The sequence below is a fragment of the Dendrobates tinctorius genome, unplaced genomic scaffold, assembly GCF_039654945.1.
Source record: "Dendrobates tinctorius isolate UK_male_01 unplaced genomic scaffold, ASM3965494v1 ptg000029l, whole genome shotgun sequence".
Taxonomy (NCBI): domain Eukaryota; kingdom Metazoa; phylum Chordata; class Amphibia; order Anura; family Dendrobatidae; genus Dendrobates; species Dendrobates tinctorius.
In genome coordinates, this window is record NW_027361697.1 from 2600646 (window position 1) to 2744824 (window position 144179).

Genomic DNA, 144179 nt, shown 5'->3' on the forward strand with positions numbered 1-144179 from the left:
GATGGCACAGCTGTGACAAAAGTGACTAGAGGATAAGGGAGATTTTGAATTTCTGCAGACACTTGTGGACACTGGACACTTTTGGATTGTGTGAGGCCCACTGATATCTGAGCACTATGTCACAGGCTCGATGGCACAGCTGTGACAAAAGTGACTAGAGGATAAGGGAGATTTTGAATTTCTGCAGACACTTGTGGACACTGGACACTTTTGGATTGTGTGAGGCCCACTGATATCTGAGCGCTATGTCACAGGCTCGATGGCACAGCTGTGACAAAAGTGACTAGAGGATAAGGGAGATTTTGAATTTCTGCAGACACTTGTGGACACTGGACACTTTTGGATTGTGTGAGGCCCACTGATATCTGAGCGCTATGTCACAGGCTCGATGGCACAGCTGTGACAAAAGTGACTAGAGGATAAGGGAGATTTTGAATTTCTGCAGACACTTGTGGACACTGGACACTTTTGGATTGTGTGAGGCCCACTGATATCTGAGCGCTATGTCACAGGCTCGATGGCACAGCTGTGACAAAAGTGACTAGTGGATAAGGGAGATTTTGAATTTCTGCAGACACTTGTGGACACTGGACACTTTTGGATTGTGTGAGGCCCACTGATATCTGAGCGCTATGTCACAGGCTCGATGGCACAGCTGTGACAAAAGTGACTAGAGGATAAGGGAGATTTTGAATTTCTGCAGACACTTGTGGACACTGGACACTTTTGGATTGTGTGAGGCCCACTGATATCTGAGCGCTATGTCACAGGCTCGATGGCACAGCTGTGACAAAAGTGACTAGAGGATAAGGGAGATTTTGAATTTCTGCAGACACTTGTGGACACTGGACACTTTTGGATTGTGTGAGGCCCACTGATATCTGAGCGCTATGTCACAGGCTCGATGGCACAGCTGTGACAAAAGTGACTAGAGGATAAGGGAGATTTTGAATTTCTGCAGACACTTGTGGACACTGGACACTTTTGGATTGTGTGAGGCCCACTGATATCTGAGCGCTATGTCACAGGCTCGATGGCACAGTTGTAACAAAAGTGACAAGAGAATAAGGGAGATTTTGAATTTCTGCAGACACTTGTGGACACTGGACACTTTTGGATTGTGTGAGGCCCACTGAATATCTGAGCGCTATGTCACAGGCTCGATGGCACAGCTGTGACAAAAGTGACTAGAGGATAAGGGAGATTGGATTGCTTTTAAAAAAGCAGTTTGCAGAGCAGTGGGTAAACAGCAATGCAGCGGTCAGGAAGCCTTAGAAGGCAGCCCAACAACCAACACCACTGATACACCACAATATAGCCTCCCCTTGCACTGCACGCACAGTGACTGGTGTGTTGTACAGGCACAATCGCTAGCAGCAGAAGCAGTTTTTTTTCCTTCTTCCCTGCCTAACGCTCTCCCTACAGAATCAGCAGCAGCAACCTCTCCCTATGCTAAGATCGGCAGAAGTAAGATGGCGGTCGGCGTGCACGCCCTTTTATACCCCCTGTGACGCCCACCAAAGCAAGCCAATCACTTGCATGCCCTTCTGAGAGATGGTGGTGACCCGTGCCTATGACATCACGTTGCCCACAGTGTCCGTGGATCCTGATTGGCTTAAAAAGAGCGCAAATCAAACTTTTGAAACGCGACTTTGGCGCGTAAGTCGCCGACCTCGTGGCCGACCTCATCCTAGGGTCGGGTTTCGTTTCATGAAACCCGACTTTGCCAAAAGTCGGCGACTTTTGAAATTTTTCGACCCGTTTCGCTCAACTCTAAAAAGCACCTTATGCTACTGTTCCTCCTCTCTTCATTTTTTCCTTAATTTTTCCTGTTTATCGGTTTAAAACTTTGGACCATTTTAAAGTTTCAAGTTTCTGTTTATAAATGCAATTAGAAACGTGCAAGATTTTCAAGAGACTCATTGTCTATGCAGTCTATAGAGTTGTTTCTAAAACTGGTTGTGCAGATTGGACGTAATTCGGCTAAACTGGGACCGTTGAACCTGAAGATCGTCTAATGAACACAGGGACAGGAGTAGATGTAGATGTCAAGGAAGTAAAGTATCAAACATTTTTTTTAACCTGTCCATTTTTTCTGTCCTCAAATAGATAAGCCATCATTAGAGAAAGTTGTCTCTCTGAAATAATAGCTGCGTCATGTATATGACTATCCTATGCTAAGACCTCCTATCCAAATGACATGAAATAATACTCCAAGGCTATGAGCACTTTCTCTGACTCTGCACCTATGAAAAGCTAAACCTGGAGATAGTGTGAGTAACCCACGATATACAGATACAGCAGGTTGAAAGCCTTAGTTCAAGAGTATACAGATAAATCCTTTTTTGTGTTTTACGTTGTCACACAGAAACAATTGGAACAACTTTATGTTATTTATAACATCACTTTGGACTAACATCTATTAAGTTCCTCCATAAGCACATTTTCTTTGCACCTTTTATTTTTTCTTCATGCAAGATTAATGTCAAGCAGTAAATAGCAGTAAATCACATATATTGTTTTGCCGTGTACTGCTCGTGTGCTTACAAAGCACCTAAAAGACGTGTAATTCTCTACCCTGAGTTACAATAAAACAATGGTGTTAAATAGTCACTATATAATTATGTACGATAATCTGAGTTTTTTTTTTTTGCAGTTTGATACTAAAAAGCTACACTCCTGTGCATAGCTTTTTGTGATTTTTTGATGTTACAGATTTTCGGCACCATTTCTTCACCGATTAAAGTGAACCCGTCAGCGGGATTGTGCTCAGGAACCTACAGACAGTGTCAGGTCGGCGTCATTATACTGATTACAATGATACCTGGGTGATGAAATCTGTCTTGTGGTTGTTGTTTAATCTATATTTTCAGTTTTCAGCTAATGATGTTCTCGTGCTACAGGGCGGCCTGTGGGGGGTCTTCATGTGGTGCTCTGATTAGATATTCATCAGTATGGCTTCTGACAAGTCACTGATCCATCAGAGACCCACCCCCTAGTTTACATAATGAATATTCTATATACAGCTTGAAAAAAAAACCCTTCTGCAGGCAGGAGCCAGCGGTGGCACTTGTGCTGCAGCCTGATCGCATATGAAGAGTGCGTTTAATAAAGCTTTTTGATGGTATCCTGATATTCATTAAAAAAAAATCAGTTTGAAAATGGCGCCAGCCGTGCCTGTGCAGTAACACCTATCAGCGCCATCCTGGAGGAGGAAACTATTTTTTTCTCTAGCAAAATAGCGTTTGCCGATAGCTGGCACTGCTCAGGCACAGCCGGCGCCAGCTTGTAGGTGAAATATTTTATTTTTCTCGCGTAAGATGGCACTGTTCGCGCCTGCACAATTGAAGCTATTGGCCGATAGCTGCTACTGCATAGGCGCCGGCGGTGCCATCTAGGATGAGGAAATTTTTTCTTCTCTAACAAGATGACACTGCTAGATCCACCGATAACTGTTACTGGGCAGGCACAGCTATGGCCATTTTCAAACTGATTCTTTTATGAATATCAGGATTACATAAAAAAACTTAATTGTATGCTCATTACATATGCGATCAGGCTGCAGAGCAGGCACCACCACTGGCGCGTACCTGCAGAAGGGTGTTTTTTTTTTCCAAACTATACAAAGGATATTCTTTATGTAAACTAGGGGGCCGGTCAGTGAGGCATCAGTGACCTGTCAGAATCCATACACATGAATACCTAATCAGAGCACCACATGAAGACCCCCCCACAAGCCGCCCCGAAGCACGGGCATATCATTAAGGGTACCGTCACATTTAGCGAAGCACCAGCGATCCCGACAACAATACGACCCGGTCAGGATTGCTGGTGCATCGCTAAATGGTCGCTGTGAGCTGCCAAACAGGCAGATCTCATCAGCGATGCAGCAGCAGTCGGCGGTCGTTACTTACCTGTCAGACGCGGCGATGAAGACATCCTCCCGCCCGCGTCCACGCGTCGCTCGTCGGTGCCAGCAGGAAGCCCAGCAGGAAGCGGCCGATGAGAAACAGCCCAGAACGTTCTCGCGCGATAAGCGATAGACAGCGGGGGAGCCGGTCGGAGGAAAGTATCACACATAGCGATATCGCTAGCAATATCGCTGCTGCGTCACAAAATCGGTGACGCTTAAGCGATATCGCTAGCGATCTCGCTTAGTGTGACCGGGCCTTAACTCAAAACTGATAATAAAAATGAAACAACCACAAGACGGATTCCATCACCAGGTATCATTGTAATCAGTATAACGGCACTGACCTGACGCTGTCTGTAGGTTACTGAGCACAATCCTGCTGACAGGTTCCCTTTAAGCAAAATATGTTACTTGCATTTTTTCAAAGACACGCAGCATTTTTTAAACTCACCAAAAACTCAATGTGGGAATGCAGCCTAATGGGAAACTAAGAAACTGTAAGGCCATGTTCATATGTTGCATTTTTGTTGCATTTTTTCTGTAGCCAAAACCTGCTCGCTGGCCAGTAAGAAAAAGCTGTTTACAAAAAGCAGGTTTCACTTTGTTTTGGCTGCATTTATGCTGCATTTTTTTGGGCGCAGCTTATATGCGTCAGTTGTCTACAGTACATGTTTAATAAAGGTAGTTTCATTCACCAAAAAGCAGCAAAAACGCTTTCGCATTTCTTTCTATGGTGAAAAAGAATGCTGCAAAAACGCTGAAAGAATTGACATGCTGCAGTTTTCAAAAAAGCAGCAGATTTCCAATTCAGACAGGAAAAAAAACAAGCTGTGTGCATGAGATTTCTGAAATATCATAGCTATTGCTGGTACTGTAAAAAGCAGCTTTGAATTTGCTTAAAAAAGCTCTGCAAAAACGCAATGTGTGTACATACCCTTAACCCCTTTCTGACATCAGACGTACTATTCCATCCATGTGCCCTGAGCCAATTTGACCATGAACGGAATAGTACGTCTCAGTAATCGGCCGCGCACACAGGCTCTACTTCTCTTCTTTTATTTTCTGTCATATTTACCCCCCAAAGTGACTTCAAATGTGATGTTGTCCCTAATAAAAAATGGTTTTGTAAATTTTGTTGTAAAAATGAGAAATCTCTGTTTAACTTTTAACCCTTATAACTTCCTAACAAAAAAAAAATTTTGGTTCCCAAATTGTGCTGATGTAAAGTAGACACGTAGGAAATGTTACTTATTAACTATTTTATGTCACATATCTCTGTGATTTAAGGGCATAAAAATTCAAATATGGAAAATTGTGAAATTTTCAAAATTTCCGCCAAATTTCTGTGTTTTTTCACAAATAAACGCAAGTTATATCAAAGAAATTCTACCACTAACATGAAGTACAATATGTCACGAGAAAAGCAATGTCAGAATCACCGGGATCATGGAAGCGTTGGAGAGTTATTATCTCATAAAGGGACAGTGGTCAGAATTGTAAAAATTGACCTGGTCATTAACATGCAAACCACCCTTGGGGTAAAGGGGTTAACGTACAGGTACATTGACTAAAGCACCACTCCAATGTTTTGGGTTTTTTTTAGCACTGGAGTGGAGTGGTGCCATAAGTTACATACACCTAGTATTATACTAGCAACCCTCAGCTTTTCCTGATGCTGCTCCGGTCCTGCATCACCATCTTGTGAAAGGAACTTCTGACTGACCAGAAGTCAGAAGTAACGGTAACAAGCTCTCAAAGCAAGTGTATGAGAGCTCGTTCTAGCCTCGTTCTGGCTCCCATAGACTTACATTAAGAAGTGACTTCGGGATTGCCCAGCAAACCCTGCAGTGATTCAACAGGTCACAAACTGCAGAAAACTGACCGTAGAGGTGCCGATAACAGAAGAAGATTTTCTCTGAAAAGTATGAGACCAAGTTCTGGGAACATAGATTGGTGGCACCGCACCAGCGCTGGAGTGGTGCTTTATTATGTGTGATCTGTTTACATAAAGTAAAGCTAAAGTTCTTTACATGGCTATAAATTGTACAACCAAACTTTTTTTTTTTTTATACTTTTTTTCCTAGTTTTTGAATTAGTAAATGCTGTTGGATTTCAACTACTTTACAATTCCATGTACAGCAGATGGTAATGGAAATGCAGATAAATCTGTAAAAACAGAAGAGGTCGATGAGTGGATTCTATTGAGAGAATATGATAATAGACACATTTACATAAATAGTGATGACCATTATTTGTAAGCATCATTATCTATAATAAGAGTAATAAATAAAATGAGGTTTTCTGGTGAACTGAAGAACGCAGTAATGAATTCTTCAATTTACGTGATGCTCAATATTTGAATAACTTCAACTATGACTTGACCTGGGTTAATTGTGTAGAACTCAATGCAAATTGTAGTTCTACCGATGACATAATGGTAGAAATGTCCATGGCAGATAGATATATTGCTGCTTTATTGTGCCAACAGATTAGATAAAGGAGAACACTCTAAAGATAACAACTCGGACATATCTCCCAGTACGGGTTTGTCCACTTTGCCCCCTTCTGTGGACATATCTCCTAGTACAGGTTTGTCCACTTTGCCCCTCTTCTTCTGAACTGTAATTGATGCAATGTGAGAGCCCTGCTAATATTGCACAGGACTTCAAATCTTGGGTCAGATATAAGAGGAGGGCGAAAACCCAAAAGCTGATAGTCACATACAGCATTTTTGTTGTTTTTTTTTTTCCTGCAGCCAAATTCTTCTTTTTTGGTATTAAAAATCCAAAATGCCTGTTTTGAGCCGTTTTGGTGCATTTTGACTCATTTTTTTGCAGGTTTTTTTGAGTGCAGATTACATGTGTGCTGTGTTTACAGTACATGTTTAATAAAGTTTTTTTATTCACCCCAAATTCTTCAAAAATACTGCAAAAATGCAGCAAAAATATTGGTTTCACTTTTTTCAGTGTTTTTTTCTCTTTCTCATCGCTACAAAAGAAAGCTGGAAGAATTGACATACTGTTGGTTTAAAATATGTGTGTATATAAGATTTCGGAAATATATATTTTATATTATTAATATTTATTAATAATAAGAAGAAGACATCGGATTGCAGATATCAAGGTATTATTTTATTCAACTTTCTATAACTTACATATCTATAAGAAGATTGATTTTAGTGATAGATTCCCTTTAAGTCATATTAGGTTGGTTCACGGGAAGAGCAGATGTAGAGAGAAAATTAGGTGCAGGAAGCAGGTACAGTTACTTTTCACTACATTGATAGCAGCTGTAATCACTCTCCCCTGCATCTTGACTTACAGCCAGCTCTATGCACGCACACAGTGGAACAGGCTGTCAATCAAAGTGCAGGGGGAGTGATTACGGCACATGTGTAGTGAGCGGTGACTGTAACTGCTTCATCCACCGCCCCGATGACTGGAAGTGAGTGGCTGCAGGGAAAATATACCTTCATTTTGTTCCTGTAATTGCTCTTCCAGTAAGCTCGCCAGACATTTCTTAAATGATATTTACCTGCACATCACCATTACAGGAAGGGAAACAGGATTTTGGAGGTGACAGGTTCTCTTTAATTTGAATCTCCAATATGTTCGAGTCCCCGCGCTTGTATGTCTCGTGGCTGTTCAATAGCCCCAACACATGCAGGATTTGCCTAACAAACAGACAATTTGTGCATGTGCTATGGCTGTTGAACATGCAGCCATGGGGACTCAAACAAATTTTTCGAGCACGCCGAAGACACTCGGTTAGGACCCGAGCATGCTCCAATAACACCTTATATGAGCACGTTCGCTGATCACTTCTCATAACTTCAATAACCCTTAATACCAAGCGAACAGCTACAGTGTCTCCATTTTATCACCTGCTGTGTGAAGATTGTACAATGTTGTATCATTTGTATTTAGATACACATATATAATTTCTGCTATATTAGATAAGCAGCACGTTACCCTGTGTAATTCACATGTAATTAAAGACAGCATTTTGTATATAATTTGCGCTAATATTCCTGATAACTTATAATTGAAAAAAGTACATTTAACTTATCACTTTCACAGCAGTCCTAATGGATGAAAGAATTGAGAAGATTGCAAATGCTTTTGTAAAGCTTGCCTACTGTGCTGGTAGCAAAAGAGAGAAAGTGGTGAGGAACCCCAGAAAGCTTTATTCTGTTGGAAAATAAGCAGATTACTATATATAAATATTCTGTGTGTATATATATGTATATATATATATATATATATATATATATACACAGTTGTGTGAAAAAGAGTTTGACCCCTTCCTGATTTCCTATTACACACATAATCACAAAATGCAGTTTTTTTAATGAAGGTCTTTATTAAGGGAAAAAGAAATCCCAACCCACAGGGCTCCATGCAAAAAAGTGATTGCCCCTAAACCTAATAACTGGTTGGGCCATCCTTAATGGCAACAACTGCTGTCAAGTGTTTGCGATAACTGACAATAAGTCTTTTTCAGCGCTCTGGAGGAATTTTGGCCCACTCATCTTTGCAGAATTGTTGTAATTCAGCCACATTGGAGGATTTCCAAGCATGAGCCATCTTTTTAAGGTCATGCCACAGCATCTCAATCATATTAAGGTCAGGACTTTGACTAGGCCACTCCAAAGTCTTAATTATGTTTTTCTGAAACCATTCAGAAGAGGACTTACTGGAGTGTGTTTTGGATCATTGTCCTGCTGTATAACCTACGTGTGCTTCAGCTTGAAGTCACAAACAGATGGCAGGACATTTTTCTTCAGGATTTTTTGGTAAACAGCAGAATTCACGGTTCCATTTGCCACAGCAAGTCTTCCAGGTCCTGAAGCAGCAAAATAGCCCCAGTCCATTACACTACCACCAACACCTTATTTTACTGTTGGTATGATGTTCCTGAAATGCTGTGTTACTTCTACGCCAGATGTAATGGGACATAAACCTTCCAAAAACTTTTTACAGACTTTTGTCTCGTCAGACCACATAGTATTCTCCCAAAAGGCTTTGGGATCATCAAATGTTTTCTGGCAAAACTGAGATGAGCCTTTATGTACTTTTTGCTTAGCAGTGGTTTTTGTCTTGGAACACTGCCAAGCAGGCCATTTTTGCCCAGTCTCTTTCATATGGTGAATTCATGAACACTGACCTTAACTGAGGCAAGAGAGGCCTGCAGTTCTTTGGATGTTGTTGTGGGGTCTTTTGTGACCTCTTGGATGAGTTGTTGCTGCGTTCTTGGGGTAATTTTGGTCAGCCGGCCACTCCAGGTAAGGTTCAAAACTGTTACATGTTTTCGCCATTTGTGGATAATTCCTCTCACTGTGGTTCACTGGAGTCCTAAAGCTTTTGAAATGGCTTTATAACCTTTTCCAGACCAATAGATCTCAATTACTTTGTTTCTCATTTGATCCAGAATTTCTTTGGATCACGGGCAAGGCATGATGTCTAGCATTTCAGCATCTCGTGGTCTACTTCACTTTTTCAGGCAGGTCCTATTTAAATGATTTCTTGATTGAGAATAGGTGTGGCAGTAATCAGGACTAGGTGTGACTAGGGAATTTGAACTCAACTTCCCAAAGATGTGATAAACTACAGTTAATTTTTAAGGAGGGGAGGGGCAATCACTTTTTCACACAGGGCCCTGTAGGTTTGGATTTATTTTTCCCTTAATAATAAAGACCTTTATTTAAAACTGCATTTTGTGTTTACTTGTCTTGTGTTATCTTTGTCTAATATTTAAATTTGATTGGTGATCTAAAACATTTAAGTGTGAAAAACATGCAAAAGAATAGGAAATCGGGAAGGGAGATATACTTTTTCACATAACTGTGTATATATATATATATATATATATATATATATTGTATATATATATGTGTGTGTTTATACGGTGCCTTGAAAAATTATTCATACTTGATGAACTTTTCTTCATGTTTTTCAAGTTACACCCGTAAACTTACCGTAAATTTATTTTATTGGGATTTTATGTGCTAAACCAACCCAAAGTTTCAAATATCTGTGAAGTGTAATGAGAATGATACATGGTTTTCTAAATATCTTAAAAATATAAATCTGAAAATTGTGATGTGCATTTCCCCAGTGTCAATACTTTGTAGGACCACCTTTCCTTGCAATTACTGCTGCACGTCTTTGGGCTGAAATTTTTGACCATTATCCTTTGTACACTCACTCTAGGTCAGTGAGAGAGGCTGGAGACATCTGTGAAAAGCTTTTTACTTGTATTGCCATAGATTTTCAATGGATTTAGATCTGGGCTGTGTCTGGGCCATTCACACACATGAATAAACTTTGAACGTAACCATTACATTGTAGTTCTGGCAGTATGTTTAGGGAGAGATTATCCTGGTCTAAGGGGAACCTTTGTCCCAGTCTCAAATCAATTGCGGCCTCAAACAGGTTTTCTTCCAGGATTGCCCTGTATTTAGCTCCATCCTGCTTCCCATCTAATCTGGCCAGCTTGCCTGTCCCTGCTAAAGAAAAGTCTCCCCACAGCATGATGCTGCCACCACCATGTTTGACGGTGGGATGATTTTTTTAGGGTGACATGCAGATTTCCGCCTCACATAGAGTTTTGTATTTAATCCTTAGTCCCAAAAGTTCTACTTTTGCCTCATCTGACCTTAGCACCTTCTTCCACATGCCATGTAGGGAATAAAGCTAGCATGTGGAAGAAGTTGCTTTTCCACATGTTGCAAAAAATTGCATCAGCAAGAGAAGGCTCCCATGGCCTCAGGAAGGCTTTGTCATAATGCCTTGCAGCTATCATATCACATGCTATAGCACAGCCATTTACTAGGTAATATTACCTGTACAAAATCAGAGTCAGAGAATGCAGCAGCAATTATGGTGTGAATCTGGACAGTGAAAGGATATCACATCTCACATCCTAGTCATAGGCATAGGGAGGGAAAGCTGTAAAATACTTTTTTATGGTTTTTATTTTCATTTTTATTATTTTTCATTTATCTTTTTGCATTTGTCACTGCACTTATTTTTTTATTTTATTTTTTGAATATATTAGTGAATATTAATTGTAATACTGCAGTTAATTCTAAATTCGATTTATTTATAGATATGACATTTTTCACATAAAATTGCTACAAAATTATTTATATTGCATTGTCACTTTATTAATATATATTTTTATATACTATATATTGGTGGTCTTTTCACTAAATAAATTAATTATACCGCTATTTTATCACTTTATGCACTTCAGTTTGTTTATTGCTGGTATTTAACAAGAATTTTGTTAAGTCTATATTTGGGTCACTAGATATTGATGTTTTTTTATGAACTATATATATGTCCTTATTCTATAGGGACACATCACTATTGTGGTTTTGTGTCACGTTCAGACTTGCGGTCACAAATGAGCAAAGTACTTTTCTATACAAGGATCCTTCTCATTATTCCTTTTGTGCATTCTTGGATGTGCAGCTGCAGGTGCACATGCATGATTATCCTGGCCTCTGTCTGCTTCCGGGGACGCTCTTACACTGATATGCAGACGCCAGTGTTTGCGTGTCATTGAGCGTTACCCAGAGGAAGTATGTCATCAGGAGGCGGGCTGACACGTCATGCGCCGTGGATTGCTGGTGCCGTCCTTCTTCCCGTTTCTTCTTACTCACTGGCTGTAGGCCATATAAATATTCATGTACCCCTCACCCTGGCACACCCCTGGAAGAAGCAGGTGGCGAAATGCGTTTGGGTGAGGGGACGCTGAGCGGACACATCTCTCTTCACTGGTAATTATATATCTTCATTTTCTAAGCACCATTCACTTTACCATGGTCCATAAATTGCTGTAGGGACTTTGATTGGGGATATCGCTGTTAGTACTTGTGCTCTATTCATATATATATACAGTATGGTTATCTTACCACATCACAACAATAGGTTATATGTAATGTGATGTTTTGGGCTACATTATTAACAGTGTTTTATGTTTATGAGAGACATTGTTCATTCTATTGGCATAGTATATTTCCCTATTATACCCGTTATAAGCATCTATATCGAATCCATTTGGTAATTTGTGCATTGATGTTTCTGTATTTAATACAAAAATTTTTGATTGATTTTCCGCAGCTTGGTGTCCCCTAGACAGTATTTTGCTTTTTATTATCCATTTTTTATAGTCTATTTTTATCTTGATTGTTTAATAAAATATTGACTTTTAATGTTTGGGATCTCTTCCTTTTTCTCCCATGAGACTTATGCATATGGGATTTATGTATTTATTCTTTTTAAAGTGCCCGATATGATTTTGGACATTTATTGTTGAATTAGCCATAAACTATTGTAGAATCTGTTCAGAAACTGTGTGACAGCATAGCAGTAAAAAAAATTAGGACATGAGGGAAAGAGAATAGGAATCATACACGATATTGAGTATAATTGGAGGCTGTCGAGTACTTTTAATTCACTGCATATTGATTTGGCTAAAACTAAATTTCCTCAAAAAAACTAGAGGAATCTGCTGACTTTGAATTTCAAAAAATTTGCTTATCTTTAGCCATAATTAGAGATAGGTGGATCCCTGGATGTTCGGATCAGGCATTTTTGGTCTAACAGTTAAAACAAGTTCTGGTTCGGGTACCAGAACAGTACCCGAAGCCAATCCCGGACTCCATTCACTTGAATGGGGGATCCGAACATTCAGTGTTTGCCACGCTGTCATGTGCATGACAGCACAGCAAACACTGCTTCTGATTGGTGGTAAAATAATTACCACTGGTCAGACAGCCGCGGTTCCCATGATTACCTCCTGTCACTGGCGTATGCTGATGGGGCAACTATTCCCATCAGTCCAAGCCTGCAGATGCTAATAACAGTGAGAGCAGGTGGTGGCTGATGCAGGCTTTACTACATGGCTCAGGAGGGACCGTTCTTTTACCCCCACTAACCTTACAAAAAAGAAATATTGAATATTGTGATTTCCAGCTTGCAGTCAGTTTTAGTGGTAACAATAGTTGTCCACTGCTCAGACTTCTTCTCAATCCCTGTGTTTCTCACTGTAAAATAATAACACTTATACTAACCTTCATTGCGGGCACCATTCCAGCAGTGTCAGCACTGTCTCTCACGGGGATTGCGTGACATTGTGTCACGCAATCCCTGAGACCAATCAGTGCTGTCACTCTCCCCATCTTTGGCTAAATCACATTTATCTGGAGAAAACGATAGCCGCTGCTCTCCCACTTCCTCTGGATGTATGTGATTCATCCACAGGAAAAGACAGTGAAGCTGGCTATAATTGGCACATGATCCCCTAGAGAGCCAGTGTTGAAATCGTTGGAATGGTGTCTACACCGGTTGTGAGTATAAGTGTTATTATTTTACAAGGGAAAAACATAGGGATCGAGAAGGAGTTGTCTGAGTAGTGAACAACCCCTTTAAACCACTAAAACTGACTGCAAGCTGGAAATCCGTGGGTAAAATTTCCAAATACCTGAAGGTGCCTTGTTCATCTGTACAAACAATTATATGCAAGTATAAACAAGATGGGAATGTCCAGCTATCATACCACTCAGGAAGGAAACAGGTTCTGTGTCCCAAAGATGAACGTGCTTTGGTCCGACATGTGCATATCCACCCAAGAACAAAAGCAAAAGACCTTGTGAAGATGATGGCAGAAGCTGGTAAGATTGTGTCAATATACACAGTGAAACGAGTACTGTATCAGCATGGGCTGAAAGACCACTCTGCCACGAAGAAGCCATCACTACAAAAGAAACATAAAAAATCCAGATTAATGTTTGTAAATGCACACAGAAACAAAGACCTTAATTTTTGGAGACATGTCCTGTGGTCTGATGAAACTAAAATTGAACTTTTGGGGGGCATATTGACCACTGTTACATTTGGAGATAAAAGGGAGAAGCTTGGAAGCCTAAGAACACCATCCCAACTGTGAAACATGGGAGTGACAGCATCATGTTGTGGGGTTGTTTTGCTTCAGGAGGGACTGGTGCACTTCACAAAATAGATGACATCATGAGAAAAGAAGATTATGTGGCAATACTGAAGCAACATTTCAAGACATCAGCCAGGGAATTAAAGCTTGGGTGGAAATGGGTCTTCCAAATGGACCCAAAGCATACTGCCAAAATGGTAACAAAGTGGTTTAAGGATAACAAAGTCAATGTTTTGGACTGGCCATCACAAAGCCCTGATCTCATTCCTATTGAAAATTTATGGGCAAAGCTGAAAACGCCGGTGTGTGCAAGGCAGCCTACAAACCTGGATCAGTTACACCAGTTTTGTCAGGAGGAATGGGCCCAAATTCTGGCCAACTTTTGTGGAGGGATATCACAAATGTTTGACCCAAGTCATTCAGTTTAAGGGCAATGGTACAAAATACTAATGAAAAGTATGTAAACTTTTGACTTTTCAGTAAGTAATAAAAATGCCTTAACACATTTTCTTTCTCATTATTCTGGCATTTTGGAAATATTCATAATTATGGTAATCCTAATTGACCTAAAACAGGAAAGGCTTATTATGATTTCACGTCAGATATTAAGAAAAACATGGAGATGTGTCTTTTTATATAGTGTATGGAAATTTCTGGTTTCAACTGTATAAAGAGAGATCCCAACAACAATAAGATTCTCTTTCTCCGCATGTAAGGATAAAGATATAGTGATTAGTGACATCATAAATTATATATTTTTTCTTGAAAATGTCAGTAAATTGGTGAATTCATTTTATTGTATATGTCCCGTGAGTTGGACTACTTTGGGTTGGACTACTTTAGGTTTGTCTACTCTATGCACACCAGACCAGTGGTGTGATGAGAAATGTAAGAAACGCACATTTACCCTGTTGCAGTAGTCTAATAACTGCTCAACGTGCACCTTTATTTTTCGACCTTAAAGTCGTAGAATGGGGAAAAAAAATAAATTCCAGTGGAATTCTTTTCTTTTTTCTAACTTGAATTTAGACTGAAATAGCATTGGAAATAAATAACCTCCATATAATTTATTGAGTCTATTCTTTTGCAAGTAAGCACCTGGCCCGCCATTTAATATCCCTGATTACATTTAATCCCTGACCTGTTTTTCTAATAAGGATTGCGCACCTTCTAGAAAATGTTGAAGGTTCTCTTTTATTATTATTTGTTCCCTAATCCGTTATCATATGAGCTTTTATTTTTTTTTAAACCACCTCTTCTTGGGATTCTTCTTGATAATTCCTTCACCCTTTCTTTAGACTTTCAGCTTCTTTTACAATTCGCCGAGCCTTTCTGCCACCTCGGGAACATAATATCTCGTTCTTATGTTTTCTTTCTCCCAGATCTGCTTTTGTGTGTGTGCTATGTGTGTATGTGTTTAATCCCTTCATGTATTTGAAAAGTTTCAATCACAGTTTTATGCTATAAATACAGAGGTGCCATCGAAAGTAGAACCTTGTGGGATAGGAGGGGAATTTTCGCAGCTTATGCAGAGATTAATAGGAATCCAGCAGAGAGAGTTTAGGAGGTCAGAAATACACACTAGTCAAGAAAGGCAAGAGATTTAATACAGCTATAATTTATTTATAATAAGACACCAACATATTCCCTGGCTTGGTACAGCCCGGGTATAACAAGTACAAACATAGGTTATACAAAATACAACAATGACTGTTTTTTTCTATACAACTTGGCTAGTAGAAATTGATGGCACAAGAAAAGGAATACTTAACAAAATGTCTATATGCAAACCCCCTCTATCTGTCGTAGACTGTGCAATGAATTCTAAGTTGCCTATTTTCTACCACCACAGAATCCATTTCACACAGAGTGTGGTGCTAAAAGTCAACACAAGTTCACACTCTGCATACGCCTGAAGCTTTCAGCAACACAGCAATCGGAAAATCAGACTCACTGAGAAATACGCAAACAGGACTATTTATTCCTCGAACACTCAAGACTAGATTTATAGGGTAATCGGCCGAATCAGCCGCACTCATTACGGGGGCCTAAGAGTAAATAAAGGGGGATTCTAGGCTCGCTACAAGAATAAGAAGACAGGATGTTTCATACAAGATGTGGAACATTTATCCTTGTATTTGAGCCCAAATTTCAGGTCATATTGCAACATTTTATTGTCATAACTGACTAATCCAAATATATCAAAGTTTTACTCCATTTATTCCCCCATTTTTTATTGCTTATTGTGACATGCAGAAGTAGTGCTGTTGCTTCAAAAGCATCCAGCAACTACTGGGGTTAACACAGTTACAGGAGACAGGGAGTGGTTAGTAAAGCCCCTAGGGGATTGTGGGGAACTTGTTTACTACAGTATTCTGGCAGCAGCCGATGGGATGAGTGGTGTGTGATCTGTCTCACAAAAGTTCATGCAGGAGAGCCATAGGGACACAGAGGATTCCTTTACAGAATGGAGCTGGGCTAACCCCTGTACTGCTAGTTGACAAAGTGTATCAGGAGCAGTTACTGTTTATGAAGCCTGTACCTAAGAGGTTTGAATTGTCCTGAATGTGCTGTGATATTAAACTACACTGTTCATCTGTTCAAGAGGACTATATCAATTGCATTTGTGTGAGCAAGTGGATCCATCTAGTGCCTGAGGAAGCTGCAGTGCATGGTCACCCTGAGTAACGGTTCCCCCCAGAGTTCCAAAGAATTCATGAGAACTGTCGTGCCCCTATCTGAACCTAGCGGTGTACACGTAACATTATGCTGCTCCAAAACTTAAAAATGCATTAAAAAAGGAGCGTGGTTTGTCTTAAAAGAAAAAAATATATATATTTATATTGTAGCCATTTTTATCGATGATTTTTCAAGTATGTGGATCCTTGATATGCGTTGCGAGCTTGCATATTTTTTCCAAAATATCAGGTAATACCTCATGTGTTTTATACATTGTTTTTCATCATTTTATTACACAATTATCTATTTTATGCAGGATGTTGCCTGGCCCTTTAGTGTTGGTTGGGTGAATTGGGGTGTCTGTCCTTGTGGGGGTGCACTTATATGGTGCTTGGTACCTCACCTGAAGTAAAAGTTAAAGGGTCATCAATAAATTGTAAACCAGACACTGATCATCACATGTACCTGTGTGACTTGCATCCTATGCAAGTCTCATCTTTGCATTTATAAGACTAGGCAACTGCTGGCTCCATGAATTGGTAATTTTGTGTGTAGTTGTTTCATCAACCTTTATCATGGTGGTCTTTGGCATCCTATAGCACATTGGTAATCTGACTGGGTGTTTGTAAGGCTGTTTCTTTTTCTGTGAGGTTTTTTGAATTCATGCCCTTCTTCTGTGAGTTGCCAAAACTTAAAAATGCAGAGAAAAGGGGTCATGATTAGTGTTGAGCTTTCCGATACCGCAAGTATCGGGTATCGGCCCATATTTGCCGTATCGGAATTCCGATACCGAGTACCGATACTTTTTTCGTATCGGATACCGGAATCGGAAGTCCAAAATGCAATGAGCCACTTTTGTGGCTCTGATTGGCTGCCGAAATGACGTCATCATGATGCGCTGTCTGTGCGCATCATGATGCGCCGTCAGTTCGGGCCTTCGGGGGGGCTGTGCCGACTGTCCGGGGGTCTGTGCCGGCCTGCCGGTGGTCTGTGCAGGCTCCAGGGGTCTGTGCCGGCCTGCCGGGGGGCTGTGCCGGCCTGCCGGTGGTCTGTGCAGGCTCCGGGGGTCTGTGCCGGCCTGCCGGGGGGGCTGTGCCGGCCTGCCGGTGGTCTGTGCAGGCTCCGGGGGGCTGTGCCGGCCTGCCGGGGGGCTGTGCCAGCCTGCCGGTGGTCTGTGCAGGCTCCGGTGGTCTGTGCCGGCCTGCCGGGGGGCTGTGCCAGCCTGCCGGTGGTCTGTGCAGGCTCCGGGGGGCTGTGCCGGCCTGCCGGTGGTCTGTGCAGGCTCCGGGGGTCTGTGCAGGCATCGTCCGATGGGACTACAAGTCCCATCGGGCGATGCCTGCTACCATGACAGTGATTGACACATTAGCCAATGATGGGACAGTAGTAGTCCCATCATCCGGCTAATGTGTTGAATGTAAAAAAAAAATAAAAAAAATTTACATGCTACATACATGCTACATACATGCTACATACATACAACATGCATACTACATATATAATACATGTAACATACATACTACATGCAACATGCATACTACATACATGCTACATACTACATGGATGCTACATACATGCTACATACTACATACATGCTACATACTACATATATACTACATGCTACATACATGTTACATACTACATACATGCTACATACTACATACATAATACATATATACTACATGCATGCAACATACATACAACATATATACTACATGCATACTACATATATACTATATATACTACATGAATTTCCCACGCAGCAATGGCATAAAGTGAGACTAGGGACTTTTTTTTTTTTTAAAGTGGTGGAGGAATACAGTGCGGAAAGATACCTACCTTCCGTCATTGTATTCCTGGAGCTGGTAGAGAACGGTAGCATCAGCTGATGCTGCTGTTCTCCACGCAAGATGGACGTGGGACCCTCGTGGACTTCTGCGGATCGGGGTAAGTATATTGGTGTTTTTTTATTTTGATATTTATTCCTCAAGGGGACAATGGCTTCGGGGATCAAAGTGACAAGTGACGGTGCGTATGTACTCTATGTTATATGTACTGTATGTCTATATGTATGTATTGTATGTAGTATATATGTATGTTGCATGCATGTAGTATATATGCAGTATATATGTAGTATGCATGTTGCATGCATGTGGTATGTAGCATGTATGTAGTATGTAGCATATATGTAGCATGTATGTTGCATGTATGTAGCATGTAGTGTGTATGTATGTAGCATGTATGTAGTATGTATGTTGCATGTATGTAGCATGTAGTGTGTATGTTGCATGTATGTAGCATGTAGTATATATGTAGTATGTATGTTACATGTAGTATATATAGTATATATGTAGTATGCATGTTGCATGCATGTAGTATATATGTTGTATGTATGTTGCATGCATGTAGTATATATGTATTATGTATGTAGTATGTATGTAGCATGTATGTAGTATGTATGTTGCATGTATGTAGCATGTAGTACAGTATATATGTAGTATGTATGTTACATGTAGTATATATAGTATATATGTAGTATGCATGTAGTATATATGTTGTATGTATGTTGCATGCATGTACTATATATGTATTATGTATGTAGTATGTAGCATGTATGTAGTATGTAGCATGTATGTAGCATGTAGTATATATGTAGTATGTATGTTACATGTAGTATATATAGTATATATGTAGTATGCATGTTGCATGCATGTAGTATATATGTTGTATGTATGTTGCATGCATGTAGTATATATGTATTATGTATGTAGTATGTATGTAGCATGTATGTAGTATGTAGCATGTATGTAGCATGCATGTAGTATGTAGCATGTATGTAGTATGCATGTTGCATGTAGTATGTATGTTACATGTAGTATATATGTAGTATGCATGTTGTATGTATGTAGCATGTATGTAGCATGTATGTAGCATGTAAATTTTTTTTTTTTTTTTTTTACATTCAACACATTAGCCGGATGATGGGACTACTACTGTCCCATCATTGGCTAATGTGTCAATCACTGTCATGGTAGCAGGCATCGCCCGATGGGACTTGTAGTCCCATCGGACGATGCCTGCACAGACCCCCGGAGCCTGCACAGACCACCGGCAGGCCGGCACAGCCCCCCGAAGCCTGCACAGACCACCGGCAGGCCGGCACAGCCCCCCGGCAGGCCGGCACAGACCACCGGAGCCTGCACAGACCACCGGCAAGCCGGCACAGCCCCCCGGCAGGCCAGCACAGACCCCCGGAGCCTGCACAGACCACCGGCAGGCCGGCACAGCCCCCCCGGCAGGCCGGCACAGACCACCGGAGCCTGCACAGACCCCCCGGCAGGCCAGCACAGCCCCCCGAAAGGCCCGTACAGACCCCAGAGAGGCTGTACAAGGCAAAAATAGGGTTTTTCTTATTCCGATACCGGAAGTCCCATAGACTTGAATGGGACTTCCGGTATCGGAATTGGCGATACCCGATATTTTTTTAGATCGGCCGATACCATCCGATACGATACTTTTATGTATCGGACGGTATCGCTCAACACTAGTCATGATTGGTCTTAGAAAAAACAATAATAATTCATACTGTAATCATTTTTCCCATGAATATAAAGTCACATTTTGCTCAAAATCTGACATTAACGTGTGACAATTAACACTTTGGTCTCCTGTTGTTTTCTATCATCCATAAAAAGTTGCAATTGCACAAAAAGTTTCCATTGATTTGTGACATTTCACAAATTGATCTCAAGTGCTTAAAGAAGCATTGGCATTGTGTACTTACAATTGTTCATTTTGCCTTTCTACCCAGTTAATTCTTCTCTTTTTCATTATGTCTATGACATAGTTACATAGTTTTGAAGGCTGAAGGAAGACCTTATGTCCATCTAGTTCAGCCTATTTTTAGTGCAGCTGTTCTGCATTGTTGATCCTGGGGAAGGCAAAAAACCCACAGAGTAGCAGCCAATTTTCTCCATAGGGAAAAAATGTCCTTCCCCTAAGCTGGGTCAACCATCTGCCTATAATATTATGTTATTTGTAACCTTCTATACTGTTACTCACAAGAAAAGCATCCATTCCTTTCTTAAATTCATTCAGTGAGTTGGCCATCACCACTTCCTCAGGAAGAGAATTCCAGAGCCTCACTGCTCTTACCATGAAGAACCCTCTTCTATGCTGGTGCAGAAATTGTCTTTCCTCCAAATGAAGAGAATGCCCCCTTGTTCTTGTCACAGTCCTTGGTACAAACAGTTCATTGGAGAGATCTCTGTATTGCCTTCTGATATACTTGTACATATATATTAGGTCTCCCCTAAGTCTTCTCTTTTATAGAGTAAATAGACCTAATTTTGATAACCTTTCTGGGTATTATAGTGAACCAACTCCATTTATCATTTTAGCAGCCCGCCTTTGAACCCTTTCAAGTTCAGTAATGTCTTTCTTGAGCACCGGCGTCCAAAATTGCTCACAATACTCCAAGTGTGGTCTGACGAGTGATTTGTACAGAGGGAGAATTATGTTTTCATCTTGTGTCCCCAGACCTCTTCTAATGTATCCCATGACCCTATTTGCTTTGGTGGCAGCTGCCTGACACTGGGCACTCCAATTTAGCTTCTTATTGACTAAGATGCCTAAGTCTTTCTCCATGTCTGATTTCCCCAGCAGTTTCCCATTTAGTAAGTAATTGTAGCATCTGTTTCTCCTTCCCATGTGCATAACCTTACACTTATCTGTTTTAAACCTCATTTGCCATTTTTCAGCCCAATTCTCCAATTTACTCAAATCTGTCTGTAGTTGCAAACTGTCCTCCTTTGTGTTAACTACCTTACATAGTTTTGTATCATCTGCAAATACTGATATTTTACTGTGTAAGCCATCCACTAGATCATTCATAAATATATTAAACAGTAGGGGGCCCAATACAGAACCCTGTGGTACCCCACTAGTAACCCTGGCCCAATCTGAGTATGCGCCATTAATAACCACTCTTTGTTTTCTATCACTAAGCCAGCTCCCTACCCATCTACACACATTTTCCCCTAGCCCAAGCTTTCTCATCTTACTTAACAATCTTTTATGTGGGACAGTGTCAAATGCTTTAGAGAAGTCGAGATAAATGACATCCAATGATTCTCCTTGGTCCATTTGAGAGCTTAAATCCTCATGGAAGCTGATCAGGTTAGTTTGACAGGAGCGATCCTTCATAAATCCATGGAGTTAAACATTTTTTAACATTGAGATATTCCATAATGGTATCCCTTAGAAACCCTTCAAAAATTTTACCCACAACAGATGTTAAGCTTACCGGCCTATAGTTTCCAGGTTCCCTTTTACACCCCTTTTTGAATATTGGTACCACATTTGCTTGCCGCCAATCAAAAGGAACAGACCCTATTTCTATAGAGTCTTTAAATATAAGGAATAGAGGCCTGTCTATCACATTACTTCACTACCTTAATACCAGAGGGTGAATGCCATCAGGGCCTGGTGATTTGTCAAGTTTAATCTTACTAAGGCGGTTCTGCACTTCTTCCTGGGTTAGGCAGGTAATACTTAATGGGGAGTTTACATTATCACTCTGCGTTTCCCCTGGCAAATCCTTTTCCTGTGTGAAAACTGTTGAGAAAAAAGTATTTAAAACATTTGCTTTTCCCACATCGCTCTCTATGATTTCACCCTCATTGTTCTTTAAAGGGCCGACACCATCAATTTTAATCATTTTACTGTTTAAATAATTAAAGAATAGTTTGGGGTTTGTTTTACTTTCCTTAGCAATGAGTCTCTCAGTTTCCACTTTTGCTAAATGTATTTGTTTTTTACACATTTTATTTTTTTCCCTATAACTTTTTAATGCTTCTTCATTGCCTTCTTGTTTTAGCTTCCTAAATGCCTTGTTCTTGTTATTTATTGCCCTTTTTACATCCTTATTTAGCCACATTGGTGTTCTCCTGTTCCTAGCCCTTTTATTTCTGTACGGTATGGCTAGCTCGCAGTGGGTGTGTAAAACTGATTTAAATATTTCCCATTTATTTTCTGTGCTCCTATTTTTGAGGACATTGTCCCAATCAATTCGGCGAAGGTCCTCTCTAAGCTGATCAAACTTTGCTTTCCTGAAATTCAGCGTTTTCGTAACCCCCTTCCAGGGCACCTTACTGAAGGACAAGTGGAATTGTATTACATTGTGGTCACTGTTCCCTAGGTGCCCATCGACTCGTACTTCTGTTATTCTATCTGGCCTGTTGCTTAAAATTAAGTCCAGAAGGGCTGTCCCTCTAGTTGGATCCTGCACAAGTTGTGACAGATAATTATCCTTGGTCACTGACAGAAATTGGTTTCCTTTCTGAGATACGCAGGTTTCAGTTTCCCAGTCTATGTCGGGGTAGTTGAACTCCCCCATAATAATCACCTCATTGGGATTTGCTGCTTTGTCTTTTTGTTTCAATAATACATTTTCAGTGGTTTCTGTTATATTTGGTGGCTTATAACAAACCGCTATGAGGATTTTATTACTTTTCCCTCCTTGTATCTCCACCCAAAGAGACTCCACCTCTTCATTTCCCTCTTGTATATCTTCTCTTAGTGTGGGCTTTAAAGTGGACTTTATATAGAGACAGACTCCACCCCCTTTCCTTTTTTTACGATCCCTCCTAAACAAATCATATCCTTGCAAGTTAGCCGGCCAGTCATAGCTGTCGTCTAACCATGTCTCAGTTATTCCTACTATGTCGTATTTTTCTTCATACATTACCAACTACAGATCTTCACTCTTATTGGTCAGGCTTCTTGCGTTGGTCAGCATGCAGGAAAGAAGTTTTGCTTCCTTTTTCTTAGCTTCCTTCTGAGTACCCTGTCTTGGGTCCTCTGTAGCACATCTAGTATCCTTGATTAGTCTGTCCTTCTGCTGCATGTTCTTGTCTGCTGTTTTTCCTCCCATCCCCTCTTCTTCTAGTTTAAAGCCCTCCTGATGAGTGTGGCAAATCTTCTGGCGAATGTGTGTTTCCCAGGTTTTGTGAGGTCTATCCCATCTCTTGCGAGAAGTCCATCATAGAGGTAATTCATGCCATGGTCCAAGAATCCAAATCCTGAGCTGTGCCATTTTCATTCTCCAGCATGAGGGCTTCATATTGGTTGCTAAGCTGTGTGGGTGGTGATGACCACTTGATCCGTTTGCTTCTTTTCGTCACATGGCTCCAGTTTTCAGCCTCTGCATGTGCTCTGAAGCTTTTCTCACTTTCCGTTTCCTGAATGGTTGCTTCTGCTTCATCCAAGAAGTTCTCATGTTCTTTAATTACCTTCAATGTTGCTATTCTTTTTTCCAGTCCCTGCACCTTTTCCTCTAAGAGGGCAACAAGTTTGCACTTCATCACGTGATTAATTCTTCTAAGCTCTATTTAGAAACAGGAAGTCTCTTTGCCCTGCATGAGTTATCATTAGAACTACAATTCTACATCACTGCAAAATCCCTGACTCCTGTGCTATCTACTGTATACAAAAGTGTCAACTTTCATTGTAGCCCTATCTGTAATGATAATGAGGCCGCTGAAAAGTTTTCTGTATAGAGCAGAAAATTTGTGCTTAGTATAAATGCTAATGTGGCACCCCAGAGTCCGGTTGCCATGGTGACATTGCTTCCAACTAAGGGGTGATGTCATGCCTGGAGGCAGGGGGTCCCCATGCCAAGTGACACAGTGTACATGTCAATTCCTGCTCCAGGCCAGAAAGGGGAGCTTCCTTATAAATTCTGGCCAGCAGGTGGGGTTAGTGAGTCAGAAATAAGTCAGCTGAGAGAGTAAACAGGAGAGTTGTCATGGAAATGGGAGCGAGCTGTAGCTGGTGACAGGACAGGTGGAGAGGAGAGTTGGCAGTTGGTCTGTGCAGGGGGAAGGGACAGGAGCAGAGACAAGAGCTCAGATGAATAAAAACTGCGCATAGCTGACCCCAAACCAGAGCGCTGACAAAAATGGATTCCAGAGTCCTTGGCTGGGTGGTTGGTATATGCCTTGACAGCCGAATCTGGAGGGCAGGGGTCTGCAAGCTCCCTGGCCACACCAAACATCTGAAGGCATGGCAGCAGACCAAGAGCCCAGGGCTTACAGTGAAAAGGACAGAGCCTGTGATATAGGCTCATGTTGTCTGCCATACAGGTTAGAAACCATCACGCAGGAGAGGGCCGCAGCTTAGTCACAAGCAGCAGGGACCTGAAAAGAGAGCGCAGAAGGAAGGTTCCCAACAACACCTGGTAGGGTGGATCCCATGAATGCCTCCAGGCGAGCCGGACTCAATCCATCATCTGTAAATGGTACCCCAGACTGCATCTACTTTCAAGTAAAAGGTAAAGAAAACTGCATCTCTCTGTGTCCTTCTCTTATTCTCTGCACCCCAACATTCACCACCATCTGAACAATAAAATATATTTGCCCTGGGGCCCTGCTCTACCCGGGGGAGCTGAACCATCTTTGCTGAGTCACCATCAGTCCCAGTGGACCAAAACTGCAGCGTCGGCTACCCTTTGCCAAACACCACAGGTGACATCACGATTAAACACCACATAACTATCCTCTATTTTATGATACGGCCAGGGCCACGGAAATGGATCATGGCCCCGTGACCTCCCCCCATAGAACTTTCCGGTCCGATTCAGGTTGCCCCACGGCCCTGGTGGGCGTGTCACTATCAGCAGAGACATTGAGATGGTTTACAGGAAGTGGGAACAGGTACAGTATTTGTCTTCTAGTCTCTGGTCAATCATACAGCATTTAGGCATAACAGAAAAGCTTTTGACTTTGGCCAAACAATTCAATGGGTAATTGTAGGTGCAATGCTTGCTGTAAGGGAAGGAAAAGGAATTTCTGCTCTTATAGTGTTGATCGAATGCCAATTAAGTACAACCATCCATTTAAAAAATATTAGATGGCAAAATACAAAGCATGAGAATCGGGAAAGTTCCTGGACATATTTTACTGGTATGTGCACCAAATACATTGATTTCTTGTTGTGATAGATGAGGGAAGCAATACCATGCTTTTGAATTTGAATGTGTTTGTGTGAAAAGACAGCTAATGTATGGTTGCTGGTATGCATTAAATAAAAAGTGAATTGTGCACATTATTAAGATTTAAAATCGACAAGTGATACCAGAGTAATCTCGACTGTTAGCCAAGGTCTGTTCGAGAGAGTAGAGAACTTATTTCTGCAACTACTATATTTTCATGGGGCATTCACACTTGTCAGCTGAATTCTCCAGGGCACTAGCAGACTGTTTAGGAAATATTCAATGTGTGCTTATATTAATATTAGAGAAATTCAAAAACTTACCTTTTTTATTGGAGGATATAAAAAAAAAATTCAGGTATTCTTCAAAAGGAATTTGTCAACCCGATCCACAGCCCAAATTGTTTGTATGGTCGTGTTGCTTTCAGAAAGCTAATGCCGTCAGAGATGTAACTAGGTGGGGGTGGACAGCCGAGGACTGTGCCCAGGGTGCAGCCGCCAGTGGGGCCCAGTCTGGTCGCCTAATGCGGCTGTCTGAAGTGTCTCCCCCAGCGGCTGCATTCTGCCACCCCCAGGACTGGGAGTCGGCAGTTCTCTGAGCCGGCTGTCAAGCTGACAGCCGGCACAAAGAAAGTGCAGCATGCCAGCACCCAGTGTTCAATAGTACTCGCGTCTGCAATTGAAACTCTGACTGCCGGGTCAGAGCGACGCCAGCAGTGTGATCATATCATGTGATCACAATGCTGATGTCATTTGCCGGCGCTGCAAAGTTATTGATGGGTGGTAAGTGCTCCACGTTAATGAAACTGAAGACACCGAAGAATGTAGTACACACCTTTATTGATGAAATATGTTCCTCCCTGATTGAAAAATTAATGTAATTTATATGCAAATGAGCCTTAATTGCTTGAGGTGTGTCAAAGTCTCTGCCTCTCTGACTTTATTATCGACACAGCCCCAACCTTCATCTGCTTGACCGACAGCTCAATAGCTTGACTCTACAGTCAGTGAGCATCAGTAAAGCTGTGGATAACATTATCGTTCAGAAAGCAATATAACCATATAAACAGTTTGGGAGATGAATCAAGCTTACGGATTCCCTTTAAGGAATTTTGATATTTGAAAAAATGAGTGTCGTGTACATGGTCGATGAGAAGACGCGGATTGTGCTGCGCTGCTGGTGGAAGTATGGGATCCAGAATCTGCGGTATAAAGTAGTACACGGTTTAATCTCAATGTGTTTCGAGATTGAACTGATCTCTTCCTCAGGAGAACCACAAGGTTCATCAAGCCCATCATATGGCCAATATTCTCCTTGGATGCAGCCCAAAGCTTGTGTAAAGGCGGAGAAGATGTCTGAACACCTTCTCTGAAGATCTTTGATGACAAAGTTAACGCGACCTGTGGTTTTATGTATTTTATCCTTTTGTAGGCTGCAGTTTTCCTGTGTACAGTGGTGGACAGGGTTAACTGTAGGGCAAGTCCATAGTTTGGAGAGGAGTAAATGGGGGCTAGGAGTTAGCTCCTTTTTTTATGGTTAGCGTAAATAGAACTACAGAGAAGAACTGAAATCCTCAGTCGGTTCTAGCCATAACTGAGTGTATGTGAAAAGCAGACCTGCAAGGTAACATGTTTTAACACCCAAGTAAGAGTGGTGGTAGTTCTCCTTATCACAGGCTATTTGGGGCACCTACTAAAAAAAATCTTAAGCTAGTCTCAGTGTTAGCTAGACCTGAAGGTCATTGCTAAGAAATACGGGAGCAGCCAGACGGGGGCACGTTGGTATCATTTGGCAGCTGGGAGAGCTCTCTAATACAGTTCACAGAGTGTAGTCTGGACACAGTGGTCACACCTCAAGACTTCAATGTTGTGGCCCTGTTTTGGGAACATGGAGGCCCTCAATGTAGCTGTTGTTCGTTTGCAATGTTCTACACAAGTAATGTGCCGCCGTACAAAACAGTCAATTGTGAACCTCTGCCATGCTGTGCGGATGAAAATTTTAAACATTATTCCTGCTACTCATTGTAAATATCTTCCTGATCCAGTAAATGAGAGTTTACTTTTGTAAACCTGTCTGTCTTCTCCATTGGGGACTTAAAGGGCCTCAGTGTCGCCCAAAATGTGGTAGAACATAATCTGAAGATGCCATCAACTGACTCAGTAATACGCGCACACACCCTATATAGGCTGTTTTGGGACGCAGAAGTGAAAGTCAGCCAGTGCTGTCCGTTACACTTGCTCCATCATGAAAGTCAAAGTGACTTTTAAAGTAATAATTAAAAATGGAGAAAATGGACAATAAAGTTATGATGGATTCAAAGACCATTACATGAGATCCTACCCTCACTGAAGGTTTTTTTTATCTGTCAGACTTCTACCTTCTATTGCCTTGACATTGCTAGTACATCTGGCTGTCTAAATAACTATCTCATGAAATAGCTGAAGACATATGATATCACAAATTTTGTATACTAGCTGATAAAAATACTTGCTCTGTGGTAAGTCATTTTAGACTCAAAAATGCTTACGGCTCGGAGTTTGAATTGATTTAAAGATTGTAAGTTTGCTGTGAACTAGAATCATCCTCTCCAGGATGTAAACTTTACCTAGGATCCAAGCCACAAGCATATGCTCGCAGGTTGGGTAAAATAATCTGTCATACAACACTCCATGAAAGTTGTTAACTTGGTGGCAGACACAAAAATATCAGACTTTTAGAAAGTCACAAGTAGCCCATTGAACTCAGTAATAAGTTTCTGTAGCAGATTTTTTTTTCTATTTATTTTTTATTCCACAAGATTGGTTATATTTTCTGTGGCCAAACAAAATATCTTAGCAAAGACACATCACCCAAAGAATAAAAAACAGTACTTGAAAATATCATTACCAGAAAATATTTCTAAATTATTGACGTTACTAATTCACAATTTAAACTGGTTTTATTACTTCTTAGATAACATATTAGAGTTGTGACTGATCAGTTATTGTCCTTCCAAGAGTCTGGAGAGGCCTTGGTGAAAGATATGCTGCCTTCAACATCATCCAGCAAGGCTGGATTGGTGGTGTGCCAGTGATGGTCTGGGTTGGTATATCATTGAAGGCAGAAACTTCCACATGAGGGCCAACGGTATCCTGGTTGCTTTATTGCAACCTTAGGCTGGTTTCACACTTGCGTTTTTTGCGCAAAAAAACGCATGCGTTTTTTTTCCTATTCTTTACATGGGTGCGCATACACATGCGTTTGTACGCGTATGTATGCGCATGCGTTTAATTGTAGTGTGTGCTCGGGCGCACAAAATGCACTCTGTTGCATTTTTTGTGCGTCCGACTTGACCCAAAAAAAACGCATGCGCACGCAATGCGTTTTCTTTCACCCAACCACCCATTACAGTCTATGGGTGCGCGTCTAAAAAACGCACAAAAACGCATGATGCGTTTTTTATGTGCGTTTGCACTGTGCACGGTGTGCTGCGCAAAAAAACGCAAGTGTGAAAGTAGCCTAAAGGGCATGTCACACTAAGAGATATCGCTAGCAATATCGCTATAACTTGTGACGTTATAGTGATATTACTAGCGATATCGCTGTGTCTGATACTTACCTATGACCCGCTCCCCCGCTGGTTATTGCTGATCGCACGAGAACGCCCTGGACTGTTTCTCGTCGTCAGCTTCCTGCGGCTCTTCCTGCTGTGACGACGAGCAACGCGTGGAGCCGGGCGGGAGGACGCAGGATCGCCTGGTGTGACAGGTAAGTAGCGACCCCCGACCCCTGCGATGTCGCTGGTGAGATCTGCCTGTGTGGCAGCTCACTAGCGACCACTTAGCGATGTAGCAGCAATCCTGACCGCGTCATATCGCTGGTCGGGATCGCTGGTACATCGCTAAGTGTGACAGTACCTTTAGAGCCAATATCCGACTTTATGCCAGTGCAGTGAGCTTTAGATCTATCCTAGTGTAGGACATTGCTTAGCTTCATGTTGCCAAAGTGTGTAAGAAGTTGCTACTGAATGGTCTTCATAATCCCCAAATAAGAATGTAACTGAGAGCCTTTGGGACATTATTTATCAGTGAAATTGATGTAAATAAGCAGGAACATAGAATTTCTACAAGTTCATAGATGCCCTGATCCAGGACGCCACCGTCCATCTCATCAGGAGCATGCCAAGATATTGGCGAGAGGATATATAGGCATGTGGGTGCAATACACATTAGTGTGTCACATTGAGTTACCGTGATGAAATTAATGTAAACTGGATCCACCTGTGATTTCAGTTTTTTACTTTGATTTTCTGGGTGATTTGGAATACAGCCCTCAAATGGTTGAAAACTTTGGTTTACATTGACCATTGATACAACATTTTTTTTGTTCTCATTGAATGACATTCTTATGATCAGTAAAGATTTCATTTATCCAATGTGTGATTTATGTGTCCCCTTAATTTTTTTAATCAGTGTGTTTTGACACTTTATATTTCAGAACTTGTGCAGAAATATAATTCTACTACAGTGGGGAAAATAAACATTTGAGACACTGTCAATTTTGCAAGTTTTCCCACTTAGAAATAATTGAGAGTAGGGATGAGCGAACCTGCTTGCTGATGCTTGGAGATCACTTGAGTATCTGGGTGTCTGCATGTGATCGTAACTCGGCGAGCATTGGGTGGTGCTCAGTTTAAAACTCAAAGTCCCACATGTTTGGTACCTGTTGCACATCCACAAAGCATGTGGAGATTGCCTGCGCATCACTGTAATACCATAACTGTAAAGCCTCTGTCGTCGGGTGTCCCGATGTAACAGGCCAGAATATACCCCATGCCAGACTATGCCCAGGGCTGAAGTGACCTAAGCCAGAGTATACTCCGGCCAAAGTATACCCTGGGTTATACTCTGACCTAGGCCACATTATACCCCCTCCAGAATATACCCCTCGGGGGGTGTAAAATAGCCTGGGCCAGACTATGCCCGGGGTTAAAGTGGCGTAGTATACTCCTGGTATATTCTGGCCTAGGCCAAAGTATACCCTGGGTATATACTAGCTTAGGCTAAACTATGCCCCTCCAAGCCCAAATATTGCTGTTTTTCCTGCCGTAGTTGTTCTACAGAATGACTACAAAGACAGAAAGTAAGGCTACACTTGCAGTATATGTTGGAGGAGTTGCATTGCACTGACAATAGATGGCTCTGTTCCATCAGTGCATAGTTAATGTTATGTTGAATTGTAACTTACCATGTATGTTTCTCTCTGCTCTCTATGATATGCACTCTTTTCTCCAGTGTGAGTTCCTCTTCTATCCTGATAAGATACGAGTTTGCAACACCCCCAACACCAAAATAAGTTTTCCAATTTTGACAACCATGGAAGACCAACTGTATAACCAGCTATTGAGATTCTACACTGCAACAGAACAAAAGTACCCCCAGTGGATCTGCGATCTTCCTCCAGAGAAACGTGTAAGTGCCAAGTCCCAGTTTAGATAAACATCTAAGCCATATCGAGCAGACGGAGGGATTCTTTACCATGGGGAATAGGAGGTTCTCACTAAAAGTCGACTGCCAAATATCCTAAAGGCCTGTCATGACAATCTAATTTCTGGTGGCCATTTTGGCAGAGATAAAACATTACACAAAATCTCTGACTGTTATTACTGGAAGGAAATGAAGAACAACATTCTTAAACACGTCAAAGCCTGTCAAAAATGTTTTGTCATAAATCCCAAAACCAGCAAGGAGGCTCCACCACTCAACAGTATGCCAGTGACCGGAAAAGTAAGGAGCTTAGTCGGTATTGGTATGATCGGTCCTCTTCAGGAAACATCAAATGGCAACAAATATATAGTCGCTGCCAATGATCATTTCTCCAAGTGAACAGAAGCAACAGCTGTTCCAGACAAGAGTAACAAGTCAGTAGAAAATTTTTTGTACACCGCTCCTTGCTGCCTTGGCTGTATGGATTCTCTGATTAGCGACCTAGGAACAGAGTTTGTGAGCTCGTTCATTGACAACCTGATGGAACATTTTCAAACAGACCACCTTATTTCATCTGCCTACCACCCACAAACAAATGGCCAGCGGGAACGTGACAGTCGAACACTCAAAGAATCTCTTTGTAAGCTTGTCAAAGACCAAGGAAATAACTGGGACCAGATCATCCCTGGTGTTTTGCTTGCCTATCACACATCAGTGCTTGCCTTATCCAAATGCACTCCATTTGAGGTCAACCTCGATTCCTCAGAAAATGACACCATGAACCTCATGTCCCTTCCAGATGATGCTAATCATGATGTGCTAAATACACTGACAATCATTCGTAAAAAGCTCCACTCAACCATCAGTACCAACATCCAGTCTTCTCAGGAACACCAGAAATGTGCATTTGATCACCGACACAATAGCAACAATGAAATGACTGCTGGCACCATCATTTATATGAAGAATCAACGTCATATTCATTGCCTGGGTTCAAAGATGGAACCACACTGGGTTGGACCCTACTTAGTTGTGGAATCCTTGACCAAGGGATGAGTAAAACTTAAGAACAATAAGACTGGCAAGAGATACTGAGCAACACCTATCATGCCATCATCCTTAAGATTTACCAAGATGATGAAACTTCTGTATCACCCCAGTCCCCTAATGATTGTTCAATTGTCCAAGTGACTCTGTCACACAGAAACGCAAGCAAATCAAGACTTTGAACCCACTACCAAGTTCAGGAAGGAAGTATCTTTCCACCACACTCTGCCTTAAGCTTGGTAGTGTTGTGTACTATGGAGCCAAAAGAGACATTGGACAACCATGGTGTACATATAAAACCAAAGGTGATGGGAACTGCTACTTCCCGGCTATCAGCTACACCTTGACAGGAACAGAGGACAATCACTCTCTTCTCAGAGATAATGTCATATGCCACATGAAAACTGCCTGGACAAAAAAACTACAGGACTATTTGAATAAAAAATAGTGTGAGCCCACCTGCCAATACAAGGCGACCTCATACAGATGGTGCCTAAAACTGAAGAGACATTCCTCTTTCTTTGAGACTTAGGATAGGTAGGTTCCAGCTTTGTAAGATATTTGCAGGGATTTCTGGTAAGGTGACATATGTACATTTACTATTTACAGGCATTAATGTTAGTGATATACTATAGGGAATAAATTGCAATGCTCAGTAGTTCCAAGTCTGTATAATTTCAGTAGGCTGCCTGTTGAGTTCTTTCATACAGTAAAATATTCAGGATTGAGAGTCCTCAGTAGTTGATACCTTTTAATGGCTAACTGAAAAGATGGTAATACATTGCAAGCTTTCGAGACTACTCAGGTCTCTTCATCAGGCTAGACTAATACAAAATCTGAAGTCACATATTTATGCACAATACAGCCTAGAAAAAATGCAATAGATAAGACAAGTGACGTGAAGCAGAACTATCAATATGGGAGAGGGAGAAACATAAATATAAACATTGGACCAGTTCATAGATAAGGAGTCTGGATGTTTTATGGTCCTCTGATTGGGGTCTAGTTCTGTGTTGCCCCGCAAGGTTTTAAAAGGAAATTCCTTAATTGATGTAAAAAGACATAAATCCATGCGACACATTCATTCCAGCACTGAGAGTGTCAAAGTTCGTCATAAATTTGTACTCCCAAACTCGTCTCTCTCTCTGAGATGTGAAGTTACCTTTCAATACCAGTAATTTCATATCCATGCTGCTGTGATCAGGGATACAGAAATGTTTTGCCACAGGTAGATCCATTCTTTTTTCTCTTATTGTGTGACGATGAGAATTCATCCTTGTTCTAAGCTTTTGCCCTGTCTCCCCCACATACAGACCCCCAGTTGGACATTTAGTACAAATAATTAAATAATGTACCGTTCATACAGTAAGGCACTTTAACGTGATCTCTCTTATCCTTATTATCTTCCCTAGGGAATGCGATACTCTGTATAATGCACAAGCTGTAACACTGATCTTAATACTGAATTAATCCTTTTATTGAAGAGGAAAGATTATAAGTGATTATTCGAGAAGAAATGTTCTGCACATTGTATTGCTAATGCTAATTACTATAATAACATGTGCTATGTTTATATCTGCATTTATATGCATGGCAGGTCGGCTTGCTGGCTCATTTAATATACAGTACATATTGCTGCAGTGGTTAAGTGACTTACCATATGTCCCAAATGTGACATGCTATAGAATGGAAGTAAAATAATTTTTCTGTGTGATGCCTTATTCTGTCCTATGTTCTTGTTTGTAACTCTTCATCAAATTTATAATTTCCTGTTACAGTGACCACCAAGAGTCATGTCAAAAATATGCTAAATTAATAATGGGCTAGCTTTTTTGAAGAAATTTGACTTTAAAGGGAATGCAAAACCAAAGAAATGAGCCGGAGCATATGTTGGTATTAAGTGCAATGTGCAAGATCTCGTTCACACTGTGGCCATTTCACAGACAAATTCCAAGATAAAAACAAAATGAGCATATACCCTGTAGTAAGTAAATAAATGAATAGTAATAACACATGTAAATAACAAAGGTGTGGCACTGAATCATTTCTCACTTACAAGCCATGAGTCGGGCTAGTCGAGGCGTCCAATGTCAATAGTCAGGTGGGTGCAGCATAAACAGAGGGAAGAAACAGTATTGAGTAAGGTAATGGTCCAAGATCAAAATACCAGGAGGATAGCAGATCATAGTAAAGGGGTTAAACAGACAGATGGTCAGAACAAGGTCCAATATTCAGGCAATGAAAGATCATCAACCAAATTACTAGGCACAGAGAAAACCAATCACAATTAGCTGAAGCTATGTCTGGCAAAGGTCTTGGACTAACAGCCCAGCTAAGAAACTGGGCAATCACCTGGGACAATGAACACCTGGAGACAGCCAGCACCTCCCAGTCTCAGATTGGACTGCTGAGCTGTCAATCAAGACACTGACAGCTCAGCATGCCCCTGCGCCAGACTGGACACTGAACTGTAAAACAAAGTACTAACAACTTCAGTACGCCCCTTTATCAGATTGGATGGCTGACCCATCAGTAACTGCATTCCAGACACAGTGGAATTGTGACAATAGGGTACTAACTTAATACTATTTTAATCAAAAAGCATAAAAGCCAGACGACTGCGTCAAGGTATACCCAGTCTGGATGGTCCTATCCTGTCTTTAGTATTAAAACCTTACCTTATGTCAGCCGCACTCAATGTGAATACGGGGAGACCAGGACAGGGGACCAACTTTTTAAAAGGAATGTCCAGGCAAAAAATAAAGTTCTCCAGGAGCTTGGATCTGTAAAAAAAATAAACTATTTGATACTCCCCTACCAGCATACATCTGGATCCAGCACCTACCACTACACGGTCCGCTCTGTCGCAGGAAGAAGACACAACACCCTTCCACCAGCCACAGGATTGCCATGGCCTATGATTGGCTGCAGCAGTCATCACTTTTTGTTATTACAGTAGGTACTGTTTAATGTCCCCAGAGCACTACAGCCATAATCCTGCCCTATTTATAGTCAAAGACAACAGCAGTTCTGCAGCTGGTGGGACATTGACGTCTCCCCTTCCTGTGTAAGAAAAACCGCAAAGTGGTCTGTACTGCATCTAGGTGGGTACCAGTAGATGAGTATCATTTAATTCGTAATTGTTTACAGCACCAAGCATCAGGAGAACTTTCCTTTTTGCTGGGACAAAATCTAACAAACCAGTAGCAACTTCACAATTTTGGATACTGTTTGAGTTTAATCTATTACTCAGGGGCTCAATAAGTTCACACAATATAGCATAGTTATTTTGTAACCCACACAGTCCAATCTACCCAGAACTAAAAATGCATACCATCCCTAAACTATGCCTGCTCCTCCAGAAAAATTTATACCAATGAGCCCATTCTAACCTTTTCCTTTTACATATTCTTATAAAAGTGAGGTGACTAGCTTTTGAAAAAAACACAGTTTTTTATATTGTGTCAGGAGATGTTTATGGTAAATGTATTCATCTTTGACACACAGTGGTTCTTATGTGTGGTTGCATCATGTTGAGGGTTTTAATTACATGTCACAAGAAGTACTGAAATTGTATCAGGAGAATGCATCATTAATGTAAATTAAATAAAGGTAAGAGTGGACGCAATTGATGAGCGAACATACCGTATATACTCGAGTATAAGAAGACCCGAGTATAAGCCGAGGCACCTAATTTTTCCTCGAAAAACTGGGAAAACTTATTGACTAGAGTATAAGCCAGGTATGCATTGTCCCCTCATCTCCATCCTGGTATGCACAGCCTTCTCATCCCCATCTTGGTATGCACAGCCTTCTCATCCCCATCTTGGTATGCATGGTTCCTCATCCCCATCATGGTGTGCATAGTTCCTCATCCCCATCTTGGTGTGCATGGTTCCTCATCCCTATCCTGGTATGCATGGTCTCCTCATCCCTATACTGGTATGCATGGCTCCTCATCCCTATCCTTGTATGCATGTCCCTTTATCCCTATCCTTGTATGCATGGTCCCTTCATCCCTATCCTTGTATGCATAGCCCCCTCATCCCTATCCTGGTATGCATGGTCCTCTCATCCCTATCCTTGCATGCATGGTCCCCTCATCCCCATTCTGGTATGCATGGTTCCTCATCCCTATCCTGGTATGCATGGCTCCCATCAAAAAAGAATAATAACATTATAAACCATCCTACTTACCTTTCCTGCTCTGCCTCACAGCATCTGCGTCTTTTTACGGTGCCAGCAGTTGCTTTTTGCTTGTAATTAGCACATAGCAGGGACATCATGCGCTGCTTACAAGCATAGCACAACAGCCGGAATACTCACTTCTCTCCACGCAGGGACTACAGTATGTTCGTGGAGGGCAGTGAGTATTCATTGCTATTAAGTAGCGCGCACAGTGTCACCTGCAGCCACTGTGCGGTCTTTTGTCCCTGCTACTTACGGGAATGAATATTCACCTCTCTCCACACCTATGAGAGTGGAAAGAGGTGAATATTCATTTCTCTTAAGTAGCGGGCACCCATGACGGCCCGGCCACTGCTGGAAGTCGGCCACTGCGGCTGACACTGTGCATGCTATTACAGAGAAATTAATATTTACTGCCAGCACAGTGAATATTGATTTCTCTTTAGCAGCGGGCACAGGGATTAGCCGCACAGCCGTCTCCTGCCTCTGTGACCCGCTGCTCCACTGCTGTCACTTCCCCTCCATCCTCTGGGACAATGACTTGAATGTGAGCCCAGGGGGGCATTTTCAGCTCAAAAAAAGTGCTGAATAACTCGGCTTATACTCGAGTATATACGGTACCTAAATTGAGAGTTTGTAACTTATATTTCAGGTCATCTCTTTAGGTTTTTATTTCAGGTTTTGGGTGTCCATTAGTCAGGGTTTGGGTCCTGCTCGGCCCTTATTCACATTTACGTCTTTGGACATATTGTAAGGATTTAATACTACAGTAGAGATTAGGACTGTCCTGAATAGGGTCACCAGGACACGGTGGGGTGGCTTTTACGTTTTTTTTTAATCAAAATTATGTTAACTAAGTATCTTGGCTTTTTTTCATGCACTGTTGCTATTTATTTAGTTACTGCAGGGTATTTGCTCACTTTGTTCTTTCCTTAAGTTTTTTGGCCCGTTTTGCTAAACTCATACGAAGCAAATCTCGAAAGATTGCTTTATCGTAAGAAAAATGTAAGCCACACTTAACAGAGACCATAATCTGGTGATATATTGGTAATGATTCTGATTATAGATATGATAGGAATTCACTTTAAATGAATTTTGAATAATACAAACTGTGGTTCATCTCGTTTAAGCTTGAAAAACAGTAAGCATAAAAATGAAATCTAACCAGAATAATTAGTACAAAGAAATCCTTATTGTGTTATAGAGGCTAAATGTTTTGTTCATTTCTTCATTTTTTGCCATCCCCCATTGAAACTGACAGCTCAGGTTTCCAAGGCAATACATTTCTGTGTAATTTCCGCATAATGCAGACGCGGTAAACAAATTGATTGATTGACTGTTAATTAGATAAATCCTACAGCACTACGAGGCCACCGACCCTTAATGACCATTCACCGTTGTTGGTTTCTAGGTTGCCATGGTCATACAAAATAATAGCTTCCGTTAGAGAATTTCCAATATGACTTCTCGCTACTGTCTACATTTCGCTTCCAAGTCCCCAGTGTGAAATATTTGATTTTTTTTTTGTTTGATTTTTTGTGCATGTTCGTGTCTTTTTTGATTGCTGCTTTGTATTTTCCTGGCAAGCCTCAGCGCTGTGCTTAATTTCTTACAATAATTTAACAACCATACTTTAATTTCTATTTCAGTTAATCTTTTTCTCTGCAGTCTCACTTTTTGTATCTTGTCTGAACTTTACATTTTTCCCTTTGGCTTTCTTTTTATTAATCTGTTCATTTCCGCTGCTCTGAGTCTAATCTTTTAGGGGTTTTTGTGAAAAGGAGGAAAAAAGAGTGTATTTTTTACTGTACTTTTGCAATGTATAATTTTCTTTTAGAATGTTTAGATATTTAGATTTCAGCTAGACAAGTTACATGGTACGCTGCTTAAAGGCTACGGTATGTGCACCTTACACATTTTTTTTATTGTTCATTTACTTATCCCCTTCCCGACATTATACGGTGCCGTGGGAGCTGCATTACCACAAATCACTGTATATATACGGCACTATGATATAAAATTTGTGGCCAAAAGAACATTTTCGTGGGAAAAAAATGTGATTTTTTTTTATTTTCATTTCTCAACGTTATAAACTTTTGTGAAGCACCCAGGGTTCAAGGTGCTCACCGCACATCTAGATAAATTTGGTGAGTATTCAAGTTTCCAAAACGGGGTCACTTGTGGGGTTTTCCACTCTTTAGGCACATCAGGGGCTCTTCAAAAGTGACATAACACCCACAGAACATTCCAACAAAATCTGCATTTCAAAAGGTCACTCCATCCTTTCTGAGCTCTGTTGTGCCCCCAAACAGTAGTTTCCCCCAACATATGGGGTATATGCGCACTCATAAGAAATTACCCAACAAATTTTGGGGTCCATTTTCTCCTGTCACTCGTGAAAATTAAAAGTTTGTGGCTAAAAAAAACATTTTATTGGAAAATGGGATTTTTTTTATTTTCACCACTCAACATTATAAACTTCAATGAAGCACTTGGGGGTTCAAGGTACTTATGACACATCTGGATAAGTTCCTTGAGGGATCTAGTTTCTAAAATGGGGTCCCTTGTGCACGGTTTTTGCTTTTTAGGCACATCATGGGCTTTCCAAATGCGACATGGTGTCTGCTAATGATTTCAGCAAATTTTGCATTTAAAATGTCAAATGGTGCTTCATTCATTTTGAGCCCTGCCATGCTCCCAAACAGTAGTTTTCCTTCATATATTGGGTATTGTCGTACTCAGGAGAAATTGCACAAAAAATTGTATGGTGCATTTTCTCCTGTTAACCTTGTTAAAACAAAAAATTGGGGCTAAAAGAACATTTTTGGGTGAAAAATGTGATTTTTTTTATTTTTACAGCTCAACATAAGGTGCTCACCACACATCTAGATAAGTTCCCTGAGGGGTCTAGTTCCAAAAATAGAGTCAATTGTGGGCAGGTTCCACTCTTTAGTCACATCAGGAGCTCTCCAAATGCGACATGGCGTCCGCTAATGATTCCAGCAAATTTTGCATTCAAAAAGTCAAATGGAGGTCCTTCCCTTCTCAGCCCTGCCATGTGCAAAAACAGTATTTTTCCCCCACATACAAGGTATCTGCGTACTCAGGAGAAATTGCACAACAAATTGTATAGTGCAATTTCACCTGTTATCCTTGTGAAAATATAAAATGTGGGGCTAAAAAACATTTTTGTGTGAAAAATCTGTTAAACTTCCGTGAAGCACCTGGAGGTTCATGGTACTCACCACACATCTAGGTAAGTTCCCTGAGGGGTCTAGTTTCCAAACTGGTGTCACTTCTGAGTGGTTTCCACTGTTTAAGCACATCAGGTGCTCTCCAAACGGGACATGGCTTCCGCTAATTAAAACAGCAAATTTGACATTTTAAAAGTAATTTGGCAATCCTTCCCTTCCGAGCCTTGCTGTATGCCAAAACAGTAGTTTTCCCCCACATATTGGGTATCAGCATGCTCACGAAAAATTGCACAACAAATTTTGGGGTCCATTTTCTCCTGTTACCCTCATAAAAGTGAAAAATTTCTGTCTAAAGTAATTTTTTGTGAAAAAAAGATAAATGTTCATTTTTTTCTTCCACATTCCATTAATTCTTGTTAAGCACCTTAAGGGTCAATTCAAATGTAAGGTGATCCCTAAAAAAAAAGCTTTTCAAATTTTGTTGGAAAAAAACAGAAATCGCTGGTCAACTTTTTAACCCTTATAACTTCTAATTTAAGGTCATAAAAAATTAAAACTTTGAAAATGGCAAAATTTTCCAAATTTCCAATATTTTCACAAATAAAAGCAAGTCATAGACATTAGCCCCCAAACTGTATAATTCCCCTCACATTAGCCCCTAAATTGTATAATGCCCCCTGCATTATCTTCCATGCTATATAATGACCTCAGCATTAGCTCCCAAACTGTATAATTGCCCCACATTAGCTCCTACACTGTATATTGGGCTCCACATTAGCTCCTATACTGTATAATGGGCCCCACACTTTATAAGGACCCCCAGTAGTCCCTATAATGTTTGAGGGCCCAGTGTTTACGGGTCCTCCATAGTTTATGATGCCCCTCACAGGTTTGAATTATAATAAAAAAAATCACATACTCACTTAATCCAGGATCCTGACGACTCCAAAGGGAAGGCTCGGGCAAATCAATGCACTGTCATATCGCCGACACACGCTGTGTATTGTGCAATGTCAGTGTCTGACTGTGCTGGAACATGGTCTGATCATACCACAGCTCCTGGGCAGGGGGGAAGCAAAAGAAAGAATACAGACATTACAACACTGGATCACAGCTGATTCTTTTTGTGATATAAAGCATTTCCTTGCCTGTTTTTAAAACCTGTTTTACTTCAACGAAATAATTATTTGTGATCCTGTGCCGTAAATTCTGTATACTTTCTTTTCTGTCCTCCCCTGCCCAGGAGCTGTGGTATGATAAGACCATGTCCCTGTATGGTCGGACACGACCATTACACAGTACACAGCAGCAACACATTTCTAAGATTATCTCAGCACAGGAACATTTAATTTAAACACATCCAATTGTTGAAATTATTATTATTCCAAGATCTATTGATTAAAATGAACTTTGTTCAATGGGACAAACCTTTAAGTGCCACATCATCATTTGCCCAGGATTTGTGTGTTTTTCAGTCCTTTCCCGAGAGGAGAATTAAGTGAGCTAGTTCTACTAAATACAATAGAGTTGGGATTATGTGTTAAATTTTTCTCTTAAAAAAAAATACGGTGCTATAAATGTGACTTTTTTCAGATTTAGTGAAATTTTTTTGCTGGCTTTGCAATGAGAAATTATGTAATAAAAAAAATCACTCCTAATGTGTTTATATATAGAAGTATTGGGCGCATGAAAAAGTTGGGTGTTATAGGTATGTTAATGTACTTAAATTGCTTTAGCAATATTATGTATCAATAGCAATATACATAATAAAAGAAATCGCTGAATATAGAAGGCAGACTTGTTCCCATGGCAATATAATCTTGAAGCTGGTTCTCTTAGCATGCTCTATAATATTGGCATACAATAAAGCTTGGGGTTAGACATTTTTTTAATCAGAAGCTTAAGCATTACATTCCTGGCATTATAGCTATTGTAGAAAAAAAAGGTCCCAACAAAATAGTTGGAAAATATGTTGAATATTTACAGTATATAATTAATTGTGATTGACTGACAATTTGGCTTAGTCATGCAATAAGCATCATGAAACAGGAACCAAGAGTCAGTATATTTAAGGATTACTAATTACTACTCTGGAGTAAAACTGGAATTATGATTGCAATGTGCCAATAAATGGTGGGTCTCTCCCTCCATGCTTGCATAGAGGGAGACCTATCAGTCATTGTAGCAGGTGGGAAGAAGCAGGCAGGGACCCTTTCTCTCGACTAGTTAACCATGCGGCTGGATCCTAGGTAGTTTTTAAAGAGTCAAACATAGGCCGGTTTCACATTTGTGCATGGAGGAGCAGCGGAAGGCTGCGGACTTCCTCCATTAAGCTCCGCCCACGGCCACACCGCCTCCGGTCAGCTCTGCCTCCGGCGGCATGCGGCCTGTGTACCCTATCTTTAGCATTAGGTATGCAGGCCATGCCGATGTATGTGGATACCTCCGCATGTGTCGTTTTGATGGTGCGGCGACCGCAACAAAATGCAACACGCTGTGTTCGGCGCAGGTCACCGCACCGTCAAAACGACACATGCGGAGGCATCCGCATACATCTGCATGGCCTGCATACCTAATGCTAAAGATAGGGTACACAGGCCGCATGCCAATGGAGGCGGAGCTGACTGGAGGAGGGGCAGACATGGGCGGAGCTTCATGGAGGAAGTCCGCAGCCCTCTGCAGCTCCTCTATATGCAAATGTGAAACCGGCCATACATGGCTTAAATCATACAGCCAGTGTATGATACATGCTGATAAATCCAGTTAGCTGTCAAGTTTTCTTTAAGGTGTATCTCAAAGGGATTTTCTAGTTTCAGGATACCCCTATCCCCAGGAACGGGTTTAAAAAAAAAAAATAAAAAAAAAACTGCCTTACTCACAAAAAACCATGCTTAGATCTAGCAGAGAGTCTTCACTATTTCTCCCTGTTTGTTATTGTCTGTAGGACTGATATCAGGTCGACAGTAATGCAGCCAACCTGTGAGCTCAGTAGGTCGGAATGTCTTGTGCCTTCAAATTTGCAGATTTTACCTGGAAATTCGATTTGCAGCAAATATATTCACTGAGAGTTCTGTATTATGCTCTGTGGTCTGGAGAGACCCTAGAGAATAATAAATGTTAGGCTGGTTTCACACTTGCATTGGGCAGAGCTGCGGAGAGCTGCGTACTTCCTCCGTTAAGCCCTGCCCACTGCCGCACCTCTTCCATTCAGCTCTGCCTACGTCTGCCTGTGTCCTGCGTACCTATCTTTAATATTGGGTACACAGGCCATGCTAATGTATGTGGATGCCTCCACTTGCGTCGCTTTGACGCTGCGCCGAACTGCGTCGAACGCAACATGTTGCATTTTGTTGTGGTTGGCGCGTCAAAATGACGCAAGCGGAGGCATCCACTTACATCCACATGGCCTGCGTACCCAGTGTTAAAGATAGGTACGCAGGACGCAGGCAGACGTAGGCGAACTGAATGGAAGAGGTGCAGCAGTGGGTGGGGCATAACGGAGGAAGTACGCAGCCCTCTGCAGCTCCGCCCAACGCAAGTGTGTAATCAGCCTAAGATGTGGAAACAAAAAATCAGCTAATACCCAACTGTTCACCTCTCTGGCCACCTCTGGTGCTCGCTATCCCCCCTACGGTCCTTGTCTCCTATTTTTACCATCACTGCATACTAAAACCCAGGGCCTTTTCCCTTTTCCCTAGGCTGGGACTTCTAGTGATGTTGTGACCGTACAACCTGCATGCACAGAGACGTTCTGGTCCTTGTCACAGTCGAAATGCTCGCCCAAATGTGCGCATTGTAAAGTCATGGCTCACGATGTTACAGTCTTATAGTACCTCAGTGCATTTATTGAACGCACAAGATTTAAATGAATAAAAATAAAAAAAAAGTAAAGCTATCTAAGGCTCTGTTCAAAATATGTGTGTATTACACACTTGCCGAACTCAAGTTTCGCCTACTTGGCTTCATCTGAGACATACCTTGCTGGAATTACAAGGCTTAACTACTGTATTGCAGTCTCGATTGGCTTTTCCTTCATCCTTAGAATAGTGGAAGGTGAGACACAACTATTACCAAAGATCTGATGTTTGTGTCTACAAGCATCGTCTTAAGAGAGATATTGGTGTCACTGTACAATCTGTGGACATCTTCACATAAGTTTCTTCATCTGGGAAAAGTGTATGAAGAAACAAAATGAAAAATTTAAAAATTGCCTGGTCATGAAGCAATTAAAAACCCATTGAAAAAAGAATGCTTATTATTCCAAAATATTATTGGTCAAATTATTTTTTAAAAATCCTGGAGGTGTCTGTATCCTTTAAGTAAAAAAAAAAAAAAAAGGCCTAATTTTAACCATAAAACTGCTGAAAATCTGTATTTCTTTAAACAAGTCTCCAGTTTGTCTTATGCTTGCTTGATTGGTAAGCTAAATTATTAAGAAATTGTTATACTGTGCCCTGCTTTTACAAGTATTCCTCCAGCGAAGATAGCACTGTATCCCATTCTACAGTATCTATATATGTCTAATTGCATAATCAATATGCGTTACATTCCACCAATTAGCAGTTCGATGAATATTTTGCTGCTCTTTCCTTCTAAAAACAATTGATGTGCAATTTTATGTGATTAAATTTGACATGGATTTGTAAATGGATAGACTGATGAATCTGCTTTTCGGAATTATTGGAGTTATTTGCATATGTGTTAATTAATAAAAAAGTATCAGACATAATTGCATATAGTGAAACGGATTGTAATATTCTAAGTCATTAAGATATTCACTATGATGTATTTTGTTGAGGGGGTATCACTGGAGGTTGTACAAAGAGAATGACTATAAACTTTGCATAAAATGTGCAAGTACATTGCATAGTCACTAGATTTTAAACTTTTATCAAGTTAAATTGATTTTTTGCATAGTTAATATAGATGAGTGAATGTGCTTGGTGATACTCGGATAGCACTTAAGTATCTGGGTGCGCTCGGATGTGCTTGGCACTGCTCAAGCATTAGCCAGTGCTTGAATTTCAAACTCGAATCCCCGCCCTGCATATTTGGCGCCTGTTACACAGCCAATAAGCATGAGGGGAATGCCTGTGAGTCATTGGATTCAATGACTCACCCATAGAGTATTACGTTCTTTGCGGTACATTTCGATGTTAAAAAACAATCCAAAAAAGCATTAAAGAAATTTTCTGGATTCAATTACTCACCAATATAGTATTACGTGCTTTGCGGTACATTTTGGTGTTATATAACATTCCAACAAAGCATTGAAAAAAATTTCTGGTTTCAATTGCTCACCCTTACAGTATTACATGCTTTCTGTTAGTGTTCAGTGGTATATAACCCTCCAAAAAAGAGTTGAAATGTATTTCTGGATTCAGTTATTCATCTATAGAGTATTAGGAGTTCTCTGTTACATTTTGGTGGTATACACCACTCCAAAAAAGTGTTGAAAACTATTTCTGGATTAAATTAGTCATCCATAGAGTTTTACAAGCTTCCTTTAACTTTTGATGGTATATACAGTAACACTCCAAGAAAACATTGAAAAGTAAAATATTTCTGGTTTCAATTATTCACCCATAGAGTATTATGTGCTTTCTGGTACATTTCGGTGATTTATAACACTCCAAAAAAGAGTTTAAAATTCTTTCTGTATTCAATTAATCATCCATAGAGTATTAAGTGCTTTCTGATAAATTTTGGTAGTATATAACACTACAAAAAAGCGCTGAAAAATATTTCTGTGTGCAATTAGTCATCCATAGAGTATTATGTACTTTGTGTTTGAATTTCAGTGGTATATAACACTACAAAAAAGCGTTGAAAAATATTTCTGGATTCAATTACATTAGTCATCCATAGAGTATTATGCGCTTTGTGTTAAATTTCGGTGGTATATAACACTACAAAAAAGCATTCAGATTTTTTTCTGGTTCAATTAGTCATCCATAAAGTATTACATGCTTTCTGTTAAATTTCAGGGGTATATAACAGTCCAAAGAAGCATTCAAAAATATTTATAAATTCAATTAGTCATCCATAGATTATTTCATACTTTCTGTTAAATTTTGGTGGTATATAACACTACAAAAAAGCTATCAATTTTTTTTCTGGATTGAATTTGTCATCCATACAGTATTATATGCTTTGTGTTATATTACAATATTATCTAAAACTTCGAAAAAAAAATTTCCTGGATTAATTAGTCATCTATAAAGTTTAACACAGTTGTTTTAACATCATGGTAGTATATAAAACAAAAAAAAAAGTTCCAACATTTTTCCTCAATTTAATTAGTCTTCCATGCAGGATAATGCTGTTTTTGTAACATTACGGTGGTTTCACAAATCATTAAGGGATTTGTGGCAACTCTGCATTTGTTGGAATTTAAATGTAGTTTTTTTCTTTGGTGCAGCAAGGATTAATGTCAGTCTCTTGCTGGCAGCTTCTTTAGTCAGCTAATATTGTTTGGTGACCACTCCTACCTTCCTTTAACTAAAGTTGTCACATGACTAATCAGCTGTTCGTCAGTCATTCAGTTATTTCTATGCAGACCAGCTTGGTGTGTGGAGTTCTCTTTTGGCTGTGGTATTGCCGCTGTTGAAGACCTGTTCACCTGGTACCAATTACTTTGCTGCTGTGGAGCTTAGCAGCAGATTCTGAGCTTAGTGGCAATCTTTCTGTCAGTCCCTTGTTTGTCTCTTTCCCTGTGTAATATCATCTGCAGTGGCAAGGCTAGTGACATTACCGGCCAGTACACTAGCTAAGGTTAAAAGAGATGACAGCCATGGACTAGGCACATGACAGTGACAGGGGGAAGGACCAGTATAGGGCATTAGGGGAGCTTAAGGATGGGCACAAGTTGGTGTCAGGAGGTGTCGCATCCCCTTCTCCATACCGATAGGGCCTTTCTCTCCCTTTATCATCCAGTGTACACATACATATGTTGGGTGGTCCATGGGACATACCAGTGTCCATTCATGACAGGTGGTGTATAAAACCATGGTGGCTCAGTGGTTAGCACTGCAGCCTTGCAGTACTGGAGTTCTGGGTTCAAATCCCACCAAAGACATCTGCAAGGAGTTTGTATGTTCTCCCCGTGTTTGTGTGGGGTTCCTCCCACATTCCAAAGACATACTGATAGGGAATTTAGATTGTGATCACCATTGGGGACAGCAATGATAATGTGTGCCAACTGTAAAGCACTGCGGAATATGTTAGCGCTATAAAAATAAACATTATTATAATTATTCTGGATTCAATTAGTCATCTATACAGTTTACCATGGTTATTGTTACATTACAGTGGTATATAAAGCTAAAATAAAGATATAATGTTTTTCTGGATTCAGTTAGTCATCCATACAATTTAACGCAGTTACTGTAACGTAACAGTGGCACATAAAAAAAGTTGTATACCTGTAGCAGGCCAATTTTTGTTTTTAATTCAAACAAATGACATTTCACACAAACCAAGTTTTACTGTATGTATGACAATAGTTAATTTTTGGAACAAAAATATTCTTGTACCAGGTCAAGCAGTTTTTAAAAATTTTAAATCACCATAATTTTACACAAAGCAATTTTACACAAAGCATCCCCTCCTTGCACCAGCACGTGCCCAGAAACATCATCCGTGCCTTTACTGACGTGGTTATTAGGATTATCCACTTAATGACCGACACATGGACAAGTGCTTGTGGCACATGTGCTACTGACTTCATGGATTGCTGGCCCTACTTCTATCAGGGTTTCCTCTACTTCCTACACTAGTTCCTGCTCCCCTCCTGCTCCTTCTCCGAATCCTCCATCTCTGCTATATCAGAGCACGTCGTCCACATCAGTCGAAAGCTGGAAGCTCTGCAGCATTGCCTCAGCAAAGCGGCAACAGGCTCTGCTGAAGCTAATTTGTCTAGGAGACAAATCGCACAGCAGAGTTATTGAAAGGAATAACAGACAGGACAGATCTGTGGCTCTCCCTACTGAACCTCCATCCAGGCATGGTCGTGTATGATAATGGCTGTAACCTGGTGGTAGCTGTCAGCTTGGCAAGCTCACACATGTACCTCCTTTATCTCTAATACAGGGTATATCTAAGTTCCTCTTCAATCGTATTTTTGGCATTTATTGTTTCCTTCATAAATTAAACTGAAATTTCCAATGTTTTCATAAAAATTTAAATTTTGGTTTACTTAAATATTTTTTTAAATCCTTTTTAAATTTTGCCTTATATACAAGTCTTCATACAGGAAGGAATGTTACTTAACATTTTTTCCTGTAAACCATAATTTCTTCTCGATTTTCAATGGTTTATTGTCAGTCCTTAAGTGGTGTAAAAGTGTGACACCGTTGTTCTCGGCAGCGATCTGGGAGTCAGAGATGTTTTCCAGGAGTCTTACCCAGGTTGTGCTCCTTCCTTCCAGCACTTTTTCCATCCATTTCATCATTTTCATTGCCCCCCAGACCTCCCTGTAGGGTCTGCTTGAAAACTTCACGAGTTACCCATTGACTACCGTTATGTTCATTACTCAAAATGAGCATCCGAGCATTAGGAATTGCTCGGTTCGAGTAACGAGCATTTGAGCATTTTAGTGCTTGCTCATCTCTAAAAGTTTAGAAACATACCAAATAACGTTCAGTAAAAAAAATCTACCATTTTGCTGTTGCAGAGCAACTTTAAGTCCTTTATCTAGCCGAGATATTTTTGTAAAAGGCACAAATCTTTCAGAGTTCCAGATCCTGGTTCAGTCTGCTCTCTCCCTCACTTCTTTTAGTGTTAGAGATATCAGCAGAAAGGGAAAGAAGGGTGTACAAAGATCTGCAGTGGCTTGAAGGAAATGTTGTTAAAGTTTTATGGGGAGCAGAGAATATAAATTCTAGACAACGTGGAACTCACATGAAGAGGAGATAGTTGCACTATTAAACCAAGTGAAGACAGCAGTATCCTGGCTATACACAGCACTCACTACCAGCCTATATTACAGAGAGGGACACTGGCACAAAAAAAATTTGCAGCTTGAATCGGGATGCAAATTGAATATCAAGGAACTGGAAAACAAATCAAGGAATTAAGATTATAGACTGAAATGTAGTGCAATTATATTAATTGATGTTATCCACTAACATATGTGAAGGTAATTATTTTTTCATGTCAAGTGTTTCCATAGCCTTTATATGCATAAAATATAAGTTATCCTGAATCTCTTTCCACAAACTTGTATATCGATCTGTTCTGTCCTTCTGCTCTATGACACTTTGCTGAAAGAACAGACTGAATGTACAGTGCATTGCTTGCAAGGGGTTTCCTTTACAGGGGCTATCCAGAACTATTTTTTAACAGTGTCCCTAAAAGCTAATATGCAGCAGCTTACTACCTGCCTACTATCGATTTCTGCCTGCACAGATCGGTCACACAACTCTCCTGCCAGCAATTCAGTGGCTTCTCTTTCGCTTTCCTCTGTTGATGGGGAATGACTGAAGACGTCATGATGATTACCAGATGGTTCCCCACTGCCTAGCTGCGGGAAGCCAATGGTCAATCAGCATGAAGTAGGAAGTCATGCCCTGTAAACAGAACAGCCAAGAAGAGGAAGAGCTGCTCGGCTGACGTGGAGCAGCTGAATTGCCAGCAGGAGTAGTTGGTGACCCATCTGTGCCAGCGGGTTGAACAGGTAGGAGCTGCTTCTCTTAGCAACTATGTGCCCTTTCTTATTTTTTTTTTTACTATGGGACTAAAAACTAAGTCCTGGATAAACCTCTAAAGGGTTATTTCCAAACCCATAAATTCACCCCAATCAATAGACTTGCTGATCACTAGGGATCCCACGGCTGGGAAGTCCACTGATCTTGAGATCAAGGCTCTGGAACTTGGTAAAAGCTGTTGTACTCTGCAGGCCCATAAACAACGAATGAAGCTAAGGCTGAGCATGCGCACCTCTGCTTCATTCATTGCTGGTCTCCTGACCTCGGGTTTGCTGGGGGTACCAATGATTGAACCTTTTGCAGATAGGAAATAACTTAAACCTTGGGGAATAAACTGTTAAGGAGTCACACATCAGAGAATTATATTGGTGGGATCTTGGTCACTGTACTGCTGCTCTTAACACTATAGTTCTGGAGGCCCTTACCCCTTATGATACTTAGCACAGAAATAAATTAGCTTTATATACTATTCTACTACTGTTTGATCGTCCAGAATAATTGATAATCCACATGTCAGGTCCGATAGGGATAAAGAGAGGTTATTTCTGTATGACAACTGTGTGCAAAAACATAGGAATTCATAACAACCTTTTCCCTTCTGTGCATCAGCTTAGGCCACGGTATCATACCCACGTGGACCTTCTAGCATGTTACTATGAGTGCAGCATCATATAAATCTGTAAATGCTGTTTAACGGCTGTGAAATTTATGGAAATCTAGAAGCGCATATTATAGTGGAAAGATAGATGGAAAACATGTTTCTAGTTTGACCCTTCCACGGGTAGAGGGGTTTATTAAATTTCTAGACACACATCGTTTATTCATCAATGCAATATAAAATGGACTAACACTATGTAAATGTTAGAAATAAATCACATATTTATTACAGAAAATAGCAGTTTTAGAAAGGAGATGAAGGGGGATGGGGTGCAAAAAAACACAATCAGCGCATCGTCTATTCATCCTTCAACTAGAACACATTCAATTATTTCCATCTGCATGTATAGAAATAGATTATAATGCACAGGAATACATTATAATAATCTGTGCATTTAGTAATTATATAAATGTTTCAAGCCAGTGGTTATATACTGCATACGGTTCTATCCGGACAAACTGTCTATTAACTCTTGTGAAGGGACAAGGTGGTGATGACGAGTGCTGTGTTTAAAAGGTAGCAGGGTCGTTTCCATGAAGATGCAAAATAATGAGTATTAGCGTGGTATTTTTAGTGCTTTTGTGATCATGTATACAAGTGAGATTTACTGTAGATGAATGATTGAAATGTAAATTCACATCAAGACCCTACATTTTTATGGATATGGACATAGGCATGTGATTGTGTTCAAAGATGGTCAGCATGAAGTGCGTTAAATATGTTAGCATATATTCATATAAATGTATACTTCTATATATAACTCCAAATTAAATACATATTTAAGTATTTGCATATCCATATTCTGCATACAATGCACAGTGTATGGTCTTGACACAAATTTATATTTAAATCACTCATCTAAAAATATATTAGAGATGAGCAAATATATTTGCGGGACTGCAGTCCATCATCCAGGTCAGTGATACCTGGCAGTTAGACAGGAGCACAGCACAGCTCAGTTACAGCAGGATAATGTTACCTCTGACAGCAACACTGTCAGTTTGGGTCATTATTTTGTACAGAACCATCTGATTGATCATAAATGACTAATAAGGATAATTTTTTGACATTTTGTTTATTTATAAAACATGAAAAGTCTGTCAGTGTGCTTTGTTATAAAATAGTGTGTTGGTATATTCTGGGTTACTATCTGTTTCTATGGTGAGGTCACTTTGACATTACTAGTGCTCTGTTTGTGATTGAAGAGATTGAAAAGGGTTTTCCCTGTCTGGAAAATTATTTGAATTTCAAAAGATTTGATGTTATGTCTTAGGCCGGGGTCACACTTGCGAGAAACTCGCACCAGTCTTGCGTCTCAATACCCGGCACTGCCACAGGTTCTCGGGACCGGAGTGTGGGTCTGCATGTATTTCAATGCAGCTGAGCGCCCCTTTCCAAGTGCCGGTGGCAGTGTCAGGTATTGAGATGCGAGACTTGTGTGAGTTTCTTGCAAGTATTACCCCTGCCTTAGTTGTAGGTAGGTAAGCACACATGCATAAAAAAATGTGGCAGCAGGCCTCAGTGTTGATGCTCCCTAGGAGCTATTTATCAATGCAATACTGCATGTTTCTTGGCTACTGTGAGCAGCCTGCATGGCCTAAACATGCTACCAGGCCAGCAGCATATCTCCCATTGCACATTTTTGAGATGTTGATTGTCAGCAATTGCAAAGGTAGCTGTCAGCAGCTGATCTTGATTTGAATACTCAGGTGCATGCAGTATGGTAGAATATTGCACATTCAACCATTAATCACATCATTGATAGCAGCCAAGGCTGTAAGTGCACAATTTCTGCACGTTGTGCTCATATTTGATAGTGAATAAATTAAGATGTTTTGAAAATGGGGTTTCCATTTTTTTTATCATTTGCATATCATTAACATACCTATCCATCCTATGATTATATATACTGTATATTATTCCTGAATATGAGTGGCTCCTCTTTATGTAGAGAAAAGACTGATCAGTTTAGTTTTGAGAGTAAGGTGACCTTACAGCAAGTGACATAGCTACAGATTTTGTTGATTTTATTAGTTGGAAATCAATGTGTATAAATGCAATTTTCCATAGAAAGTGTATCCTCAGGGTACATATTCCGTTGCCTTGCAAGTGTAGACTGACAACTGATTTGTATCATACCCAAGATGTAAAAATTCAACTGATTTTACGTGGAGAAAAAAATGCTTATTGTAGACTCCCGTTTATTCCTGAAACAACAGAGCCCGAGAGTACATAACAATCTTGTGGTGTGATTGGATATTTTTTTTTTTATAGAAGAGATTATTTTTATAGTGGGTTGTTTTCACATCAAACTTGGGAATACATTACTTTTTTTCATCTCTGCAACATATATTCAAACACAGTGGTGTAACTACAGAGTCTGATGGGCACCCATGCAAAATTCTGACCTTGCCCCCTCCCTTGCATGTTGTTGATTAGATGTATGGGCCATTGTAACATTCTCAATCCTATAAGGACAAACGTGTTGCCTTTCCTCCTCCATTATGTAGTAATGTTCCCCATTATGGTCCCTTTCCTGGTATATATGTCCCCCATCTTGTTATACTGTAAATGTTCTCCATCATGGTCTCCTTCCTGGTATATATGTCCCCCATCCTCGTATATATGTTCTCCATCCTGGGCCTCTTCCTGGTATTTGCCGTATGTGCAGGTAACGTAGAGGCGAATGGGTTAAATCTGCGCTGCCATGTTGAAAGGATGAAGGATGCCAATCCGAGTGTAGGTGGTATACGTGGTTGTCCTGAAGAAGTATGTGTACTTCGAAACGCGTTGACAAACCACCTACACTAGGATTGGCATCCCTCATCCTTTCAACATGGCAGCGCAGATTTAATCCAGTCACTTCTCCATTACCTACACTTTCATCCTGTCATGGATCTGCAGCAGCCTAAGCATTACCAGTGGTTGTGTGCACGCAACCTGACCAGATGAGCATCATTATCAATTCCTTTGTCATTTTACCCATAAAACACCCTATTTGCTCTCTGTGTCTTTCCAGTCTGCTTTTATTTGGATCCTAGTATTTATGACACCCATCCTGGCATATATGTCTCCCACCTTAGTATATATGTCACCCATCCTTCTATATATGTCTTCCATCCTGGAATATATATACCCCATCCTGGGCCCATCCAGGTATATATGGCCCTCATCTTGGTATAAATCTCCTCCATAATGGGCTCATCCTGATAAAAATGTCTTCTATCCCTGAATATTCCCCATCCTGGTATATATGTCCCCCATTCTGGTATATATGTCTCCAATCCCGGACCCATTCAGATATATATCCATCATTCTTCCACTGTTTTTTAACACACATAAAAAACAATTTTACTCACCTTACCCCACTCCGACGCAGCGTGGTGTCCTCTTTTCTACCCGGCAGCTGAATTCAGTGTGCAAGCAATGAACAGTCCATTACTTTCAATGCCTTGTGCCCCCAAGCATGGGCACGCCGATGTCAGCTTCAGGTCTATGATTGGCCAGCGGCTTGCATGGCAGTGCAGGAACCTGGTGGATTTTGCGCCGAATGCATTTTAACTGAATCTGCATCCTCAGACACACCTCCAGTTGAAATATGCACAGGCGGGTCCCCCTCCCGCACGGGTCCTTTCATGGTCGCACCCTCTGTGACCGTGATCATTATGTCTTTGTTTAAACATATCTTACATGTCTTGTTTTGAAAAAAGACCAATCCCCTAAAGTTTCTTGTTTGGCTCCTTATCTTAATGTGAGGCAGTGACCCCTGTTACAGCTAGGGGGCACTGTATGTGCTCCTCAGTATACACACGGAGGTGTATTGAGACCATAGGACTACATAGCAGTCTCAGGCGTATCCGTGGTCATGATGGTGAAACAGTGGCTGGCAAGATTGTAAATGGCCGGTATGTGTCACAGAGGGCCTCTGTGCTGTAAGCCCGAAATAATATTGTTATGCTGGGACTTGTAGTTCCAGAAGTTTTTGCTTAGTTATAATAGGGAGGCTTATACTGGTAGATCCAAAGTTGTGATAGTCCGGTTATATCTTTTTTTTTTGTATATGTACCTACCTACTGTCAATGTAATGCCTTTATGCACTTGTATCTGTACTTGTTCCTGCCTTGCTGCTGTAATGCTCTGAATTTCCCCATGGTGGGACGATTAAAGGATTATCTTATCTTATCGGGTTAATTAGAGAGCTGGGCGGGAATGAATAACCACACATACACCGCCACCTGTGGGGGTGGTTACAGGTACATTATGTGACCAGGGTTTGGGTCACATGGTGGAGAGTGTATGGACCTGAATGGTCAGAGTGTAAGGTCCTGGATGGCCTGTGTTGGAAGATCCTGGGAGTAGGATTGGATTCCTGGAGAACAAGGTGAGGCCATGGACCTGAAGGCCTGTGTTGGAAGGTCCAAGGAGTGGGCTTCCTGAATAGCACATGGAGAGGCCATATGTGTAGAGTCTGTAACGAAATTGCATTGTGGAAGCTATCGTTACTTCTGCGAGTATGGACTGTCAGGAGTGCCCTGGTCACAAGGACGGTGATTCCGGTAAGGCAGCTTCCCCCAGGAGAGGGGACTGACAGGAGTCAGCGTGTGGAGCAGGAACTCCAGTAAGGTAACTCCACAGACTGTTGGTGCTTCTGATTTTTTGTGGATGTTATTGAACTGTTCGGCGAGCAGTCACCCAAGTTAACTGAATGAAGTGAGAAGTCCGGCGTGTTTAGAGTCTGCAATATAATGTCGTGTATTATGAAGTGCTATGGACTATGAGTAAGGTGTGTGATGTGCAACATGGCCTAGGGTGCGGTTTATGATGTTTAAATAAACCAAATAGACTGTTTAATGGAGAAAATCGTTCCTGTGTGACTGAGTCCCGCGGCCACGCAAGTGTCCCCCAACAGACTCAGTAAGCGCTGTCTTACACAAAGTATTGTGAAAATGCCTTTTAAAGGATGGATATTGACTGTTCAGTTTGCTCCTTTAATAAGTGGTATTAAATAGAGTTGAGCGAAACGGGTCGAAAAATTTCAAAAGTCGCCGACTTTTGGCAAAGTCGGGTTTCATGAAACGAAACCCGACCCTAGGATGAGGTCAGCCACGAGGTCGGCGACTTACGTGCCAAAGTCGCTTTTCAAAAGTTTGTTTTGTGCTCTTTTTCAGCCAATCAGGATCCACGGACCCTGTGGGCAACATGATGACATAGGCACGGGTCACCACCATCTTTCAGAAGGGCATGCAAGTGATTGGCTTGCTTTGGTGGGCGTCACAGGGGGTATAAAAGGGCGTGCACGCCGACCGCCATCTTACTTCTGCCGATCTCAGTATAGGGAGAGGTTGCTGCTGATTCTGTAGGGAGAGCGTTAGGCAGGGAAGAAGACAAAAAAACTGCTTCTGCTGCTAGCGATTTGGCCTGCACAACACACCAGTCACTGTGTGTGCAGTGCAAGGGGAGGCTATATAGTGGTGTATCAGTGGTGTTGGTTGTTGGGCTGCCTTCTAAGGCTACTTTCACACATCAGGTTTTCGGCGTCAGGCGCGATCCGGCGTCGTGCCGGAATGCCAGATCCGGCAAATGTTTTGTAAAACCTGATGTGCCGGATCCGGTTTTCTGCCGGATCCGTCTTGTTCTTGACAGACAAAACCGGATCCGTCTCATCCGGTTCATCCATTTTTCTATCCGTTTTTCGACGGATTACGCCGGATCTGGTTTTTAAAATTGACCCTTGTGGCCTTCCGAACGGGATTGGCTACTGGAAAACTATATATAGCATGTTCCTACAGCCCTTCTTTGACAGGTTGTAGAGGAGAAAGTGCAGGTTGGAGAGAAGAGCAAGTTACTGGCGAAGATGGATGTTGTCATTGGAAATATTACCACTAGAAGTTCTGTGACGGTTTCAGTAATGAGGGACAATTTTGCACTATACTTTATGTCACCTCAAGGCAGAGTACACTGGCAGGATGACAGAGTGTGAAAGATTTGTGCCCTAACCAAACTTGTGTACCTTCTGGACCAACAGTATATACCTTTGCCAACCAAAGTTGGCTATCTTGTCATGGTCTTACTATTTTTAGCTTTAGGCCACAGGTGTGTACCTGGTTGTGTTTTATGCAAAGTATTTCACCTTTTAACAAAAGTTGTGTACATTGTTAGGAAATCACCAACAATAAACACAACTTTTCAGGTGAAATACTTTGCTTCAAACACAACCAGGAACACAACTGTGGCAAAAAGCTAAAATTTACCCACAGTTATATACCTGGTTTTGAATACCTTTTTACCTTTTAAATACCCTGTATTTAACCTTTTTTTTAAACATATTTCGCCGCAGAAAGAAATGACAGACAACCAGTGTAAACAATAATTTAACTTTTATTTAAAATATTTTTTTTTGTGTAAACTGTTTTTAAAGTTAAAAAAACTTTTTTAATAAAGGTTTGAAACCAACCAAATGGGCATTTTTATTACAAAAAAAACATTATAACCCGGTGTAGTGTGGGGTGGAAATACTGCTGGAGGGGCTGCGGGACACTTCGACAATGGGAGTGTGGAGAGAGGACTGGGATCGTGGTGGGGAAGGAACAGTTAGAGGTGATGGTGTGGAAAAAGCTACAGAATGGGTGGACATGTGGGAGGCAGAAGAGGTGGTGGGCGGTGGAGTGGAGGGTTGGGCAGGGACTGTAGGAGCAGATGATGTTGATGGAAAGTTGTATGGGGAAGGAGTTTGGTACGGGGAAGGAGTTTGGTACGGGGCAGGTTGCTGGAAGTGGGGAGATGTCTGGTACTGGGGAGGTTGCTGGTACTGGGAAGGTTGCTGGTACTGGTGAGGTTGCTGGTATGTAATAGGAGGGGGAGGATGGAAAGTGGCTGGAGGGGGTGCAGATGTAATAGGAGGGGAGGATGGAAAGTGGCTGGAGGGGGTGCAGATGTAATAGGAGGAGGAGGAAGGAAAGTGGCTGGAGGGGGTGCAGGTGGAGGAACTACAGTGGTGGGAGGTGGAGGTTGGGAGGTAACCTGCTGTAGAGCACCGTGGCACGAATGCATTACATGCATCTGCTGGGTAGGAGATAGTGTTGCCATGCGCTCCACAACAGACCTGAAAAAGGTGTGGTTTGGCGAAGATCTTGCTTCTGAATGCATGGTTTGCAGAAGTGTCTTCACCTCCAGAATGCTGGAGTTGATCTGCTGAAAGCCTGCGGAGATTTGCTCTGACAAGACTTTTAGACAGTTCTGGAAAGATGCATTCAGATGCAAGAACTCTGGCGCATAACTCTTTTCCTGACCCCTCTGCCGCCCAGTACCCGCAGGTGTACTAGAGGTGGCAGGGGCAGAAGGGTGGGGTAAAGGGAAAGCGATCTCCTCACCAGCAGCTTCATGTAATGTAGGCGGCCACGATGCTCCTGTGCTGGTGGATGGGACAGATGGGTCGAATGTGTGGGAAGGCTGGGAAGGTGCAGATGTACTGGGGCGGTCGAAGTGTCCCTCGGTGCCGGTCTCCTCAGGGATCGCCTCAGAAGGGTCCAATCGTGCAGGCTCCCGAGTGCTGCTCACCGTGCTGTGGAATAAAGAGAAAAAAAAACAATTAAAATACTGACATGGTATGGCCCTGGCTGAAAAAAAAAAGTTACATCTAACATTTTTTTTCACATGTGGTGTGTAATTTTTACCTTCTAGTGACCATTGTTTCCCGGAGGAACGACAGGGCTTGTGCGTACTTGTACTTGCTCCTGCGTCCTCCAGATCCACTCGGGGCCCGCATCTCTTTATTGAACTCCTTCTTGAAACGATCCCTCACAGACCGCCACCGATTCACAATTCTGTTCCCTGAAACGAGAAAGGAGTGGTTAGTATACAACATCAGTGTTTCACAAACTCCAGTCCTCATGGTCCCCAGGGGTCATGTTTTCAGGATTTCCATAGTAAATAGAAATCCTGAACACATGATCCGTGGGGACCACGAGGACTGGAGTTCGGGAAACACTGGTTTACATCAAGCAACCGGTACTGTATATACTTACGCTCTTTAATCTGGGCCCGAACATCGAGGTCCTCCAAGCGGCCCACAAGGAGCGAACAGATTTCCTCCCAGAGTCGTCGGGTAACGATAAGGTCAGCGTGGCGGCGGTCAGCCATATTCCAGAGCGGCTCCCTTTCTCTGACGAGATCGATGAGGTGGTCCACATCGAGTCCTCCATCCTCACCGTCAGAGTCGGGAGCACGCTGTGAAGGCTGTTAAAGAAAAAGACAAAAATAACATAATTAGCCTCCACAAAAGAAATGAAATAAAAAGTGCAAAAAAACAAAGCAAAAATATTTATACTTACACGCTGGTGACCGCCGCGTTGCTGTCGCCGACGACCCTGGGAGGCACTGCGAGGACCTCTTGGCCGAGCACCAGATTGGGAAGACTAGAGAAGAAAACAAAAAATGTTATGTCTTTGGATGTAGGCATTTGTTTGCTGTGTGTGGTCTGCAGAACATTGTTTTCTATGTGTTGTGTGTAGTGTGATGTTGTGTTTCTGCGTTTGATGCAAAAAACTTACCAATTGTGAGCCCACTCCAAGTGTCTGTCCACCCCTTCCTTCTTCTTCTGGGAGCTCCTCTTCATCTTGTGAATCCTGTTTTGAAATAAAAGGCAATGAATAGACATATATTACAGAGATGATGGATTTTGGAAATAAAAACTTACCGTCAAACGCTGACGATGCGAGGGAGGGCTCCCAGAAGATGATGTGCTGTCTTCCTGGTGGCCACACTCCATGCCTGTGGGTGGTGTTCCAGCTGCTGCCATTGCTGCTGCTGCTGCTGCATCTATTGGGCGGCTGTTGAATAAAGAGAAACAAAGGGCCAATGAATATCTTGATATTCAATAGCCCTAGTTTGGAGGAATGGGGGATTTGATAATTACCGTCTCTCATCTGCTGCTGGCCTCCCCTCCTCAGCATGTTCCATTTGCTGCTCCATTTGGGGTGGTGGTGGTGCTGATGGTGCTGCAGTGGTCTCCTGCCTTCTCCTGCTGCGCTTGGTTGCTTTCTTGGGTGGCATGTTGGGTGTGGCTGTGGGTCCCACTGTCTTGCTTTTATATATGTCTTGTGGGCAGAGCTACTGAGCATGCTCAGACCAAAAAAACCGGATCCGGCCACCGGATCCGGCTTTCGCCGGATCAGGCGCATTGCGGCGCTCATAGGCTTTCATTGTGTGAAAAAGCCGGACGCTCCGGATGCGGCGTGTCCGGCTTTTTCGCCGGAGACAAAAAACGTTACAGTAGCCGTTTTTTCCAGACGCCGGATCGCGACACATTGCCGGATCCGGCGAAAACTGGATGAAACGCATGGCCATCCGGCGCGATCCGGCGCAAATGCAAGTCAATGGGGGGAAACCGGATCCGGCATTGCATTTCGCCGGATCCGGTTTCTGTCAAAAGCGCCGGATCGCGCCTGAAGGCGAAAACCTGATGTGTGAAAGAGGCCTAAAGCTTCCTGACATTCCTGCATTGCTGTTTACCCACTGCTCTGCAAACTGCTTTTTTAAAAGCAATCCCAATTTTTTTTTTTTCTCCTGCTGAGAAGAAAAAAAAACTGCTTCTGCTGCTAGCAATTTGGCCTGCACAACACACCAGTCACTGTGTGTGCAGTGCAAGGGGAGGCTATATTGTGGTGTATTAGTGGTGTTGGTTGTTGGGCTGCCTTTTAAGGCTTCCTGACAGGCTGGCATTGCTGTTTACCCACTGCTCTGCAAACTGCTTTTTTAAAAGCAATCCAATCTCCCTTATCCTCTAGTCACTTTTGTCACAGCTGTGCCATCGAGCCTGTGACATAGCGCTCAGATATCAGTGGGCCTCACACAATCCAAAAGTGTCCAGCGTCCACAAGTGTCTGCAGAAATTCAAAATCTCCCTTATCCTCTAGTCACTTTGGTCACAGCTGTGCCATCGAGCCTGTCACATAGCGCTCAGATATTCATTGGGCCTCACACAATCCAAAAGTGTCCAGTGTCCAAAAGTGTGTGCAGAGATTCAAAATCTCCCTTATCCTCTAGTCACTTTGGTCACAGCTGTGCCATCGAGCCTGTCACATAGCGCTCAGATATTCATTGGGCCTCACACAATCCAAAAGTGTCCAGTGTCCAAAAGTGTGTGCAGAGATTCAAAATCTCCCTTATCCTCTAGTCACTTTGGTCACAGCTGTGCCATCGAGCCTGTCACATAGCGCTCAGATATTCATTGGGCCTCACACAATCCAAAAGTGTCCAGTGTCCAAAAGTGTGTGCAGAGATTCAAAATCTCCCTTATCCTCTAGTCACTTTGGTCACAGCTCTGCCATCGAGCCTGTCACATAGCGCTCAGATATTCATTGGGCCTCACACAATCCAAAAGTGTCCAGTGTCCAAAAGTGTGTGCAGAGATTCAAAATCTCCCTTATCCTCTAGTCACTTTGGTCACAGCTGTGCCATCGAGCCTGTCACATTGCGCTCAGATATTCATTGGGCCTCACACAATCCAAAAGTGTCCAGTGTCCAAAAGTGTGTGCAGAGATTCAAAATCTCCCTTATCCTCTAGTCACTTTGGTCACAGCTCTGCCATCGAGCCTGTCACATAGCGCTCAGATATTCATTGGGCCTCACACAATCCAAAAGTGTCCAGTGTCCAAAAGTGTGTGCAGAGATTCAAAATCTCCCTTATCCTCTAGTCACTTTGGTCACAGCTGTGCCATCGAGCTTGTCACATAGCGCTCAGATATTCATTGGGCCTCACACAATCCAAAAGTGTCCAGTGTCCAAAACTGTGTGCAGAGATTCAAAATCTCCCTTATCCTCTAGTCACTTTGGTCACAGCTGTGCCATCGAGCCTGTCACATTGCGCTCAGATATTCATTGGGCCTCACACAATCCAAAAGTGTCCAGTGTCCAAAAGTGTGTGCAGAGATTCAAAATCTCCCTTATCCTCTAGTCACTTTGGTCACAGCTCTGCCATCGAGCCTGTCACATAGCGCTCAGATATTCATTGGGCCTCACACAATCCAAAAGTGTCCAGTGTCCAAAAGTGTGTGCAGAGATTCAAAATCTCCCTTATCCTCTAGTCACTTTGGTCACAGCTGTGCCATCGAGCCTGTCACATAGCGCTCAGATATTCATTGGGCCTCACACAATCCAAAAGTGTCCAGTGTCCAAAAGTGTGTGCAGAGATTCAAAATCTCCCTTATCCTCTAGTCACTTTGGTCACAGCTGTGCCATCGAGCCTGTGACATAGCGCTCAGATATCAGTGGGCCTCACACAATCCAAAAGTGTCCAGTGTCCACAAGTGTCTGCAGAAATTCAAAATCTCCCCTGTCCTATAGACACCTTGTACCTTGTTTTACATTACTATATAGTTTGTTGGATTTTGTCTACATTTCTACCAAAAATGAGGAAGGCTGGTGGAAGAGGCCGTGGAATTGGGCGGGGGTTGGCAGCTGGTAATGATGGTGTTGGTGGTGGATCTGATGGTAGTGGCAAGAGCAAAATAGGACCGAATGCAGGAGGTGCTGACCCTGCGTCATCGTCTGGCTACATAAGGCCTCGAACGCTTAGTTTTCTAGGAGTTGGCAAACCGCTTTTAAAGCCAGAGCATCAGGAAAAAGTTTTGTCTTACATTGCTGACTCAGCCTCCAGCTCTATCGCCTCCTCTTCTTCAGTTGTAAAAAGTAAAAGCACTGAGTCGTCATTGGAGGCTCATGTTCATGAACCACACCTTTCCTTGTGTCCTTCACCCCAACCAAGATTGAAGGATGACGCAGGCCATACTACTGATTACTCCATGGAGCTGTTTTCACATACCATGCCTGGATTATCAAGTGAAATGGTGAATTACCCAGGCCAAGATGAATCTGACATGGAGTGCACTGATGCACAGCCGCTGATGGATGATTCTGCTGGTACATTCACTCAGAGCACTACATTGTCCTCGCAGTGTACAGAGCCAGATTCTGACCCTGATGAGACTCAGGTGCCCCTTCCCGCACACTATACCACCATACACGGTGACACAGAGGAAGGTGCACATGACATAGAAGAGGAGGTGATGGATGACCCAGTTGTTGACCCAGATTGGCATCCATTGGGGGAAGAGGGTGCTGCTTCCAATAGCTCAGATGAGGAGCATCCACAGCAGACATCGACATCGCAACAGCTGTTATCTGGCAGGCCCGGAGCACTCCAAAGACAGGTTCCAAACATCAAAAGAGTTGCTGGACAGCTTGTCCAGAGGGTCAAAAGATCACAGCGTGCTAGGCCGCAAAATGTCTGCCAAAGTAGGAAGAGTGCAGTGTGGCACTTTTTTGAACAAAATCCTCATGATCAGGCCAAGGTTATCTGTAAGAAGTGCGCAAAGACCTTTAGCCGAGGGAAAAATCTGAAAAATTTGAATACCAGTTGCATGCTTAGACATTTAACCAGCATGCACTTGCAAGCGTGGACACAACACCAAACCTCAAGTGCCACATGTGCAACTGATCACAACGAAGGTAGTCAGCAACGCTACATTGTTTCCCCCACTGTAAGCCCACCGGTTAGCACAGCAGCAAATGTTGAGGTGTCGTTGCAAGGTCACAGCAGTCAGGGAATCCCACTGTTATATCAACGAAAGACTGATTCTAGGCCATCAGAAAGAACACCAACTCCATCACCATCATCAACCCTCTCTCAGTCCGCCCTGTCCACCGCTACTTCCACCATATGCAGCTCTCAAGTCCAGCTCACCCTCCCAGACACTATGAGTAGGTCAAGAAAGTACTCAGTCTCTCATCCGCGTACACTGGGTTTGAACGCCCACATTGCCAAACTAATCTCGTTTGAGATGATTCCCTTTCGGTTGGTGGAAAGCACAGCTTTCCGCGAACTCATGGCCTATGCAGTACCACGCTATGACCTACCCAGTCGCCACTTCTTCTCTCGCAAAGCCATCCCAGCCCTCCACCATCATGTGAAAGACTGCATTGTCCATGCACTCAAGCAGTCAGTGAGCGGAAAGGTGCACCTCACAACTGATGCATGGTCCAGTCGGCATGGCCAGGGCCGTTACGTGTCCATCACTGCGCACTGGGTTAATGTGGTGGATGCAGGGTCCACAGGGGACAGCGGTGGTGGGACAGTGCTGCCTAGCCCACGGTATAGGAAACAGTTGGCTGTAGGCGTTCGACCCTCCTCCTCCTCCTCCAGAAGCGAAAGCTCGTCCACAGAGCGCAGTCGTACGAGCACTCCATCTGCAGCTGCCACTGTTGCACACGATGTGTCCCCCTATCGAGCAGCTAGTGGAAAGCGTCAGCAGGCTGTGTTGCAGATTATGTGTTTGGGCAACAGACACACCGCCGAGGTGCTGGCCGAGTACTTGAAGCGACAAACTGAGTCATGGCTGGGCAGTGTACATCTTGAGGCAGGCAAGGTAGTTAGTGATAACGGCCGTAATTTTGTGGCAGCCATAGCCCTTTCAAAACTCAGCCATATACCTTGCTTGGCTCACACCTTGAACCTGGTGGTGCAGTGCTTCCTCAAAAATTATCCGGAGTTAACAGCCCTGCTCCAGAAGGTGCGAAGACTGTGCGCGCACATCCGCCGGTCGCCTGTACACTCCGTTCGTATGCAGAAGCTGTAGCGATTGCTCCACCTTCCCAACCACCGCCTCATTATCGATATTGCAACAAGGTGGAACTCCACCCTGCACATGGTGGAGCGGCTGTGCGAGCAGAGGCAGGCCATAATGCATTTGTGGGAGGATACACGGCCAGGCACTTTGAGAGCAGACATGGAGTTGACAGGTGTGCAGTGGTCGAAGCTGAAAGACCTCTGTAAAGTCCTTCAGTGTTTTGAGGAATGCAAACGGCTGGTAAGCGCAGACGACGCCATCATAAGCATGAGCATCCCACTTATGCATCTGTTCATGCAAACTTTGACGCACCTTAAGGAGCAGGCGTCTGCAGCCAATGTTGATGAGGAGGAAGAGGAGGAGGGAATCCTTGATGACATTCAGCCATTGTCTGCTCAAGGACCTCTCCTGGACGAGGTGGAGGAAGAAGAGGAGGAGGAGGAGGATGATGGGGATGATTACTTAGGGGAGGAGGATGCATTTTGTGGGGCAAGTGAAAATGTTGGCGTGGCAAGGTCTGGTACAGGGTTTGTGCGTGACTGGAGGGATGTGGATTTGCCAGAAAGTGCTCCTCCAACCAGCACTCGCAGTGCATCATTGACACCGGGAACATTGGCCCACATGTCAGATTATGCCTTGCAGATCCTAAAAAGGGACCCACGCATTGCCAAAATGATGAACGATGACGACTACTGGTTGGCCAGCATACTGGATCCACGCTATAAAGGCAAATTACAAAACATCATGCCACAGGAGAACCTTGACCTAATATTGGCTAATAAACAAGCAACTCTGGTAAATCGGTTGCTTGAGGCATTCCCAGCACACAGCAGCGGTGATGGTTCTCACACGAGCCGTACAGGCTGGGGGCAGCTTGGCAGAGGTGTTCGTGGTGCACACAGCAGAAGTGGCGTTGGAGACAGGGGTTTCATGACAATGTTGTGGACTGATTTTTCAAGTACCGCTCACACAACTGGTAATACTGCATCGATGGAAAGTGATAGGAGACAGCAGTTGTCAACTATGGTTACAAACTACTTTTCCTCCCATATCGATGTTCTCCCACACAGGTCATTCCCCTTTGACTATTGGGCCGCTAAACTGGACACCTGGCCTGAATTGGCACAATATGCCTTACAGGAGCTCGCTTGCCCAGCTGCAAGTGTGCTATCGGAAAGAGTCTTCAGTGCAGCTGGATCAATCCTGACAGAAAAAAGGACCCGTCTGTCAACCCAAAATGTGGATGATCTAACCTTCATTAAAATGAACCACGCATGGGTTTCCAAGGATTTTGTCCCACCTTCCTCTGATGACACATAGGGTGACAGAAAAATGGCTTGCTTTGGTCCACCTCTTCCTGGGACTTGACCTATTTCACCTTTTGCATCAGCTGAATGTCCAACATCAACATATGCCACTTTCTAAAACTCCCTAACTGTGCTGCCTCCCCCCCCCATGGCCGGGGTCACCACCTAGCGCACGACACCGTGCGAGTGCCGTTGCCCTGGACAGGTGGGTAGGCCGACTCTTGGGCGCGGGCACTGGTACAGGGTCCTTCATAGTGCAATCAAGTGTCTCTGACGGTGGTGGTGCACACCCGCCGTCAGACACACCGCCGTACTATGAGGGGCCCAGTGCCAGTACCGACGCCCACGAGTGGGCCCCCCTTGCTTGGGCAGGGCCCAAGCTTTTGCAATATTTACCTCTCCCTGCTCCTCCGCTGTGTAGTCTGGGCCGTCAAATCCATACTGTGCCTGACACCATCTGAGCCTGCCTCCTGATGTATAGACATATATTTTGAATGTGTACGCTATCCATACATGTTATCCGGGGAAACGGTACCCTTTCTAACCCTTGTGCAATCACGTGCAATCCATACTGGGCCTAACACCGTCTGAGCCTGCCTCCTGAGACATATATTTTGAATGTGTACGCTATCCATACATGTTATCCGGGGATACGGTACCCTTTCTAACCTTTGTGCAATCACGTGCAATCCATACTGGGCCTAACACCGTCTGAGCCTGCCTCCTGAGACATATATTTTGAATGTGTACGCTATCCATACATGTTATCTGGGGATACGGTACCCTTTCTAACCTTTGTGCAATCACGTGCAATCCATACTGGGCCTAACACCGTCTGAGCCTGCCTCCTGAGACATATATTTTGAATGTGTACACTATCCATACATGTTATCCGGGGATACGGTACCCTTTCTAACCTTTGTGCAATCACGTGCAATCCATACTGGGCCTAACACCGTCTGAGCCTGCCTCCTGAGACATATATTTTGAATGTGTACGCTATCCATACATGTTATCTGGGGATACGGTACCCTTTCTAACCTTTGTGCAATCACGTGCAATCCATACTGGGCCTAACACCATCTGAGCCTGCCTCTTGAGACATATATTTTGAATGTGTACGCTATCCATACATGTTATCCGGGGATACGGTACCCTTTCTAACCTTTGTGCAATCACGTGCAATCCATACTGGGCCTAACACCGTCTGAGCCTGCCTCCTGAGACATATATTTTGAATGTGTAGGTTATCCATACATGTTATCCGGGGATACGGTACCCTTTCTAACCTTTGTGCAATCACGTGCAATCCATACTGGGCCTAACACCGTCTGAGCCTGCCTCCTGAGACATATATTTTGAATGTGTAGGTTATCCATACATGTTATCCGGGGATACGGTACCCTTTCTAACCTTTGTGCAATCACGTGCAATCCATACTGGGCCTAACACCGTCTGAGCCTGCCTCCTGAGACATATATTTTAAATGTGTACGCTATCCATACATGTTATCCGGGGAAACGGTACCCTTTCTAACCTTTGTGCAATCACGTACAATCCATACTGGGCCTAACACCGTCTGAGCCTGCCTCCTGAGACATATATTTTGAATGTGTACGCTATCCATACATGTTATCCGGGGATACGGTACCCTTTCTAACCTTTGTGCAATCACGTGCAATCCATACTGGGCCTAACACCGTCTGAGCCTGCCTCCTGAGACATATATTTTGAATGTGTACGCTATCCATACTTCTTATCCGGGGATACGGTACCCTTTCTAACCTTTGTGCAATCACGTGCAATCCATACTGGGCCTAACACCGTCTGAGCCTGCCTCCTGAGACATATATTTTGAATGTGTACGGTATCCATACATGTTATCCAGGGATACGGTACCCTTTCTAACCTTTGTGCAATCACGTGCAATCCATACTGGGCCTAACACCGTCTGAGCCTGCCTCCTGAGACATATATTTTGAATGTGTACGCTATCCATACATGTTATCCGGGGAAACGGTACCCTTTCTAACCTTTGTGCAATCACGTGCAATCCATACTGGGCCTAACACCGTCTGAGCCTGCCTCCTGAGACATATATTTTGAATGTGTACGCTATCCATACATGTTATCCGGGGATACGGTACCCTTTCTAACCTTTGTGCAATCACGTGCAATCCATACTGGGCCTAACACCGTCTGAGCCTGCCTCTTGAGACATATATTTTGAATGTGTACGCTATCCATACATGTTATCCGGGGAAACGGTACCCTTTCTAACCTTTGTGCAATCACGTGCAATCCATACTGGGCCTAACACCGTCTGAGCCTGCCTCCTGAGACATATATTTTGAATGTGTACGCTATCCATACATGTTATCCGGGGAAACGGTACCCTTTCTAACCTTTGTGCAATCACGTGCAATCCATACTGGGCCTAACACCGTCTGAGCCTGCCTCCTGAGACATATATTTTGAATGTGTACGCTATCCATACATGTTATCCGGGGATACGGTACCCTTTCTAACCTTTGTGCAATCACGTGCAATCCATACTGGGCCTAACACCGTCTGAGCCTGCCTCCTGAGACATATATTTTGAATGTGTACGCTATCCATACTTGTTATCCGGGGATACGGTACCCTTTCTAACCTTTGTGCAATCACGTGCAATCCATACTGGGCCTAACACCGTCTGAGCCTGCCTCCTGAGACATATATTTTGAATGTGTACGCTATCCATACATGTTATCCGGGGATACGGTACCCTTTCTAACCTTTGTGCAATCACGTGCAATCCATACTGGGCCTAACACCGTCTGAGCCTGCCTCTTGAGACATATATTTTGAATGTGTACGCTATCCATACATGTTATCCGGGGAAACGGTACCCTTTCTAACCTTTGTGCAATCACGTGCAATCCATACTTGGCCTAACACCGTCTGAGCCTGCCTCCTGAGACATATATTTTGAATGTGTACGCTATCCATACATGTTATCCGGGGAAACAGTACCCTTTCTAACCTTTGTGCAATCACGTGCAATCCATACTGGGCCTAACACCGTCTGAGCCTGCCTCCTGAGACATATATTTTGAATGTGTACGCTATCCATACATGTTATCCGGGGATACGGTACCCTTTCTAACCTTTGTGCAATCACGTGCAATCCATACTGGGCCTAACACCGTCTGAGCCTGCCTCCTGAGACATACATTTTGAATGTGTACGCTATCCATACTTGTTATCCGGGGATACGGTACCCTTTCTAACCTTTGTGCAATCACGTGCAATCCATACTGGGCCTAACACCGTCTGAGCCTGCCTCCTGAGACATATATTTTGAATGTGTACGCTATCCATACATGTTATCCGGGGAAACGGTACCCTTTCTAACCTTTGTGCAATCACGTGCAATCCATACTGGGCCTAACACCGTCTGAGCCTGCCTCCTGAGACATATATTTTGAATGTGTACGCTATCCATACATGTTATCCGGGGATACGGTACCCTTTCTAACCTTTGTGCAATCACGTGCAATCCATACTGGGCCTAACACCGTCTGAGCCTGCCTCCTGAGACATATATTTTGAATGTGTACGCTATCCATACTTGTTATCCGGGGATACGGTACCCTTTCTAACCTTTGTGCAATCACGTGCAATCCATACTGGGCCTAACACCGTCTGAGCCTGCCTCCTGAGACATATATTTTGAATGTGTACGCTATCCATACATGTTATCCGGGGAAACGGTACCCTTTCTAACCTTTGTGCAATCACGTGCAATCCATACTGGGCCTAACACCGTCTGAGCCTGCCTCCTGAGACATATATTTTGAATGTGAACGCTATCCATACATGTTATCCGGGGATACGGTACCCTTTCTATCCTTTGTGCAATCACGTGCAATCCATACTGGGCCTAACACCGTCTGAGCCTGCCTCCTGAGACATATATTTTAAATGTGTACGGTATCCATACATGTTATCCGGGGATACGGTACCCTTTCTAACCTTTGTGCAATCACGTGCAATCCATACTGGGCCTAACACCGTCTGAGCCTGCCTCCTGAGACATATATTTTGAATGTGTACGCTATCCATACATGTTATCCGGGGAAACGGTACCCTTTCTAACCTTTGTGCAATCACGTGCAATCCATACTGGGCCTAACACCGTCTGAGCCTGCCTCCTGAGACATATATTTTGAATGTGTACGCTATCCATACATGTTATCCGGGGAAACGGTACCCTTTCTAACCTTTGTGCAATCACGTGCAATCCATACTGGGCCTAACACCGTCTGAGCCTGCCTCCTGAGACATATATTTTGAATGTGTACGCTATCCATACATGTTATCCGGGGATACGGTACCCTTTCTAACCTTTGTGCAATCACGTGCAATCCATACTGGGCCTAACACCGTCTGAGCCTGCCTCCTGAGACATATATTTTGAATGTGTACGCTATCCATACATGTTATCCGGGGAAACGGTACCCTTTCTAACCTTTGTGCAATCACGTGCAATCCATACTGGGCCTAACACCGTCTGAGCCTGCCTCCTGAGACATATATTTTGAATGTGTACGCTATCCATACATGTTATCCGGGGATACGGTACCCTTTCTAACCTTTGTGCAATCACGTGCAATCCATACTGGGCCTAAAACCGTCTGAGCCTGCCTCCTGAGACATATATTTTGAATGTGTACGCTATCCATACTTGTTATCCGGGGATACGGTACCCTTTCTAACCTTTGTGCAATCACGTGCAATCCATACTGGGCCTAACACCGTCTGAGCCTGCCTCCTGAGACATATATTTTGAATGTGTACGCTATCCATACATGTTATCCGGGGAAACGGTACCCTTTCTAACCTTTGTGCAATCACGTGCAATCCATACTGGGCCTAACACCGTCTGAGCCTGCCTCCTGAGACATATATTTTGAATGTGTACGCTATCCATACATGTTATCCGGGGATACGGTACCCTTTCTATCCTTTGTGCAATCACGTGCAATCCATACTGGGCCTAACACCGTCTGAGCCTGCCTCCTGAGACATATATTTTGAATGTGTACGGTATCCATACATGTTATCCGGGGATACGGTACCCTTTCTAACCTTTGTGCAATCACGTGCAATCCATACTGGGCCTAACACCGTCTGAGCCTGCCTCCTGAGACATATATTTTGAATGTGTACGCTATCCATACATGTTATCCGGGGAAACGGTACCCTTTCTAACCTTTGTGCAATCACGTGCAATCCATACTGGGCCTAACACCGTCTGAGCCTGCCTCCTGAGACATATATTTTGAATGTGTACGCTATCCATACATGTTATCCGGGGATACGGTACCCTTTCTAACCTTTGTGCAATCACGTGCAATCCATACTGGGCCTAAAACCGTCTGAGCCTGCCTCCTGAGACATATATTTTGAATGTGTACGCTATCCATACTTGTTATCCGGGGATACGGTACCCTTTCTAACCTTTGTGCAATCACGTGCAATCCATACTGGGCCTAACACCGTCTGAGCCTGCCTCCTGAGACATATATTTTGAATGTGTACGCTATCCATACATGTTATCCGGGGAAACGGTACCCTTTCTAACCTTTGTGCAATCACGTGCAATCCATACTGGGCCTAACACCGTCTGAGCCTGCCTCCTGAGACATATATTTTGAATGTGTACGCTATCCATACATGTTATCCGGGGATACGGTACCCTTTCTATCCTTTGTGCAATCACGTGCAATCCATACTGGGCCTAACACCGTCTGAGCCTGCCTCCTGAGACATATATTTTGAATGTGTACGGTATCCATACATGTTATCCGGGGATACGGTACCCTTTCTAACCTTTGTGCAATCACGTGCAATCCATACTGGGCCTAACACCGTCTGAGCCTGCCTCCTGAGACATATATTTTGAATGTGTACGCTATCCATACATGTTATCCGGGGAAACGGTACCCTTTCTAACCTTTGTGCAATCACGTGCAATCCATACTGGGCCTAACACCGTCTGAGCCTGCCTCCTGAGACATATATTTTGAATGTGTACGCTATCCATACATGTTATCCGGGGATACGGTACCCTTTCTAACCTTTGTGCAATCACGTGCAATCCATACTGGGCCTAACACCGTCTGAGCCTGCCTCTTGAGACATATATTTTGAATGTGTACGCTATCCATACATGTTATCCGGGGAAACGGTACCCTTTCTAACCTTTGTGCAATCACGTGCAATCCATACTGGGCCTAACACCGTCTGAGCCTGCCTCCTGAGACATTTATTTTGAATGTGTACGCTATCCATACATGTTATCCGGGGATACGGTACCCTTTCTAACCTTTGTGCAATCACGTGCAATCCATACTGGGCCTAACACCGTCTGAGCCTGCCTCCTGAGACATATATTTTGAATGTGTACGCTATCCATACATGTTATCCGGGGAAACGGTACCCTTTCTAACCTTTGTGCAATCACGTGCAATCCATACTGGGCCTAACACCGTCTGAGCCTGCCTCCTGAGACATATATTTTGAATGTGTACGCTATCCATACATGTTATCCCGGGATACGGTACCCTTTCTAACCTTTGTGCAATCACGTGCAATCCATACTGGGCCTAACACCGTCTGAGCCTGCCTCCTGAGACATATATTTTGAATGTGTACGCTATCCATACATGTTATCCGGGGAAACGGTACCCTTTCTAACCTTTGTGCAATCACGTGCAATCCATACTGGGCCTAACACCGTCTGAGCCTGCCTCCTGAAACATATATTTTGAATGTGTACGCTATCCATACATGTTATCCGGGGAAACGGTACCCTTTCTAACCTTTGTGCAATCACGTGCAATCCATACTGGGCCTAACACCGTCTGAGCCTGCCTCCTGAGACATATATTTTGAATGTGTACGCTATCCATACATGTTATCCGGGGATACGGTACCCTTTCTAACCTTTGTGCAATCACGTGCAATCCATACTGGGCCTAACACCGTCTGAGCCTGCCTCCTGAGACATATATTTTGAATGTGTACGCTATCCATACATGTTATCCGGGGAAACGGTACCCTTTCTCACCTTTGTGCAATCACGTGTAATCCATACTGGGCGTGAGAACGGCTGGCGAGCTGTTAAGCAAGATACAGCACCTGTGGTTTGCACACGTAAGTTTTTCATTTTTTCAGGAATGACGGTTAGGCCTAATTCCGGAACTGCGGTTGACCTGCACTTACTGGGAAATCATTGTTCGCGGGTAATAATTGTAATCAGTGATCCCCATCACTAACGTTGTTCAGCGGGTTATCTGCACCTGTAAGCGACAAACGCTGGCCTTTTCAGTGTAGCGCACATGCAGCCACGGACATGTAAGGGCATGACACACCAGTTATTGGCCAATCTCATGTGCCAGAGCCTCAAGTGTCCCTTTAGTAAGCCGGACTCGGACCGCGGGGCATGACGGAGTCTCGTTCGTTAACGGAATTAAGCTTGCAATGTGTGCATCTGTTCTGTAGCTGGCATGGTTGAGGTTTCCCAGGTGGAGTCGAATTTAACCGTAGGCTCCACTCCTGGTGGTGCCCTTCTGGACATTCCTTTAAGGTTCAGCTTTGCAACCATACTGCCCACGTAAAACAAACACTTTGCCTTCATGAACGCTGTTTGGAGGGTCATGACTCGTGGGAATAACGCCGCCCAATCAGTTAACCTGCTAGAGAGATCCTTCGTTGCTCCCAAGCATGACATCACACTCCCTAGGAAGAAGGTAATGCCACTGTGGCGACCGTACTCCTGGGGGCGACACAAGTGCACTGATGCCCAGCCACTGCTCGATGAATCTGCTGGTACATTGACCCAGACCACTACATTCCCCTCGCACGCTACACGACCTGAATCTGACCCTGATGAAACTCAGGTTACCCTTCCCATATACAGTTCCATCTTACACGGTGACAAAGAGGAAGCTGCAGATGAAAGTGCAGGTTCGGCCCACCCGCCATCAGACACACCACCGTACTATCAGGGGCCCTGTGCCAGTGCCGTCGCCAACGAGTGGTCCCCCCCTGCTTGCCCAGGATCACAGCACTTGCAAAGTTGAAATACTGTGCAGTGAGATGGAAGATGGGGACGACGAGGATTCCAGACAAGTACAGGGATTCCCTAGCGAGGAGACTTATTTGATTGTTTTCAATGTTGGGACAGCAATTTTTGGGGAGCACTATACTCTGGAGAATGATAGATGGGGCCCACCATACACTGGAACATTCCAAAGGTGGACATCAGACACTGGAGCAGCATTTACAGGGCCCATTATACACTAGAGCATTAGAAATGGGGCCCATTATGTTTGGAGCATTATTTGGGCCCATAAGACAGTGGAGCTTCATCCATGGGGACCAACATATACTGTAGCATTATGTGGAGCTCATCATATACTGTTTCAAACATTATATGGGACCAATGATTCTGTATGGAGAAATAGATGGGCCTCGTCATGAGATGTAAAAAGTGATGTATTTTTCATTGTACTATACCGCTATTTCTCTGCCGTATCGGAGCATGATGAGTTGTGGTATGTGTTAAAGGGGCGCTCTTTCGCCCAGGGCACATGAAAACCTGAAGCCAGCCCCCCCCCACAACTTTAGCCAAATAACCCCAATTTTTCAGTGCGTAACTTGTATTATGAAGTTAATTAAGGTTGACAAGCTTAAGTAAGAAGAATTGATGCTTTTGGCATTCAAATGGGCACTGTAGGTGTGTTTCCTGTCCTCCTCTCACTGCCGACTTTTATTCCCCATTGACTTACATTGGGTTTCGTGTTTCGGGACGACCCCGACTTTTCCCTATAATCGGACGATCTTGCTCGACCCGACTTTTGGAAAAGTCAGGTTTCACGAAACGAAACGCGACCCTAAAAAACCAAAAGTCGCTCAACTCTAGTATTAAAGTTCTTGTCCTTTTCTTCTTTAAGGAGGCTATTTGTATAACACAAAATATGGAGATATTGGGCAGAGGCTTTGTGGTTAGCACTTTTATCATGGGGTATTGGGTTTAAATCTCACAAGGACAACATCTGCTTGAAACTTCTGTGCTTGTCCCATATTTGCGTAGGATTGCTCCAACTAAATATTACACTCAAATGTCATATTAATAGGGAAATTAGATTGTGAACCCCAATGGGGATAATGTTGAAAATGTATATAAAGAGGAATATGCGGGAGATTCATAAGCATGCATAATAAATATTATGTGACTTTGTCCTTTTGTCTGCCCTTATTCACACACTGAGGTCAATTCTGACACATGGTAAGGTTTTTAATATTAGACAGGGTATGACTGTCCCTATCAGGGCACCTTAGCGATGGTGGGATGGCTTATATGCTATTTTTGATGAAAAACAGTATTACGAAGAACCCGGAGTTATTTAGATGCACTTGCTTTTTACTTATTTAGTTACAGCAGGGTTTTTTGTTTATTTTATTTCTTGTAGGTTTTATAGGCTTTATGGCCAATGTGAACATGCGTTTCTGTGCTGCATGTATACCAACTTAATTCAAGCTCATTTTTTTTGGTTTTTCGTTATAAATATGATGTGGTAGCATTTAAGACAAATGTATTTTTTTTACTAAACTTAAGAGATGTTATTACATTCCACATCATTTACTGTATGTCAGTCAATGTTGCAAATAGACCGCACAGGCTAATTTAACTATGTTAGTCTCATAGTTGAAATTCATTGTGTAACTCACCTGTCCCAGGTAGGTATGGCTTGGTTTCCTTCTCCAAAGACCACCCCACTTTGCTGTACTCCACATGAGGTTTTACAAGTTTACCATTGTACATCTGTGATATTAGCTCCCTAAGCTCAATTAAAGACACACTCATGTCTTAGTATTGAGACTCTGTAGAACCAGTGTCCCTGCGCACTACCCTCCTCACCCCGGGACAGGGATAGCGCACGCCGTCCCAAAGTGTCCCCAGCCAATGGCTGGAGATACTTATTGTTTAAGGCACCTGTTCAAGGTAGTTGAGCAACGTGTTCACTTTGTTAGTTGCATGCTTGGTATTTCTCAGGTCCCCTGTTCTCGTTTGTCTTCCAGGACCTACCTGTACCTGCCTGTGATTGCCAGTATACCAGCCATACCTGCCTGCACTTGCCACGTCCATCTGTATACAAGCCACACCTGCATTCTCTTGTCAAGCCCATCTGTATACCAGCCATATTTGACATACCTGCTTGCACCTGCAAGTGCCTGCCTGTATGTCAGCTGCACCTGCCGTGCTGACCTGTATACCAGTCTACCTGCCTGCACCTGCCAGTGACCACCTGTATACCAGCTGTTCCTGTCTGCATGTGCCAGTGCCTGCCTGTATTCCGGAATGCAACTACTTGATAGGCAATAGAAAACTGTTGGTTATTAAATTGGCTTTGGGGGAGTTCCACTTTCTACTCAAAGGAGCGGTTCATCCTGTAATTTTCTATACGAACCACAAGAACATGATCTATCTAACAGCGTCTAAATCAGTGTCAAGCCAGGTAGTCTTTGCTCTTCACTTGCATTGATTTTGTTCTCTATTTCTGGAAAAGAATGTCAATGTGGATGCGCTTACCAGGTCCTTTCTGTCTTCTGACCAGGAGGAGGAGCCTCAGCACATCATTGAGCCCTGCAGGATGCTTACTGTCAATCTGCTGAACTTGTCACGGGTCTCATCTAGAAAGAACTTCATCACTGAACTGGACAGGAAGCGAGTTCTTCACTGGGGTCACTCGCCTAAATTTTCTGGTAACGTCGGACAGCGGAAAAAGGCTCTTCTCATTTCATGGCATTATTGGTGGCCTTCCCTATGCAAAGAAATTGCAAATTTCTTCTTGGTCTGACCCTTCTGTGCCCAGAATAAGACTTAGGTTACTTTCCTTGCCTGTACCATCTGCTCTCTGGCAGCACATTGCAATGGTCTTCATTACCAATCTTCCAGTATGGGCTGGATGTACCATCATCTGGGTAGTTATGGATTGCTTCTCTAAAATAGCTCATTTTACTCTGCTGTCAGGTCTCCTATCTGCTCCTGTGTTTGCTGAGAAGTTCATCCAAAATATTTCCCTCCTCTATAGATTTCCTCTTTATATAGACTCAGATAGAGGAGTTTAGCTTACTTCTCGCTTCTGAAGGGCTTCCTGCAAACTACTAAATGTTACTTGGACTTCTCTTCAGCCTGCTTTCCACAATCCAATGGCCAGGTACAGCAGGTCAATCAGATCCTGATCAACTTTCTGCGGCATTTTGTTAATGCTAAACACAATGATTGGGTCGAACTACTGCCTTGGGTCGAATTCTCATATAACAACCATGTGAGTGAATTCTCAGCTAAATCTGTTTTTTGCTGTGCATGGTTTAACACCCAAATATTCCATTCCCTGTGACTACTGTGGCTCCCCTGAGGCTCAGTCGCCACAGAGGTACTGCACCTCCTCCTGAGGTGTGGTGCCCCACCATCCAGGTAAGTTGGAGGCTCCTGACCACGCTCCAACTCTCGCACCCCACACAACAGAGTAATTCAGCAAAGCCACATTGCGGCTCCTTGCTTAGAGAGTAGCAGAGCACCTTTGGTGGTTCCCTGCTTGGAACACTAAACGTGCTGGAAGGCGGGTGGAGTTGAGAATACATAAAAGAGCAGGAATGTTTAGGATTACAGGTCAGTCTGAGAGAGGAAGCCACTCAGAGAGGAGTGAGGAAAGAAGATCCCTGAGAGAGGGATGGAGGAAGGAGATGCTGCAGCAGACCTCAGTGACCTGGGTCTGCTGGCACGGGAAAAGAAAAAAGGAGAAAGACATTGAACTGAAACCTGATCTTCCATAAGAGAGAGAGAGATTAGTACGGAACGAAGGAGAAAAAGGGAACAGAGGACGTGGGTTAGGAGAGAACCCGGCGTAGAAGTTCTAAGCGCAAGGCCGGGGCCCGGTCCTCGAGGTTGTATGGATGCTAATGGTCCTGCAGCAGACACCGGTGGAGTAGTGGGCTGTAAATGCACTACTCCCATCTAAGACTTGGGGCACAACAGCAACTTGGATAGTGAGCCGGGACTCAGGAGAGAGGAGTCCCCAAAGCAGGCTACAGCTGTCTGCCGTACAAGTAGAGTTCTTGGGAACATCTGTCAGGAGGAAATCCAGTGTAACTCAATACTAGGAGATCTTCACCCTTAAAGGCGCTATAAGAGGAGACGTTCAGAAAAGTACATGTTAGCGGAGCGTTGGAAGGGAGCATTCCATCTTGCCTGGAGGTTGATTGAGTCCCTGACCCGGAGGACACAGCACGGAGGCAGGCACCTGTGTGTACTACAGACTGTGAGTAAAGCATTGGAACTACAAGCCCTGGTGTCCTCCATTCATGCTTGCGCCAACGCACTCAGCACCGCTACATCTGGGTACCAGCTTCTACACCGCTTGTGCCTCTCCTCTTCCCATACATCTACACTGCCCTGGGGCTACAGCTCCACCTGTGGGGAGCTTCACCATCTTGGCTGCAACACACCACCAGCCCCAGAGGATCTGCATGCAGCGTCGGCCTAACATCTCACTTGCCGAACACCACAGGTGGCATCACGAACTATTCCATTCACTACATTCTACCATTCAATTTCCCCCATTAATTGGGTGCCCAGGGCCATGGACCGGGTCACCGCTGCTGTGACACATCCCGCCGACACCGGCCCGGTACCGAGTACCCCACAGCCCTGGGAGGGTGACCCAACTTGGCGTCACGAACAGGATGACGAGACCCGATGCCATCGAACAGGATGACGAGACCCGATGCCATCGGGTTCTGTGTGCCTAAGATTTGTTGGACTTAAAACTTTTGAGAATGTGTAGAAGACCCAATTTAATAGACTGGAAAATGAACATTAAAAATGGCCGCTGGCGCGGAGAAGAAGGGCGTGATGATATGGGAGGTCCTAGGAAAAGACCACGAACAATCTTGGGCCTCCCCTGCCTGAATTACTATGTGACCGCAACATGGCCATCCCCCCGAGGAGTTCGTATACTGGCTTGGTATGGAGGCGCTGGAAGAAGACGCCACCCCAAGGAGGGGCAGAAGCCAGTGGCGGGAAAAGAGCCGAGACAGGAAGAAGAACGCCAGAACACCATCTTGGAGAGAGATGGGAGGAGGCCTGCGGAGCGCAAGGAGGTTATGCTGAATGTCCCTGGCGCCATGGCTGAAGGCTCCAACCCAGTATCTGAGATGAACCGCCAGCAGCTGGAGGACGAAATTGCCCAGCTGACGCGCCACCTGCAACTGAGGCAGGAAGAGCTATGGACATTGAATCTGCAGCACGCCCAGGAGGGGCCTACACCTGCGGTACCCGCGACACCGGTACCCGCCGATGCTGCACCGGAGCTTCGCCAGGCAGATTCCATGGAGCCTGCTGCTGCCATTACACCACCAGCAGCATCCGGAGCCCCTTCGCTTCCGCAGGTGTAGGCCCCTCCTGGGCGCGATGCAGGAGGAATTGTATGAGGCCCCGGGAGCCGAAGCAGAGGAAGAGGAGATCCAGCCCGGACCTGACGCGGCTGCGCAGGTCCTGTCAGAGACCCCTGCGGACTCAGAGACGCCGGTAGTTCCACCGCCATCCCCGGTGTCCTACCGGGCAGCGCCCACCACCACCATGTCTGCACCGGAGCAGAGACTGCACCGCCGGGAGGCACCAGGTATATACCCCGGCCCTCCTAATGGGTTGCCCCCCGAATTCACGTTGTCAGAGGCTGGCTTGCGGGAACTTGAAATGGGGCAGTTGGAAGAGTCAGCTAGGGGCACTAGAATGTCGAAAATGGGGAGGTGAAAGAGGTCCTTACTGAGAAGGGTACGGCTGGAACAGGCGCGCACGATCCGGCACCTTCGGGGATTGGAGGAATCTAGGTCACTTTGGGATAGTGACCTCGGGATCCCGTGGCTGCCGAGTCCCCATGTAGTCGCCTATCAGCGCCAACAAGCTGCGGCATCCCTTGGTGCTAGGCCACACACCAGAGCAACAGAACCACCTACCCATGAGGAACAGTTGATGGGTATCTATGTGCATCATGGGTTCCCTTTAACACAGCTTCAAGGCCCTAGGCGGCAATTGCACCAGTTGCCACCATCATGCCCTTTGGCAAGCAGCCAGCAGCAAGATGAAGACTCATAGAGCATTTCATCTGGTAGCGGTTCCAGTCCAGAAACCCCAGGAGGAAACAACAGCCATTAGTAAATCTTGTTACCCAGGAGGGTTTATTTGCACAGCTGTGCTTTGTTTTTCTATTATGTTTTAGTTTTGATTTTTCCAGAGTTGCCCAGTTTTGTTGGCAGCCTTTATACTTGAACTATAGAGATCATGAACGCTGAATGGTCCAGAACTGCAATTGTAAATAGTAGCACCTTTTTAGGTGCCCTCTCTTGGTTTTACATAGACACTTTTCGAAGATAAGGTCTACCTCATCTGGAGTATGACTCCAATCAAAAGATACTGCAAGAGATCACGGCTGGGAGCGGTGTCCAGCGTTTACAAGAATTGTTGAAAGTTTTAATGTGAAGTATTTGATAATGATGTGTCTTATGAGAGTATTGGTAACTAGGAAATGGCTTTTATATAGAATTAGAAATGTTTTGATACAGAGATGAGAGATTTGAATAAAGAATTGAAAATGTAGGTGATGAACCAGGCACCACGGTTGTCACTCTGAGTTAAAAGAAAGTAGAAAATGTGCACTAAAGATGGAAAGAAATGTGTTGATGAAGAATACTGAAGTGATAGTGAGTAACAGACAATTGCACTTTGAATTACGTATTGTATTGAAAATTGCACTTTTGACTCAAGATTTTAGATAGTTAATTAAGAATTGTTTGCAACGTTCAAGAGTGAGTGCCTCCCACATTGGGAAGTTTAGTATAAGAAATGTTTATTCAGCATTACAAAAATTTGTATGTTCCTGTGTTGTCAACTTTGTTTGCCTTGCAGCCCGTGGACGTGCTGTGTTTAACAGGGGGGTATGTGGCACCCCTGAGGCTCAGTCGCCACAGAGGTACTGCACCTCCTCCTGAGGTGTGGTGCCCCACCATCCAGGTAAGTTGGAGGCTCCTGACCTTGCTCCAACACTCGCACCCCACACAACAGAGTAGTTCAGCAAAGCCACATTGCGGCTCCTTGCTTAGAGAGTAGCAGAGCACCTTTGGTGGTTCCCTGCTTGGAACACTAAATGTGCTGGGAGGCGGGTGGAGTTGAGAATACATAAAAGAGCGGGAATGTTTAGGATTACAGGTCAGTCTGAGAGAGGAAGCCACTCAGAGAGGAGTGAGGAAAGAAGATCACTGAGAGAGGGATGGAGGAAAGAGGTGCTGCAGCAGACCTCAGTGACCTGGGTCTACTGGCACGGGAAAGGAAAGAAGGAGAAAGACATTGAACTGAAACCTGATCTTCCATAAGAGAGAGATTAGTACGGAACGAAGGAGAAAAAGGGAACAGAGGACGTGGGTTAGGAGAGAACCCGGTGTAGAAGTTCTAAGCGCAAGGCCGGGGCCCGGTCCTCGAGGTTGTATGGATGCTAATGGTCCTGCAGCAGACACCGGTGGAGTAGTGAGCTGTAAATGCACTACTCCCATCTAAGACTTGGGACACAACAGCAACTTGGATAGTGAGCCGGGACTCAGGAGAGAGGAGTCCCCGAAGCAGGCTACAGCTGTCTGCCGTACAAGTAGAGTTCTTGGGAACATCTGTCAGGAGGAACTCCAGTGTAACTCAGTACTAGGAGATCTTCACACTTAAAGGTGCTATAAGAGGAGATGTTCAGAAAGGTACATGCTGGCGAGCGTTGGAAGGGAGCATTCCATCTTGCCTGGAGGTTGACTGAGTCCCTGACCCAGAGGACACGGCACGGAGGCAGGCACCTGTGTGTACTACAGACTGTGAGTAAAGCTTTGGAACTACAAGCCCTGGTGTCCTCCATTCATGCTTGCGCCAATGCACCCAGCACCGCTACATCTGAGTACCATCTTCGACACCACTTGTTCCTCTCCTCTTCCCCTACATCTACACTGCCCTGGAGCTACAGCTCCACCTGTGGGGAGCTTCACCATCTTGGCTGCAACACACCACCAGCTCCAAAGGATCTGCATGCAGCGTCGGCCTAACATCTCACTTGCCGAACACCACAGGTGTACCATTCAATTTCCCCCATTAATTGGGCGCCCAGGGCCATGGACCGGGTCACCGCTGCTGTGACACATTCCGCCGACACCGGCCCGGTACCGAGTACCCCACCGCCCTGGGAGTGCGACCCACTACTACCACCGATATTCCTGCAGGTGAAGCTCTCAAGGGCATGTCTAGAATCTGGGAGGACACCAAGACCACATTAATGAAATCTTCTGAACGGATGAAGAGACACGTGTACAAGAGACGTCTAGACCTTCCTTTTTTTGCCCAGGGTATATGGTTTGGCTTTCTTCTAAGTATATCTGTTTCAAGCTATCCTCATATAACTTGGGTCCTCGATTCATCGGTCCATTTGAAGTTCTCAAACAGATTAATGCAGTAGCTTTACAAGCTTAAACTCCCATCCTCTTTATACAGTTAGGTCCTTATATATTTGGACAGTGACAACAATTTTCTAATTTTGGTTCTAGACATTACCACAATGAATTTTAAACAAAACAATTCAGATGCAGTTGAAGTTCAGACATTCAGCTTTCATTTGAGGGTATCCACATTAAAATTGGATGAAGGGTTTAGGAGTTTCAGCTCCTTAACATGTGCCACCCTGTTTTTAAAGGGACTAAAAGTAATTGGACAGATTAAATAATTGTTAATAAAATGTTCATTTCTAGTACTTGGTTGAAAACCCTTTGCTGGCAATGACTGCCTGAAGTCTTGAACTCATGGACATCACTAGGCGCTGTGTTTCCTCCTTTTTGATGCTCTGCCAGGCCTTCACTGCGGTGGTTTTCTGTTGCTGTTTGTTTGTGGGCCTTTCTGTCTGAAGTTTAGTCTTTAGCAAGTGAAATGCATGCTCATTTGGGTTGAGATCAGGTGACTGACTTGGCCATTCAAGAATATTCTACTTCTTTGCTTTAATAAACTCCTGGGTTGCTTTGGCTTTATGTTTTGGGTCATTGTCCATCTGTAGTATGAAACGACGACCAATCAGTTTGGCTGCATTTGGCGGGATCTGAGCACACAGTATGGCTCTGAATACCTGAGAATTCATTCGGCTGCTTCTGTCCTGTGTCACATCATCAATAAACACTACTGACCCCGTGCCACTGGCAGCCATGCATGCCCAAGCCATCACATTGCCTCCGCCATGCTTTACAGATGATGTGGTATGCTTTGGATCATAAGCTGTACCACGCCTTCGCCATACTTTTCTCTTTCCATCATTCTGTTAGAGGTTGATCTTGGTTTCATCTGTCCAAAGAATGTTCTTCCAGAACTGTGCTGGCTTTTTTAGATATTTTTTAGCAAAGTCCAGTCTAGCCTTTTGATTCTTGATTCTTATGAGTAGCTTGCACCATGCAGTGAACCCTCTATACTTACTTTCATGCAGTCTTCTCTTTATGGTAGATTTGGATATTGATACGCCTACCTCATGGAGAGTGTTGTTCACTTGGTTGGCTGTTGTGAAGGGGTTTCTCTTCACCATGGAGATTATTCTGCGATCATCCACCACTGTTGTCTTCCGTGTGCGCCCAGGTCTTTTTGCATTGATGAGTTCACCAGTGCTTTCTTTCTTTCTCAGGATGTACCAAACTGTAGATTTTTTCCACTCCTAATGTTATAGCAATTTCTTGGATGGGTTTTTTCTGTTTTTGCAGCTTAAGGATGGCTTGTTTCACCTGCATGAAGAGCTCCTTTGACCGCATGTTTAATTCACAGCAAAACCTTCCAAATGCAAGCACCACACCTCAAATCAACTCCAGGCCTTTTTTCTGCTTAATTGAGAATGACATAACGAAGGGATTGCCCACACCTGTCCATGAAATAGCCTTGAAATGAAAGCTGAAAGTCTGAACTTCAACTGCATCTGAATCGTTTTGTTTAAAATTCATTGTGGTAATGTCTAGAACCAAAATTAGAAAAATGTTGTCTCTGTCCAAATATATATGGACCTAACTGTAGATCCTCAACTCATTTCATGTGTCCCTCCTCAAACCTGTCATCTTCAGCCCTTTCAAGGACCTAGGTACCACTCCTCCTCCAGTCAGTTCTGAAGATGTTTTTGAAGGTAGGGAATATTCTACCTACAAAAAGTGTAAGAGGAGAAGCCTTTTTTCTCTTGTAGACTGGAAGGGGTTCAGTCCTGAGGAGAAGTCATGGAAGCCCAGAGAGAACATCTATGCCACTCTCCTCCTGGAGAAATTTCTTGTAGGCTTGAAAAAGATGAGGTGAAAAGGGGGTACTATAATGCTTCCCTCCTCCCTCCTGGCAGGGATTCCTATTCACTTACCGCCATGGCCCTAGTCCTGCACTTCCTCCTCCTCCTGCTTCTACCTGGGGTCTGTGCACGGTTTACAGATCACAGGGCATTGTGCTTATGGCGTGTACGTGCTACCTCCTTCTTATAGGGATATTGTGCACCATCCTAAAGTGTCCCCAGCCAATAGCTGGGAAACACTTAATATTTAAGGCATCTCCACTTGATGGGAGGTGCCTGAGCAACGTTTTCACTTTGTTAGTTGCATGCTTGCTAGTTCTCAAGTCCCCTGTTCTAGTTTGTCTTCCTGTACCTGCCTGTGTCTGCCAGTATACCAGCTGTACTTGCCAAACCTGCCTGTACTTGCTGTGCCCACCTGTATACCCGCCGTACCTGCATGCACTTGCCGTGCCCGCCTGTATACCAGCCAAACTTGCCGTACCTGCCTGCCTCTGCCAGTGCCTGCCTGTATATCAGCGGTACCTGCCTGCACCTACATGCACCTGTGTTTAATTCCAGGGTCTTTTTATCCTTAGCCAGTAATTCCAGCCATCCTGAGTCTTGGTACAGTTCTACACATGCATGTGCAAGGTCATGATGCAATTCATAACATCATAACATTGTGATCTGTAGCACACAATCAAAATATGCATCAAGGATCAAATGGAAATGATCTCTTCACAGAGGAATAGGACTAGAACTCTAGTGCCACCTATAGGAAATAGCAACACTAAAAGTCAATATCGACTCTCTAACAAGCCTTTTCAAATGATTTAGGATAAAAGCCAAAACCAAAATCTCAATTTTCAGACACTGTGTTTCAAGGTACCAAATGGGTGACGGTGAATGGTGAGGTGGGAATAAGTATTCTTTTATTTTTACATCTTTTGCTTATTGTATTCTGTGGTATTTGGAGGGACATAAAATTCCCAAAGAATAACTTCTAATACAGCGCACTTCTCCAGCCCCGCTACTCTTGACTGTCATTTGTCTGGTCCTCATTGCATCTTCTGATCACCACTGTGAGCATTGAATCCACGAACCTCTTTCATTCTAGGCTGGGACTTTTGGCTATGATTAGGCTTGGGATGATTCTGCATGTTGCATGTCATGACATTGTGACCTTACACACACGGAGGTGATCAGAAGACAAAATAGGTGACGGTGAGAAGCAAAGGGGCTGAAGAGGTGAACAATGAGGTAAGTACTTTTTTTTATCTTTCATTTGTCTTGTTTATTATGCCCTGTGGTCTGGAGACAGACCTCCTAGCATAAAATGGGACATTCAAATCGAATAGAATAACTTGATAATAATTTGAATGTTGCTTGATCCGTTCGTCTCTACCGGTTGTCTGATAGCATTGACCAGTTTTCATGTTTGTTTGATAGGAGAACCTAGGAAACATTCTCCTAAGCAAAAAATAAATAAATAAATGAATGAAACTCTGAATATCAGTCCGTTTGTTTGCATACAAGAAAATTCACTGTCGTCTGAGTGAGCAGAAAGCCTGAAAGAAGATTAAGGAGGGGGATACACCATGGACCATGGCAAGAGGTAAGAAGCTATCTGTAGAGATGCTACATGTTCTGATGTATAGGAAAGAATCACTTTGAAAACTACAATGACCATCTTGAAATTAGAAAATCGGAGGGACTTAAAGGGTACCTGTCACCCTCCCAGACGTTTTTAAGTAAAAGAGCCTCCTTGTGCAGCAATAATGCTGCATTCTGTCAAGGTGGCTCTTTTATTTAGCGTCCCTTCCACCGCAGAAATAATCGTTTTTAAAATTGGTCAGACACATCTGATATTTGACATGGGGGCAGGTCTTTCCCCCTGGACACATATGCCTCACATACGTCAGTCATGTCCAGCTTTTGAATTTGGCGCTGCCTCCTCAGCGTTCATTTATTTTTCTCGCGCCTGCGCTGTAATATTCTGACGTCTCCACAGGTCTCGCTGCACCGCTGCCCTGCTCAGCTCCGCCCCTATGGGTCACATGGTGCTGATGTCATCACAGGTCCTGCTGCACCACTGCTCTGCTGAGCTCCGCCCCTACTGGTCACATGGTGCTGACGTCATCACAGGTCCTGCTGCACCACTGAAAGAATATTACAGCGCAGCCACGAGAAAAAGAAATGAACACTGAGGAGGCGGCGCCAAATTCAAAAGCTGGACATGACTGATGTATGTGAGGCGTCTGTGTCCAGGGGGGAAAGACCTGCCCCCATGTCAAATATCAGATATGTCTGACCAATTTTATAAACAATTATTTCTGCGGTGGAAGGGAAGCTAAATAAAAGAGCCACCTTGACAGAATGCAGCATTAGTGCTGCACAAGGTGGCTCTTTTACTTAAAAACGCCTGTGGAGGGGGGGAGACAGGTTCCCTTTAAAAAAAAAAAGACTTAATCATCTAAAAGCTAAATTATGACGTGATTATCCTTGAAAAGCTGCACATTGTAATAAACATAAAGGCATGCTGATTCTAGTAGTTCCACATCATCCAAATACCCTCATAAAGTCTATGTCTGATTTATATTCTTCCAAGAATACGGAGACTTTGCTTGTTGAATAATTATAAGGATCAAAGCGATACTTTCCATTGAGCTGGCCGTGTAACGCTGGCTGCATCTGCCAGGTGTTTCTACGCTAAACAGAAGTAATAAACTTTACATGACAAGTAGTAGCATGTTAACTATATTTTCATGGGTTCCGTTCGAGCTAAGTTGCAATATTCATTATTTACTCACATGCTTTATATAGGTTAAGCTAAGAATAGCACCGATCTTTGTTTCTAAGCTGTAGCTATGGGGCTCTGGTGACATTTTGTTTTGCTCCGGTACTTAGGTAATATCCATCTTGTAACTGTTGGAACATAAACGGTGATAAGAGGCGAGCGAGCGCGCATTTCGCTTTGAATCCCGTAACGTGACCGAAAAACAAGAGGTTGAAAAATCGAGCTGCTAGAATTGTTGCATCGCATTAGTGGTTTATTAGAACAAGGCTTGCGGACGACCGCTAATTAGAGGTCCTCTTCCTATGTGTCTGCTGTGTCCTTTCGCTCGTTAGTATGTCCTTGTGGCAATGTGCGGGCAAAGTCAACCTTATATTGGAAATTATTTATGTCCACAGTGAAATATAGCATTTATGATGCAAACATATTTAAACCTAAGAAATAGAACGAGATTGTTTATTTGCCCTTTTCTGCTTTCACACACCACATTTGCTTTCATTTTCACAGTTTTCATTTACTTAAAGAGATTCTAAACCAAGAAATAAATGTTTAAATTAAACAAGAAATGTACTTGTCTTGGTTGTTTTTTAGCCTCCGTTAATGTCTGGATGATTCTGAAACTGTCATTTTTGTAGAAAACCTGTAGCAAATGCAAAAGTTATTCCTACTGATCAGCTCCAAATTCAGCATGTAGCCACCTGAAGCTCCGCCTCCGGGAGGAGCAAATAATTTTTTTTGCTCCACTGTAGACCAGACAGGGGAGGGGTTTCTGCATTAGACAGTTGTCTTAGAGCCAAACATGAGAGACTGAGAAGGAGAGGCACATAGCTGAGTGTCTAAAACACCCAGACCAGATGAGTTTTTGTAGTTTTAATTGTAATATTACACAAAACAGATTCGAAGAAAATGAGGGGCTGGAGGGAAAAATTGCTGGAATATTTTTTTATTTTTTTTATTTTTTGTGTTTAGTGTCCTATCAAAGTGGTTATCCATCACTATATTACATTTTTACTAACAGGCAGGTAGTTGCCTGTTCTGTCCAGCGTAGATCTCTGCTGGCAAACATCTGTCACTGACCGCTCCTGCCGGCAATTCTGCAGCTTCCACTGACAACAAGTCGAGAGAGCAGCAGCTTTTCTGCTGCTCTGCTCTGCCGACAGACCATGACTGTCAACAGCATTCTGATTGAGAGCAGGCTTCCCCCTGAAGGAAGATGGCTGTCAATCAGCATGACCTTGGCAATTACGCCCCATCGACAGAGCAGATCGGAAAAAGAAAATCTGCTCTGCTGATGTGAAGAAGCTGTATCGCTGGCAGGAGTGGTCACTGGCCATAGTCAGATAGAACAGCTAGTTATTAAGTGACTAGCAACTACCTGACTGTTAGTTGCTTTTTTTTGTCTCATAGTGAAAAATGAATTTAGTTCTGGACAACCCCTTTAAAGATAGTTTGCTCTGAGGTAGTAGCAATCCACCACCTTCGCTTAGAAGCTCTAGTGGCCCATTTTGAGGCTATACGATTATTTTCTTGGGACCTAGTACTTATTTTAATTGCATCCAGTGCATGAGTCTCTCCACTCAATACCTTAAATTTTTCTAAAAAGGAAATTACTTAGGCCGGAGTCACACTGGCGAGGAATACAGGTGCGTGAGAGGCGCAAAAAGCACGCATTAGACACGGACCAATGATTCTCTATGGGGTCCCTCGCACCAGGCGTATATTTCTCCTCAGTATCCTACGCTCCGTGCCACTCGCAGCATGCTGCGATTGTCAGCGTACTACACTCGTAATACGACAATGCAAGTCTATGGGTGCGCAAAAAATACGGATTACACACGGAGCACACATGTGACCTGCGAGAAATACGCACCAGGTGTCTTTTAGCAAAGCCGGCAATTCAGTGCACGATACAGTAAACTCACACTGACTGTTTTAATAAAGAAATGAAAGAATAGATATAGACACAGAATACATATATATATACACTCACTGGCCACTTTATTAGGTACACCTGTCCAACTGTGTGTTAAGACTTAATTTCTAATCAGCCAATCACATGGCGGCAACTCAGTGCATTTAGGCATGTAGACATGGTCAAGACAATCTCCTGCAGTTCAAACCGAGCATCAGTATGGGGAAGAAAGGTGATTTGAGTGCCTTTGAACGTGGCATGATTGTTGGTGCCAGAAGGGCTGGTCTGAGAATTTCAGAAACTGCTGATCTACTGGGATTTTCACGCACAACCATCTCTAGGGTTTACAGAGAATGGTCCGAAAAAGAAAAAAAAACCAGTGAGCGGCAGTTCTGTGGCCGGAAATGCCTTGTTGATGCCAGAGGTCAGAGGAGAATGGGCAGACTGGTTCGAGCTGATAGAAAGGCAACAGTGACTCAAATTGCCACCCGTTACAACCAAGGTAGGCAGAAGAGCATCTCTGAACACACAGTGCGTCGAACTTTGAGGCAGATGGGCTACAGCAGCAGAAGACCACACCGGGTACCACTCCTCTCAGCTAAGAACAGGAAACTGAGGCTACAATTTGCACAAGCTCATCGAAATTGGACAGTAGAAGATTGGAAAAACGTTGCCTGGTCTGATGAGTCTCGATTTCTGCTGCGACATTCGGATGGTAGGGTCAGAATTTGGCGTAAACAACATGAAAGCATGGATCCATCCTGCCTTGTATCAACGGTTCAGGCTGGTGGTGGTGGTGTCATGGTGTGGGGAATTTTTTCTTGGCACTCTTTGGGCCCCTTGGTACCAATTGAGCATCGTTGCAACGCCACAGCCTACCTGAGTATTGTTGCTGACCATGTCCATCCCTTTATGACCACAATGTACCCAACATCTGATGGCTACTTTCAGCAGGATAATGCGCCATGTCATAAAGCTCGAATCATCTCAGATTGGTTTCTTGAACATGACAATGAGTTCACTGTACTCAAATGGCCTCCTCAGTCACCAGATCTCAATCCAATAGAGCATCTTTGGGATGTGGTGGAACGGGAGATTCGCATCAGGGATGTGCAGCCGACAAATCTGCGCCAACTGTGTGATGCCATCATGTCAATATGGTCCAAAATCTCTGAGGAATGCTTCCAGCACCTTGTTGAATCTCTGCCACGAAGAATTGAGGCAGTTCTGAAGGCAAAAGGGGGTCCAACCCGTTACTAGCATGGTGTACCTAATAAAGTGGCCAGTGAGTGTATATATATATATGCATTCTATGTGTCTATATCTATTCTTTCATTTCTTTATTAAAACTGTCATAGGGCTCCATTATATGTCCATTTTGCAAGCCTGCGAGAAAATCTCACCATACGGATGCCATACGGATTACATACGGATGCTGACATGCGCAAAATATGCGACCACACCTTGATTACGGATGAGATACGGAGCACTGTTTAGGGGTCTGTCATCCGTATTACGCCTGTAAAATACTGACCGTATTTTGCGCAGGTTAGTGTGACTCCAGCCTAACGGAGAATATCTTTAACCTGCAGCAAGACCAGCACTGACTTTATCATATATACTCGTGTACAGCAACAAAAAGTGTTTTATGTCTATAAGAATTCAAGCTAGGAACTGATCTTATGATGATTGTAAGTTGTCTGTAAAATAAGGAACCCATATTCCATTATTGTATAGAAGCTCACTGCAGCCTGAGTCCACTGCTGACCTGCTTACCAATTACTAACATTTTCCCAGCCCAAGAGGTAATAGATCATGTATGTGTAGGTGTGCGTGTATGGAGCAGGCTCAGGAGTTGAGCCTGCTCCATACAGTGCAGGTGCCGTCTGTGTTATATACTGCCTTTAAGGGTATGTGCAGATGATCCAGAAGTGGCAGCACTTTGGACGAAGCGCATGTTCGCTGAGTGCAAAGCGCTGCTGTCTATTGATGTCTATGCAGTGTTCACTGAACCATGTAGATTAACTGCATCCAATACATTCTGTGGGTGAAATTTCTCTTGCGGACACTAGACACAAGAAATTTACATGCTGTTGTCTGGAGAGACATGCCGCATGGCCATCTCCATGGATGAGCAGTGGGTGTCTGTGCACGTATAGTGGACATGGGATTTCTTGAAATCCAATCCACTATGCTGTAACTTCTGGCCGCTGTGGATTGGATGCTGTACAAGTACGCAGCGTCCAACCCGCAGCATTTACTGCTCGTCTGCACATACTCTAATAGCAGCATTTCAATGGCGCCGGAAATAGTTGGCATTGGCATTTAAGAGACACGCTCCCAGTATGGCACATGGTGGTTCTCATGTGAAGCCCAGGGGCAGGTTTGTCTTCATAGGAGATTGATAGTATTTAGATTATGTGCTTCAATACCAGAGTATTGCAGCATTCAGAACAATTACACTTTTTGTTTTACTAAAATAATAATTAAAAATACCTACATATTGGTATTGCTGTAAATGTACTGACCTAAGGAATCAAGTTCCAGGTCAATTTCATTGCATGACAAGTGACATTAAAACAAAACACAAAAAATGTGAAATTGTGATAAAGAATTGCAGCTCTTGGGAGAAGGAAAGCAAAAACTGAAAAATTAAAATTAGTTTTGTCGTTAAGGAGCTGTAAATGAAGGGATACCAATTTTTGATATGGTGCCCTTCTTATTTCTATACTTATACCTACTTTTGGTCTTCTGCTTTTTGGTTTGGATTTTTTTGTACTAAACAAAGATGAGCAAATAAGGCAAAATCCCAATTCATCTGTATGCGTCATTTTTCTGATTGAATTTCGAAAATAGCTTCTCCGCAAATTTGGTCTGGGGTTTCTCTCCAGACCCCAATGCATAATAAACGTTAGATGTTGAAAAAAAAAATTATACTCGCCCTACTTCTCCCTTCTCTAACCTCTCCACTTCTCATTGCATCCCCTCCAGTACTAGCTGCATTTTCAGATCATTGCCACTCATACTGAAATCCCCAAAACTCTCAAGCTGGCCTGGGACTTCCAGCGTGGATGTAGCATGCTCTGCGCATGGTCAAGGTGCACTCCGTGACTTCATGACACTGCAACCTTTCCCTTGGTTGTGCAGAATGCTCCAGGGCCCTCTTCAAAGCCAGAAATCCCGGCCCAGAGTTAGAGGCCTGTGGATTTTAGCGTGAGTAAATGCCGATCTTAAGATGTGGCGAGAATCAGACCAGTGATGATGAGAAGCCAGAGAGGTAAGTATAAGGATTATTTTTACCACTTTGATGACTTTTACGCTTCAGAAAAGTGGTAAACGAGTGGCCACCATTTTGCAGAATCCATGCAGAAGCGAAGTGCAAAAAATCAGCATTTTGGTGTATTTATTCACTCATCTGTAGCACTAAAGCAAATGTTATTCACTCATCTGTAGCACTAAAGCAAATGTTATATATGTAGTGTGGTATATTAGCTCCACGGCCTTTCAGGCAAAACAGGAAAACAAAACAAAATGGTATACAGTCTCTGCATCTGCTGGGATCCACCCGCTCAGGTTATAGCAACCAGGTTTAGTACAGTTTAACACAAAAAAAACAACACTTCTCTGGAGCTGTAGCCTCCAGACCCACTGAACACTGAATGTCTCTGGAGGACGAGTATTTAAACCCCAGACCACACCCTGGGGTGGAGATAAGGTGGACAACCTCCCACCCGCTCTATGGTTGTCCACAAAAACCCAGCCCTTAAAAAGGCAGATTAACCCCTCTCAACACATTGTGTGCTGGAGGAAACTTCTGGGTTTGAAATCACCCGAAACTAATTTACTATCTTCCCTCCAGCACTTTGCTAGTGACTTTGTTAGAGTAGGCAAAACTGGCTAACTTTGTAGAGTAGATGTACATGTCTGGCTTAACTCAAATTGCCCAATTATAATTTATATTTTAAAAACCTAAAAATTAAACAGTCGTAGATGTTTCCGCTGATGGAGAAATGTATACTCTTATTCTATCTGCATCTTTAAACCTTATTATCTATCTGTTAATACATACAAAGTCACAGCAGAGATACAATAGAGGGGAGGGGGCTACTAATAAAGTCTCCAAAAAATAACTTATTCAATGTTAGCGTTGGGCTGTTCTGCTCATATTCTCCTTCTGAACGTTTCTCTTTCTGTGATGTGTTTCCATTAACAAATCATGTACAGATAGTGTCTGTGAACATTCAAATGAAGCATTTGTGCGAGTGGCTTATCTGCTAAATTGCAATCACATCACACTCTCTTCTCTTTGAAAATGTACATGTCGAAATCTCTATATCTTTTCCCACAAAGCTTTTAATTACTGAGGGTTTTTTTTTCTCTTTTTGCAATAGTTGATGATTTTCACCAGAGTAATTATAATTAATGAAGTGTCATTTTACCTCTAATACCGCGGCTTTCTTCGCAGTATTTATGATCGCGCTTCTCTTCTTGTATAACAATTGATTTATAGAGGCGAACTGAAGGAGTAGCTTTACGCCGAGACGTTGGCTTAGGAAGCTTGTATTCCACTGTCACTTCTTATGTTGACCTTGGATTAGAATACAGTACCTCATGTCTTCCTATATACAACCTACCAATAAATGTTGTCCATGTGTTTCACCACGGTAGGATTTATATGCGATCATGACTTTTTTTAATAGCTGTTACATTTCTGTATGTTATGTAGGATATTGATCAAGAGAAAGGTAAACCATGACTAATGCATACGACCGAAACGCGTGAGTCTGCTAAATTCTTTTCTGAACGTGAGATCCATTTAGGAATTATATTGTATTTATTCTCTAAAATAGAATTTTTTTTTTTAATCTTATGGACTCCCCAGCTGGATCTTAGATCTTTTTTCCTTTGTGTTGATCATTGGATGTTGCTGTGACGCCTCTGTGTCTGCGATATATATCCAACATAGAACATTATTCGTCTGTAAGTTGACACTATCATCCTTAGGCGGGATATTAAATTACTTGCTACATGAGAGGATCAATATAAATGGTCACTGATCCTTTTGATAAACTCATATTAAGGCCAACGCAATTAAAGGGAATCTGTCCCCCCCATTTTTGGTCTATAAGCTGCGGCCACCGCCATCAGGGGCTTATCTACAGCATTTTGTATTGCTGTAGAAAAGCCCCCGATGTAACCTGAAAGATAAGAAAAATTAGTTATATTATACTCACCCGTGGGTCCGGTCTGGTCTGATGGGTTTCGCGGTACAGTCCGGCACCTCCCATCTTCTAGCGATGTCGTCCTCCTTACATCTGCTGCGGCTTCTGCACAGGCGTACTCCCTCTACTCTGTTGAGTAAAGTACTGCAGTGCGCAGGCGCCCGACCTCTCTGACCTTTCCCGGCGCCTGCGCACTGCAGTACTTTACTCTGTCCTCAACAGGGCAGAGAAAGTACGCCTGCACTGGAGCCTCGGCAGAAGTAAGAAGGGGGATGTCATCGCATGAAGATGGGAGGACCCAGACCGGACCGCGACACCCACCGCACCCGACCACGCCCCCCGAGTGAGTATAATCTAACTCGTTTTTCTTCTCTTTCAGGTTACATCAGGGGCTTATCTACAGCATTACAGAATGCTGTAGATAAAGCCCATGATGGCGGTGGCCACATCTTATAGGCCGAAAATGGAGTGACAGATTCCCTTTAATGCAACAACTCACAAAGTTACAAAGTAATTTATTCAATCTAAATGAGAATTTTTCAGTTATTCAACCAAAATGAGATTTTAGCAACCCCCCAATAACTCCAAAGCGCAGACTAGTACTGTAGTTGCATCACTTCTTTCTAAATTGCTGTCCACTGCCTGTTGTCAAGTGTAATCCATCTCAAGAAGCAGAGATTCCAAGGCAAAGTAGGGCTGGTCTTCGTTTTTTCTACCACTCTATTGCCTGTCAAACTGTTTAAGGGCATAATAGAGATGGAATTTTAATTCTTGCCAGGAAAAGCACTGGACAATGATATTGAGCAGGGGGTTGGACACAATGACCCTTGAGATCCATCTCTAACATTCTATGATTCTATGATAGGAGCAATTCATGCTGGAAAGTGAAGAATGGACATTCAAGCTTGTAAAGTGCTGGCAAAATGCAGATGAAGAGGAACCACTCATTGAAAAATAGTAAGGGAAAAGTTACAAAGGATGACAATCTGGAAAGTTCCTAGATATATTACAGTGGTATGCGCAACAAAAATAGTTTGGGCTTGTTTTGGGCAATGAAGGATACAAAGCTATGCTTTTGATAGTGCTTTGGGTTAAAAGAAAAAGTTAGCTTGTAAGGATGAGTGAATCTACCAAAATTCAATTTCAACATATTCACTGGCATTCATCTGGGAGTTTGGATTCCCATAAAATTTATTTGATACAAATTGGATGTGCATTATACTGCTCCAATGTCTTTCCAGAGCTAAAAGTATAAAAAATGTAGGTAAAAAAATATTTAATAAAATGATACTCGTTCGGCCATCACCTGTCCCGCTGTGCAGATCTGATGCAGAACAGTTGTCTTCTTCAATCGGGTCTTCAATGGTAAATGTGGGGCAAGTGACTAGGCCCCTTGACATCTGCTGCTCCACAGGATCATTATGCCGCAGGTCCTAGTCAGCAGCAGAGGTGCCGAAGATGCCACTGAAGACTGCATTGGACATAAGTGAAGCTGCACAGCGGGACGGTGAGGCCTGGGTGACTACAGTTGTGGCCAAAAGTATTGACACCCCTGCAATTCTGTCAGATAATACTCAGTTTCTTCCTGAAAATGATTTCAAACACAAATTCTTTGGTATTATTATCTTCATTTAATTTGTCTTAAATGAAAAAACACAAAAAGAATTGTCCTAAAGCCAAATTGGATATAATTCCACACCAAACATAAAAAAGAGGGTGGACAAAAGTATTGGCACTGTTTGAAAAATCATGTGATGCTTCTCTAATTTGTGTAATTAACAGCACCTGTAACTTACCTGTGGCACCTAACAGGTGTTGGCAATAACTAAATCACACTTGCAGCCAGTTGACATGGATTAAAGTTGACTCAACCTCTGTCCTGTGTCCTTGTGTGTACCACATTGAGCATGGAGAAAAGAAAGAAGAACAAAGAACTGTCTGAGGACTTGAGAGACCAAATTGTGAGGAAGCATGAGCAATCTCAAGGCTACAAGTCCATCTCCAAAGACCTGAATGTTCCTGTGTCTACCGTGCGCAGTGTCATCAAGAAGTTTAAAGCCCATGGCACTGTGGCTAACCTCCCTAGATGTCGACGGAAAAGAAAAATTGACAAGAGATTTCAACGCAAGATTGTGCGGATATTGGATAAAGAACCTCGACTAACATCCAAACAGGTTCAAGCTGCCCTGCAGTCCCAGGGTACAACAGTGTCAACCCGTACTATCCGTTGGCGTCTGAATGAAAAGGGACTGTATGGTAGGAGACCCAGGAAGACCTCACTTCTTACCCCGAGACATAAAAAAGCCAGGCTGGAGTTTGCCAAAACTTACCTGAAAAAGCCTAAAACGTTTTGGATGAATGTTCTCTGGTCAAATGAGACAAAAGGAGAGCTTTTTGGGCAAAGGCATCAACATAGAGTTTACAGGAGAAAAAAGAGGCATTCAAAGAAAAGAACACGGTCCCTACAGTCAAACATGGCGGAGGTTCCCTGATGTTTTGGGGTTGCTTTGCTGCCTCTGGCACTGGACTGCTTGACCGTGTGCATGGCATTATGAAGTCTGAAGACTACCAATAAATTTTGCAGCATAATGTAGGGCCCAGTGTGAGAAAGCTGGGTCTCCCACAGAGGTCATGGGTCTTCCAGCAGGACAATAACCAAAACACACTTCAAAAAGCACTAGAAAATGGTTTGAGAGAAAGCACTGGAGACTTCTAAGGTGGCCAGCAATGAATCCAGACCTGAACCCCATAGAACACCTGTGGAGAGATCTAAAAATGGCAGTTTGGAGAAGGCACCCTTCAAATATCAGGGACCTGGAGCAGTTTGCCAAAGAAGAATGGTCTAAAATTCCAGCAGAGCATTGTAAGAAACTCATTGATGGTTACCGGAAGCGGTTGGTCGCAGTTATTTTGGCTAAAGGTTGTGCAACCAAGTATTAGGCTGAGGGTGCCAATACTTTTGTCTGGCCCATTTTTGGAGTTTTGTGTGAAATTATCAATGTTTTGCTTTTTGCTTCATTCTCTTTTGTGTTTTTTCATTTAAGACAAATTAAATGAAGATAATAATACCAAAGAATTTGTGTTTGCAATCATTTTCAGGAAGAAACTGAGAATTATCTGACAGAATTGCAGGTGTGTCAATACTTTTGGCCACAACTGTACATCCGGAGAAGGTGAGATAAAAGCAGCTCTTGCTTCCTCCGGATGTATGTAATTTGGGGGGAGATTGATTGACCACAGGGATTGCGTGACATAATAATGTCAAGCAATCGCTGGGAGAGCCATTGCTAACACTGTTGGAATGGCAAAGGCACTGGAGGTGAGTATAAGTGTTATTATTTAACTGGGGGCAATCATATAGCTTGAGATGGGGTTGTCTGAGTAGTGGACAACCCCTTCAAGTGAAGTGCTTGAGGATTATGCAAGACGATCTGCATTTACAGATGATGTTCCACCTAATGCCATGTCTGTCTTCCCTATAGCATGGCTCCATGCGACGTATCATGGTGTCCCTACAGCTCAGTAGTACAGACCCCCAGGGACTCCATGTGTCTCTGCCATGAACATGAAGCAGTAATACAGCCAATTAAAGAGACTTTTTTTTGCGAACAAACAATATCCCAATATAAAATTAATTACTGATAAACTGCACAAACGACGTTTAATGATGTTTTACTCTCTTTTATGTCATTATTTTTGCCATTGCATGTTCTACAAATTCATAGTCAAGCTTCCACGATGCCAATTACTGCTGCTAATTAACACATCTCACGATACGTTTAAGTAGACTGTACATATAAGCATTTTCTTCAGAGAATGTTGATATTTGTGTCTAACATTGCTTTAAGCCTCATTGTTTCGCAATAATAGCATCACTTTTATACAACAGTTAAACCACTTTAGCTTTTGTGCATTTATAACACAGTTTCTGAAATAGATGAATTTATCCAGGTAATTTAGACCTGAAATTGCTGTTTTTAATTCTTCAAACTATTTCAGTACATAGAAAATGAAACTATGGGATAGGGGATATATCACCGGATATAGGGCACCAAGGGTTGCCAAATTCAGACTTGGTTCTCCCACTTATTCCAGAAAATGTCCAATTTTAGCCTTTACGCATACGCCAGTTTGAGATGGCCATTAGGCATCCACATTTAACATTTGTATTAAAGGGAAGCTGTCACAGTTTTTTGCTATGTAATCTGAAAGCAGCCTTATGTAGGAACAGAGACCCTGATTCCAGCAATGTATCACTTACTGGGCTGTGTTTTGATGTTTCAATAAAATCAATGTTTTATCAGCAGGAGATTATCACTGCAGGACTATGTGTCTTGTGCCTCCTAGTTCAACCACACCTACACCACTGATTAGCAGATTTCTGCCTATGCACAGGGTACAGAGAAAGCAGCCAATCAGTGATGTTGGTGGGGTTATACAGGGCTCAACATTCAGAACTCTGCTAAATCTACAGCAGAGAAAATTGTGATTCTATCACAACTGTTGCACCCAGTAAACTGACACATCGCTGGAATCAGGGTCTCTGCCCCTACATCATGCTGCTGTCAGATTCCATAGCAAAATCTTGCTGACACATTCCCCTTAAGGGTCACTTAAACCTGCATGACTGTTGTGATTAAGTGTACCTAAGACCATTAGTTTCCCCATAACTGAGATGTATAAACAGGCTCACAATCACCCAACAAATGAACAAACGCTCATTCGTCTAGTTAAATGATCTTTTGTGCTGTTCAAAACATCATTGCTCTCGGCAGCGCATCTCTATTTACAACACACACAAACCGTACATCCATCTTTCGATCCCAGCCCTACCGGTCAGTTCCCTAAGTAATTAAAATGAAGAGTAGGTTTCCTGTAGACATAGCATCACTTTTCTCGTAAGCATGTTAGACGATAACATCTGAATAATGGGGATCCAAGCAATTTTCCAAAATATTGTCTTGACAATTTCTAATGGCTATAACTACCATGAGTCACTACAGACTCTAGAGACCTTGATACACAATAGATTCCTGGCCGATCCCACCAAAATAAGCAGGTTTGACAAAGACTAAAGAGGTGTTCAATGCATACTAGGTAGATTTGCTAAATACAGCTTCTGCCCCTGTGCTGTCTCTGCACTGCTGCTCCCGATCTTTGTTGATCGGCTGCAGAGGTGATGGCAAGACTAAAGCCCACACGTCTGCTTCAGCCAATGAGACTGTGTATTTTAATTAATTTTTTTTTTCTGGCTACCATTATCGTCCATCTGAGATCCATTTGCACCTCTAATCTGAAGTACAGTATCACTTTGCGACCTCATCACAGAACATTTATTTTATCTTTCCTCCTTGACTTAAGGTCCCGTTACAGTTAGCGATGCACCAGCGACCCCGACAACGATACGACCTGGTCAGGATCGCTGGTGCATCACTAAATGGTCGCAAGTGTGCTGCCAAACAGGCAGATCTCACCAGCGACGCAGCGATGCTCGGCGGTCGTTACTTACCTGTCACACGCAGCGATGATGACGACTTCCGCCCTCATCCATGCGTCACTCGTCGGCACCAGCAGGAAGCCGACGTTGAGAAAATGGACCAGGGCGCTCTCGCGTGATCAGCGATATCCAGCGGGGGGCCGGGTCGCAGGTACGTGTCACATGTAGCGAGATCGCTAGCGATATCGCTGTTGCGTCACAAAATCGGTGACTCAGGGTACAGGGACTTGGACATTGGCTGAATTTTGGAGTTGTCATCATTTGGTAACGTACAAACATAAAGTAGAGTATGAGGCTGCAGAAACTAGGAATTAAAAAATTAGGAATTATTGTGATGTCATGATGATGTCATATGCAACATATCTAATGTGTTAACCTAATTAACATAATTAGAACAGAACATTAGAACCTTATTAACATAAAAGAATACTAAGGTTTGAGATGAGCAGATCTGGCAATGTTTGAATTCACCAAGTTGGACGGATTTTACAAGTACGTTCGATTTGCTTCAAAATTATTGTCAGTGAACTGAAGACTCCTTATTAATCATAAAATGTAAGAAAAAAAGTCTAATACCCCACGGCTCACTTTTTGGCCACCCTGTTGCTCACCTTCTAATCCTCCACGGATCTTCTTTCTACCGTCATGAGATGCATCTTCTATCTCTTTGCTCTAGGAAGGGACTTCTGGGTGCAACTAGACCTCAGACATCCCTGCACGGCATGGCGACATGGCGCACACCGTGATGTCACAACATGGCAATATACATTCCAACATCATGATGTGACATGACCTCTGAGGCTTGGTAACACATATATATCCCATCCTGGAGTGGATAGCCAGGAAATGTGGCTCGCAATGGTGGAAAGAACTGTGGAGGACAGCGGGCAGAGGGAATAGCTGGAATAATGTGCAGGAGCTGAATATTATGAATTCTTTTTTTACGTTTTTGCCAGCCTTCAACCGTCCATCAAAATGGCAACCAAAACCAAATGACAAAATATCCGTATTCTAGATCATGCACGTTTTTGTAAAATTCAAGGGGGTCTTATCTGAAAAACAATCAGAATTAAGAATAGCAGATTATGCTCAAGTGATCCACAGAATTAATCCAGCAGGAGAAGTGCAGTCCCGGCACCAACGCCTAACGATGGTCCAGAGGACAAGGAAACTTGGGTACTCACCATTGAAGGAAGGAAACGTAATGTCTGGTGAAAGAGAAGGCAGTACTCACCGTTCAAGGTGCAGGTCAATACCGTGAATACATGTCGGCGGGCGAGATTTATGTGGACAGGATCGGACTACGGCCATTTTGCGCTGAGTGCACTTCCACAGGTCCAAAGGTGATCCATGGACTTGTGTGTTTTACAATGTTATTTAGCTGCTGCGGATCCACAGGTGGCCAAACCACGTGCAATAGAAACCAGAAAGGATTTTTGGACTTGTTCTTGCTGCTGATTATTGAAGACACTAATTTCAGAAAATTTATTAGACATATGGTTTTATTTGACGCGTTTTGAAGCATAATCCACTTTGATGGCTTTTCCTAAGGAAGAGTGCATTATACTTTGAAACGCGTCGAATAAATCCATATGCCTAATTACCATAATTTTCTGAAATTGGCATCTTCAATAATCAGCAACTCGAAGAAGTCTACAAATCCTTCCCGATTTATCATTATAACTTGTCATTTTATAACAAATGCACTGTTACATATTTGTCACCATAGACTTCTATAGCCGAACATCGAGATGCCCCTGCACGGAGTGGGCACTTCAAGGAGTCTTACAAGATGCAAAAAGCCAGCGGCAGTGTACAGTATTCAGATACTCCGTGGTGCTGACATAAGGTCAGTAATGGATTTGGCATCCAGAGAAATATTTTGGTGGATTTTAGAGATAATAATAATTGGAGGACTGGAGTGATCAGCCACTTAATTAAGCCTTGACTAAAGCAGCCACCTTGTCCTCAGACAGACAGACCCAGCAATATAGATGCTGCTGCTGAGGCTGCAAGTTTGTTTGCAAAAGGCTTCATTGTTGGCCTGGGAAGCTTAAACCTCTAAAGACATGATATGAGCAGAATTATTAGAATGGATCAGATAAGATAATCCTGGGGCCGCTATGGAAATAATGGAGTTTTCATAAACTAGTTTGGCCATTGCACAGAATTCACACAAGGAGAAGTGCCACGCTGAGAGCCCTCATGCAGAACATCATCAAGCCTGAGCTCTCCGAAGAGGGTGAACTTCACAATAGTGCAATATTAACCTTTTCAGGTACATTATAAAGCACAATTTACCTTTTGATACATATCCTTATTTTTATTTGAATTTTATTCTGAATTACCGTAATTACTTTCAATGACCTTCCGAATATATATGTCCCCTAATATTTCTTAACTATTCCTTTCCTCGGGAAAGTCCTGCAAAGTTTCTTGAAATGCAGTAGCAAAAGGGGATGGCATAAACCATGGCAAGGTCCTTTGTCTTTAATCCTGTATATACTTACGAACAGTTACGACACAAAATCTGGGGCATGTAAACACTACCCACTGAAATTAACCCAAACCGCACAAGAAAAATACAAAACTAAGTAAGTACTGTCCCTTTTGTGACCCGATTCATAAAGCTGTCCAGACAAAATCTGGACTGTTGGCTAGCATGCTGGTGTAGAAAAAGATGGCGTGCACACTCCTGGATCATATAGTAGATAAATTGTTTCACCGCGCACTTGAGAGTTTCCATGCAAATAATCTTTAATAATTGTTCAACACAAGTGCAAGAGGCGGACAAAGTGAAGGCATATATAATGAAGCGACTGTAACGTTTCGAACTGAGCGGGTTGCAATTAGTGGCTTGAAAACTCTCGAGTGTGCCTTGAAACAATTTATCTACTAGTATGCTGGAGCAGTAACGAATGTCTCTATATTTACCCTTGCTCATTTGATATCTGTTATTCTAAAAAATCAAAAGTAATATTCTCACTTTCTTCAAGGATCGTTCTATTTACATATGTCAACTGCATTGAGATACAGAGAAAAATTCCATTTTTTTTTTACTCCGACATGAAATGTTCCGGTTGGTGTTTCACTTGTTACAAAATCACTCACAATCCGGGACATTCTGAACGTATGTAAATGAAGGCAATATATTTCAGACAGGGCTACAAAAAAAAATTGAAACAACAAAGTGAAAAAAACATTAGTTCTTGTATTCTGTTTAACCAGGCTGCTTAGGCAGAACAATGATTTGATGTCACTCACGATTATTAAAGAAACCCTCCTCCTTCCATCAACGTTTTTGCTCTCTTAATATATTGCAGTCATCATAATATATACCACTGTATAATTACAATTGCTCATTTCACCTTTCTTCCCAGCTAATTCTTCTCTTTTTCATTAGATCACATCACTACATGATTAAAAACTGACTAGCTGATTCCTTCTAAGCTCTATGCAGAAACAGGAGGTCAATTTTCCCTGTATGACTCATGAGTCATTTCAAAAGTTAATGTCAGGGAGAGGAGGGGGCAGCTGCATCAGTTGAAGAGAGGTTGATTTTGGCAAAGACAAGATGCTTCCTGTTTCTACATAGAGCAGAGAAAAGAGACAAATTAACTGGGTAGAAAGGCAAAATGAGCAATAGCAATTGTAAGTACACAGTAATATATAATATGATGATTGCAATATATTAAAAGCATAAAAACTTTGATGGAAGTGCTGCATTAAGGAGATTATCATACAATAACATTTTTTTGTCTTCTAAACACAATGACAAAAAAAACTAAAAGAAGAAATAATCACCTTACTGATTGATCACCCATCATTCTTATTTCAACACTTCCCAGGTCTCTTCTGGGCTCTTCTCTCTGGTTCCTTTCAAAACAAAATGACCATTTGGCAGGGGCGTATCTACCGGGATCCAGCGGTCCAGAGTGCTTAGGGCCCACTCGGGAGTTTGCACTTCGGAGCTGCAGCAGCTCATTAGCTGTGCAGCTCCATGCTGCAATTGGCCTGACGCTCGTTCATTAGGGCAGTGAAGGAGCATATTCAGGAGCGCGCTTAGTCCCTGAGGCAGGCTAGAAGGTGGAAGGCGTGCATTCACGAGCGGGCGATAGCTGTTCTGACTGTGTGCACAGGACCTGTGATTAGGTCATAGGAGGGGAGAAGTCAGGGGTCACATGATCAGGGGCCTTAGTGTAAGCAGGACTCTGCTGTGCTGGTTGCCATGGTGCTGAATGAGGGTAAGTTTATGTGTTGGGCAGAAGAGGTTTACATTGTGGATGTAGCAGAGCCGTGTGTGTATGAAGTGTATGGAGCGCAACCGCGTGTGTTCGAGGTTAACGGAGCGGAGCTGTCTGTGTACGTGGTGTATGGAACGCAGCTGTGTGTGAACGAGGTGAGCGGAGCGGAGCAGTTTGTGTACAAGGTGTACGGAGCGGAGCCACATGTGTATGAGGTGGACGGAGAGGATCCACCTGTGTACAAGGTGTACTGAGCGGAGCCACATGTGTACGTGGTGTGCGGAGCGGAGCTGCGTGTGTACAAGGTGTACGGAGCGGAGATGTGCGTGTATTTTGGCATGGGGGTGTCACGTGTACCTGTCCTATGTGACATGACCCGCAGGTCGGTAACTGAAACAACAAGACTGTCACGTGTACCTGTCCCGTGTGACACGACCCGCAGGTCGGTAACTAAAACAACAAGACAAAAGGGGAACACCGGGGACACAGTTACAACGGTGGGCCCTGCAATAGGGAACGGGGACATGGAGACCTTCTGCACTCCCCTGAGGCAGTGTCCCTGAACACTCCTAAAGTTTCCTATACAGGCTCTTCACCTGTCGCCGACCAGGATACCCGAGTCCCTCACTAACCCTGCACCTATCCTTCACTAGGGAACTGGGTAGTGCGGACACTGGTCCCACCGCTGCACTCACTAATACACACCAAGGAAAATACACCAAATGGGGGAAAACACCAAAACACTTATCTTTTCTCTGCTGCAGTCGCCAGGCAGCAGAGTTCATCACCGGATTAACTTTCAGCAGTGGCTTGACACCTCCGAGTCAGCTGCTACCTTCACCATCTTACTCTGCTGCAGTCACCGGGCAGCAGAGTTCAGCACCAAATCAGCTTCCAACAGTGGCTCGACACCTCAGAGCCAGCTGCTCCCTTCACCAGGTTTCAGCAGTGGCTCAACACCTCAGAGCCAAGTTGCTCACTTCACCGTGGTTGGAATCCACAAAGGACCTGCTATCACCAACACCTGCTTATACACCATGTGACCTTATATAGGAAAAGGGAATGGATACATCAGCAGGGAAATAACATGTAATAGCCCCTGTGGTCACCGGGGGCAAAAACCCATATTAAGCCCCAGAGGCCTGAAAGGGGAAAAAAAAGGTTTACATGAGGGAATCCCGAACTTGACTAATGCAGATCCAAGAATTGGACTGTGACAGTACCCCTCCCTCAATGAGGGGCCTCCGGAACCTCAACGCCGTATTTCACTGGACCACCTACAGTGACGACGCCTTGTTCCACCATAGTTCACTTCAGCAATCATCTGACACTCTGGTTCATGGCAAGAGAGGGCAGACGGAAGTGACGACGTATACTCCGGAGGTACAACAAATCTCCAGAGCGCTGACCTGGGGAATGAGCTAGGCCTGGGTATAACAAAGGGTAACTCCAGTTGATAACTCACTGGCGCGAGAATGGCAGACACTCATACAAACATGTACACACCCAGGTCCGGACCTGAACGTTTAATGCCATTCACTCTCTTGCCACTAGATGGTGAACTCCTCACAGAACCAATAACAAAGGTGTCCCCGTGTCGTAACACTCACACCCCCACAAGGCTCAGAGGTAACCACTCCTCTCTGCCCCCCTCCTAAGAGAACTCCGACTCTGAGGGGCAGCTTGTGGTGAGAGTTGCGACTTGCCCCTACTCCCTGGCAGGACCCTGCTGCCACTACTGGAGGAGAAGGGGACAGGAATATGGAGGAAATATACACTCCCTGGTCGTCTTCCTCCACACTACCAGGAGGGGGCAACTTCTTCGATAGTATAGAAGTTTTGGCTAAGCCCCGTGGACTAAATCATCAGTCTGCTCACTACAGGGACGTGCCCCCTCACCTCGAGGAACATCAAGCAGCACCACGGGGACACCAACTCCTCCCACCTGCCTGGGTGCATCCGCGTGTATGAGCAAGTTCTGCTCCCTAGCAGGGACTACAGGGGGCATATTTGCCAGAGCCGCAATTGGGAAGGGAAGGAAGAAGGAAATATACTCTCCCTGGTCGTCTTCCTCCACACGACCAGGAGGGGGCAGCTTCTTCGATAGTGTAGAAGTTTCGGGGTGAGCCTCGTGGACCAAATTATCAGTCTGCTCACTACAGGGACATGCCCCCACACCACGGAGAACATCAGGCAGCACCACGGGGACACCAACTCCTCCCACCTGCCTGGGTGTGTCCGCGTATATGAGCAAGTCCTACTCACCAGCTGGGACTACAGTGGGCAAATTCGCCAAAGTCACAAGTTGGGGTTCTGGTTGAGCAAGAGGGGAGGCCCCAGACCCCACCAACTGCTGCTGCTCCAACACACTGGGCAGCACCTCACTCTCCTCATTGAGGACCAGAAGCAATTGGTATAGGTCTGTACTTGGCCCATGGCTCACCAGAGAAAATGTATGGTTGGTGATAAACTGTCACGTGTACCTGTCCTATGTGACACGACCCACAGGTCGGTAACTTAAACAACAAGATTGTCGCATGTACCTGTCCTGTGTGACACGACCCACATGTCGGAAACTAAAACAACGAGACAAAAGGGGAACACCGGGGACACAGTTGCAACGGTGGGCCCTGCATTAGGGAACGGGGACGTGGAGACCTCCTGCACTCCCCTGAGGCAGTGTCCCTGAACACTCCTAACATTCCCTATACAGGCTCTTCACCTGTCGCCGACCAGGATACCTGAATCCCTCACTAACCCTGCACCTATCCTTCACTGGGGAGCTGGGTAGTGAGGACACAGGTCCCACCGCTGCACTAATACACACCAAGGAAAATACACCAAACAGGGGAAAACACCAAAACACTTATCTTTTCTATGCTGCAGTCACCAGGCAGCAGAGTTCATCACCGGATTAACTTTCAGCAGTGGCTCAACACCTCAGAGCCAGCTGCTACCTTCACCATCTTTCTCTGCTGCAGTCACCGGGCAGCAGAGTTCAGCACCAAATCAGCTTTCAGCAGTGGCTCGACACCTCAGAGCCAGCTGCTCACTTCACCAGGTTTCAGCAGTGGCTCAACACCTCAGAGGCAGTTGCTCACTTCACCGTGGTTGGAATCCACAAAGACCTGCTATCACAAACACCTGCTTATACACCATGTGACCTTATATAGGAAAAGGGAATGGTCACATCTGCAGGGAAACAACATGTAATAACCCCTGTGGCCACCGGGGGCAAAAACCCATATTAAGTCCCAGAGGCCAGAAAGGGAAAGAAAAAGATTTACATGAGGGAATCCCAAACCTGACTGACACAGATCCAAGAACTGGACTGTGACAGGGGGGCCCCATTTGAAAGTTCGCACCGGGGCCCATAACTTTGTAGTTACGCCACTGCCACTTAGCCAATCATTGGACATAGCAGTGGACTCCCTAAATGACAGAATTGCAATTTCCTTTGTGTCTAGAGGGCCTATAAAGAAGAAACTAATAGAGATTGGTAAAGTGAGTATAAGTTCTTTTGTTTTGTTGCTATTATTTTTTCACAGTATACTATTATAATGATTTAAATAATTAATTTGCTGGCTAGACAACTTTTATTATTCGTAAGTTTGGACAGGAAGAGTTCTTCACACTTTTTTTCAAATTAGGAAGCCTAACTTGACCTGGACTAGTTATCTGTCAGTTGGGCTTGTGCAGCTAACAGTAGTCAACGGCTAGCCAAATTTATGTAGCTCAAGTTAATTATGACATCTGACTAAGAATGGTCTTATGAGCAGCAGATCCTCCTATAAAACATAACAATAAGGCCTCATTCAGACATTTTTGTTGCAGATACATCTTAAATCTATGTTTTTCACTCATTCAGCACATAACCATTATAGTTTATGAGGCTGTTGACATTTCCATATTTTTACATGGTCCATGTGTCTGTGCAAGTCTCATGGAGACATATTCATTTTTTTCCGATATCACAGATGAAAAAGTGCCAGTACAAGTCTATGGGTCTTATCTACACCCCACCATCTTACCGAAAAGAGGGATCATGGCTGGGTGTTGGGTGGCACTTACCTTAATATTGCTTGGCATCCTGGCTTGTAGGCTGTAGACTGGCATGGTAAACTGCACTTAATTATGTGACTAACACACTATAGAAGCTTTTGCGCAAGTATAATACTAAACAACCAGTTCAGAAATAAATGTTAGGGTGTATTCTCACTTAAGGTGTAGATTAAACTGTATGAAGAACTCCAACCAAAAAATCTTATACAACTTTTAATGCAGTTTTTCTAGGTGAACATATTTCAGATACATTTTCGATCTATGAAAACATCTATGAAAACCAAGTTAGCAAGAGCCTCATTGCATTTTTTTGGATACAGTTTTAACTGCAACTCAACCACTTCATCTGACTATACCCTTAGTTGTGTGACTGGCTGTTCAGAAGAATTTTGTCCCTTTACACGTCCCAACAAATTGAATTGACCTTGTGTTTGAAGGTCAACCTTAAAGACCTTCAAACACCAATAAGGGTCTTTAAGCCATGAATGACCAATATAAAGGAACCAATAGCTGATTTTACTAGTCCTGCAAACTGTGGAAGATTCCAAGCTCCATAAATCTATAATGAGCATTACAGTCTTTTGGCCGCATTGCCTCAATGTGTGGCCAATTCTCTCGAAATCATCCTGCCTATGTTGCCCCAACATTATATTTGTAAATGATGTGTCATAGCATTTTTCAATATGGAAAACCCTTAAGAGACAATTTATCTCCATTTTCTGCTGTCTTCCATTTTATAGAAATTTTTACCACTGTTGTAGACATTTTCAGTCCATGAAAAATGACTTTAAACAAGTATGTACATTAAACTCGGTTTATAAGGCATCACAATTTTTCAAACATTTTATGTTAACCATTGAGTGCTAATCTGGCTGTCATAAATCTAGTCTGCTTTTCTTCCTTCCCACCATCCATCATCGTATCTGTCCTTCTTTCTTTATCCACTCTGAAAAATAACACTTAGAAAATCAGTAAAAGTTGTATGAAAGGGTCGGGCATGTAAGTGCGATTAAAAACCTTCAAAACACAACTGTGCTGAACCAAGCAAAATCCATAGTGAATTAACAAAGAGAAGATGAAATACACTTTATAATCACACACAGAATGTGTTTGATTAGAAAAAAAAACTTTTTTATTTTTTTTTATTTTTTATTTTTTCCAAAAATGGTGCCACAACAGCAGGTTTTATCTACTATTGCAGAGCAGCGCTATTTACTGTATTGGTGGTGTTATCTCGTGGGAAAATAAAACTTTTTCTAACTATTTTAACTTCTTAAAGGGAACCTGTCATCAGATTTTCCCCATGCAAAGTACTGACAAACAGACAAAAAAGTACTATAGTGAGCATTCGTGGGGAAAGAACAAAGAGCGCTAATGACCCATAGGTAAAGTTTGTGCATGCGCACTTCAGTTCTTTGCTCTGCTGGGCAGAGAGAAATGCACCTGAATAGAAGCACAATGGAGGTCTCCTTTCCTGCTTCATTTGGATGATGACACATCCTACATCATCCACATAAAGGAGGAAAGGAGGACGGTGATTGTAAGAACAAAGGAGGTACCGGATAAAGACCAGACTCCAATCTGACAGGACCACTCTGTCTGTGAGTATAATAAAAGATCTAATTTTTGCCATGCAGAGGCAATTTTGGACATACAGTATATATAACATACTAGAATGCTATATACTGCAGGGTAGGATGTGGATTATTGTCCGCGCTGCCCAAATGATGAAATTCCAGGAGTAGGTAGAAGTTAACAGTGGTTTATTTGACGCATCTCAAGGTTAATACGACCCCTTCTTCAGGATTACACCAAGTACAACTAGCTCTTGTATTCTGCTTAACCAGGCTGCTTAGGCAGAACACTTATTTGGTTTCACTCGCTCATGATTATTAAAGAAGCCCTCCTCCTCCCATCAATGTTTTTACTCTATTAATACATTGCAGTCATCATATTATATACCACTTTATAATTACAATTACTCATTTCGCCTTTCTTGCATACTGTAGCTGTAGTTCAGATGATGGAATAATCTGTCATGTGCATGTACATGAGGAATAATATAATTTCAGACCATTAGATAACATATCCGGCATTTTCCCCTCTGCAGGCTCTATCTCTATTTAAAGCTGTCTCTGAGCTTGTGGGAGGATACTCACTGCTATGCTGTCTTCCATGCACAGCACACACAGACATAACAGAATCGGCTCTCATGTTTCAAAGTGGTACATATTCAGAAGCAGCAGCTATATAAAACATTATGCGTCAGTACTGAGCAGTGTGGCTGTGAATCTAGCACTGGAGTGAAATAAATCAATTAGAAAGCAGCAACAAAATTTTTTGCATCTGAGATTTTCACTCTGATCCGCAAACTTTCTCTTTCTCCTGCTACATAGATTTCAATAAGCAGCTGTGCTCTGATCCTTCAATGAGCTAGCAGGCAATCTTCACTTGAGCAAGACTGATGTTTTTCAGAATGAATAATTATTTCACATTATTAGGTAAGATGGGTCTGATTAATTTTAAGATAAAGGGGTTGTCCGGTCTTAAACTACAAGTGTGCAGTCACCCTGACTGCAGACTTGTGAATCCTCACGCGCTGTGAGGATTCTCCAATGTCAGCGCCGGGAATGACGACCAGTATACAATATGAATATTCCCAGCCACATTCCGACAAGACTGTTTCCAGCTTCACTAAATACACTTGCATTGAGTGAGGCTGCTCCTGTCTAGTTGGAATGTGTCCGGGAGTATTCATATTGAATACCTGTGGTCACATATCTGCCGTACCCAGCGCCGACATCAAAGAATCCTTTCAGCACCTAGTGTACGCAGTGTGAGGATTAACAAGTCTGCAGTCACAAAGAATAACTGCAGACTTGTAGTTTAAGACCGGACAACCTCTTTAACCAAAGTGAACATTGAGCAAATCAGTTCCTCCATTATATTCTATGGATTGGTAGATTGGGCACATCGGTCTATCTGTTCTTTCGTCTGTGCACATATAACACAGCACACTAAGAATTATAGACAGGAAATGTATGTAACAACTGAATAAAACTTTTTCTTACTTTTTCTCTTTTCCACAAGTTTTTCTAACATCTTCTTGGCAAGCTTCACTGTTTGTAACCAAAGCTGACATGTTCGAAAAAAGGGGCTGAAGGTTTGTATTTCTAATCATCACTAAGCCAAGAAAAGGTATAATTTGCACAGAACCATCTGTTGTATTTTTTTTTCCCAACTGTTTAGATGCAGTGCAAGCCTTTTCTTTCCCAGTTTCTGGGTCATTTAAACATTTTAATGAATTCTTTAAATACCATTATAATGACGATCAATGTTTGTACCAAGAGCACAATGGTGCCGGCGAAGCCATGGGCGCCGATTCAATTCCAGCTCTATAGAGATCATTTTTGAGTGACCGTAATAGACATTTTGCCCACTGGGACAGTGATAATGAGAAGGACGACATACCTGACACTTCGACACCCGGAGAAATCAATGACAGAGTGGTTGATCTAAGGTTTTTTGCTATTTCACCGTGTGATACAATAATTCTGTTTCTACTTATCTTATTTGCAGACAGATCAAGAGATAATAATTCACCATATAGATGTCTCTGACATTCACATCCAGATGTCTAGCTGTCTTGGCACCTGACTGATCAGCATGAATCTTTTCAGCAGTGCCCGAGGGAGGGAATGTATCGCGGTGCATGCCACATTCTGGCTCGCTACCACCTGCTGTGACTGTATCTATTCATATAGTCAGTTGTCTGCGGAAACCAGGGCTGTGAGGTTGGAGTCAGAGGGAAAATGTGGAAAGGAAATAATTACAGTAGAGTTGGGATATAAATATGCAGATAAAAATGATGTGGAGAGAAGGGAAATAAGAGAGTGACAGGTAGACGGCAGTGGAGGTGCGCGGCTCGCCATGAATGTCGCACATTATGGAGTGACGGAGCGCTCACAGCCATGCAGTCAGCAAAAATGCTAATCTTGTCCCCGGTGGACCATAACGGTGGAAAGTAAACCATAGAGCGGAAGAAAGAAGTGAGAAGAGAGGGAAGATGCAGGAGGGAAATAAAAAGCTCTGTAGGGGACGGAAAGGCTACACTGCACATTCAATGAATTATGAAGGAACCAGCATAGGGAATTAATTTATTTCTCAAGGCACAGGAGATGGAAAAGGACACATTGGATACAAGGTTCAGGCTTGGAAATAGTGATAACTATGGTTATTGACAGCTATGGAAATGTTTTGGAGACATTGGGGTCAGTGATGCCCTGTGGCCAAGAATAGATTGAGTTGCAGCTCCATTTTTTTTTTTAGCCAAGTTCATATCACATTTATGGAAAATGTTAGAATAGGTCAAGAATAGTGACTCTTATTGAGAAAGTATTCATGTAATTGCTGACAACACATTTGCAAAAGCATATACATTGCAGACTATGGAACTTTTTTTGCATGCTTTTAGGCTAGTTTCACACTTGCTTTTTTTTGCAGCGCGTTTTTCCCGCAAAAAAACGCATTAAAAAAACGCATACAAATGCATACAAACGCTGCGTTTTTTTCAAGCATTTTTGTGCGCATGCAGGAAAAAAACGCAGCGTTTTTGCGCGTTTGTATGCGTTTTTTGTGCGTTTGCGTTTTTTTACAGATTTTGGAAAAACCCCACAAAAATGAAAAAACAACCATTCAACAACACACAAGACCAATGGGACTTCATTGTGGGTGTGGTATGTTAATATATAGACCCTGTCTACAGTATTCTTCACATTTGCTTGATTCTTCTCGTGACCATGGATCTGCGCTGGAAGAGTTTTCACTTCAACTTGGATTTGGACATCGCGATGGCTCAGGCGTATGCAGTTGCTTGCCATGAACAAAGGAAGAGAGAGAGGCAGCGAAGACGGCGGCGTATGTGGATACATCCGATTGTTGAACTCCGGGAGAGCCGTGGGGCATACCACACCCTCTACAGCGAGCTACAGGCAAACCCGGAGAAATTTACAGATTATATCAGGATGTCCCACGAAAGTTTCATGGATTTGCTTGCTCGTGTCCAACAATCCATCCGGAGACAGGACACACAGCTCCGTCGTGCGATTCCTCCTGAGGAACGGCTACTGGTGACATTACGGTATGTTTTAAAAACCAAGGGGTGCGGTCTGATGGTTTTTTTTTAAATTTAGTATTCAAAACCGTGGGTAATTAGTTTTCGTGAATGTACTAATATTTTATTTTATAGTTTTTTAAAATAATATACATAAATATTAATTTTACTTCTTTGTCTGTTCACAGATTCCTGGCGACTGGAGAAACCCTATCTTCACTACACTTCCAGTACCGTATTGGAATCTCTACCTTGTCTGGAATTGTTGCTGACACCTGCCGGGCTCTCTGGAATGTTCTTTGCCCAGAATTTATGCCCCTGCCCACCGCTGAAAAGTGGATGGAAATTGCTGACAAATTCTGGACAGTATGCAATTTTCCCAACTGTTTGGGAGCTGTTGATGGTAAACACATACGGATCATCAAACCCCAAAGAACGGGATCTGAGTACTATAATTACAAAAAGTACTTTTCAATAGTACTCATTGCGATTGCGGATGCCGGATGTATGTTTGTAGCAGTGGACATTGGAGCATTTGGCCGTGGTAATGACTCACAGGCTTTTAAAAACTCAGACATGGGCCGGAGGTTGTATGGCAACCAATTTAATTTCCCTATGCCACGGCATCTTCCTCACACCGAAGCTCCGCCACTGCCCTTTGTAATGGTTGGCGATGAGGCTTTTCAAATGTGCGGAAACTTACTGAAACCCTACTCCAGCCGGGACTTGGACCACACCAAAAAAATATTTAATTACAGGCTGACCAGGGCCAGAAGAACTGTCGAGTGTGCTTTTGGGATTCTTGTTTCCAGATGGCGAATTCTGGGCACGGCCATTAATCTTAAACTTGAAACAGTCGATGAGGTGGTGAAGGCCTGTGTGGTTCTACATAACTTTGTGATGGCTAAAGAGCACCCGACCTTTGAACTGGACGATGATGCTCCTAACCCATTGCCTGAATTCACTCAGCACACTCTCAGGTCATCCGTTGAAGTTGGCCAAATGAGGGACCAATTTGCGGCCTACTTTATTTCTGATGTAGGACGGGTGCACTGGCAAGATGAAATGGTGTAATGTTTTTGTTTGTTTATGGTAATAAAAAACCTTATTTGATACCATTACTGAGTGCACTATATTTTTGAAACTCCAATTTAATAAAAAACTTCCCATGTATAACTGAATTTTTTGATGTTCACACACCTGGGCAGGTAAATACACATATGAGTTAAAATGCAGCATTGCTAGTCTGCGTGAAATATATTGGAACGAGCAAAGCTGCAGGCCATGAATCAGGAAACCATTTTTTTTCAAGAGAAAATTGTGCAACTAGTTGAAAACAAAGTATGTGATTTTCTCAAAACACAACCCTCAAAACCCAACCCCAATGAAAGTCCATGGGGAATACAAGTCAGCATTGAGTGGATGAATGTAATCTGCTCCATTCCAACTTACAAGTTATTACACTAGGCCTTTGAATGACTATACTAGGCCGTGGTATTTCAAATATGAGTATAGTAGGCCTTGGGCCTACTAGTATAGTCATATGTGAAATACCACGGCCTAGTATAGTCATACCAAGGCCTACTGTAATAACTCGATTTTTAACAACTAGCATCTTGTTTCACAAAAAACAAACTGGTGAAACTAGAAAGAAACTTATAAGTTTCAACAGTTTGTTTTTCATGAAACCAGATTCTAGTTGGTAAAACTAGAGTTATTACACTAGGCCTTGGAATGACTATACTAGGCCGTGGTATTTCAAATATGAGTATAGTAGGCCTTGGGCCTACTAGTATAGTCATATGTGAAATACCACGGCCTAGTATAGTCATACCAAGGCCTACTGTAATAACTCGATTTTTAACAACTAGCATCTTGTTTCACAAAAAACAAACTGGTGAAACTAGAAAGAAACTTATAAGTTTCAACAGTTTGTTTTTCATGAAACCAGATTCTAGTTGGTAAAACTAGAGTTATTACACTAGGCCTTGGAATGACTATACTAGGCCGTGGTATTTCAAATATGAGTATAGTAGGCCTTGGGCCTACTAGTATAGTCATATGTGAAATACCACGGCCTAGTATAGTCATACCAAGGCCTACTGTAATAACTCGATTTTTAACAACTAGCATCTTGTTTCACAAAAAACAAACTGGTGAAACTAGAAAGAAACTTATAAGTTTCAACAGTTTGTTTTTCATGAAACCAGATTCTAGTTGGTAAAACTAGAGTTATTACACTAGGCCTTGGAATGACTATACTAGGCCGTGGTATTTCAAATATGAGTATAGTAGGCCTTGGGCCTACTAGTATAGTCATATGTGAAATACCACGGCCTAGTATAGTCATACCAAGGCCTACTGTAATAACTCGATTTTTAACAACTAGCATCTTGTTTCACAAAAAACAAACTGGTGAAACTAGAAAGAAACTTATAAGTTTCAACAGTTTGTTTTTCATGAAACCAGATTCTAGTTGGTAAAACTAGAGTTATTACACTAGGCCTTGGAATGACTATACTAGGCCGTGGTATTTCAAATATGAGTATAGTAGGCCTTGGGCCTACTAGTATAGTCATATGTGAAATACCACGGCCTAGTATAGTCATACCAAGGCCTACTGTAATAACTCGATTTTTAACAACTAGCATCTTGTTTCACAAAAAACAAACTGGTGAAACTAGAAAGAAACTTATTTTTAAGACAAGTTTCAACAGTTTGTTTTTCATGAAACCAGATCCAAGTTGGTAAAACTCGAGTTATTACACTAGGCCTTGGTATGACTATACTAGTCCGTGTTATTTCACATATGACTATACTAGGCCTTGGGTTGGTTTTTAACATGTATTTACCCATCAGTGTGTGTGAGCGGCGCAAACAACATTAATGAAACTTAGTAATGGTGAACCACAAATGTAAATTTATTTTTTATCACAAAAATAAACCAAAAAATTATTTTTTCCGGCGTTTGGGGGCAGATGGTTTCAATTTGGGGGTGTGCAGGGAATATGCAACACTTGCTGTTGAAGACGGTGTTTGAGGGGAAGGGGCAACAAAACTTGTGGGGGAAGGTAGTCCAGTTAAGGGAATCAAACTAGGAACACTTGGAGGAGAGGAAATCTGTTCAGGTACATTAGTTGTAATGGCATGTCGCCGTAGGCTTGTGTGCCTGGACCGACTTTGGCCCAATGCCCGCCTTGATGGATTTCGCCTTGAAGTGGGGCAAATATTGAGTGTAGGTCCCCCGTCTGCAGGTGTGGCTGCTGCTGCTGCTGAGGTGGTGGCTGCTGCTGCTGAGGTGGCGGCTGCTGCTGAGGTGGCGGCTGCTGCTGAGGTGGCTGCTGCTGAGGTGGTTGCAGCTGCTGCTGAGGTGGTTGCAGCTGCTGCTGAGGTGGCTGCTGCTGCTGAGGTGGCTTCTGCTGCTGCTGAGGTGGCTGCTGATGAGGTGGCTGGAGCTGCTGAGGTGGCTGCTGCTGCTGCTCTTCGTTGTCAGTGCTCGTCCTTGCAGGAGGACTGGTGGCGGCAGTGATGGTCCAGGTTTGCAGAGTGGTGGTGGCAGGGCTACTACACGTTGTTGTAGCGGCAGGGCTGTTCCATGTTTGCCTAGTGGTGGCTGAGCTCCACGCATGCATGGGAGTGGCGGTGGTGCTCCAGACAGGAGCAGCGCTTGCCATGGTGGTGTCGGTGAAGTGACCAGCTGCACTCAGACTTGTGGTGGTGTAACGGTGGGTGTCCTGGCTTTGAATAGAGGTGTCCGTGCAGTGGTATGCAGCACAAGTCGGTAGTGAGGTGAAGCGAGTCAATGGTGGCACAGGTGGAAAGGACACCACTGACTGCTGACCGTACCGATTATGCTGCATAGCCTGCAAGAAAGCATTGTTGCAGGCCTGCAGCACATTCAGCTGTTGATCAGGACTAAGGTGTTCCGCCATGCCCTTTTCAATCTTACTAAAAAAATGGTGTGCTGGTCTGTTGAGGTCGGCCTCCAGACGGTCAAGGCGCTGTTCTACAGAATTGAAGCGGTGTTCAAAGTGGTTAAAACCACGTTCCATGAGTGCAAAACCGCTTTCAACTCTGTCGGACAGTGACTTGAGGCTGGAATTAAATGTCTCGCTCAAATGCATAAACTCGGGCAAGACATTCCTGTCCAAGGCCCTCTGCCGCTGGCGGGTAGTGCACGCATAACCAGTGGCAGAGACCTGGGACAGGGGAACACCTGATGGCCCAGCTTCCTGGTCACCAGCTGTGTGTGTGGTTGACCTGCAAGGTGCTTCCTGGCTGTCGGATGGCTGGGACGGGTCAGAGGACGTCCGAGGAAGGACCGCTCCAGGGCCAGGTTGCAGGGTGCTGCTCCAGGTGCTGTTGAAGAAAGGAAAATCATTACTACCATGCCTTTACAAGAAGCATCAGCTGTGGATTAGAAAAACACAGATTAATAAAAATAAAAACCCAAAATTTATAATACTTACGATCTCGTGGCAAGGACCGGTCTTAGGAACTGCAACGCATTATAGTGACGGTATCTAGTTCTGGTCCTTGACGCAGATCCACTGCGAACCTGGCCCTCAGCACGAACATCACTGTTGAAGCGGTCCTTGATCGAACGCCAACGTGTTCGGACTTTGTCCACTGTTGATAAAAAAAAACAGTGCCGTCAAGGACAACAGTCACTGCGGCACAATGTAGCAATACAATACTCAAAGCAGTCACTGTAGACCCCGATGACACTGTTGGGTTTCCTGCTAGAATACACCTAGCACGAAACCCAACAGTGCCGTCAAGGACAACAGTCACTGCGGCACAATGTAGCAATACAATACTCAAAGCAGTCACTGTAGACCCCGATGACACTGTTGGGTTTCCTGCTAGAATACACCTAGCACGAAACCCAACAGTGCCGTCAAGGACAACAGTCACTGCGGCACAATGTAGCAATACAATACTCAAAGCAGTCACTGTAGACCCCGATGACACTGTTGGGTTTCCTGCTAGAATACACCTAGCACGAAACCCAACAGTGCCGTCAAGGACAACAGTCACTGCGGCACAATGTAGCAATACAATACTCAAAGCAGTCACTGTAGACCCCGATGACACTGTTGGGTTTCCTGCTAGAATACACCTAGCACGAAACCCAACAGTGCCGTCAAGGACAACAGTCACTGCGGCACAATGTAGCTATACAATACTCAAAGCAGTCACTGTAGACCCCGATGACACTGTTGGGTTTCCTGCTAGAATACACCTAGCACGAAACCCAACAGTGCCGTCAAGGACAACAGTCACTGCGGCACAATGTAGCAATACAATACTCAAAGCAGTCACTGTAGACCCCGATGACACTGTTGGGTTTCCTGCTAGAATACACCTAGCACGAAACCCAACAGTGCCGTCAAGGACAACAGTCACTGCGGCACAATGTAGCAATACAATACTCAAAGCAGTCACTGTAGACCCCGATGACACTGTTGGGTTTCCTGCTAGAATACACCTAGCACGAAACCCAACAGTGCCGTCAAGGACAACAGTCACTGCGGCACAATGTAGCAATACAATACTCAAAGCAGTCACTGTAGACCACGATGACACTGTTGGGTTTCCTGCTAGAATACACCTAGCACGAAACCCAACAGTGCCGTCAAGGACAACAGTCACTGCGGCACAATGTAGCAATACAATACTCAAAGCAGTCACTGTAGACCCCGATGACACTGTTGGGTTTCCTGCTAGAATACACCTAGCACGAAACCCAACAGTGCCGTCAAGGACAACAGTCACTGCGGCACAATACAGAGCAGGGAAATACTCACTAAACGCCTTTTTGGAGGATGCTGTGGCGCTGTCCCAGCCATCCATCAACGCTGCGGCCACCTCATTCCATAGCCGCCGGGTCACCACAATGTCCTTGTGCAGCCGGTCACGGCTGTCCCACAACGGCGAACGCTCCTGGACCAGGCTGATGAGCTGCTCATTATCCAGGTACACGTCTTCATCTCGTTGTGGAACCTAGACAAAACACATTCATTAGAATAATCCAATTTAAATTGAATAAAAAGTTACAAAAAAAGAAACATAAAAAAGAGTAAAAATAGAAGATAAAAAATAAAGAACATTACAAATCATTTGATACTTACATTCCGTATCACCACCGGGACTTGGCTTCGCTGCTCCTGCTCTTCGCCCTCACTAGTCCCGTCCACAGAAGAGGATGATGACGATGTCTTAAAAAAGTTGAAAAAAACGTAAGAGATTTGGAGAAGCAGCAGATATACTTACCAGATGCACAAAAATAATCACCTCACGGTCTGCTTGCGCCAATTCCTGCCGCGATGGGGAATACTCTGATTCTGAAGACATACTGCATGTAAAAATAATAAAAATCATTAGTACATACATAATTTAAAAGGACAGGCATATAATGTAATATACTCACATTCTTCGCTGATATAATGGGTTCTTGGTTGACTGTCTGCTCTTCAATCTGTCAGTGTAGTAGTGGCAGAGTTTTGGCAGGCACCTCCTTTATATAGACTTTTTTTTTTTGACTTTAGAAGATTATAACTAGGACAACAAGTGGAAACCACCAAAAAAACGCAGCGCTAAAAAAACGCATACCTGCGCATGCCAGTGCGCACGTATGCGCATCCATAGGCTATAATGGCCATTTTTAGCGCAAAACGTGCGCATACGTGCGCATGCGCTTTTTTCAAGGGCCAAAAAATGCAACATGCTGCGTCTGGAAAATACCAACGCACACCCCAAAAAAACGCAGCGCATGAAAATCGCATACATGCGCTTACCAGTGCGCAGGTATGCGCACCCATGTTAAATATAGGGGAAAAAACGCATGCGCAGGTATGCGTTTTTTTCCAGCGCTAAAAAACGCAAATGTGAAACCAGCCTTAGTTTTGCATAACATAATCATGAAAACATCAACTGATTTGTCACAGGTCAGCAGGAGAATTTATCAAGGCTTTTATGCAAGTTTTCTGGACACAAAATTTCGTGGCATGATGTGTAGTGTTTTTAAGACGGTTTGGAATTATACTGTACGCTGCTCTCATAAAATATGGGCATCGTTAGTTAGGGAAATAAGTATAAGCTCGGTTAGATTGGAACTTTTTAAAAAGTCGCAGAAAGGTTGCAATTCTTATTTCACTAAAAAGTTAGTGATAAAAGAGGAAGAACAGCTCTAGGATGAATTGTTATATTAAAAGACGTGCCAAAGTTTGATGCAATACTTTAATAAAGTTTGCCCAAATAAAGGCAGCGCTGCAACAAACACAGCTAACTCTCAAAATTCACTTTAACGGGGTTAATTTTTCAAGCTATTAAATTGCTTTGATTAGTTCGATGGGGTGAAAATAATCAAGTTTGCAATTCACTTGTTTTATCCATCTGCTGACATTCTCCTTCAATGAAAGCTTTTATCTTTCAAAGAGTATAACTGTTTTCCATGGAGCTCAACCACCAGTGACTGCCCAGACCCTGTCTGATAGCGTACAGTAGTTAAATTTAATTATGGGTTAACTCTTAACATACCAATCAGCTGGCTCAGGCTCATTGATTTCTACACAGCAGTTAGTTTCTCGCCTACCTCCCTCTCAGCTCCTGTCAAGCTGTTGTTATAAATCTTGCAAATCACCAGCCCCAATGCATTAAGATTAGGTCTCTTAATCACAGATACAGTGGTGCTCAAAGGTTTACATATCCCAACAAAATTTTGCTTTCTTGGCCTTTTTTCAGAGAATATGAATAATAACACCAAAACTTTTTCTCCACTCATATTTAGTGGTTGGGTGAAGCCATTTATTGCCAAAATAATGCGGTTTCAATTTTTAAATCATAATGACAACCCAAAACATCCAAATGAAACTAATTAAAAGTTTACATACCCTGGTGATTTTGGCCTGATAACATACACCGAAGTTGACACAAATGGGTTTGAATGGCTACTAAGGGCAACATCCTCACCTGTGACCTGTTTGCTTGCAATCAGTGTGTGTGTATAAAAGCTGAGTGAGTTTCTGGGATCCAGACAGACTCTTGCATCTTTCATCCAGCCACTGACATTTCTGGATTGTGAGTCATGGGGAAAGCAAAAGAATTGTCAACAGATCTACGGGAAAAGGTAGTTGAACTATATAAAACAGGAAAGAGATACGAAAAGATATCCAAGGAATTGATAATGCCAGTCAGCAGTGTTCAAACTGTGATTAACAAATGGAAAATCAGGGATTCTGTAAAAACAAATCCATGGTCAGGTAGACCAACAAAAATGTCATCCACAACTGCGAGGAAAATTGTTCGGGATGCAAAGAAAAACACTCAAATAACATCAGCTGAAATACTGGATTCTCTGAAAACTAGCGGTGTGGCTGTTTCAAGAGGCACAATAAGGAGACACTTGAAGAAAAATGGGTTGCATGGTCATGTTGCCAGAAGAAAGCCATTACTGTACAAATGCCACAAAGTATCTCACCTACAATATGCAAAACAGCACAGAGACAAGCCTCAAAACTTGTGGAACAAGAAAACTTGGAATGATGAGACTAAAATTTAACTTTTTGGCCGCAACGATAAACGTTACATTTGAAGAGAGGTCAACAAGGCCTATGATGAAAGGAGCACCATTCTTACTATAAAGCATGGAGGTGGTTTGCTGATGTTTTGGGGGATATATGAGCTACAAAGGCACAGTATACTTGGTCAAAGTTGAAGGAAAGATGAATGCAGCATGTTATCAGCAAATACTGAAGGCAAATTTGCAATCATTAGCCCGGAAGCTGCTCATGGGACATACGTGGACGTTCCAACGTGAAAAAGATCCAAAGCACAAGGCCAAGTTGACCTGTCATTGGCTACAGCAGAATAAAATGAAGGTTTGGGAGTGGCTATCTCAGTCTCCTGACCTCAATATCATTGAGCCATTCTAGGGAGATCTCAAGTGTGCAATTCATGCTAGACAGCCCAGAAATTTACAGGAACTGGAGACTTTTTGCCAAGAAGAGTGGGCAGCTTTACCATTTGAAAAAATAAAGAACTTCATCCACAACTACCACAAAAGACTTCAAGCTGTCATTGATGAACTTTTAATCAGGGTCATTTGGATGTTTTGGCTTCTCATTATGATTTGAAAAGCGAAAATACAGTAGTTTGACAATAAATGGCTTTACCCAACCACTAACCATGAATGGAGAAAAAGTTTTGGTGTTCTCATTCATACTCTCTGGAAAAAGGCCAAGAATGCAAAAATTCTGCCTGGGTAAGTAAACTTTTTAGCACAACTGTATCTGCTCTCACTGTCTGGAGTTTTGTGCTTGTTCAAATGCCCTGTTATTTCTACGTGTAAATAAGAGAGTTATCTAGACTCAGAATAAATGACTGATGGATGAATGTATTACAGCAGAGCTTGTGCTGAGCTTTATAGCACTAATTGTACAACAGCTCTACTGTTCACCAGAGCTTTTACTCAAGGAGGATTGCCCATCCCATCAGAAACCAGGAAGTCAGGAGATGATAAGGACGTTTGTTGTGAGTTCATTTTCCCCTCCGTCACTGAGGCCTGGTGAACTCCCTATTCTAGTGAAGGAAGGTAGTGAGCCTGATTATCAGGTACCTGGGACTAATGAAGACGATTGGCTGAGTGGAGTCACTGACTGGATTTAAGGCAGCCTACGCCCTTTCTGCACTGCGGGTGATTTCTCTGTGGACTCTTGGACTCCAGTCTGAGTCCTGCTCTCCTAAAGCTAAGTTTTCTGTTTTGCCTTTTTGCATCTAAGATTTGTTTTTGTTTTTCTTGCTTTTTGGATTCTGCCACTCCCTGCTGGAGTTTGCAGTGTTCCTTGAGCTCTGTCTTCTGAAAGTACCTGAGTGCTGATTTAGTTTTTGAAGCTTAGTTGCTTCAGGGCCATTTTTATATCAGCTTGTTGGCTTTTGTCTCTGATAGGGTTTTGGCAGATTGAAGACAGCAGCCTTCCTATCCGTTCCTATCTAGGTAGTTTTTGGGCCCCGTCTTTGCTCAGCCTGTCTTTCTGTCTGTGTAAGTGTTTTCATCTTGCTTCACCGTCATTATATGTGGGGGGCTGCCTATTGCTTTGGGGTCTGCTCTGGGGCAGTTAGATTTCCCCTTTCCTTCTTTAGGCCTATGTATCTCTCCGGCTGTGATCGAGGGGTCTAGGTCATCGTAGGAACCCCCCCACGGCTACTGCTAGTTGTGTTGATAGGTTCAGGGGTCTGCAATCTGATAGTTGCCAACTTCTCTGGTTTTCAGGACTTAGCTAGCATTTCTGTTTTTGCCTCCTACGGTGACTCAATCATAACAGAATCACCCGCCCAAACCGCAGATCCTGGGGTACTCAATAGCAGGAAAGAATTGTGTTTAAAAAAAAAAAAAAAAAGGTGTGTGTATATTCTTTCCTCTATATCTCTGAGGCCGTAGGGGGAATTTTTTTTTTCTCTCAATGGAGATAAAGCAAGTGTCTGATCGTGTGGAGCAGCTTGCTGCTGAAGTGCGAGGAATTTCCGCCTATCTTGCTCGTTCACATGCTGTTGAACCAAAGATCCCCACACCTGATGTATTTTTTGGGGATCGATCTAAATTTTTGAGTTTCAAAAATAATTGTAAATTATTTTTTGCTTTGAAGCCTAACTCGTCAGGGAGCCCCGCGCAGCAGGTTAAAATTGTCATCTCTTTGCTGCGCGGCGATCCCCAGGATTGGGCGTTTTCTTTGAAACCAGATGACCCTATTCTGACTAATGTGAACGCATTTTTCAAGCCTTGGGGTTGCTGTACGACGAACCTAATGCTATTGATCAGGCTGAAAAGACCCTGTTAGCATTGAACCAGGGTCGAGAATCTGCAGAGTTGTACTGTCAAAAGTTCCGAAAGTGGGCGGTCCTTACTACCTGGAATGATAGTGCCTTGGCTGCTCTCTTTCAGAAGGGTTTGTCAGAAGCCGTAAAGGATACTATGGTGGGATTTCCTGTTCCCTCTGGTCTGGACGATTCTATGTCTTTAGCCATTCAGGTTGATCGGCGTTTACGTGAACGCAGGATTACACGAGAGGTGTTGCCACTGGTTGAACAGACGTCTGAACCTTTGCAATGTGATAGAGTTTTGTCTAAGGCGCAACGTCAGGAATTCAGAAGGCGTAATAAGCTGTGTTTTTTCTGTGGAGATGCCTCACATGTTATTTCTGTTTGTCCTAAACGTGAGAAACGCTTTGCACACACGTTTTCTGTTGGTGGGGTTCAGCCTAAGTTTCTATTGGCGATTACTCTGATCTGTTCCCTGTCCACATTTTCCGCCAAGGCTTTTGTGGATTCGGGAGCAGCGCTAAACCTAATGGACTTGGATTTTGCTAAACGTTGTGGATTTCCGTTGACACCTCTGCAGATGCCTATCCCTTTGAGGGGGATTGATGCTACCCCTCTGGCTAAAAATAAACCTCAGTTTTGGACCCAGTTGGTCATGTGGGTCGCCCCAGACCACCAAGAAAATTGCAGATTTTTTGGTGTTGCATGGTCTGCATGATGCCGTTGTTCTGGGGTTTCCCTGGTTGCAGATTCATAATCCAGTTTTGGATTGGAAGTCTGTGTCTGTGGTGAGTTGGGGTTGCCGGTGTACCTTTAGTGAGGCTCCGTTTTTTTCCACCTCTCCTCAGTCGCATGAGGTTCCTGACTATTTGGCGGACTACTATGATGTATTTAGTGAAAATGAGTCTGCGTCCTTGCCTCCTCATAGGAGTTATGACTAGTGTTGAGCATTCCGATACCGCAAGTATCGGGTATCGGCCGATATTAGTGGTATCGGAATTCCGATACTGACTTCCGATACTTTTGTCATATCGGATTCCGGAATCAGAATCGGAAGTTCCCATCATGCTATGAGCCTGCTTGCTTTGATTAAGCCAATGGGAATCCTCCGATGTGTGGGCACATCCTGTTAGGCATGTAGGAATGTTAACTATTGGCATGGCTGTGATTGGCTGCCGAAATGATGTCATGATGCACTATAAAAGCCACCGCAGCCGCCATTTCTGGTTCACTCTGCTGTGAATTCAGTTAGGGACAGGCTGCTGTAGAAGACTGTGAGGGACAGTTAGAAATAGCGATTCCACCAAACTTCTAGTTCTTTACCCAGGCTACATAAACCACCACTGTAGCCTTCTTTGCCCTAGCAGCAGTGTTCACAGCTGTCTGCAAGGGCTGTGTGAGTGCAGCTCACGCTGTGGAGTGGGTCCTGCAGCCACGTCAGGCTGTAGGCCACCCAGTGTGATCACTGCTGCCTCATACATCTTTTAATTTTTGAGCTGCATTTTTTACATAATTTCAATCTAGTGTGCTTCCATCCGTATCCATATACGTTGGTTGCAAACACTAGTAGTAGACAGCGGAGCCTTTCTGCAGCCTTTCAGTGCTAGTGTCCACTTTGCTGCACTGTTCACGGCTGTCTGAGAGGTCTCTGACTGTGTGTGAGTGCAGCTCACGCTGAGTAGTGTGTCCTGCACCTTCGTCTGGTTTTAGGACGCTCAGCGTGTCACTGCCTCACACATTTTTCTTTTATTGCAGCTCATTTTTTCTTCTATTAGTGTGCATCCATCCGTCTCCATCTACGGTGGTTGCAAACACTATATAGGAGTACACAGCGGAGCCTTTCTGCAGCCTGTCAGTGCCAGTGCCCACTTAGCTGCACTGTTCACGGCTGTCTGAGAGGTCTCTGACTGTGTGTAAGTGCAGCTCACGCAGAGTAGAGTGTCCTGCAGCTACGTCTGGTTGTAGGACGCTCAACGTGCGTCACTGCCTCACACATATTTGTCTTTGAGTGCAGCTCATTTTTTCTTCTCCTATTAGTGTGCATCCATCCGTATCCATCAACATTGGTTGGTTGCAAACACTATATAGGAGAAGATAGAGGATCCTTTTTTTCTGGCCTGTGCCCTGCCGGCGCAGCCAGATTAGTATTACCCAATTTTTTTGGAGCCTCATCTTTTGCATTGTAGGTTACCTGCCTGCATTGTAGTAGCTCCAAAAAGTTGGTGATACTATCAGTTTCAATTCTTTGTTCACATACTTTGAGTTTGTTTCCAACAAAGAAACCACAAAAAAAGTTCACCAAACACTACATTTGGAACTTGTGTAGGCCACATCAGCTCCTATTAAAGTGTAGTCCACACACACACACTTCATAAAATTAGTGTTTCTTGTACCTGTAACCAGCTGTTCAGGAATAAGCACACTAAGGCCCCCCTTTGTACTTTTCTGCCTATCTTAAGCAGTCTGGCAAGATGAAGAAGGCAGGGAGTAAGGCGCGTGGGCGTGGAGTTTCAGCAGGGAGAGGACGTGGGGATTCTGCAGGGAGAGGACGTGGGGATTCTGCAGGGAGAGGACGTGGGGATTCTGGGCCTGCTGCGGGCACCAGTGGATCAGCATCCCCCAGTTTTAGCAGGCAACAGTCCTTTATGCGCAGCTTTGTAGGACCTCAACGTACACCACTGCTGCGGGAGGAACAAATTGAAGCCGTTGTCGGATGGATGGCAGCTAACGCATCGACTTCAATTACTTCCACATCCTCTCAGGGCCAGAGCACCGAAGAGCAACCATCTGTCTCTTCACCACCGGCCAAAGTGCCCAGGCCGTCAGAGAGACATGGACAGGAGCTATCACAGTCTCTACTTCTGTTCTCGGAATCTGTTGGCTTGGAAAGAGGGGGCCAGCCAAGCAGCATTCCTGAATGTGAAGAAGAGGGAGTATGCAGTGATGCGCAACTTCTTTGTCCCTCTGAATCTGAAGAGGCGAGTGGGCCAGTGCCTATGGTCAGCACACCTCAGTACGCATCAGATGATGACGAGACTCAGTTGCCACTTTCTGGTGCGTACGGTGCTGGCGAGACAACCCCGGAGAAGCAGCTGTTTGAAGAGGGGAGGGAAGATGATGAGGTCCTTGACCCATCATGGCGTGAGGAACAGGAAGGTGGTGGGAGCAGCTCGGAGGAAGAGATTCCCCTACCGGCCAAAACAGGAGGCAGAGGGAGGGGGCAGACTTGGTTGCCTGTACCCTCCACTTCGGCACCAGTTAGGAGCATTCCTCATTCCAAAGGCAAAACGGGCGCTCCCAAGAGTTGCAGTGCGTGGTCCTTTTTTGACACAGTTGCAGATGACATTTGCTTTGTCAAATGCAAGCTGTGTCATCAGATAGTCAAAAGAGGGAGAAATGTCAGCAACCTCAATACCACAAATATGTGGAAACATGTGCGCACCAAGCACAAGTTGGAGTTGCAGAGACACCCTGAAGACGTAGGCCAACGTACAGCACCACCTACCACCTCTTCAGTTCGTGTTGGGGCTTCTTCCTCCAGCTCACGCACTGCTGGTTCGGCTTCCTCACAGGATTGCCAAGGAAGAACCTCTGCCACTGTTGTCCAGAGACCCTGTCAGATTCCACCCATAGCAGCACGTTCCCATCCATCACAGCCATCGGTAGCACAGGCATGGGATAAAAGGCGCCCTTACTCGGCAAACCATCCCCGAGCACAGTCTCTGAATGCTGGCATTGCCAAACTTCTGGCAGTTGAAATGCTGTCATTCAGGCTGGTGGACACTGACACCTTCCGGGACTTAATGGCATTGGCAGTCCCCCAATACAACGTGCCCAGCCGCTTTTATTTCAGCAGGCGAGCCGTCCCTGCCCTGCAGAAACATGTTGAGGGCAAAATAAAACATGCGCTACTAAACGCCGTTAGTAGCAAGGTCCACCTGACCACCGATGCGTGGACCAGTAACCATGGACAGGGACGATACCTTTCCCTCACTGCCCACTGGGTCAATGTTGTGGAGCCAGGTACAGATCTGGAGAGTGGCGCTGTATGTGTTCTTCCAACGCCACGGATTGCAGGACTCCAGTCTGTACACATAGACTCCTCCTCCTACTCAAGTTCCTCAGAAACAGCAGAGCAGGAGCCTGTTACGACCGATATGAGCACAGCCGTGGCCAAACGTCAACAGGCTGTACTCAAATTAATTTCTTTGGGGAATCGAAGCCACACAGCGCAGGAGCTATGGAATGCTATCAAGCTGGAGAGCGATGTGTGGTTTGGGCCAGCGAATCTCCAGCCGGGCTTGGTAGTGTGTGACAATGGCCGAAATCTGGTGACAGCTCTTGGCCTAGGCAACCTCACACACATCCCATGTCTGGCACATGTGCTTAACTTGGTCGTGCAGAGCTTTCTGAGGGACTATCCGGATCTTGATGCACTGTTGCACAAGGTCCGCATAGAGTGCGCTCACTTGCGGCGTTCCAGCATGGCAAGATCGCGCCTCGCTGCTCTGCAGCGACGATTTGGCCTTCCGGAACATCGCATCATATGTGACCTACCCACCCGGTGGAATTCAACATTACATATGTTGGAGCGGTTGTGTGAGCAGCAGGCAGCAGTCATGGAGTACCAGCTGCATCAGGCGCAAACAAGTCGCACTGTGCGCCGTTCACACTTTAGCACCATTGAGTGGGCCTCTATGAAGGACATCTGCCTCGTTTTGCGTGCCTTCGATGAATCCACGCGGATGGCGAGTGCAGATGATGCACTAGTCAGCATGACTGTCCCCCTTATCTGCCTGCTTCAACAAACACTGCAAGCACTAAGGGATGAGGTTTCGGAAGAGGTGGAGGATGAGGAGTCCCAAATGCCATCTGCTTCTGGACAGTCTGCGCTACGTGTTTCCTCACAAAGACCTAGGCAGGGGACACTTTGTGAGGAGGATGAGGAGGAGTCGATGGAGGAGGAAGACGTCTCTCCAGAGGAGGGAGGTACACAAACCTCTACTCAGTATGTACAGCGAGGGTGGGGTGATGCAGAGCAGGCCGAGGTCACGCCTCAAACAGGGGACAGCGGTTCTTTGGCAGTTGGGAGTCTGCAGCACATGGTTGATTTCATGCTGCAGTGCCTGAGAAACGACTGCCGCATCGCCCACATTCTCGTCTCGGCTGATTATTGGGTGTACACCCTCCTAGATCCTCGCTACCGGGACAGCGTACAAAGGCTCATACCAACGTTGAACCGGGAACGTAAACTGCGGGAGTACGAAGAGTCACTGGTGCAGTCCATAATGTTTTCCATTCCACCCGACAGCATTGTTGCTAGTGCTTTACAAAGCAGCTCTGTGCGTCGAGGCAGTGGAGGAAACTCTGCACAAAGAGGGAGCAGAGGCAGCGCCGCAGCACAAGGCAAGACCACTATGGCCCAAATGTGGCAAAGTTTTGTGTGTCCACCACAATTGTCTACACCATCAGCGACGCCTCGAGTCAGCAGGAGGCAACGCTTCCGTCAGATGGTGTCAGACTACATGTCTTGCCCTGTCACTGTACTCCCAGATGGCTCTTCCCCCTTCAAGTTTTGGGTCTCTAAGCTGGATACATGGCCAGAGCTTAGCCAGTATGCATTGGAGGTGCTGGCTTGCCCTGCTGCCAGTGTATTATCGGAACGTGTCTTTAGTGCCGCAGGTGGTGTACTAACAGACCGTCGCACGCGACTATCTTCCGATAATGTTGACCGGCTGACTTTTCTGAAAATGAACCAGGCCTGGATCTCCAAAGACTTTGCCATTCCTCTTACACACTAAATTAGTGGTTGGCAACTGTATCCAGGTCTGCTGGTGTGTTCATTTTTCTACCACCTGAACTATAATCCCTGTGCTTCAACACAGCCAGTTGTCGCTCAGATGTGTCGTCTGCACAGAGAAACACACTAGCTCCTGTGTTAGTGGGGTTCAGTAACGCCAGCTGATCCCCTGCTGTGTGGACGGCAAAGTCACCAGCTCCATCAACATTCAAACCACTACTGATTTTTAACCGTGCCCAACTTAGGTCTCTGGCTCCACTGTCTCTACTATTTCCCCTGACCTCCAACCCCGCCATCTACATCTCTGAAGTGGCGTCAGCACAATCTACACTTGTTCCTGTGTTCCTGTGGCTCAGTCCCATCAGTTTATCCCCTGATGTGTGTCCGGCAAGGTCTCCTGCTCTGTCCACATTCCCATAACCAGTAGTGGGAATGAGGACAGAGCTGGCGAACTTGCCGGACAAACATCAGGGGATCAACTGACGGGACTGAGAACCAGTAACACAGGAACAAGTGTAGATTGTGCTGATGCCACTTCAGAGATGTAGCTGGTGGGGTTGGAGGCCAGGGTAAATAGTAGAGACAGTGGAGCCAGAGGCATAAGTGGAGCATGGTTAGAATCAGTAGTAGTCAACAACCTCCATAAAAACCGCTGCCCATTGGCCTCTGCATGCGGCATGCGTAATCCTGGGCTCCAACAGCGTCAGTTGGTGTTCAGAAGTGTCGTCTCCACAGAGCCAAACACATTCGTTCAAGTGTTAGTGGGGTTCAGCACTGCCAGCTGTTCCCCTGCTGTGGAGATGGCAAGTCTCCTGCTGCCTTCACCTGCCAAAATCCAGTAGGCCCCAGCCTGCTCCACGCCTAATCCTGGGCTCCAACAGCGTCAGTTGGTGTTCAGAAGTGTCGTCTCCACAGAGCCAAACACATTCGTTCGAGTGTTAGTGGGGTTCAGCACTGCCAGCTGTTCCCCTGCTGTGGAGATGGCAAGTCTCCTGCTGCCTTCACCTGCCAAAAGCAACAGGCCCCAGCCTGCTCCTCGCCTAATCCTGGGCTCCAACAGCGTCAGTTGGTTTTCAGAAGTGTCGTCTCCACAGAGCCAAACACATTCGTTCGAGTGTTAGTGGGGTTCAGCACTGCCAGCTGTTCCCCTGCTGTGGAGATGGCAAGTCTCCTGCTACCTACACAGTCCTACTACTACTGATTTTTAACCGTGCTCCACTTAGGCCTGTGGCTTCACTGATTTTCGTATTTCCCCTGTCCTCCAACCCCGCCAGTTACAGCTCCGAAGTGGCGTCTGCACAATCCACACTTATTCCTGTGTTCCAGGTGTTCAGTCCGGTCAGTTAATCCCCTGATGTGTGTCCGGCAATGTCGCCTGCTCTGTCCACATTCCCATAACTAGCTGATCCCCTGCTGTGTGGATGGCAGTCTCTCCTGCTGTCTCTGCATTCCAAAGACAGTAGGCCTCTGCCTACACCCTCCTATTTCCTGGGCTTCAACACAGCCAGTTGTAGCTCGGAAGTGCCGTCCACACGGAAAGAGATACTTGCTCCCGTGTCTCAGTGGGGTTCAGTAACGTCAGCTGATCCCCTGCTGTGTGGATGGCAGTCTCTCCTGCTGTCTCCTCATTCCAAAGACAGTAGGCCTCTGCCTACACCCTCCTATTTCCTGGGCTTCAACACAGCCAGTTGTAGCTCGGAAGTGCCGTCCACACGGAAAGAGATACTTGCTCCCGTGTCTCAGTGGGGTTCAGTAACGTCAACTGATCCCCTGCTGTGTGGATGGCAGTCTCTCCTGCTGTCTCCTCATTCCAAAGACAGTAGGCCTCTGCCTACACCCTCCTATTTCCTGGGCTTCAACACAGCCAGTTGTAGCTCGGAAGTGCCGTCCACACGGAAAGAGACACTTGCTCCCGTGTCTCAGTGGGGTTCAGTAACGTCAGCTGATCCCCTGCTGTGTGGATGGCAGTCTCTCCTGCTGTCTCCGCATTCCAAAGACAGTAGGCCTCAGCCTACACCCTCCTATTTCCTGGGCTTCAACACAGCCAGTTGTAGCTCGGAAGTGCCGTCCACACGGAAAGAGACACTTGCTCCCGTGTCTCAGTGGGGTTCAGTAACGCTAGCTGATCCCCTGCTGTGTGGATGGCAGTCTCTCCTGCTGTCTCTGCATTCCAAAGACAGTAGGCCTCTGCCTACACCCTCCTATTTCCTGGGCTTCAACACAGCCAGTTGTAGCTCGGAAGTGCCGTCCACACGGAAAGAGATACTTGCTCCCGTGTCTCAGTGGGGTTCAGTAACGTCAGCTGATACCCTGCTGTGTGGATGGCAGTCTCTCCTGCTGTCTCCTCATTCCAAAGACAGTAGGCCTCTGCCTACACCCTCCTATTTCCTGGGCTTCAACACAGCCAGTTGTAGCTCGGAAGTGCCGTCCACACGGAAAGAGATACTTGCTCCCGTGTCTCAGTGGGGTTCAGTAACGTCAGCTGATCCCCTGCTGTGTGGATGGCAGTCTCTCCTGCTGTCTCCACATTCCAAAGACAGTAGGCCTCAGCCTACACCCTCCTATTTCCTGGGCTTCAACACAGCCAGTTGTAGCTCGGAAGTGCCGTCCACACGGAAAGAGACACTTGCTCCCGTGTCTCAGTGGGGTTCAGTAACGCTAGCTGATCCCCTGCTGTGTGGATGGCAGTCTCTCCTGCTGTCTCTGCATTCCAAAGACAGTAGGCCTCTGCCTACACCCTCCTATTTCCTGGGCTTCAACACAGCCAGTTGTAGCTCGGAAGTGCCGTCCACACGGAAAGAGATACTTGCTCCCGTGTCTCAGTGGGGTTCAGTAACGTCAGCTGATACCCTGCTGTGTGGATGGCAGTCTCTCCTGCTGTCTCCTCATTCCAAAGACAGTAGGCCTCTGCCTACACCCTCCTATTTCCTGGGCTTCAACACAGCCAGTTGTAGCTCAGAAGTGCCGTCCACACGGAAAGAGATACTTGCTCCCGTGTCTCAGTGGGGTTCAGTAACGTCAGCTGATCCCCTGCTGTGTGGATGGCAGTCTCTCCTGCTGTCTCCACATTCCAAAGACAGTAGGCCTCTGCCTACACCCTCCTATTTCCTGGGCTTCAACACAGCCAGTTGTAGCTCGGAAGTGCCGTCCACACGGAAAGAGATACTTGCTCCCGTGTCTCAGTGGGGTTCAGTAACGTCAGCTGATCCCCTGCTGTGTGGATGGCAGTCTCTCCTGCTGTCTCCACATTCCAAAGACAGTAGGCCTCTGCCTACACCCTCCTATTTCCTGGGCTTCAACACAGCCAGTTGTAGCTCGGAAGTGCCATCCACACGGAAAGAGATACTTGCTCCCGTGTCTCAGTGGGGTTCAGTAACGTCAGCTGATCCCCTGCTGTGTGGATGGCAGTCTCTCCTGCTGTCTCCACATTCCAAAGACAGTAGGCCTCTGCCTACACCCTCCTATTTCCTGGGCTTCAACACAGCCAGTTGTAGCTCGGAAGTGCCGTCCACACGGAAAGAGATACTTGCTCCCGTGTCTCAGTGGGGTTCAGTAACGTCAGCTGATCCCCTGCTGTGTGGATGGCAGTCTCTCCTGCTGTCACCACATTCCAAATACAGTAGGCCTCTGCCTACACCCTCCTATTTCCTGGGCTTCAACACAGCCAGTTGTAGCTCGGAAGTGCTGTCCACACGGAAAGAGACACTTGCTCCCGTGTCTCAGTGGGGTTCAGTAACGTCAGCTGATCCCCTGCTGTGTGGATGGCAAAGTCTCCTGCTGCCTACACAGTCGTACCACTACAGATTTTTAACCGTGCTCCAATTAGGCCTGTGGCTCCACTGTCTCTCGTATTTCCCCTGTCCTCCAACCCTGCCAGTTACAGCTCCGAAGTGGCATCTGCACAATCCACACTTCTTCCTGTGTAACAGGTGTTCAGTCCGGTCAGTTAATCCCCTGATGTGTGTCCGGCAATGTCGCCTGCTCTGTCCACATTCCCATAACTAGTTAATCCCCTGATGTGTGTCCGGCAATGTCGCCTGCTCTGTCCACATTCCCATAACTAGTTATGGGAATGTGGACAGAGCAGGCGACATTGCCGGACACACATCAGGGGATTAACTGACCGGACTGAACACCTGTTACACAGGAAGAAGTGTGGATTGTGCAGACGCCACTTCGGAGCTGTAACTGGCGGGGTTGGAGGACAGGGGAAATACGAGTATCACTGATATTCGTATTTCCCCTGTCCTCCAACCCCGCCAGTTACAGCTCCGAAGTGGCGTCTGCACAATCCACACTTGTTCCTGTGTTACAGGTGTTCAGTCCGGTCAGTTAATCCCCTGATGTGTGTCCGGCAATGTCGCCTGCTCTGTCCACATTCCTTTATGGGAATGTGGACAGAGCAGGCAACATTGCCGGACACACATCAGGGGATTAACTGACCGGACTGAACACCTGTAACACAGGAACAAGTGTGGATTGTGCAGACGCCACTTCGGAGCTGTAACTGGCGGGGTTGGAGGACAGGGGAAATACGAAAATCAGTGAAGCCACAGGCCTAAGTGGAGCTTGGTTAAAATTAGTAGAAGTCTACAACCGATCTTAAAATTTCTTCAATGCAGCCTCAGCCTGCTCCGTGCTTGTCCCTGGGCTTCAACACAGCCAGTTGTTGCTCGGAAGTGCCGTCTTCACAGAGTAAAACACTAGCTCCTGTGTTTGTGGGGTTCAGTAACGTCAGCTGTTCCCCTGCTGTTTTGATGGCAATCTGTCCTGCTGCCTCCCAATTGACAGCACATCAGGCCTCAGCCTGCTAAGTGCTTGTCCCTGGGCTCCAACATCGCCAGTTGCTGCTCATAACTGACTTTGGCACGGGTACTCCCTCCTGCCCAGCTTGGTTCCAGCCCTGCCTGCTGTTTCCGGGAAGTGTCAATGTCAGTTTGCCACCCCAAGTTGCCATGTCGTGTTGCGGTTGGGTTAGCCGAGGCTAGGGTGCCAGCAGTTTAGATGCTTCCTATGTGGACTGCGGGTTCTGGTAAGAAAGGCTTGTTCCGTAGTGCCAGTAGGACAAGCACCCCCTGTAGGACTGTGTGATTCGGTAACTGCGGCCAGCTTGCGGCATGCCAACTTTGCTTTTCAGGGGTAACTTCTGCTACCCCTCCGGGTTCCAGCACGGTCAGCTGGTTCTCGTCAGAGCCTTTGGCCTAGGTGCCTCCATCTCGGTATCCAAGTTCCGGCAACGTCTGCTGGTCCTTGGTAGTGCTTTGTAGCACAGGTACCTCCTGCTTAGTAACCGGGTTCCAGCACCGTCAGCTGGTTCTCGGTTGTGCCATTGGCTCTTATTCCTTCTGCTGCCCCTCCGGGTGCCAGCACTGTCAGCTGGTCCTCGCTTTTTCCATTTGCTCTTGCAGCTTCTGCTACCCCTCCGGGTTCCAGCACCGTCAGCTGGTTCTCGTCAGAGCCTTTGGCCTAGGTGCCTCCATCTCGGTATCCGAGTTCCGGCAACGTCTGCTGGTCCTTGGTAGTGCTTTGTAGCACAGGTACCTCCTGCTTAGTAACCGGGTTCCAGCACCGTCAGCTGGTCCTCGGTTGTGCCATTGGCTCTTATTCCTTCTGCTGCCCCTCCGGGTGCCAGCACTGTCAGCTGGTCCTCGCTATTTCCATTTGCTCTTGCAGCTTCTGCTACCCCTCCGGGTTCCAGCACCGTCAGCTGGTTCTCGTCAGAGCCTTTGGCCTAGGTGCCTCCGTCTCGGTATCTGAGTTCCGGCAACGTCTGCTGGTCCTTGGTAGTGCTTTGTAGCACAGGTACCTCCTGCTTAGTAACCGGGTTCCAGCACCATCAGCTGGTCCTCGGTAGTGCCATTGGCTCTTGTTCCTTCTGCTGCCCCTCCGGGTGCCAGTACCGTCAGCTGGTTCAAGAGGACAAAGAACAGGAAGACAACCACCAAGATGCAGAACAACAAGAGAGAGAAGACAAAGAAGCATAAAAAAACAAAGCAGAAGAACATTAAGCATAAGACTAATACTCTGAGCAAATTATATTATCTTATTTATAAGCAGAAGAAGACTAAGCAGTGTATGGGGGTGAGTCCGTTCCTCCTCGTGGTGCCCCTGGAAAAGGCCTGCTACTGCAGGCCAAACTGAACGCGGACAAATCCTGTTGTAAATCTTTTGTGACAGGCAGAACGGAAGGTGTAAACTTCTAACTTTTCTAGATAACAACTACAGGAATGCCTGACACAAACAAGAATATGATGAAGAAGAATAGGAAGAAGATGAAGAAGTTGAATATGTAGAATAATAATTGTTGAATAAGAAGAATATGAAGAATGTAAGAAAAGGAAGAAGAAGAAGAATGTAAAAAAAGGAAGTAGAAGAATTTAAAAAAAGGAAGAAGAAGAAGAATGTAAAAAAAGGAATAAGAAGAAGAATGTAAAAAAAGGAAGTAGAAGAATGTAAAAAAAGGAAGAAGAAGAAGAAGAAGAATGTAAAAAAAGGAATAAGAAGAAGAAGGTAAAAAAAGGAAGAAGAATAAGAAAGAAGAAGAAAGTAGAAAGAAGAAGACATACATGTCTGGCAAAATATAAATGAGGCTAACATAGTCAATATCTTTGTAACTCCTAACGTCTTTAAAAAAAAAGTTTAATTCCTGCTATTCCATTTGATTGGGCTAAACCTCTATGGCTTTAATGTCTCCTCCACCTCCCACAATACATTCTACATTATTCTTAGTTGTTTTTCTTCATGTAGAATTAACCTACAAGGAAAGAAAGGGTTTTTTTTAATTCCGATATTTTGGCCCCATTGACTTGCAATGGTTCCCGGTATCGGAATCGGCGATACCGATACTTTTTTTTAAGATCGGCCGATCCATTCCGATCCGATATTTTCAAGTATCGGCTGGTATCGCTCAACTCTAGTTATGACTGTGCAATTGAACTAAACCCGGGGTGTAAATTTCCTAAGGGTCGACTCTTCAATTTATCTGTACCCGAGCACGAGGCTATGCGGTCCTATATTAAGGAGGCGTTGGAGAAGGGTCATATTAGACCATCCTCTTCACCCTTAGGTGCTGGGGTTTTTTTTGTGGCCAAGAAGGATGGTTCTTTAAGGCCTTGTATTGATTATAGTGCCCTCAATAAAATTACTATTAAATATCAGTATCCGTTACCCCTGATTTCGGATCTATTCTCTAGAGTCAGAGGTGCTTGCTGGTTTACCAAGCTTGACCTCAGGGGGCGTATAATCTTATCCGCATTAAGCAGGGGGATGAATGGAAGACGGCGTTTAATACTCCGGAGGGACATTTTGAGTACCTGGTGATGCCTTTTGGGCTCACTAATGCCCCTTCTGTCTTCCAGTGCTTCATGAACGATATTTTCCGAGACTTTGTCGATAAATTTTTGATTATCTATCTGGATGATATTTTAATCTTCTCCAAGGATTGTGATTCTCATGTGGAACATATTCGGACTGTGTTCCGGATCTTGAGAGAGAATTCACTGTATGTCAAAGGATCAAAATGCCTTTTTGGAGTACAGAGAATTTCTTTTTTGGGATTTATTTTGTCTCCGTCAACTATTGAAATGGACCCGGCCAAGGTACAGGCCATTTATGATTGGGTTCAGCCACTTCTTTGAAGGCCCTCCAGAAGTTTTTGGGTTTTGCTAATTTTTATCGGAAATTTATAGCAAAATTTTCTAGTATTGCCAAACCATTGACTGACCTGACCAGGAAGGGTGCGGATGTGTTGAATTGGTCTCCGGAGGCGGTTGCTTCCTTTCAGGAGCTGAAGCGTAGATTTACCTCCGCCCCAGTTCTGCGGCAACCTGATGTCTCACTCCCGTTCCAGGTAGAGGTGGATGCTTCTGAGATTGGTGCAGGAGCTGTTTTGTCCCAAAAGGATCCGGTAACAGCTAAAATGAATCCCTGTGCTTTCTTTTCCCGTAAGTTCTCTTCATCTGAACGTAACTATGATGTGGGGAATCGGGAACTGTTGGCCATGAAATGGGCATTTGAGGAGTGGAGACATTGGTTGGAGGGAGCCAAACATCAAGTTGTGGTCCTCACTGACCACAAAAATTTGATTTACCTAGAGTCGGCTAAACGCTTGAACCCTAGACAGGCTAGGTGGGCTTTGTTTTTTACACGTTTTGATTTTGTGGTCTCTTTCCTTCCAGGAGCTAAGAATGTCAAGGCAGACGCCCTCTCTAGGAGTTTCTTTGCTGATTCTCCTGTGGTGACCAAGCCTGCCACCATCTTAGGCGAAGGGGTAGTTCTTTCCGCCATCTCGCCTGATTTGAGACTTGCTCTGCAAGAGTTCCATGAGGACAAACCTGAGCGTTGCCCCAGTGGAAAGTTGTATGTTCCTGACCAGTGGAAGAAGAGAGTGATGTCTGAAGTTCATTGCTCTGCATTGGCTGGTCATCCAGGTATTTTTGGTACTAGAGATCTGGTGAGTCGCTCTTTTTGGTGGCCCACCTTGTCTCATGATGTCAGGAATTTTGTGCAGTCCTGTGGGACTTGCTCCCGGTCTAAATCTTGTTCTCGCTCTAGTGGGTTGTTGATGCCTTTGCCGGTCCCCTGGAGGCCATGGACCCATATTTCAATGGATTTCATTTCTGATATGCCGGTCTCTCAAAGAATGACTGTTATTTGGGTGATTTGTGATAGGTTCTCTAAGATGGTTCATCTTGTACCACTCCCTAAGTTGCCATCTTCCTCTGAGTTGGTGCCTCTGTTTTCGCAACAGGTGGTTCGCTTGCACGGGATTCCTGAGAACATTGTATCTGACAGAGGAGTTCAATTTGTGTCTAAATTTTGGAGGACGTTCTGTTCCAAGTTGGGAATTCAGTTGTCCTTCTCCTCTGCTTTTCACCCTCAGACCAATGGGCAGACAGAGAGAACAAACCAGACCTTGGAGTCGTATTTGAGATGTTTTATTTCCGCTGATCAGGATGATTGGGTTTCATTTTTGCCCTTGGCCGAATTTGCTTTAAATAATAGAGCTAGTTCTGCCACTTTGATGTCACCTTTTTTTTGTAACTTTGGTTTTCACCCTCGATTTTCTTCAGGGCAGGTGGAGCCTTCTGCCTGCCCAGGTGCTGACACTGTGGTGGAGAGAATGCACCAGATCTGGGACCAAGTGGTGGATAAGTTATCTCTCTCCCAGGAAAAGGCCCAGCGGTTTTCCAATCGACATAGGACCATTGGTCCCCAGTTTAAGATTGGTGATATAATAATAAATAATAATCTTTATTTTTATATAGCGCTAACATATTCCGCAGCGCTTTACAGTTTGCACATGTTGTCATCACTGTCCCCGATGGGGCTCACAATCTAAATTCCCTATCAGTATGTCTTTAGAATGTGGGAGGAAACCGGAGGAAACCCACGCAAACACGGGGAGAACATACAAACTCCTTGCAGATGTTGTCCTTGGTTGGATTCGAACCCAGGACCTCAGCGCTGCAAGGCTGCAGCGCTAACCACTGAGCCACCGTGCCGCCCATGATGGTGTTGTTATCATCAAAAAATATTGCTATGAAGGTGGCTTCTCCTAAGTTTAAGCCTAGATTTATTGGACCTTACAAGATTTTGGAGATTATTAATCCGGTCTCTTTTCGTTTGGCTCTTCCTGTCACATTTAAGATCCATTATGTGTTCCATAAGTCCTTGTTGAAGAGGTTTGTTGAGCCAGTTGTGCCTGAGGTGGCACCTCCGGACCCTGTATTGGTTGAAGGTAACTTGGAATATGAGGTAGAGAAAATTCTGGATTCCCGTCTGGCTAGACGGAGACTCCAGTATTTGGTTAAGTGGAAGGGTTATGGTCAGGAGGATAATTCCTGGGTCTCTGCCTCTGAAATTCATGCCAAAAGATTAGTGCATGCCTTTCATCGGGCTCACCCTGATCGCCCTGGTAGCGTTGTTGAGGGTTCGGTGACCCCTCCTCAAGGGGGGGTACTGTTGTGAGTTCATTTTCCCCTCCGTCACTGAGGCCTGGTGAACTCCCTATTCTAGTGAAGGAAGGTAGTGAGCCTGATTATCAGGCACCTGGGACTAATGAAGACGATTGGCTGAGTGGAGTCACTGACTGAATTTAAGGCAGCCTACGCCCTTTCTGCCCTGCGGGTGATTTCTCTGTGGACTCTTGGACTCCAGTCTGAGTCCTGCTCTCCTAAAGCTAAGTTTTCTGTTTTGCCTTTTTGCATTTAAGATTTGTTTTTGTTTTTCTTGCTTTTTGGATTCTGCCACTCCCTGCTGGAGTGTGCAGTGTTCCTTGAGCTCTGTCTTCTGAAAGTACCTGAGTGCTGATTTAGTTTTTGAACCTTAGTTGCTTCAGGGCCATTTTTATATCAGCTTGTTGGCTTTTGTCTCTGATAGGGTTTTGGCAGATTGCAGACAGCAGCCATCCTATCCGTTCCTATCTAGGTAGTTTTTGGGCCCCGTCTTTGCTCAGCCTGTCTTTCTGTCTGTGTAAGTGTTTTCATCTTGCTTCACCGTCATTATATGTGGGGGGCTGCCTATTGCTTTGGGGTCTGCTCTGGGGCAGTTAGATTTACCCTTTCCTTCTTTAGGCCTATGTATCTCTCCGGCTGTGATTGAGGGGTCTAGGTCATCGTAGGAACCCCCCACGGCTACTGCTAGTTGTGTTGATAGGTTCAGGGGTCTGCAATCTGATAGTTGCCAACTTCTCTGGTTTTCAGGACTTAGCTAGCATTTCTGTTTTTGCCTCCTACGGTGACTCAATCATAACAGACGTTGCATTGTTCTGAGCTGCTCAAAAGACATCATGAGAGGTCTTCAAGAGAGAGAGAGAGAGAGCAAGAGGACCCTACCGATCTAAAGAGCTTACACATTACCGAAGAGACAGACATAACCAGTGACTCTGATGATCAAAAACGACTCTCAATGCAAAAAGACATTAGCCCGCTCTCCGATTCTTGAGCAGTGTAGGAAATTCACATGGAAACACAAGTTTAAGGAAAATAAACTCAAACGTTATTGTTCTGCTCATCTCTAGTCAGTATGCATAATAGAAGAGGCATTAGCCGGTCACTTTGCCTTAATAAGGGTATTTAAATACAATATTAGATAAAACATTAAATCTTTGCTACAAATCAAGGAACGAGTAGCAATGGCTCTGCTAGGTATATTGAAACATACATTTTAAATGAATGTGAGTGTTTTGAGGTTTACATTGTTTAATGTTTATCCTTTCTTACCTTTCTTCCTGACTTGAGATTTCAAGAGATAAGCGGCACAAGATGACCAGCTTTGAAAAAATATTGCAATAGAATGTCAAGTGCTGTTTATTGATGTAAGTGCCAGTATGGGAATTATTTAAACTTGTAATGTAAGAGTTTAAGAGTTCATCATAATAAAGTAAATAAAAAGAAATTAAAGATAAGGGTACACACATTAGAAGGAATATTTTTATATTCTATTAGTTTGGGCAAATTTGGCATCACCAAATATGTTATTTTTTATGTTTTACTACTTACATTTGGTGAAAATGGGGATGATTAAATCTATATTTTTTCACACACAGTATTTGTCAAATGTTTGCACACATTGTTCAAGCAATGGTTTTCCTACTTCTTATGGGAATGTGTGCATTATAGATATAGGCTGAAGTCAGAAAAAAGCACAATTGGAGGCTTTGGAAAACTTTCAAACTGAGGCGAATTACATTTCTTGTAAAGATTTTGCAAAACTGTAAAGTTCAAATTTCAAAAGATTTGCATATCACTATGGCTGTTTCTTTTACTTTCAAATTGGAAGTGTGATCAGGCCACAAGTCTGCCCTCATAGCCACAATTACCTGTTTATGTTACACGTACATTTGGAATATATGTAGATTAGTATAGTTGTACTGCATGCAGCCTATCTAAGAAAATAAAAATGGATGTCTGGGTCCACTAAAGCAAGAGCTGCTCATCGATAGGCCTCTTCACTCTGGCTACTGCGGAGAGTCTCAAGGGTCTCCCAAGGCTCTAATGGCATTGCATGTCACTTGAGTCCTGCAGCCAATCATTGGCTATTTAGCTGCTTCCTTCTCACTTACTTCGGACGAACAAGGTATGAGCACTGCAGCCCATTAGTGTCTGCAGAGCTCAGATGCCATAACAGTGTCACACAAACCTCGGGAGACCAGGCGCCAACATCACTGAAACAGCGCTGGGATGTGAGCTGAGTATAAGGTGTTTTGATTTTACAAGGTAGAATACAGTATTATTAAAAGAGGTTATCCATGCTTAAGCTGCAAGTCTGCAGTCACTCTATGTAACTACAGACTTGGGAATCCTCACTTCCTGTCCACATCATGCTGTAAGGATTCTCTGATGCCCGTATCGGGAATGATGGACGCGTGACCATAAGTCTGTGATATGAATACATTTGGTCACCCGTCAAATAGATGGGTGTAGCCTCGCTCAATGTGTGACACCCCAGAGTCTGGTTGTCACAGTGACATTGCCTCCCTCTAAGAGGTGAAGTCATGCTTGGAGGCAGAAAGGGGACCCCCATGCCAGGTAACATAGATTAAATCACAATTCCTGCTGCAGGTCAGAAAAGGGAGCTGCCTTATAAATTCTAGCCAGCAGATAGGGTTGGTGAGTCAGCTAGAAATGAGCTGAGGGGGTTGTCATGGAAACGAGAGCAGCTGTGAGCTGAGAGGAAAATGACAAGGCAGTTAAACGTGAGGTAAAAAGATCTTTCTGGAAGATCCAGTCAGTTCAAGACAGGGAGCTGATCTGTGAGGAGCTGGTGAGGGGGAGCTGATCTGTGAAGATAGAAAGGACACGAGCAGAGACGGAGAGGCTCTGGGGAAGCTAATAAACTGCGTATAGCAGACCCCAGAGCGAAGCACTAATAGAGAGAAAAGGGACGTCAGAATCCTTGGTGGTCAGGAGCGGTATGTCCTGAGCACTGAATCTGAAAGAAAAGGGGACTGTAAATTCCTGTGTGACATTGAACACCGGAGGGCACGGCAGCAGATAAGGAGCTCGGGGCCGACGATGAAAAGGACGGTACCCGTGGAATAGGCTCATGCTGACAGCCGTACAGGTTAGTGAAAACATCTCGCAATTGAGGGTCACAGCTTAGTTATAAACCGCGGAGACCCACACACAAAGCGCAGAAGGAAGGTCGTAACCCCCACCTGGCAAGTTGGATACCCTTAATGCCTCCAGGCGTGCCGAACTCATTCCATCACCTGTATGTGGTACTCCGGATTGCAACCAATTGCCAGTAAAAGGTAAAGAAACTGCACCTCTTTGTGTCCTCCTGTCATTTCTCTTCACCCCAACGTTCATAGCCATTTTGACTATCAATCTAACATCTTTGCCCTGGGACTATTGCTCTACCTGTGAAGAGCTATTTTCACCTCAGCTGCGACACACCAACAGTCTCAGGGGAACAACACCGCAGCGCTGGTCACCTCTGACCAGAATACCACAGGTGGTGTCACGTATTTTATCATCTATAAACTTTATCTTCATTTCTACCACATCTAATAACAACACCAACAACTTTTCCCCCTCCCCCTTTCATCATTTAATGGACGCCCCAGGGCCACGGACCGGGTCGCCGCCGCCGTGACACCGTCCCCCGTTGACGTCGACGGGCCCGGTACCAAGTACCCCACGGCCCTGCACCGCAGTGCGCGCACTCGGGCGCTCCAAATGCAAATGTAGAGCACTGCACAGGGCCTTAGGTTACTCAGTACCGGGCCGGACGGTTCTTAAAGGGGAATGTCACGGCAGCAGTGACCCGGTCCGTGGCCGTGGGCATCCAGGAAAATCAATAAAAGATGATGATGATCATAGAATCATAGAATCGTAAAGTTCGAAGGGACCTCCTGGGCCATCTGGTCCAACCCCCGGCTCAAAGCAGGATTCGCTAAATCATCCCAGTCAGATGTCTGTCCAGCCTCTGTTTGAAGACTTCCATTGAAGGAGAACTCACCACTTCTCGTGGCAGCCTGTTCCACTCATTGATCACTCTAACTGTCAAAAAGTTTTTTCTAATATCTAATCTGTGTCTCCTCCCATTCAGTTTCATCCCATTGCTTCTAGTCTTTCCTTGTGCAAATGAGAATAAAGTTGATCCTTCTACAATGTGACAGCCCTTTAGATATTTGTAGACAGCTATTAAGTCTCCTCTCAGTCTTCTCTTTTGCAAACTAAACATTCCCAAATCCTGCAACCTTTCCTCATCAGACAGGGTTTGCAGACCGGTCACCATTCTGGTCGCTCTTTTCTGAACTTGCTCCAGTTTGTTGATGTCTTTTTTAAAATGTGGTGCCCAAAACTGGACACAATATTCCAGATGAGGTCTGACCAAAGAGGAGTAGAGGGAAATAATGACTTCACGTGATCTAGACTGTATGCTTCTGTTAATACATCCTAGAATTGCATTTGCCTTTTTTGCTGCTGCATCACACTGTTGACTCATATTCAGTCTGTGATCTATTAGTATACCCAAGTCTTTTTCACATGTGCTGTCACTTAGCCCTATTCCTCCCATTCTGTATATGCTTTTTTCATTTTTACTGCCCAGATGTAGTACTTTGCATTTCTCCTTGTTAAAAACCATTCTGTTAGTTGCTACCCACTTCTCCAGTTTATTTATATCTTTTTGAATCCTCTCTCTCTCTTCTCTAGTATTAGCTATCCCTCCTAGCTTTGTGTCATGATGGGGTAGTTTGTAGGGGAATTAGTCGTGACGCCACCCGTGGTATTCAGCAAGGGTAGCCAACACTGCAATGCAGATCCTCTGGGATGGTGTTAGGGCAGCAAAGATGGTTAAGCTCTCCACGGGCAGAGCGGTGTCCCAGGGCAGTTAGGATGTTATAAGTAAAGATGGTGGCTGTTGTGGTGAGTGCGGTGCAGGGCAGGTGAGACATGAATGACACAGAGGACACAGCTGGGTGCAGTTTCCAGAGTTTTACTCACAGTTCTTGTGTACACAGGTGCCCGCTTGGTGCCATGTCCTCCAGATGAGGGGTCCAGCAAACTCCCAGGTAGATTGGGATATACCTTTCCAGGACTTTTTTCTGTGTATTTCTCTCCTGGCTATCTCACTTTACTGGTTTCCACTTCTTCTGCCCAACACCTTCACAAACAGTGTCCCCGAGCCAGCAGCTGCGGACCTTGTCAGGCGAAGTTCTCTGAGTCCCCTTGCTCCTATATGGCTGCCTTTTTGGTGAATAGATGTGGTTGCGACTGAGGTACATGCAGTTACCTCAGCCTTTGGTTTGCTAGCTGAGTCTTGTAGTCCTCCACTAGTCTTAGGGGCCGGCTCCCTCAGTGCGACCTGGTCCCTCCACTTCTGGATACGGGCCCCATGGGTGGCTTCCGCACTTCCTGTGCCCCAAGGACCTCTTCTGTCCTCCCAGGAGCTTCCTTCAGGCTCCCCTCACAATTCTCTCTCAAAGTCTTACTACTCCAGACCTTCTCCGTCTCCTCACCAACTCTCCTCAAAATCTGTCAGCCCTTTCTCCTTCTCTCACTCCCCTCTGACTGACTGACTCTTTCCAGATCAATCTTCTTCCCTCAGCACTAAGTCCTCCC

General features: G+C 44.0%; 1 long non-coding RNA gene across 1 annotated transcript; it reads left to right on the forward strand.

Moving 5' to 3' along the window:
- The first annotated feature begins 11562 nt into the window (after window positions 1-11562).
- On the forward strand, window positions 11563-86505 carry LOC141085699 (uncharacterized). Its single transcript, XR_012231375.1, has 4 exons — window positions 11563-11699; window positions 84263-84405; window positions 84595-84760; window positions 86053-86505. It is a non-coding gene; the product is annotated as an uncharacterized lncRNA (long non-coding RNA).
- Window positions 86506-144179: the final 57674 nt, after the last annotated feature.